Source organism: Takifugu rubripes, chromosome 5, assembly GCF_901000725.2.
Source record: "Takifugu rubripes chromosome 5, fTakRub1.2, whole genome shotgun sequence".
NCBI lineage: Eukaryota > Metazoa > Chordata > Actinopteri > Tetraodontiformes > Tetraodontidae > Takifugu > Takifugu rubripes.
This window is the reverse complement of record NC_042289.1, coordinates 6,663,394-6,800,231: the sequence shown is the minus strand read 5'-3', so window position 1 is coordinate 6,800,231 and position 136,838 is coordinate 6,663,394. Positions and strand designations below refer to the sequence as shown.

Genomic DNA, 136,838 nt, shown 5'->3' with positions numbered 1-136,838 from the left:
GCAGACAGCGGTGCGTGTGGACGAGAGTATGTCTGGGAGCCAGACGACAGTGTGAGAGTGGGCGGGCCCAGCCGGCTGAGGGGATTCCTTTATGACGATGTCAGAGGAGTGGAGCCCTCCCCTTTTTACTTGTCTCCTCTCCTCCCTCTCCCCCCCCCCACCTCCCTGTGCAGGGCCCAGGCTGCTGCAGGAACACAGGAAAGGGGGCAGGGAGCTAATTGACTGCACAGCTGCTAATAAATGAGCAGAGGCCATTTGCAGGCAGGAAGGCGACTATAAGTGTGTAGTATTGTGGTGGACAACTATACGTCGTTGTGTAATTGTAGTTATTTAAAGCAACGATTTCTGCTTCAAATCTCTGTTGAGGCTTGATCGGTGAATAATGTGTAAACTCGACGAAAGACAATTCATATTTTACTTCTCTCTTTTGTAATCCAAAAATGACTGCAGAGACAGTGGTAAATGTTTTATTTTAAAACCCAGACACTGTTTCCATGCAGGAAGGCAACTCAATAAAGTTCCAATTATGCTCCAGTTACTCTGGCTTACTGTTATTTATTGACATGAAACCGTAGTCATGGCAGCAAAAAGACATCCTCACCCATTTTCGCCGATTAGATAATCATCCTCAGCGACTGATTTCCATCAAATCGGGTGTCAGTGAAAGGCTGGAAACGCGTTGGCGTCCAAGTCTAACTTGATCTGCACCTGTCCAATGTTGTGCGACCCCTCTGAGTCCCCCTCCTCACCCCCCAACCCCCTCCCATCCCGCCACAGAGACAGTAACACAAGCTTCAGGGCCTATTAGCAGCTTTATGACTTCCCCTTCTGCCGCTTAATCCTGTGGGTGTGTGAGTGTGTGAGCAACAAAGTCCCGCAAAGACAGCCTCACCCCTGTGTGAGAGCAGTCGTCACACATTCCACACACGTGCGCGCGCATCAAAACACGCACACACACACACAGGCCTGTGCGTCTCTTAGCAACGCATAAACTCAGATTTGTAAAATGACTGTGACAGGAAGACACATGACCATGACATGTCATTTACCCACAGTGTTTTGTTTACAGACCTCAGTTTCTAGGTTTTTGCCGGGGATTTACAGCTTTGTGTAACGGCCCGTGTGGAATAAAAGCTAAATGACACTTTAGCGTATTGAGTGGCAGTCGGCAAAGGTCACTGCAGCTGCAGGTGAACGAGGTTTTCCACCTTCTTTCTCCAAAGCCCGGAATACTTAGATGGATGAACTGGGTCATCTGCGTGAAACACCCTACAAAAATCTGTGGCGTAAACCTCTGCATGTGTCACGCACACTTCCCCGCGGCGATTACAGTTAGCTGAGCTGCACTAAGATGACAAAAATGCCTTTTTTCCTTCAGACTGAAACCGTTTAAACAACGCTAATGAAGAAGACTAAAACAGTTGACGACAGAGTTAAACAAAGACAAAAATTAAACAACTACATGGAAAAAAATGCATGAAGTCACACCGTAGTGCCAGCCACAGAATCCTCTCATGGCTTTTTTTCACCCTGGCTGAACTTTAATTCAAATAAACCTGACAAGGAGCTGTAAAAAAGACCATAATCTAACCACCTTCCAACTGATACATACTGAGAAATCCTACAATCAGTGCTGGGTGGCGGTTTGCTGGAGAAGAAAAGGGTTCTGAAAGAGCATTCTGTGGCCCCTGCTTCCTCGGGACATACTTTACTATTTGCGGTTCATTATTAGCTCTGTGTAAATCGCGATGACACGGAGGCACGATTGTAAATATTCCTGTATTTGTGTATAATGGTTGCGACTGCTGCATCAAAGACAGGCAGCAAGCGACCAGTGTTTGTTCACCGAGCCCTCTCCATGTGAAAGGTGTGAGCTGGGGGTGCGGGCGTGTTTACGTGACTGGATTCGTGTGTGTCAGTCGGTCACGCAGCACGTCCGGCTGAGTGACCCGTCTCAGACAGTGAGTCAGTTGACTCCGATCGGGGCTGCGGGGGTCCTGTTTGGGTTTCACCATGAGTCAGAACCAAAAGCAAAGGGGAAAAAATGGTTTTGGAAAAAGCAACAAACAAAAGATTTATCTGTGGCTAAACAAACATGTTAGAGGAGGAATGCTCCCCAGTCCAGATCAGCAGTTTCTCCTGGGAGCGCTGACCCTCACGCCCACATTCACCAGCAGCCAGGTTGACGGTTTACATTTGAAAGTGAGGCGCCGTGTTAAAGCACACAACAACGGTGGAGGTTGTGCAGGCCAGGAGAGGCTGCACGCGTCCTGTGCACCAAATGCAGAATATACCTCGCTGCAAGGCTGCAAGATGATCTTGTCACGGAGAGGACAGAAGGCCTTTGGTGACCCCTTTTCTACGACAAACAACAATCTGTCGTGTCAAATAATTAGAACATTTGTAAATAAAATGATCATGGGCCCTTCACCACATTTTGATCGCATAAAAAACATCAAAGCTGAAGAGTAATTTGTTTTAATTAGTTTAACTAAAGATGGTTTCAGGCCAAACCTCTGTAGCAATTTGACATGGTGTAACGAAGGAAGGGCAAGACTTAGTTGCAGTGTTCTTTTGGCACCGTTTTATTGTTGGAATAAACAACCCCGTAAGCAATGAACGCTTGCATTTTCTTGTGAACTTTGCCCAATAGGTCCAATCGCTCCTTTCACAAACTGCCAAGAATTTTTCTGTGTGGGAAGCGACCCACTGTTGAGGTTCACTCCCAAACACTGAACTAGCAACCTCCCGGCTAATAAATGGTCTCACCTGGCAGCCCCCATCTCCATCACGGCTGGGCCTCCGCCTCCCCGCCCTCTTTTTTTCCCTTCATTCACCCATGACCCTGTCTCTGGATATTTGTGTTGGTAACTTTATCCAAGCTGGACCTCATCACTGAAACCCCGTCCAGAACAACACTCGGCGAAGTAAATGTAAACAAATTTTAGCCTAAAACTCAAACCGGCGACGCGGCTTTAAATGGATCGGCTCGGCTCTGGCGGGCCTGTCTTTATTTTTTCTTTTTTTATACTCTCTGGTCCCCCCCATTTCTTCACTTCTACCTCTCTGGTATTTATGTGTTGGCAGTTGCTGCGGCAACAGGACACACAAACACTGTGGTGGTAGACAGGAAGTGCTGCGGAACCACAATGGCGTCACTGCGGCTCTGAGCACGCTCTTGCCCTCTCTCCCTCTCTGTCTCTCTCTTTCTGTCCCAGCCGACGTGCTATTATCCTTAGCAAGCTAAAGCGCGACCACACTTCTATCTGTTCTCTCGATTCTCTCATTATTGTTAGCATTGCTTTTTCAGCTGTGCCCTCTTCAATTTTAGACCACATTAGCTTGACTTCTTTTGGTGGTGTGTGTGTGTGTGTGTGTATGTGTGTGTGTATGGGGGGGGGGGGGGGGGCTGTCTGATTTGCGGTGTCTGGAATTCCAAGTGTTGGTAGATGTGCTGAAAAGTCACTGGAGCATTTTAAAGGGAGAACCTACACCCCTTGTTCCTAAGAAGTTCCAGAATATGTGTGTACATGCTGTGTTTATGCAAATGTCTCACCCAGTTGTGGATTAGTAGGTCGTACGTAAATATTTACCAGACTTATACTTTATATAGGATTGTCTGCTTGTGTGTTGGGGCGGGGGGGCATAAGTGAGAGCAGGGAAGGGCAGGAATGTGTGTGGTCCTCTTGCAGACTCTTACATCAGACTGACATTGCTGGAGCCATGCACATCTCTCCTGTTGTCCTCCCGGCTTTTCTGCACACCCCAGCTCTAAATATACTCCTCTGGAAAAACCCTTTGAGGAGATACCGCCCTCTCCCACTCCACACACTAAAAATATCTAGCCGAGACCACCTTTACACCCCCCCACGCTCACTGGCTTTTCTGCCCTCTGCCATCGTTTACTGCTACTACTGTTGCACTGATGCAGTGTGACTCTTCTCTTGTCTCTTCCTTTGCTCCTTCTCCTTTCCTTTGGTGCCTCCTTTTTCCAGCTTGGCATTTCTGCTGACATGGGAAGCCAAGGCAGCCAGTCGCTCCTGCAGCCAACCCAGCTGACCACCCAGACAGCCAAGTGGCCAGAAGAGGAGCGGTCCAGCTATCAGGGGTCTGGCTGCCGAGACGAACATTCAGGGCAACTAAACACAGACACAGAGGTGGATTTTACTGAAGTGAGTTCATGCGTGGCACGGAGCGTGAAATGAGATCCTGCTACTGCCAGTAAATACGCCTCATTTCTATGCATCATTCCCCTAAAATTGCTGCCACCATTTTCCCCCTTTTTTTCGGAGGAGCGAAACAAAGTTTATGAATCGACTGCATTCTGTCTGAAAAACTATCTTTGCAGCCCTTTTTGCTTCTTTGTGGTGTCTGACACCAGGGGAAGCCTATCCGTGACCATCTGCTCTTTCTGTTCCTCCATATAACCGCTGACATCACCTGAATTGACGGCTGACTTCCTCTTAGCCATTAATCACATGTACGTCAACGGCCGGCATTCGGCTCTGCCTCCTTTGTTTCAGCAGGCGCTCTCTAACGATCCTTCTCCGTCAGTAACCTTTGACCCTTTGATAACCCCCGCCATCCACCTGTCTCTCACCTGCTGTGAAGGAGCGGCCTGTTCAAATCCAGCTATCTCATATTCGGTAAAAACTCCACTCGCCTGCGCAAGAATCAACAGTAGAATCAGCCCGTAGCCAGTGGATGAGCGGCGACATATCAGGACCGTTATCTGTCCAGAGATAAAGATGATGAGCTCTGATTGGCTGGTTTCCAGTGAAGCCATTAGGCGGGTGGTCATTCAAAAATGTTTTTATCCAGACTTCTTGGACTAAATGGGGATCATTCTTCACTGGGTTATTACTCTTAAATAATCTTTGGTGAAATTGAAATTACCTGAGGGAGGACAGAAAGGAAGAAATAGTCATAAATGAGTGGACGCCAGAGAAAATAGAGAAATAGCAGCACATCCATTTTTATGATGCTGTAAAAGTACGCAGCAGGGTGGTCGACCTGCCGCTGCTCAGGATGAGCGGGGCAATTTCAGGGCCTGCTCAGACGACGTTAAAGTAGATGTCTATACGCAGGATGAGCTGTATGTTAAACCCTCCTCATTGTAAAATTAGTCATTAGCTCCACCTAACGTGCTCCGCTGCCGCACTGAGGGGTTGTGGGAACGCAAACCCTTCCTCGGTCGGGATGGACCCAGATGACAAATGCATAAATAATAAGGCTACTCAATGTCACAATGCAAATACACCATTAGACCCACGCAGTACTTAAATAAAACCCACCCTACAACGCTAAAGGATCATTTTGGCTTCGTTAAATCAGCAACTTAGTCTTTTTTCCTTCGCTACCCCTGAAACATTTGCAAAACCAAATAAATGGAAAGTTTGTGGCGGCTTTTGCTGAACATGTAGGCGTCAGACAACAAATAGGTGGCTTAGCGAGTTGAGCCAAGGTGTGTGCACAGACTGGGTGTGTCCGCATGTGTGCGCATCTGCTCCCTCATGCCTAATGCGAAGGGTGGCCCGTGGGACCCAAAATGTGCCCGTAATTGTGCCCTTTGGTTCCCCCCATTCTGGAGCACAGGTCCCTCCTCTTCTCACCCACTCAATTCCTCCTTTCTCACTCACATCTTTTCCATTTTGTTCCTTGTTTTTCTGGGTTAACACACCAGATATCCAGCTGGCTCCACGCACTCCCTTTTCCTCCCTCTCCATGCCCGTTGGCGTAGCTGTCCTTATTTGGCTTCCTTTGAGAGTGTGGGAGTATGAGCATGAATGTGACTGTGTGTGTTTCCTCCTGACTGTGAGTCACCGCCTGTCTGACTCACGAGCGCTAACAAAAACACTCGGTTGCCATGGTGGCAACAACCAAACCCCCCAACCCCTCCCTATTCCTGTATCTCCCGCCCTGTCATTCTCTGCTTCTTTGCTCCTTGAGGGCACCGCTGCATCTGAGGCAGCGCTGGCAGTCTGACATGGGTGTTGCTTCAATGAGGGTGGGGGGGTGAGGTGGAACTATTTTTTTGAAGGGGTGGGGGGGGGTGGGGGTGGGGGGCAGTAACAAAACAGAATCAAAGGGAGGCCAAAAAAGGCTGAGGTGAAGGGAAAGTTCAGAGTCGAGCAGGACAAGAGAACCCTTAGGAGGGATGCCTGCATCAGGTCCGCCAGAAAGGGGGCGCCTGTGGCTCTATTGACGACCTCTGTTCTCCAGCTTTTACCACTTGCATCATTGGTTTGCCTTGGCGTCACCTCCCAGGAGCATAATAATAATCACGTGTAGCATGACATTGTCACAACCATCATGTCAGAGGCAGGTTGCTGTGTCTGCAGTCTCATGTTACAGTTACTTCCTGGATGTCATTGCGCCGCCTTGTGGACAAATTATATAGTGCTGCGGCGCTGACTGACTTTCTATTCAACACATCAAGATGGTTGATGGTTTTAAATATATACATATTAAAGTGCAGATCAGACAGTGGATTTTTCATCTTGTTTTGCTGTCTTTTTTTTCTGAACATGATTTTATGTGACGAGCAATTAAAAAAAAAAACGTATAAAGGAACGCACACATACTTCCTTTGCGAGGACTCTTTTTGATATAATGTATCCCCAAGCTCCTAACCATCACAACTAAATGCCCAACCCTCACCCCAATACCTAAAGTCAATTCTAACCTTTGCCTTCATCTTAAAGTTTTAACTTTTCAAACTGCCCTCACTTCATGGGTAAAAAATTGTATTCTGGTAGTATGTACAAGAACACACACACACACACACACACACACACACACACACACACACACATTTTGAACTCTTTCTAACCCCTGTGTAGCCTGAGAGCTCAGAGCAGCAGCTGGTTAATTGAGATCAGGCAAAAACTGAAACTTTAAACTAGAATAATCTAGTGACAGAAAGGCCGACGGTGTGCACACTCAAAATAAAAGAGAAAAGATCAGCCGGTGAATCCGCTGGTGAGGCTGGTGGAAAAGAAAATACTGAACGAGGACAGATGAAATAAAAGCACAACAGTAGCAACATATGATAAATTAATGGGCCGATCTGTTGGAAACGATGCCAGCTGACAACTTTACTGTATATTTTTATTGTTCATGAGATGTTTAACTGTGGCCGAACAGACAGAGCGATCACTCTTACACACACTGGTGACCCTCAGGACACCTAATCCAAGTGTGGATAATGCACGAGGCTGTGAATGGGTTTGATAAAAAGGGAAAAAATAAAAAGATCCCAACTTGGACCAGTGACATTAGAGCTCGGATCGTGCTATTGTGTGGGGCATGTGTATGACAGCTGTCCCTGTCTAATCCTTCGTAAGCGCTACAGTTCCCGCAGCGTCTTCCACCGTAGCCTCGAGAGCATCTCTGACCTCACGACGACCCCCACCCCACACCCTTCTTTTCCCCCTGGCCTTATTGCTAGCTCGGTCAAAGGGAAAATGTGTCATTTTGTAAACTAGTTTGCTCTCCTTTCTGCTGCAAAATAAGGTGAGAAGATCTGCACTAAGACACCGGCTCATGTCACATACTCAAGCCCGAAAGGTTGCCCACTCTGATGGCCACTCTGATGGCCAGGCATCGTTTCCCTGAGGTAATAACACATCTCCTCCTTCACTCTTTTAATGCCAGTGGTGCCTCCCTTTGTGGATAGGATTGTCAAAATTCAGTCCTAATACAAACATTTGGATAAAAAAAGGCCTGATGCTACAAACAAGAAGACAAGAAGATGGAGGACTGAGAACGCGCAGCTCAATAATCAGCTGAAGCTGTCCCGAAGTCCCATAATTATCACAGTCATTGACATCACAGTGTCCATTAAAATTGGTTAAAAAGCTGCACTTTACATTTGTTGTGTATTTACATATATATTTTTTTATATAAAAAAGCAACATTCTCCCACTTCTGTGGGAAATAATGTCTCTAATAATAAACAAAAGAGTAGAAAAAAGTGATGAATAAAGGCAGATGTGTGAGGATGTAGTATTAGTTCCCAGCGATGGAGGCGTATCGCTTCCGCCTTAAACAGTCCGAAGCAGCTTTGAGCGTGTGAATCTTCCATTCTTCGCTTTCAAATGCAAAAGAGAAACATCTGCTGCGTCTCCTGCGTAAAACCCGTCCGCGACGAGCGCGCACGCTCTGGTCCGTGTCCTTGAGAGGGAGCGCCTCAGAAGTTGCTGAACAGCTCGTACTTCTTTATCCAGTCCATCTGCGGGGCCTTCTTCTTCTCTTTGGCATGGATCTTCATCTTCTCCTCCGCCGCCGTAGCGCTGAGGCCCATCTCAGCGAAGGGGTCCATCATCCGGCTGCCTTCTTCATCTGCCAGCTAGGAGACATTGGCGATAACGATGACATGTTTTTTCAAACTTAAATCCCAAAGGCTCCTCCAGGAAAGACCGCCTGGACCCACCTGTGTGCTGTTTCCGCGGCTGCTGAGGGTGGAGTGTGTGGAGGAGCTGCCGTTCAAGCGAGCGCCGGTGGAGCCGTTCGATATTGATGGACCATCGTAGTCTGACGATAGAGCACGACAGTGCCATAAACATCACAAGTTATGTTTAAAACGTCGTCAGTCGGGTCCTACCTGTGACCAGGGCGACGGTGGGAACGACCCCCCTCTTCTTGAAATGGGCGTCAGTCTCAGGGTCCACCACCAACAGCCAGGTCTCATCTCCGCCCCTCTTGATGAAGGCCACCACGTCCGCGTGCCTCATTCCCTCGATGTTTGTGCCATTGACCTGACAAACACACCCAGACAAGACAAACGCTTTCTAAGAAAATGGCAGGAGCTTTCTGACTGGCTTTGTTGACTGGTAAAGAACCACCATGCTGCATTCGTTCTCCTGGTTTCATTTCTGGGCCAAGACAATGCTGCCAACTGTCACTTGCTGACTGGTTTAACTGGTACCTGAAAAATGCACCTCTATTCAGGTTCTCAGCCAGTCTCGGCCTGACCCCTGATCACAGTTAAGCCCTGAGCAGGACCAGGCCCACATGGGATGGGCCAGGATGCAGAATATACATACCGTCAGCAAATGTAGCTACTGTTTACATGTTAGCTACAGCTAATGTTTACATGTTATCTATAAAGAATGCACATAGGCTTTGGAAGGCAGCAAAGGGCATATGGCAGCAGAAGAGAACAAGAAAGCAAAAAAAACAAAAAACTCATCACAACATTTTGCTTTCTGCAGCAGACACACAGATGTCGCATTGTGCACAGCTTCAGGCATGAGAGCCAACACACTGAGAACCAAGGACTTGTTTGACAAGTCCTCATCCAGCCTGGCAACTATAATCTACACATTTTTCCTCCAAGCACTGATTGTTTTCCACACACTCTGTTATAGTTTAGCAGTCTAGCTTTTTATTATTACTTATTGCTATTATTGCTTATTATTGCTTAAACTGAATTCGCCACCAAGGATTGCAGTACCACATCTAGACACTAGGTGGGGCCGTGGAACAATAAAACCGCTCATGCCCTGGTGAGAGTCCTCACTCAAAATTGCTCAATAGTCAAAACATATCTCAGACGTTCAGTTTTAAGTGACCTTTAACAGAAAGCTCACAAATATCATCCTGTGGATGACAGAGAGGTGAACAATAGAGGTTTCTCTCTCCTCTGCAGCTACAACAGCCTAGTTTGGCTCTTGCAGACATATTTGGCCTCAATATCAGGGTTTTTTTCCCCAGGGTTTTTATTTTCAGGGTTTTTTTTCTGCCCAGATATTAGGCAGGTATATACTCACCATCCCAAGTTACAGGTAAGCAAATCTATTATTGATGGTTCTTCAGCTCTACAGCTACAGTGCTGGTTTCAGGTGTCAGCATTCTGAGGAGTAATTTGTTTTAATTTTGCTGCTTGTGAAATGTTTGGAAGGATATGCTGTAAGAAAATTGGGTGATATTTGGGTGATGGAGGCAGAAAGAAAGGTTTTACAGGTCCCAAAGAAAAAAAGAAATGATGGGAAATGAGAAGCTGGCACCAAAAAGGAGCTGGAAAAAGCTGAATTGACACGGAGAGGGCCTCATGATCCTCTCAACAATCCCTTATTCATGAATTTTGAGTGGCAGGCGGACATAAAAAGAAGACATCAGACGGACACTTGGATGGAGAGAGAACAAGCATCTTTGTATCTGACCAAACAACAGGTGTTGTGTCATGTTTCACAGGCCTTTATTAACACTCCATCCCTCACAGGAGAACCTGCTCTCGGCCCACTGGGCTCATTTATACAGGTTAGAGGAAGAAGATGAGTTCTCATGAGAACGTTCCTCAGGGAACCTCTCCATAATGTGTGTTTTATTAGACCCGTGGGGGTGTGAACATTCTGCATGTAGCGTTTGTGTGTGCGTGTGTGTGGAGATTAGATTTACTGAACTAACTGATTCAATTATCCAAGCCCAAACAGTTACATTAGGAATGATTTTGGGCAAAGATTTTATAAAAATTTGGTTGTTTGCTCTTCCTCCGGAAACTCCGGTCTCATCCTCTCATACAATGTGCAGACATTTCTCAGACATTCTCGTAATGTCACACGGACATAAATCCTGAGGCAAATCTTGTATTTAGGCTCCATGCCTGCTACTGTGTGAGTGCACCTGTTTTAAAGCTAATGCTATCGCCAGTATGCTAACATGCCAGAGGAACCAGCGAGAACACAGAGCATGATGAGAGCTGATGGAAATGTTTTATGTTCATTTATGAGGACTTTGGCCTTTTATTTTATCATTAAGGGGACCAACCAGATGCCCATAACATGAGAGCTAATTAGCTAATCAGACTATGGCTGATTGATGAAGTAAAGCGACAGCAAAGAAAAGAGTCCAAGTCTGAGCATAAGAGAGTAATAAACGCGCTATTTTAACCACATGATGTCCTGTAGTTGCAGCCTTGCCCCCCCGGTGGCCATTATGCTAAACTGATGTCCTGTTAGCACTTTCATGTGGACTGTGTGTACGTCTGACTGGTCCGAACCATAACTGACTCCACGTGCACTGTTAGTGAAGCCCGACCGTCGCCACAGCCTTACCTGCTGAAACAGGTGAGCTCCCCTCGCCAACATGTAGCTGACAGTGCTGGCAACACACGAGCGGGACTCCGAGATACGACGGAGCGTGAACGCACCGCTCCAAATAATCCTCGAGCACGTGGTCATCCCCAATGGCGGTCTGCTGCCATCTACGGTGACCTGCTGCAGGATGTTCCCACACAACGACGGTTCTAGTGCGGCACCAGTGCAAAATATGATCAACTGGTCTGTCTGGCTCCCGAGCAGAGAGATCACGTGCAGTCTCGGTCGCTGCCAAGAGGGTGTGGCCAGCGCACGCCGTCACAGGATAAATCATTGGAGGGGACGTGATGGGTTCACCATCCCCTCAGCAAAGATGCGGCTCTGATGGTTGTTCTGTTTTTGCGGAGTTCTGGATGAACTCTGTCTGACCTCCAGTGAACGCTCTGACGTACAGCCCGAGGGGTCAAAGGTCATGAGAACGGAGGCGAATCCCCTGGCTGCTAATAACGACGTCGCCGCCAACCGTAGTTTCTGAAATGTTACGTCCTTGTCAATCAGAAAAAGGTGCATAACACATTAACGTCCAACTGGTCTTTTTTTTTCTTCTTCCTGCATTTCACTTTTTTTTCTGCAGACATCAAAAAAGGTGCCCCTCCCCCCCGCCCTCTGTGGGCCCCCTCGTTCAGGCTGATTTGTAACTCCCCTTCCTCCCCCCACCTCCTATCTGACATATGCAGAAGATTGAGTCCAGACTGTTGAATTTGTTGATGCTGGGAACAGTAGATATAATGTTCTCCTGCCTCACGCCTCATCAGGCAGCGGGAACAGATTAATACTCGTTCTGACAACTGCGAGTGTGTTTAGGATGGGGGGGGGGGGGGGGGTGATCTGAATATTGGCGAGTGTTTTATTACAGCAGCTCCAGTTCCAGGACACTTGTGGGCAGTTCTCTGTGTTGGTGTGTGGTGACGTAAACACTCACGGGGGAAATCTAAACTCGGAGTGGAGGCGCCTACAGAGATAGAGAAAAGTCACACTTCTACTAACAACACCGTCCTACCTCGATCAGCCTGTCTTGTGGGCGGAGCCCGGCACGGTCCGCGGGAGATCCCGGGTCGAGGGAGCGGATGTACTGGCCGGGCCGGGATCGGTCACTGTGCAGGTTGAAGCCGTAACCATTTTCAGAGCGCACCAGGTGGCAGAGACGCGGCGCCAGTCTGGACGGGTCCACCTTGGGTTGCGAATGGGACTGGGTCTGACTGTCGGTCTGGGGAGGGGTCTCCTGGGAACAGGAAACAAGTACAATGGAATAATGCAGTAATGCACGATATAAATCTCCTTCTAGCTTCTTCTGTAGGAACATTTATAGAAGGTGTATTAATGTGCCTCCAGTTCTGCAATACGATTACAATGAAGTCCCACCTGCACACACACACACACACACACACGCACACACACACATTGGGTGAGGACAGGGGACAAAAGTGGCAGAAGTCATGGTGCAGAGTCCAATTCCAGTGGAACAAACATGTTGGTGGGACACAGCAGGCTGCCATGTGACATTTCCTCCACTGTCAGCAGGGGAGCGCTTGATTATCGGCCCTGCCGAATTTTTCCAAATGTTCCGGTGGGAGGGGACGCAGTTGGAGGTCCTGGGAAAAGGTGAGTGCCCGTGCTTTGTTCCAGGCGCGTGGATGTAGTCTCCAAACACAGGAAAATTCAACACTCGACATGCACAACACACAAACAAACGTGCTTTTTAATCTCTCTGCTGTATTTTTGCACTGTACAGTATGGAAAAGGGTTGATTTAGGGAAACTACATTCCTTACCACAACATTCAAAGTGACTAATCCAGAAATGGACTGACCTGCTGTAGTTACGGTTGCTATGGCGAGACAATCGCTGCTCAGTTTATGAAGAACGAGTCATGTGAAATGTTTGTCTCAGTGATGGAAAACTACATTGTCAGTCACCCAAGGCCACAGCAGCCAGCGTTCCACTCTTTTATGCTATCAAATATATCAAAACAGCAACACACAGTGTGAAATATATATACTGCAAACATGCCATACATGGTATATCTCACGTGCAATGCATCCACACGTAGCGTAGCAATGCACTCAGGCAATGACATGGACGCCTGTTCCCCTGAACATGCTAGCACGTATCAGAAATGCACGCAGAACTGTAGCTTCCTGTAACTTGATCCACCAGCTTCATGTTTACGATCAGATTTGTTGTTTTTCCACATAACTGTCCCAAACGTGCACGTTCGCTCTCGCGTGACCCGCAGCTGTGGCATTTGCCGCTGGTGAAACCAGATCGTAGCCAGGTTAATAATTGATCGTTTAACCCTTTCAGGGTCTAGGACCAGCCGACCGCTGCCGGCGCCCATCACAGTGACGTACCCACGGGCTTTTAGGGGGGAATTTGTGTCAAGATAATATTACCTTCCTCATAAATCTGATCAAAATCACACCGAATCGTGCCATAATAATACCCCCGACAGGCGAGGTGGAGGACAAACACAGCATGTCCTGGTGGATCAGTAATCCAGTTTTATCAACGACTAGGAAACATTGTTTCCAACTACGGAGGAGGAAAATCCAGGCTGCAGTGAAGCTAAAAGGGCATCCACGAGTTGTTCCATGGCCTCGTTTCTATTCCCCAAGATTTCCAATAACTCCAGTAGACTTCTGCCACGACCAAAAACCTGCAGTGTTCTATTTTTTTGGGGTTAATTGTGGAAAAGCTCTGCTGGTTTCCAGTGCTACCTGCTAAACAAAAGCTAATATGAGCCCTTGTTTCCAGGGCCTGATCCCAGGCTTGCCCTTTCAACATTTCCCGTTGCTTTTGTTGCAGCATTGTAGAAGAAACACATGATGTTTTTGCAACGAAGGCATCAAGACAAAGAAAGGCTGTAACTGAATCAGGCTGTTGCTGGTTTAGTCAGACGGCTTCTCCGCGACTGCAACAATCAAATTAAACGTAACGGCGGAATGGGAAAAACTGCCCAGGAATGATGTCGCGGTCGAGTTGCCATGAGTGCAGAAGTGGAGCCACATGATACAATAACACAGGAAGGGAGGCGGAGAGAGCAGACCCAGGACAGAAACAGAGACTGGATGGACAGGCTGGTTGCGTAACACTTCCGGGACATGATGGATGGCTGCACGTGCGGCGCTCCTGGGGCCACATCTGGCGTGCAGGAGCCGCCGAGGTCTGTGTAGCGGGAGGTCTAGTCGGGTGTAACTCGGGAGAAGAATGAGCAAAACGAGGCACATGTGGACCACAGAAGCAGGAGGTAAAACCGAAGCAGTTCCTGCCAAATAAATCCACATTTGAACAAACCATTTTCACTCTCAGGTGTCAGTCTGGGTGAAGATTTATCAGAATCTACAAGATCAAAGCAGCAGTCCGGAGAAAAGGGTCGCTGGAAGGAGGAGTTCGGAGGAGCTTTAGAGGGTTATGTTCTCCTGGCTGCGGAGGCTCTAATTCTCCCAAAAGTGTCTGTAAACATTGAGACATTGCAGGTGTCATTTCATGTACTCGACAAAGCTCTGATAGAGCCACCGGCTTCTCTCGGCTGCGGCTCTGAGCAGAACGTGGGTGGGTCAGCGCCGCTGAGGTTCATCGCAGCATGTTCACCGGTGCTGTCGGAGGGACGGATCTCGTCTGGTCTTACCCACCTCCTCTCGTTAGCGTAGCCTGGCTGCCTTAAAGCCTTTGTTTTAACCTGCACCCCCAGTCTGCTCACGTTAGGACGCACATGTTGATGATAGAGTGCCGCTACATGCTAATTTATTTTTGCTCAATTCTTGCCAAGGCTTCTTTTTTGTCGCGTGTCTGACAGGACGGCCGTGATGTTATTCTGCGCTGGGCGTCCACGCCCTCGTTATCAGCGCGTGTCAGATATTTGTGAATCCTGCAGTGAGGGCAGAGGGAGGGGTGCGCCTACAGTGGCTGAACGCCCCAAAAGGTCACAGCCAGCAAACAGAAACATCAGCCCCTTGATTTCAGCACCTAAATCCAAAACAAGTGACGGTTATATGAGTGATGAGACATAAATAAACAAAAGAGATGGAGGATAAACAGATAAACGCTACCACAGAGAAGAGCACGCCCCTAGAGGTCACGTGACCTTCTGGTGGGGCCTCTTTGGTGATTAGGTTCCGGGGGTTGATTGTTGGTTTTTGGATCTGGGTATATTTAAGACCAGTTTCAAGTTGCTCAGATGTTTAAATCTAAACTGCCAGTGGTTTATAATCCCACTTGAATTCAAGGCCATGCTGCCCAGTTAGGTAACATTACTGATTATCCTTTAAAAGGGTCTTCTACCATCTGACCAAATCCCAGTGCTGGACTGGGATAAAACCAGTTCCACAGATGTCAGCAGTGAGTAGGACAACTAGTTTTGGTGCTGCATCAACATTAGGGGCTGTGGTTGATTTGGGGGAAACATTATTTTCCCTCCTGCGCACTCGGAATCCATCAGGGGGCATTTTCCTGCAGCGCCGCACATAAAACATCTTTGTTAGCTCACTTACTCAAACGGAAATCCTGCATTTCCAACCTGAGAGAGAGGACAGCTGCAGACAAATTGTTCCAGAGTGTGTGAATTGAGCGAAACACAGCGACACTGGTGGGAGAGCAGAAGAAAAAAAGACCGAGTGTGTTGAGAAAGAGTTTAAACAGTGTGTGGATGTGTGGGAATGTGCGCTGGCTCACAGCTGTGGGTGCAGCAGTGCAAACAGAACCCGAGAAGAACCTGAAAAAAGATGTGAAACGGAGCCGCTGTGAGCTGGAGAGCTGTAAGAACGGCCTGGTGTGCTAACATGCTAACGTACACTGGATTTTATAAATGATCAGGACAGAGTTATAACAGCAATCCATCCAATTAGTTTATAAAGCACTTCTGTATGGTTGTGCACCATTTTAGCTATGCTAGCATCGTGCTGAGAAACTGCCCGTCCCAAATATTTTTCTTGACTCTTTTTATAGATGCTTGAGTCAACAATCATCTCTCTGTCTCACATGATGATGATGATGATGATGATGATGATGATGATGATGATGTGTGGGCAGAAGATCGATCCCTGGCTGCGCCCGGCCTACGCTCTGGCAGCTAATCTCACGTTTAAAGAGTTTAAAAGATGACAGCTTATGTGAAAACTAAAGTTGTGGGAAATATGATCACCCCACCGACGAGGGATGTGCGTGGTGATCCGAGGATGACAGGCCGGTTTCCCACGCGCACGTTTCATCGAACGTGGAGCCTCTGCGACGCTGGTGCCCCCCTTGCTTGTTTCTGCCCTCGCAGCCCCGTCCCGTCCGAAAGGGCAACGTTTCACTCCGGGAATTGGTTTTGCTCTCCGCCGCCAAACACTGACTCAGAAGCCTGGACCCCTGCGTTGTGATGCAACAGGGCTGGTATTTGGTGGGGGGGGGGGGGGGGGGGTGCTTGAACACACTCCAGATGTTGCAAAGACTGGCTCACCCTCGCTGACAGACACGGCCATCTTGAGACCAAACATTTCTTTAAAGAAAGGACAGGAGTTACTCGGTGTTGACGCATCAAAAATCCTCTCTGTTTCCATCCAGTCGCGGCTGCTCCATTCGGAACCCCCCCCCCCCCCCCCCCCCCCCCCCCCCCCCCCCCCCCCCCCCCACCACCTCCCCGGTCTATGAGGCTGGCAGCCAAATTGGAGCTGACAGGCAACATCTTTTGCCCATTATGCTGGACAAAGCGCGAAACTGAAGGCGGCAGGCCCGAGCCATCATCTCATTTAGTATTATTAGAAACTAATGGCCTCTGACACTCGCCGGGATGGTTGCAGAGCGACACGGCGGCAGGAAATGAGGATTCAGCGCATCATTCACGGAAAAATGCAGTTTGCAACACAATTTCACTGCAGATTTGGGGGGAGTGTTTTTGGGGCCTCTCGCACATCCGCCGTTGCCGCCAACGACGCCGCGAAACTTCAGCGGGTTTCTCAGTGTTCCCACACATCCTGAACACTCTGTGAAGGGAAGGTTCCCTGTCACAACATTGATGAGGGAATCGCTTGCTGACGTCCCGCCCGTGCCTGCTTTGTTTAGTCTCAGCTGGTGTTTGGATGGGAATCGCACTCGCCACCTGCGACGCACGGCCGCTGCCCCGTGACTCGGCACAAACATCCTCTTATAAACCGCCCACCCGTCTCTGGGCAACTAAACGCACCACGTCACCCCTCCAAATACACACAGCTGTACGTCAATCTGCAACTCTTCTGCCTCTGCAGCTGTTTGTACAGTTGTTTCTGGGCTGATGCTCAGCAGACCTCTGCATATCATTTAGTGTAGCGAGAGGCGCTAGTCAGCGTTAGCATCCATGCTAACATGCTGGTTTGATGAAACGGTGCCAGAACCGCATTGAAGCTCCGTTGTTGTAAAGGTCAAAAATCATAGCGGTCATATCTTTAAATGTCTCATATTTCAGAGGAAGAATCCTTTTTTTGGTGCATCCGTCTATTCAGCGCGCTCGGGTGATGCAGCCCGTTACCATAGCGAAGACTTTCTGACAGGCCCGCGGTTCACACCAAGCAGGAGGGCGGCGGGAGTGGAAAGAACAACAAAAAAGAGCACAATGTGTCTGTGTGAGTGATGAAAGCAGAAATAAAGCAGGTACGGGAGTGGAAATACACCAGGGACGCGACCTCCACATGTGTGTCCCTGCGTGGATACACCCCCCCATCTTCGCCTGTCTGTCTGTCTGTCTGTCTGTCTGTCTGTAGGGCTGCACCAACGTTCTCCATCATGGTTGTCCTCTTGTTTTCTTGTTTGGACAAATGAAAAACTCTCGTTGGAGAGAGATAGAGGAATAAAAGTCCGATCGTGGGTCTGACGCAAAACAAACCTGCAGCTTTCGTCAGATTCTTCAGTGTGATTTTAGAAAACTGGCATCGATTTTTAGCAATATTCCCAAATTCTGACTAAGCCTAATGGCCTCCTCCTGACAGAACACAGTCTATTCAGACACGTTGGGTTACTCCGACCTGGTTCCAGGATGTTCTCAGGCAGCGATGACCTTGTCTCAAAAGCACGCACGTACAGAATTTTGCAAAAGGGAAGCTGGTGTCTTGGGTTAATGTCCCTCGTGATATCAGGTTTAGTGAACGCATGTGCAAAGGCTGATACCGCCCTGATCTACCGAGGGTTATAGGGTTTGGAACAGGTTGTGCTGGGGAGCTCGATGATGCATTTAGTGGCTGTTAAATGAAACAAAACATTAGCCACTGTTAGCATCCCTTAGCAACATCTGCCACCCGTTCACTGAAACAAGAGGGAAATGACCAAATTCTGGACCTGCACGCTGTCAGTGCTGATGCCAGTGTACGCAGAATGGGTCATTTACACACATTCCTGTCATTTTGGTTGTCAGAGGATGAATCCAGTGGTTAAAGCTGCACTGGAGGCATCTCGGAAAAGATGCGAAAACTTTAATCTGGTGTTCTTTTTCTGTGCTTTGGAAGGTTTCAATCGCTATTAGCAAATAACTTAGCTGCTGCTCCTCTGCCACACAATGCTGTGTTTTTTATCTGTTAAACACTCTTATTTTGAGATAAAAGAAGATTCCCAGACAAACAAACACAAATTTGAACTAACAGAATTGTTCAGACCTCTTTAACGTCCTTTTCTGTTGGACACTTCCCCCCTAAAATATTTGCTTTATCTCGCTCCCTGGTCCTCTGCGTGTGTGTGTGTGTGTGTGTGTGTGAACTTCCTAACATGTTTAAGGTTGTGAGCAGAGACCGATGGCCGTTCTCCTTCCCCTCAGGCTGGGTTCTCTCTTCCCTCCATCGCTTTTCCTCCAGCCTTTTCTCAAAACTACAAACACGCCAAGAAGGGGAATCTGCTGCCGTCGGCAGTTCTAATATGGACCATGTGGTGAGAAGTCTGACAGAGAACTGATCTGAGACCAACCCTAACCCTAACCAAAATAAACAAAGAGTAACAAAAAAAGGAAATAGGACCAATTCTAATGCTCAGGAGACGCAAATAACGGTTCAAACGGGTGGTCAGGGGAGCAAAAGCCAAACAGGCAGAAACAAGAGGCCTTTGAGCATTTCCTTACACACACACAGGCACACACACACACACACACACACACACACAGATCTTGTAGTAATCGTGAAATAACCAGTGCTGCTCGCATTGGTTGCACAAATTGGAAACACATGTTGTGCAGCCAAGGTTGAGCCGCCTCATCGCCGGCCCACACAGACCCGACCTAATCTGTCAGTTCAGGGGGGACCTCGAAAGGTCGCTGAACTCAAAACCTGAAAACGCAAACGTATCAAGTCACGGCCGGCTTTCGACAAAGCGCATGTGTAAATACACCCAGGAAAAGGAGTAAACATAAAGGCAAAGTGAAAAACAAAACTCTGTGTTTCAGCACTGGGGGGAGAAACGAGGAGAAAAGACAGATGGTCTTTATTTCTACTAGATTTCCCGTTTGGCAGATTCCTGACTTTTGATGGATGCCACCTCCTGACCTCTGGTGCCCTTTTGGAACTGCCATTAAATGTTTGAATTTTTGAGGAATTCTTCTCTCAGGGCACACACACACACACACACACACACACACACACACACACACATACAAACACACACACGCACACGCACACACGCACACACAAGCAAGTGTGGTTGTGAGATCCCACAAGATTCTTTACTTGGAGCAATAACATTTAATTTTCTGTCCATTTTCCTCTCTAATTGGTTATTACGCTTCACACAGGTTGTCCAAGAGCTGTTTCCCTGACAACCAGCATCTGAGGGATTTCAAAGTTTCCTTTGACCAGCTTACCTTTGTCGCAGCCTTGGAAGGTGACCTCCTGGTGGGCTTCTGGACCTGGTTGCTCGCTGCCATGGGCAGCTTGGACGCTGATCCATTCTCCTGCTTTTTGCTCGTGGAGGACGGAACAGAGGACGACGAGGCCGTGGGAGAAGGACAGGAGTTGTGCTGCCCTGTGCCAGGAACAGCCATGTCCTCTGTGGCTGTGAGACGCAGGCTGCGCAGAGATTCTTGCGTCTCGGGATCCACCACCAGGAGCCGGGTCTCATTGTCCACCGCTTTGATCCGCTGGACCACCTGAGGACAGGTTGGCAGGACACAATATTTAGAATTTAAGTTTATCAGTGGAGAAAAGTGACATTTAATAACTGCCAAAGCCCAACAGGGATCTAATACAGCAGCTTCTGCTTCACTTGGATTGAAAATAGGAGAAACGTGTGAAAAAGCTGATTTAACGAGGGGTCAGGGCGCCGTGCCGGGTCTAAAACCAACAAACGGCAGAACGGAGGTGACTCTTTCCAAAGATATTGAGCGCGCAGGTTCTGGATCACGTGGTTGCAGGTGCGTCACAGACAGGTTCCACTCGCTCTTTTATTAAAAGAAGTGGAGAACTTTTCAGATCACTCTTACCTGATGGTGAGTTTCCTTCTCCACGTTGACGCCATTCACCGCCACCAAACGGTCCCCGGCGCGCAGCCCCGACGCTTCTGCAGGGGAACCGGGCTCCACTTTGCGGATGAATTGACCGCTCTTTCCTTTCTCACCATGCAAGTGAAATCCATACCCGCTGTCCCCTTTTGTCATGAGACAGAGCCGCGGTTTCCGCTCGCTGGTCATTTCCTGCTGCCGTTTAAAACCCTCGTGTTGGAGAAATACGCAATTTTCTTTTAAGAAAAATGGGACTTAAAGCAGCGGTTGGAGGGTTAAGCGTCACATTCTACCCGCCCAATGAGAGCGCATTGCAAACTATAAAAACTTCAGACGGCACAACACAAAATGCCAAAAAGAAAACACAAATTCAACACAGTTAAGAGTCAGGTAACGACGCGGAATGTCGTCCAGATCGAATGTCCCTGCGCAGGGCTGGAGCGCACTGCTGGCAACTCCAAGCGCGATGTCTGGCAGTGCGCAAAGACCCCTAGAGCCTCCAGCGGAGCATCACCAGCAACACTGCGGGCCTGTTTTTGAAGTCGAGGGGATCCCCGTCATGCACCTCTCTCTGACGTGCCAATAATAACAGATGCATGCGCGCACTGCACGCCGTTGCTGCCTGCGCAGACTTCGCGCGTTGTGCGCAATAGCACCTCCCTCTCCCTCTGCGACCAGTACTGGGAAGAAAGCGCGAGGACCAGCGACCAGGTGATTTTTAATTTCCCGACACCGCCACCTAGTGGCGCAATAAATTAGTGCGTTAAAATGGACCAATCGTGATGACGTCACCAGGGACCGCAAATAAAATGCAAATGAACACGATAGGGATATCTTCATTCAACACGTTCACAACTTGATTCTTTTTCAAGACACGAGTATTTTGGATGAATTCCTCAACCACCATTTCAAGGTACTTATGTAATTACGAGTTTTTGCCACAAGAGGTCACCAAACAGCAAACAGCATGAATGATGTGGCATTGAGACGTGTGCATGTTTTAACTATAACAGTATGCACACATTAAGGTTATATTCAAAGCCCAACAGTTTTAATGATAACGGAAACAAAAAGTTAATATAAATAAGCAGAAATTCAAAAATCTAAATTCATTTTACCTATATTTTAAAATAAATCTGCAGGAAATCTGGTGTCAGACAGCATCACTTGTCATAAAGTGAGTTTTCACTTTGGCTCTCCTGCAGTGTCCTGCAAATGTTTATGGTTGCTTTTGGAGCGACTGAGATTACACAAACAGTAAATACCTGGATATGGGAGAGGGGGAGATGATGGGGAGGAGAAGGAGGAGAACCAGTGGATCCTGGGCTGTTGGTAGATGTTAAGGAAGGAGTTTAGAGAAGCTTGAAAATGTAAAGAAAAACATGCGGAATGCCTTTGAAATGACTGACTGGGTCTTAAACTATCAGCATCACACACACACACACACACACACACACACACACACACACACACACACACAAACATATGCAAACACACACACGTTTATACTAAAATAGACAGATGCTGCTAACAGCCCTCGGGGTGGGTCCACCTTTTTCTGTCACCTAAATATACACGGGTATCAACAAACACATGGACACACAGGTCATGGGACTAAAAAGGTTAGTTTGTCATCAGTGAATCTGTCATAACTGGACTGTTTATTCTAATCTGTTTATTCAGAGGACGATCAGTTCTGCCTGTCCTTGGTGTGGAAAAGAGAAAAAGGTTTAGGTTCAAGTAAAAATAAGCGCGTAATGAAAATTCCAAGTGACACCGCTCACATATCTGGGCCTTGGCTAATTGCTGAAATCACCTCTTCTCTTTTATTAAAACAGACAGAGGCAGAAGAGGCTGCAGGGTGAAGTCCACGTCTCCCATCTATGATTAGCAGCAAGGGAGAAACCCACACCTCCGTCGGCTCCTACAGGTCCCCCCTGTGCTCCTCACGCTTTTGTTATTTGCAGCCACAACAAACTGTGAAACAGCTTAAGGTGAATGCAGTCATTTGCAAATCCCATAAAGCCACATTGTTCCTGAAGAACACAAACAACACATTGGATGTGGCGAGATTTGAGCATATTTTGAATGTGATGGCAGCATGTGTTGCTCCCTTCAGCTGCACACGTCAGCAGCCTTTATGTAACCCCCCCCACCATCAGAGATGCAGGACGTCCACTCCTCTTTAGTCCACCTGTGGTTTACAAATGGAATTTAGAAATTTGAATCTGCCGGATCCTAAATAAATAAGTTCTGATTTAAACAAATGTTCTGGTCTCACAGAATCACTGCAGAAATTCTTAAACAGGAAAATTAGGGAGCAAGAACTCTGATGTCACATCTGCTCACAATCACTTCAGTATCATCAAGACTGATATAAAAACTGCTGTTTATTTACAGAGGGAGATGTCAGTACACAAACTGTCATTTGGAGTTCACATTTTCTGATTTATGTCCTCCCAGCACCATTAAATCTTGGTCAATACCAAGAGTTCCATGTTCTGACATTCCGTATAAATGTGCCTGAACGGGTTCCTGGAAGAGAAACCGAGCCCGGAGAGACATTCAGCTCTCATGAAGGTGCTTTAATTAAAGGCATGAATGTTGACACGGGCGACTCTGGACCGGTTAGCTTTGGCTACGTGGATATTTGCAAAACATTATGGAGACTTTTGAGGGGTTTTCTAGAGCTAGGGATGGATTTGTTGGTATGTTTCAGATGGATTTTAGAAGGAAACAGACAACATGTGGGTGTGTGCGACCTCGCCCCAGAAACATCTGGTACATTTTTTCAGTAAATTAGTGTGTAGGGCTCCGTCCCCAGTTTGATGATAATACTGGTTCTTTTATTGGAATCAACACACACTTCAAGGTAACAGTAGCTTCACAATGCTCAGATCATGTTTCTGCCTCCATGCTGAGGTTTTCAGTAAACATACGGGCAATAAGGGCAAAGACAGAAAACACACAGAGAGCTGAGGAGGTGTTTAAGGAGCGTCGGAAAGTAAAACACTCCTCGGGGAGAATGCGATGGATGAAGGTGGCTTTAATGAAAGTTTAGTCTGTGCAACATGTGATGATGGTGAAGAAAACATTCTTCATCTCCTGAAATCTCCTCCAATGACCAGCAGGACTCTTTATGAGTGCACATCAAACACCATGAAATTGTTGCATGTTGATGGTTGAATTTAGATTTAGAAGAACCCGAGAAGGGTTAGATCACAAAATACCACCACCATTAAGAACAACAAAATTTGCTTCAAATTAATTAAAAAAAAAAGCTTGTTTAATTTTACCGACATTGATGTTTGGTTTTGTACATATGGTACGTTTAAAACACATCAAGCAACTCGGCCTGTAACACAAACTAAATGTTTTGGTGCTGAAGAGTGATGAGATTTTAGAAAAGGGAATGCTCTTGAAATTCATTTACCGTAATAAATTCTATTGATTTTATGTGTTTTAGAGGATTTGGAATCAGAGAGTTACTTAAAACAGTCCAAAATAATACAAACATTGTATGAAGCACAAGGGAAATCGATTTATTGATCTTGATTCAAGTTTGTCTGCTTTAATCAAATCCTTACAGCAAATGTCCTGATTCTTTCCATCATAAACTATTGAAACCTGGTGGAACAGTGACTTTTCCATCACCTTCTTCATTTTTGTTGACCAGCTTTTGGCACCCACAGACCACCCAGGCTAGTTAGCATACATAGTAATTTGACCCCCAGCCACATTATGCTCCGACTTTACTGCTGTAATACGATTTCAACCAGACTAACTACTTTAAAAGTTGCTTTAGTTTTAGCACAAAACCTTTGTCCACCACTTCTAAATTCCCTTCTTCTTTTCCAGATAACTGGCATTAGTGTGAGCCAAGAGTCTGGTCGGGTTGCCAGGTAAAGGAGGACATTTGGCCATCTCCTAAGATAAGTGATGATGCCGGGGGTGAACACAACTGGCTGTTTCACCCGTTTACCAGTCGGGAGCTGGAGACAGGCCTTCACATGTAGCCTGCCAGGATCAAATTCCCTTTTACAACAAGGCCTGAAAAGAGATTCACACCAGTCTTCCCGCGGCCTCATCGGCTGTGAATAATCAGAATTGATTGCCCTAATAGGTAACCAAAAAGGAACCCTGTAATCACAACAACACCCCCACCCCACCCACCCACACACACCCCCTTTTAAAATAGGATCACGATTACAACATGACAATTTTACACAGATGTTTTTGGTGCCACGGCAGTTGTGCCCAGGTTTATGTTTACGCGACCATATCTGTAATAAAATCAGCCTATGCAAGGTGGAGAAAGGCCGTTTACAGTCTTCTTCAAGTGCTCAGCAGCAGCACGACGTTCCCCCGGTAACACGTCTCACTGCAGCGTGACCGGTGTCATATTGGTGTCCGACTGAAAGCTCTGGCCGTTCTCAACCGTTTTTGAAGTCAAAGGTTCGCTGTCATGGTTCTTGATTATCGCCATCTGGAGAGAAAAAGAACAGACAATAATGTGACGGAGTAAACATTGGGGCTATTACAGATAAAGTTGAGATTGTAAACAAGATGATACCAAAATTGTTGTCACCCACTGAACGATATTGCTTGGAGTACAAATGACCGCCCCCTGCTGGTGTAAATAGCTATTGCAGCACTCTTTCACCTGAGTGCTGAATGTTTGAGCTACTTACCATCATTTCAAAAAATGTATTAAAATCAGGTTGAAGATGTTTGGGGGAGTGGTAGGGCTGTCATGGCTGACTATAGATAGATCTCAGACCTTTTGCTCTAGTTTCCAAATGATCAAAACTCAAATGTAGGGAGGTTTGTAGACGTGGAAGTGAACGTGCTTCAGCACACAGGTGGTGATGACATACCTGCAAGCACTGTGTTTCCTGTGTTGGGTTCCTGCTTGTGTTTTGAGCCGCTCTCCTCTGGTCTATGGCGTCAACACCATCTGGTTTGTAGGCACACAGGACCTTCTGGAAGCTCTGTTTGAAATTTTCGGAGAGGAATCCATAGAGGAATGGGTTGATGCAGGAGTTGAGGTAGGTGAGGATGACGATGATGAAGTAGATAGTGGTGTTGGCCTCTGGGATTATGTGGATCAGGTTGACCACGTTGGTGACGAAGAAGGGCAGCCAGCAGATGAGAAACACCAACACCATGACCACCACCATGCGCGTGACCTTACGCTCTGACCTCCGCCGCGTCGTCAGGCCTGCGCGCACGCCTACCGACCTCACCTGAAAGACGGATTGAGATGAGATTTTAAAGGTTGGACGTCCCCGAAACACCTAAAAGGTTCAGATGGACGGCAGATAAAGGCGTTTACCCTGATCACGATCAGCAGGTAGCAGAGGCAGATGACGACCAGAGGAACAAAGAAGCCAAGGATGGACGTGTAGAGGATGAAGGCAATGGACCACGTGTTCTGTGGTTCCGGCCAGGTTATGTTGCAGGTGTTAAAATCCTCCTGCAGGTCTGAGAAGAGCGTGACCGGCAGGACAATCAGAAAGGACACCACCCACACCGTGGTGCTGAAGATCTTTGCCACCTTCAGCTTGCGCAATTTGAAGCTGCGAATGGGGTGGACCACGGCCAGGTAACGGTCGATGCTCATCACCATCAAGGAAAAGGTGGAGGCAAACTGGCTCACGGCGTCGGCGGTCATGCACACCTTGCACAAGAATTTTCCATACGGCCAGTAGGAAAGCACGCTGTTAGTGCCCAGGAAGGGAATTCCCAGGATGTAGAGTTCGTCCGCAAGGGCTAAATTGAGGATGTACATGTTGGTCACGGTCTTCATCTTGACATAGTAAAGCACCACGTAGATGGCCAGCGTGTTGCCCAGGAGGCCCACGATGAAGACGACCGTGTATACGACCGCGGTCACCACGTCGAAGTGCATGGGCAGGTCTCCGCCTGAGCTGTTGTTGTACGTGGGATGGACGGGGTAAGTGTGGGAGGTCGGTACGCTGACGTTCTCAGGTGGAAAAGTCCAAACGGGACCATCCATGTTGAAGGAAGGGTGGGGGGGCTCTGGCTAAAAGAAACATCAGCAGAGGTTATCACGTAGGCTAGTCTGACGCTCAGCACGTCTACACGGATATCGACTGTTATTTAGTGTCCTTTTTCCCCCCGATATGTTTTTTTATGTGACTGGGAGAAACTGAGAGCAGTGGCGTGAGCCTTGGTCAGACTGAGGCACGTGCACACAGGAGAAATTTGACTGTGATGGGTGGGAGCTCAGAAACGGCATTTGCTGCAGTTTCAGCTGGGCTAAATGTGTTTGAGTGCGTTAAAAAAAAGAAGAAGAAGTCTACGGACTTTTTAGAATGTTAAAAACTAGCATTTGTGATTTGGACTCCTAGAGGTTTGAACTGGTGTTACAAGCCTGAGAGTCACACGCCAACAGCAATAGGGTGACGACTATAACATCAAGACACTGTTCTTTAAATTCATTGTTCCCTAACCCATTTCTACGAATTAAATGGAACCAGTGATTGAATAAATGGAACTAAAATTCTGGGTAAAATCAAAGCTCATAACAATGGGAGTTCTCTCTGGGAAAGCCGCCCACTTACCAGGTAAAAGGAGAACTTCCCTCAGAAAAGGCTGGGCACATGGCCAACATTTCTCTTAATGGGAAATTACACAGCAGACAGCATGAAGTGACACTGTGGTATCAGAGGTCAAGAGCTGCAACCTGCATCAGTATAATTGCTTATGGCCACTGCAGGATAATGAGATCAGGAAAGATTAAATCGTAATGAGGGAATTTATGCTGCCACGGCTCAAACTGCCATTTCCTTTTCACTAAATGTCTCCAAGGCAGCTTTTTAAATATAGAGGATGGATGCTGTATTTTAAAAAGTGGAAAAACTGACGGATTCGGACAGAGCAGCGTCACGATTCTGGGACTTGGGTTTTCTGAGCAGGGGGCCGGCGTCTCAACGCGGCCAGGGATGGATGCGCGGCCTGCACTAATAACCGTCCGCTGACTGTCTCTGAGCCCTGCCTGTGAAAATGTTGCACAAATAAATAGTTTGACGTGACGATTCATTGAACCGCGCTGCAAAAACACGGGAGTGACGCGCGGCCCGCAGCGCGCTGTTGAGAACACAAACAGCCGAAGCCCCTCGCAGGCTGCAGGTTACCCAATGACATCTCTCACAGATGTCATTGGATCCATGTGGGAAGTTCACACACACACACACACACACACACACACACACACACACACACACACACACACACACACCCACACACACACACACACACACACACACACACACGGCTCATTAAATCCTCGTTTAATGGATAACCTTTAATTCTACCAGCATTTTTCACCCGGGGATTTACAATGATTAATTTATTAACTTAATCGTGTCTACAAATACGACAAAAGTGTATTTTTACTCGCTGATAAAGTTTAGAAGTTAAAATATTTGCCCACCTGTCGTCTCTCTTTTGTTCTGTGCACCGGCAGTTTGCGCGTCCTCCGCGCTCCTTTACGCGTCTTTGGAAAGGCGCGTTCGTCCTGCGGTGGAAATATGTCTGTTTTTAACCCGTAGTTGAAAGAAAAGTTTCCACCTTCAAGTATCTTCACGGACACATCGTCTCACGGATGCCAGGGCGCAAGGCAGCGTCCCTGAACGTGGCCCCGCAGCGAGTCATATCCGACCTGGTGCTGATGGAAAGTCCTTCACTGGCGCGCTGGAGGCATTTATGAGCAAAGCCGCGCACGGACTTTAGCCCCACCCATGGGTGATGTGGTTAAATTTGCTTTGGTCCATTTCTTTTTACTTACTGTTTACGCGTGAGGGATTTAACACTTTAAAGTGAATTAAAAAGAAAACTAAACTTCACTCTGCAGTAATTCGTTTGAGCTGATTTATGTTTGTTTAGATGAGGTATTAAAGCAGGAGTGCACGCGCCATCGTGTGACGTGCGTTCATGTTTACATGTTTACATCGGGCACATTTTCCACAGCATCAACTGTGGGGGGGCGGTTCTTGGTCTCTCCTCCTCCTGAAGTCGGTCTGCAGTTGGTTAGAACGTGATGAGTTCTAACTTCTGTTTGTAATAAATCTTAAAATTCTGGTCCAAGAATTGTCATCATGTGAACCTTTTTGAATTCAGTTTAGTTGTAGAGCTGTTCCAGGGAGAATTGAAATGTGATGTGTCATTCCCATCAGGAATGGTCCCAGGGGCCCCCTTCATTATTTTTAGTTAATAGAAACAAACTGCTACATTTGCTGGTGGCAGTAACCTGATGCGAATCACAGAAGGAAGCACTGTTATCTCACTGCTCCAGGGCCCAGAGTTCCTCCTCCTCACACGTCCTGTTTGCAGCACTCTGTAAAGTCTACAGAGGTGTAGTAGCATTCCCTGCGACTCTTCTTCCCACATTCAGGATCTCCTCGAGGTCTGCATGAGGAGGTAATTTTTTACGCTCCACTTGCTCCATTTGATCCAACTTCACTCACTCAGATTGATGTGTCAGAAAGCACAATAGCTGTTGGATTAGTGGTCAGTTTGGGCCTTTTCCAGTTGGTTAAAAAAAGAAAAAAGACAGTTGGAGAAGAATTCAGTGAAATCAGCCTTTCGGGCTCTCCATCTCAGCCCAAGAAGAAGCTAAATTAGAGATAAGACACAGAATACCCAAAGACAAATAGCCCCCCCCCCCTCCCTTTTTTTTTTATACATTTCCCACACTTCCTGTGGCAATCTGGATTAATCTCCCTCCATTTTCTTGTTTGGAGTATTTTAATGTTGCGTTTTGTTTCACCACCCTAGCCTTTATTCTCAAATAGAGACAATATAGGAATCACACGGGGCTCCACGGTACTCTCTCTCAGTCATTGCCCTTTATATCATCTTAAATGGTGCAACGTTTACCAGGAAATTGGGAAGATTTTGTGTGTTTACGATAACTGAAGTGCTCTCATCCTTCAAAACGCAGCTTTAGTCTGGTTCAAATATTAAATGAAATCCTCAACTCTTGACTTCAAACGCTTTATTGTTGTTACTGTTATCCTGCATCACACTCTGGCCTCATTACACCAGTGCACCCAGATCCCCATATTGACACTAACAGTCTTTTACATTTTTTAGAGGCAACTTTTTAATGTCCCCTTTTTAACAAACTTTACAGCACAACAGACACAAGCCGCTAGCTTAGCTTAGAGGCTTGTCCGCCTGTGAAGGCAACTGAATCTGCAGCTCACTGATCAATTACAGTCCATAGATTACATTTATCATCCATTTCAAAGGTTTAAAAGGAATACAAGAGACAGAATAAATAGGAAAACAAACATGCTTACAGCTGTACACAATCAGTGTTACCTTCTGCAACGCTGTTTTGGACATCAGAAGCCAAAGTTTGGCCCTCAGTTTTAAGAAGTTGAAACAACACTTTTGATGACCAACCAGCTACTCCACAACAAATGCTTGGTCTCTTATCTTTCAGAGTATCAGCATGTTGTAGCCATGTTGGGAGCCGATCTGGGGGTCACATTATGTTCCGCTCCCAGTAAATTTTCATAGGCTCATTGGTTCATAGCAATGAACACCATCCATATGGAAAAAGCGCTGTCCACAATGTAAACGATACAGTTGGTAACGCTCATGAAGGTGACCACCACCAGTTTGTCCCAGCTACAGAGGTTGCCGCAGTCACTGGGCCTGGGGTTGCTGCGAAAACTGAACAGAGGCCAGACGACCATGGCCGTCAGGTACATCACCGCTGCTACAACGTTGTGGACAACCACGATTTTGTCAAAGGAGAAAGGAAATATGAGAGTCATCTGTCCAATGGTGAGCACAATTATAAGGATGGCGAAGATGAAGCACAAGGAGTAGACAGCAACACACCACTGCAGTCCTGGTGAGTGATACTGGCTAGTCTCCAAGGACATGAAGATGAGACAGGCGAAGAAAGCCTCCAGCATCTTCATGATACCGGCGTTGGTGGAGAGGAATCCAATGGTCTCCCCCCTGGGGTGAAGGTGAGTGAACACCACTTCCACAGCGTACACCACAAAGCACAACCACGACACCACTGAGGCGCCGATCTGGCGGGGGCAGGTGCCGCAGGTAAAAAAGATGGGGTAGATGATGGAAGAGGAGAGGCACATGAGGCCGGCCAGCATGGCGAAGGCTTTGGTGAAGTCATCCCAGGCTAAAGGCAACCTGCTGCTGAGCGTGGTGAAGTCCAGAATCAGGATGAGACAAGTGACGAAGAAGCAGAAGCACCAGGTGAACATGCACCACGCCCAGTACGGAGATGAGACGTGTCCCACCGTCGCGACCAGGATGAAAGTCACACAGGTGAGGACCACGGAGATGGTTCGCAGTATACCCACCGGCTGGGTGACCGAGTGAAAGTCCACGGTAACCATAGCGACACAAATTCTTAAGCCCCTTCAGGAGTGGAAATGGAATGGAAATGCTGTCGTTGTTCCCCGATTCTTCTTGGAAAATGAAAGCATGGCAGCTGAAGCAAAACATAGTGGCTTATCTGTGCCGTTTATGGCCTCGGCTTGATTCCTGGATTGGGTATCATCGTTTGTTATCTGCTGCGCTGGACTCTGCTCCCCCGTAAAAACCACCTTCAGAAGCTTCTCAGACAGTGACAGGCAGGAAAATCTCTCCAAGAAGGGAACCGCTAAGGAATGAACGCTTCAGAGAAACTGTGTTTTAACGCATTCACATCAACCTTATAAGGTCTGTTTTGCTGCATCTTTTGTTTACATTGTAAAGGGCACCAACCCCTCCTTTGCTCAAAGGTCACCGCTTCACCAGATAAGCAGAGATTACAGTTGACTCATTTGGTATAAATGTTGCTTGACCAGAGGGCTAAACGCTGTTTTATACGTAACACGGTAATAGAAATGAGCCACTTTTGACGACGACTGAAGCACTGACCACTGTCGTTGGCATCCTGTCCACTTTGGGGTGCCATTACTGAGGTCATTGGCCATTTCCAACGTCTCAGTGATGCCACCACCTGGCTGAGCTTCCCCAATTTCACCAGTTAGTGGTGGACATGTGTCCAAATCCTGGAGAATCCCGTGCATCCAATGCATAAATACATTTCTTCTAACTGGCCTTCAATTAAAAGGTTTCAGCATATTTTTATTTCTTTTATTTGACTAATTTCTTTCCTTTCATTATAATGCGTTAATGCAGATTCTCGCTTGGGTTATGGATCGTTGATACTCTACAAATAAAATTGGATTTGTCCTGTGAAACAGACCCGGTCTTGTTACCTGTTTTCACCATATATGCACATTTACACACCTTTGAAAATGATTTCTCAGAAGAACGTGGGTGGTGCCCAGTTAATCTTTAACCACGTTATTGGTTCACACTTGATTCATTCAGTTACAGATGTTGCAGCAAGGTGGAATAATGTACAACAAATCCTCTATTTTTGTTAGTATTTATTATCTTTTTTTCCATGGGGGATGTCTACGTGCTGCTCATGAAAAACACCAGCCGGACGGAGTAAACTGTATCCACGATGTAAGCAACCAGGTTAACGCAGGTCATGAAGGTGATCACTGCGTAATTGTTCCATTTACACAAAAGTGTTGTTGAGCATATGCTGGGCCTGGGATTGTCCAGGAAGCTGTAATATGGCCAGATGACCACAGCCGTCATGTACATCAACACCGCCAACACATTGCACCCCGTTAGGACTTTATCAAGCGGTGCTGGTAACAGAGCCAGGAGGCGGCCGATGGTGAGAATGATGACCAGCGTTCCAAAAATGAAGCAAATGCAGTAAACTGCAACACACCACTGGAGTCCTGGAAACTGAGGGTATCTGGTGCCATCCAGGCAGGTGAAGATGACGCAGGCGACGAAGACCTCCAGAACCTTGAGAAGGCCCGGGACAGTGCCCAGAAACCCACTGATTTCGCCGGGCTTGGCTCGGGTTAGCCCAACCTCAACGGCGTACAGGATGAAGGCCGTGAAGGAAAAAACCGTAGCAATAATGTAGAAGTCGCAGGACCCACAAGTGAAGAGGACAGCAAATAAGATGGAAGCGGCCAGCATCTATGGGAGGAAAATCAAATGTTGGACTGAAAGCTGAAGCGCGCATTATGATATACGAGCCCCTGGATGCACTCAAGAAGAAAAGGGCCTTGGTTATTTCGTATAAAAGGAGCCTAAACCTTTTGAATCACAAGAAATGACCTTTAATGAGGCGTTTTCATCGCACAACATTTCTATACAACATAACATGTATATACATGCATGTGTGTGTGTGTATTTGTGTGTGTGTGTATGCATGTGTGTGTGTATGTGTGTGTGTGTGTATGCATGTGTGTGTGTGTATGTGCGTGTGTGTGTGCGTGTGTGTGTGTGTGTATGTGTGTGTGTGTACAGCAGCAGCAGCAGAGTCACCCACCATTAAAGTTGCCAGCATGGCAAACGCGGTGGTGAAGTCGTCCCAGGAGATGGGCAGTTTGGAACTGAGACTGGTGAAGTCCAGGACCAGTATCAGGATGGTCACACAGAAGCAGAAGCACCATGTGAACATGCTCCACGTCCAGAAGGAGTCGATGCTGCGGCCCACATCTGCCACCAGGCTGAAAGTAATACAGGTGAAGATCACCTCCAGTATTCGGACGATGCCCACCGGGCACACCACTGCCCTGATGTTCAGCATAACCATGACAAATAGGCGGTTGTTCCGTACAGACAGCCGATTATTCTCTCTGCGTCTTTCCGAAAGAGCTTTCCTTTTCGTCCTAGTGCGTCATTCTGCAGGCTACAGACAGAAAGTAGAAGTTCAGGGCCCCTCCTTTATTACCACCTTTGTCATGTATGCAAATATTAAATGGTTGACAGGTTTATTGTACTGCATGATAAATGAATGTTGGTGAACTCCAGTGTCTTATCAGTGGCGTTTGTGAGCTTTAGCCAATAAAAGAAAGATAGTGATTGGTGCAGGAGCCCCAGGATTCACACACCCTTTGCTAACTTAAACCAATTAATGTGTTACAGAAGAAATCTTTGTTGGACTTTAGAATAGTTGATGCTACGGCTTTGACCAGCAGAGGGAAGCAGAGGCCGGGTGCGTTCAACGTCCATTAGTGTGATCTTTCACAGGAACAGTGTTTTGTCGAATACACGGCCGACCTGCACTAACACACACACACACACACACACGCACACACACGCACACACACACACACACACACACACACACATATAAAGGAATTCCTGTTTCAGTGCAGCTGTGGGTGAATAAACCAACTATTGCAATATAGCAGAGTAGCTGTGTGGTTCTCTGATGCACAAACAGACGACACCACTTCCTTTTCCGCCTGTAGTCTGTGCACGTACGAACAGGAATGTTTTTGTGATTACCCTGTCATTTGTTATATCCTCCTGTCCTCTGACAGTCGCCAGGACACCTTAAGAGGATCTCTGACTGCTCTGTGTGTGTTTAAGAATTCTGAAGAAGAGGGTTCGGGCAGGTTGTGATGAATGTTCAGGGAGAAGAATTATCAGGAATTATCAGGAACTCTTGAACAAATGAGTGAATGAATGAATTAGGACATTAAAAGAAAAATATGAACATACTGTAATAACTATCAGCACATGTTCTGGTTGAACTGATTATAAACACAAGAAACACAACTTCTGCTATACAACAGTATCACTTTCGATGCAGAGGACTTGATTATCAGACCTTGTGAGCGATGGGGATCGATAGGCGGCCTTAGTACGCTAGCCCACTACACCGGTTATGTCAGCTGCATCTCATGTGGGTTCTGTCTTGAGACCACGGGATTCGAGCATTCCAGCCGATGTTTTCTACGCATGTAGATTTTCCAGATTTTGCTGCAGATCTCAACATATTAATGAAAAAGTCCATTCAGACTTCTTTTGCTTGTGGTTGGAAACCCCCCAGAACATGACCCCAAATTAACAAAACTGGGTTCTTTCACTGCGCAATCTGGAAGGTTCCCTGGTCGATGTCGTCTCTACAGGACAGGTTTTTATTGATGCTCCTACATGGTAGTCCCCCACAATCGGAAGTGGATTGACATGTATGAGTGTGCATGTACCAGAGAACCAAAACTGGTGTAAAAACTAGTTCCATGTAATACCGTAGAACCAGAGGAAGCAGAGGATTTTCCTAATCACAGTATCCATGTTCTGCCCTTCATCGATTTGTTGGTAACAAATCGATGTGTTCACCAACCATACCAGCATGCATGACACGTAATGGTTTGTTTGTTCCAAGGAGTCAGACATTAGTTTCCCTAATGTTTGAGATTAACGTAAAGGATCAAGCATAATGGTTGTGCAGTTGGAAAGTCGCTTCTTCACTTCTTATGCCACCAGACACTTCATTTTAAAATGAAACTGCAGATTTCTGCCTTGTGGACCTAGAGTTATTCATTAGGTATTATATTATTATCATTGTTATTAGAGATAACAATACCAATAACAATAAACTAATAAAAAAGAAGAAAACAGACTGGGAGGATGAGCCAGATTGGATACAAAGAAACAAAAAAACACCCTGAAGTTGATCTTTGTTCCCTTTCAGTCAATTTACTCAGTACAACACATCTGTATGGGAAATCACGCTCTCCCGTGGCCCGCTGAAAAAACCTCTATTCACACCTTTTAAGGCAAATGACGTGTGGCGACGTATGTGAGGTCTGCTCGCACATATAAATTCCCATCGCCATGGTCATATTTCAGTTATTATGCTCTTCACCTCGCTAAGAACACCTCCACGAGTCAGGCTAACTGGGTGCTGCTAGTTAGCTTTGTCTTCGTTACGGCTGCAGCCGGCTCAAATTTAGCTGAACTGCTTTTGTTGGTGTTAGTCACCAACTACCCACGGAGCACCAATTTCGAGTGCGTCTTGGTGTCATTTTCCGTCTCGCTATGAGTTTGGAACCTAAACATGCGAGCAAGAAGTCAGTTTGCCCCTGTCCTCAGGGGTGCGGCTTCTCCATGTACGAAAAGGATCTCCACAAAGATTGTCCAGGTTTTCCTGGGGATTTTCCATGCCAGGAGGGCATTGACGGAGCTGGTCTCATGTGCACATTGCCGCCTGCTCTGTGGTTCAACCCTCGAGAGACGAGTTAAATTTGTGGAGAAAGTACTCGGTAAGGCAACCGTGGCTCAGCCGGACCCACTTTTTTCCTTGTCGAAGGACCTAGCTTTGTCTGTGTCCAAAGGTGAGGAGCTTGTGGTTGGAGACCCTGTAGAAAGCTGGGCAGACCACATGGAGTTCACTGACGGGTCAGCCGAATATGAACCAGGCGCTGACTGGTAACGCCTGTCATGACCTGCTGGACATCGGCCTGAACACACGAGGGTTATCGGAGGATGAGCAGGAAGAATTGTCGTCAGATCAGTACACTGCTGCTGCACAGTGGCCATCCAAGTCAACACATCCTTCCTCTCACTGTGCCATCGCACAGCTAAAAAGCTGTCCGTTGAGTGGCCCTCTCCTCCGCCAGCTCAAAAGCCAACGCGATTCATGGGATTTTTCCTCCCCCCTGAACCGATGACTGTTAAGAATAGCCTGCCTATGTACCTAGACATTGTCGCGGACATTCGACGTGGCACAAACCACTGTCTACCCGGGACATGGAATTCTTGGAATTGGATGAAGCGGAGGAGACCGGTCTGGTCAATATTCCACCCATGGAAGCGTCCTTGGCCTCGTACCTGGCCCTGTCCCATAATCATGGTGTTGGTGGCTCTGCCACACTCCCATCAAAGCACTGCAGGTTCTCTGCTTCACAGCTGGAAAAAAATTACCGGTCGCAGGCTAGCATAGCTCGTGCCTTGAGCTCCATTACTATGCTCCAGACATACCAAGCTATGTCTCTGGCAGAACTCGAGGAGAATATGCCTTCTGACAGTCCACTGATCCCTCTGATTAACAAAGTTAGGATCACGACAGATCACATCCTTCATGTGTCCCAAAGGGGTGGGCTGGTACTGCCATTTCCTGCCGGCACACCAGCAGACGACAGTCCCTCGCCCACAGTACTGCAGGTCACCCGGCTGGATGTTCTTGGTGGGGCCTCCCTTGGTGCCGCGAACAGAGGCTGGTACAGCCATCATTTCGTTGTTTTGAAGAAAGGAGGAGGACTCCGTCTTCTGTTCCCTGAAGGAGAGGAATGAGGTACAACACTAAGTTGCCCCACTGTGCAGCCAGGCTCGGTGAAGCGTGGCTGTCAAACTGAATAATGACCGTGGCGATAGGAGTTTATGTGTGCTGGCGGACCTCACATACGTCACCACGGGCATTTGACTTAAATGGTGGGAATAGAGGTTTCTTCAACAAGGACGTGATACCTCGTTCCTCTTCTTCAGGGAACAGAAGTTATAGCCATAACACTTTGTTTCTGTTTCCCTCCCCCATGAAAGCGTGTGCTAACCACAGGAAACAGAAAAAAAGCAAGGGGCGGATGACAGAGAAACCATAATGCATGTGATATGGTGCAGCGAAACTTATTACTGTGTCACAATCACAATTTGTTATCACTGATTTAGTTTATGAGGCTGTTGATCTACATGGAGGTTTGTGTGGCTTTATGTGTGTGTGTATGTGTGTGTATGTGTGTGTTTTCAGATTCTTGTGTTTGTCCCAGACCTTTATTACTGAATGTTTCCACTGTGTCAGTTGAAGTGAGGGGATTTGTGGGAGGGGAAAGAGAGAGTGGGTTGCAGCAACAAGCTAGTAAGGAAGTAGTTCTTCCTCATTCCGTTCTGCTCTTTACACTCTTTTATAGCGTCCGTTCTTTGTTAGTTGTTCCTCGTCATATTCGTCTGCGTCATTGGACTTTTGTCCTGACTCAGACAAGGGAGAGCCAGTTCAGCAGCTTTTCCTCACTCCTTCCAAGCAGGTATGTCTCCTTTGACTTCTGAATGTTAAATTCTGTGCTTGTGATCGTGTCACTGCAACTTCAGACCATTATAGATGCAGGTCAGGTCGAAGGTTGTCAAGCTTCTGAACTGGGATCTGTCACATTGTGGTAGCTCATGGTTAGCTCTTTCAGCCCAGAGACATCGATACTAGTGTGACGTGTACTCCCCTAATTGATTGAGGACAGTTTTATTGATAGAAGAAAGGGAAGAGAGATTGAAAGTCTACCCCCTTATCTTCAGCTTGAAATAGGTCAACTGGAATTGCTTCGATTCTCTTTCAAACTGAGGAGATTTCTTCTTCCCGGACGACTGACAACGCTCAATGACATCACATATGAGAATGAGAAATTAGGTCAATCAAAAAAGTTTCATCTGTCAGTTACAGATTTTCCTACAAGTCATGTGATCTTATGGGTTGAGCGGGAAGTGGGATGAGGCATTATATTGAGACAGGGTGGACAGGGCACAGGTGGGCTCTGATTTAGTTCAATTTTTTAATGATAGTTTTGGTGCACAGAGGATGACAGTAACATTGGAAGTCAGAATATGTGACCTTTAACTGTGGGTGTGCTGATGTCTGTGTTGATTCACTGATGAAGAATTTTCAGGTCAGCTGATTTCCCTTAACACTCTGTCTGCCATCAATTAGTGCCAGATAAAGCATTCAACCTGTGTGATTCTCAGAGCAACTAGCCCACTCAGCAGAGTACTCAGAAGCCACATATTTGCCCCTTGCTGACAAACCATAAACCCCAAGAATATATATTAGACTTTACCAAGGTGACCATGGACTTGACATGTAAAGAAGCCTTTCAAATTAGTTTTCTGGTTAGAGATGTTAACAACAATGGTTGACTAACTTACAACATGTGTATCCACATGTCTTCAGATTCATTTCAGATGGAAAAGGGACACCCACCACAGGACTTGGCTCCTCCGTACCCAGGACCCCCTATGAATTATGGGAGCGCACCAGGAATGTATCCACAGCCTGGAATAAACCCTCAGCCTGGCCCCGCTCCACCTCCTCCTGGATACCAGGGAGGTCTGTGTCGCCATACAGCCATCATACAGTGTCCAGATGCACTGAATGACACAGAAACATTAGAGTCAACAAAAACAACACTTCTCTTCCATAGACTATACCTAGAAAAATCTATTATACAAATAAAAATATACTCAGATGCATCCTTGATGTCCTGAGGTACACCTAATTCATTTGTCCCAGCTTTAAAACTGCATGTGTTACATCCTGCAGGTGTTCCTTATTGTCCACCCCAGACTGCCGTACATGCAACTACAGGTAAGACCAAGCATGGACCCCAGCAGAGACAAGACACTGACAGACTGAGGCATCACTGCACTTTCACCCAGATATTTTTGCCATCAGCAATCTTGTAGCTAGCTTGCCCCTAATGGTTCTTTGGCATTGTTTATTGTCTTCTTCCAAGGGTTGATGAATAACTCATTTGTGTCTGACAAAAAAACAAACAAACAGTTGTTCTGGATAAATGTCATTGTTTTGTCTCTCAGCCATGTGAAAGAACCCTGCTACCTTACTGCACAGCTCAGAGGATATTTATATTTTAAACTCTTTCAGGTGTTGAATCTGGTAAAATTAAGTCAATGCGGCCTCTGTGTACATGCAGGAGAAATGAAAAACAACAACAAAAGAGCATAAAAGAGGGCCCTTTTCAATATAGTTTCCATTCTCAATAATGCACATCTTGCAAACTGCTTCCTTATATGAGACTGTGGACATTTCAAAGTTTATTTTGTGTGTTTTTCCTCAGTGACACATGTAGTAGTGTCTCCTGCGCTCCATGACGTTCCAGGGCAAACTTTGTGCCCCCACTGCCAGCAAACAGTGATCACCAGGACCGAACCGACAGCAGGTCTGATGACCTGGCTCGTGTGTGCTGCACTTGGATTTTTTGGGTAAAAACCAAAGACACAAGAACAAAAACAAAGCAAACACACAAAAAAAGCACAACTTTGCAAACCTGAATGACTTGTTTCCTCCTCACAGGTGTTTCCTGTGCTGTTTTATCCCGTTCTGTATTGAATCCTGCCAAGACATAATGCATCGCTGTCCATCCTGCAACAGGGTCATTTACATCTACAAGCGAATGTCCTGAATGTCCTGAATGTCCTGCTCTGACAGGGACAACAATGATGACTCCTTTTTATCTGTGCCTTATTTTGATTCTTTTTACTTTTACTACCACACATTCATATTTTGTTATGGAACAGTTTTAATTTTATTTCCTTTTTTTACAAAACAAGGAAAATGCTAATATTCTCACTGTGCTGAATGGTTGTGGAGACTTTCACTCAGATTCAGAGACTGTCCACATTCTCCCACATCCTGGGGAACATCCTGTAGTTTAATGAAGGAAGGAAGAAAATGAAGGAATATTACACATTCAATTAGTCCTAAAGCTGATCATCGTCACAAGCAGACGGTGCAAGAATGAGACATGCAAGGGACACCAGCAGGGCAGCTGTGTTTGTCTGCAATGTTGTGGAACCAAAAAAAAAAATCACATTTCATGCATTTGGTTTCATAGGTGCGTTTTGCCATAAATGAAGATAATGAAAACAAATGTTGTGAGTCGTCTTTTATACTATTAAACTCTGGATCAGGAACACAGGTTGGTTTTTCTTGATTTTTGTTTTTAATGTAAGGTCCACTGAAAAGTTTGTCATTAATCACTGAGGTCCTGGACCTCCTGTAAGTCAAGATTTTTTTGGAAGAAGAAAATAAAACTGATATTCAAATGTCACAATTGCTGTGTGATTCAGTCATTCTTTATAAGATCAGAGCAACTAAATTAAGGAGCTCCAGTGTTTCTTTTAAGCCGTTTCTTTTTTAGATAGATAGGTTTTAGATTTTAAATAGAACTCGCTGGGGACCGAGCTTGAAAATATAGCCCCTGTGGACCATTGGTATGTTGATGATCCGAGTGGTCACCTGAGAGTCGTTGGCAGGGTAAAGCTATTTTCAAGCTTGGTCCCCAGGGAGTTCAGAACCGAACAAGCGTTCTGGATAGAAGGCGAAACGTCTTCAAGAGAAGAAACACAGTCCAGCTGACAGAGAAAACTAGTAGCAATATGATATGTTAGGAGATGAACAGAAAACCCACAATATCCATATCTGGTTTTCATCAAAGAAATTAGACAAAGCTAATGAAACCAGCTGCCCAAGATTTGTGTTTAGTGTCAAATATCAGCATGTAGCAGCGGAGCTTGATCAGAACCTGAGCACCAAAGTCCAAATATTAGAGAACCAAACATGTAGAGTAAAAGTTTGATCTCACCTTAGTTGTGGCACATTGAGAGAAAATACATAGAGACCTTGTTGACTTTGTGGGTTTGCCAGTGAATCAATTTCAATGTGAATTTTTATTTATTTATTGAGTGAATGACTCCCAGTGAATTACAGTAGAGATTTTTTTTTTTTTTTTAAACGAACCAAAAGTGAAAGCAAAATTTCACCGAGTTGTGCCGTTAAAATCGTTGTGTGGATCAGTCGCCCTTTACAAAGGAATAAAGGTAAGGGCTCTAGTTTTTCTTTTAGACTACTTGTATGGACAAACAAGGTCGAGACGAACGTCACCAAAATGTTAAAATAACTACAACAGTTCACCTATTATTTCGGTGTTTGTCACCTGGTCTAATCTTCTCCAAAGCCTTCTAGGTGTTTGGAAAACTAGGTTACCATAAAATGGTTCACCACTATCCAAATAAATGCTTCGCTATCGATACATAAAATCCAACAATCGGTCTTTTGATATAATTCGTTTGGTGCAAAGTCTCGCGTGAACACGTCACTGAAGGCATCGTCAGAATCTTCAACAGCTGATGTCGGGACGTAAATCGAATTTAACAAACAAAAAAAGGAAAAGCACAAGCTGTACAAAACAAAAACAAACAACAACAACAACAAAAATCGACATTCAAAGTCATCTTACATCACGCAAGACTAGCTTTGTTGATACCAAGGCTGCTTCTCTGCACCACACATCCGAAAAAACAATAAACTAGTTGTAGTAAAAGATCGATTTGGGGGTTTAAAAGTTGATAGCAAAGCATTTATAGGTCGATGAAGTGATTTTTCTTTACCCATCCCTTCTGCAAATTAATCAACTGATTTTTTAAACACAATTAAAAAGCAGAAAGGAGCAGATTATTTGTGCATGTCGTTCAACCACTTAATATATTCTCTCAATTTACAGGTGCGTGATGGGACAAAGTAAGTCTATTTCCAAATAGAAAGCCCAAAAGAGAGAATATTAACTGGATATTGATGTTTAGCAAAACAATCACGGAAAACTACACATAAGATTTAACTCACAGACCACAAATAAAATTTTGCCTGATGTTCGTTTAAACAAACAGGTTTGGTCACTTCGCCATGGAGGGAAATGCCAGCGTGAGTAGCAAATCTGAGTGTTGATGCAGTTTCTCAGTTAAACTGACTGTTTTTCAGAAGCTCAAATAAAAATTTGTATCAAATGCAGGAACAACAGAGAAAATCTCAGCTCTGTCAAACAATACGAACCTAAAAACACTGACGTCCAACATCTCAGAGTTTTGCTGCATGGACCAGTTGGTGCTGGAAAGTCCAGTTTCATCAACTCTGTTGACACTGTTTTACGACGTAAAATCACTGGCCGAGCTCTCGCAGATGGAAATCTGGTTGAAGGCAGCTTCACCACAAAGGTAAGCAGCTTTGACTGTTAAAGAATAAGTTCTATTAATTTTAACAATCCAACACAGTTTCAAATGTAACTTAAATAAAACAGGAATTATCTAGAATGATTTACTACCATAATTTAATTCCTTAAATTTAATTTTATATTTCAGTCAAAATTACAGTGAGGCATTTAGTCACAATTAATGCCCAAACTCGAAACCTGAAGGATGACAGGGGAGATACCTAAACTCCTGGCATCATGGGGACATTCAAACCCTTCCAACACAAGCTGGTGATGAGGAGATTCCTTTATTAGCTAAAAACCCACAGAAGGAGTCAAGGCAATGCTACAAAGCAAAGGAGCAATCGGTGCTGTTAACCCGGAGGAATAAATATGACTAAAAGAACCAAAATGAGAGCTATTTATCTCAAAATGGGAAAAGAAAGCCTTGCTAGTTCTATTACTGTAGTTTCAACAAGGCAAATGTGGCCGCTAGGCACAACAAAAGAAGCGCACTGTCATGATGATAAGCCACCTCTGCAAAATGGATCCACTGGCTCAAATCAAGCTGGCAGGAGGTCGAGCAGAGTGAAGATGGAAGAGCTGGCTTCCAACGAATCAACTGTAAGCACCAGCCAGAAAGCAGGAATGGCCTGCCAGAATTAACATAAAGTCAACAAATCACAGGCACTGGAGCGAGGACACAACCACAATGGAAATGTTTAAAAGGATTTGCTGTCCAAAATTCTAGGCAAAGGAGTCCAACTAGAACACAGGAGACAATTAGACCCAGAAAGAGAGATGAGAATCAGATAAAAGAGGAGAAGAGACAAGACAACAAAGACAGACTGACAGAACCTGAGAGTTTTTCATGTGATGAAATTTAATGTAATAAACTCGAAATTCTTTTGTTATATATAGTATGAAAACTACAAAATGATCCAAGATTCAGATCCAAACAGCCATTATTGCGTCTCTTTTAATGACATTGTCGGCCTTGAGGAAAGTAGAGGAGTTCATGTTGATGACGTCATCCTGGCCCTAAAAGGACACGTGAGAGATGGTTATGAGGTAAAATCACCTCATATTTGATATCTGAACATTTTAGAGCTGAATATGTTTTCTCTTGAAAACACACATTTAATTAAACAAAAATGGTTAATATTGCTGTGTTATTTTCCAGTTCAATCCATCATCTCCTCTGAAAGAAGGTGATGAAGGTTACAACCCCTCCCCCACTCTGCAAGACCGAGTCCACGTCCTGGTTTCTGTCGTTCCTGCTGATGGTGCAGTTATAATAACTGATGAAATGGTGAAGAAGATGAGAAAGATCAGGAAAGCTGCCAGTGGAATGGGTGAGACTCAATCTTGGGTTAATTTCATAAAATCTGATCAAACATGACCCCAGTATTCAATGACAAAATTTATGTCACAAAAGCATTCTGCATTTTACCAGAAAATATAACATCATAGTTGTAGTAAATCTAATAAACGAACTGGGCAATGCCACAAAAGAAATTAAGAAGTAGGCTGGCAGCAGGAGAGGTCTCGGGACATTTTTCCAGCACTGACAGAGTGCCCTTTAGCAAGGCACCTAACCTAAAGATGCTCAGAATGCCTTTCGAGGGTGGCCTTCTCACACTGAAAACTGTCCCTTAATAATTATATTTACATGTGTTTTTTGTATACAAACAGTAAAAAAAAAGTGTAAAAACAGTGTCATTTACCCACTGAGGACTGATAAAGGATGCTGTTTCTTCTCTGAAATGGGCAAGGACCAGTATAACCACTCATGAACACCCTTGGGGATACTCTCCACAGCTAAGTTTGGCTGATTCAGTTTGGTTTTTGTTCAGGAATCCCACAGCTGGCCATTATCACTAAAGGTGACAAAGCCTGTCCAGCTGTGAAAGACAATGTGGAAAATCTTTACAAGAGCAAATACCTGAAGAAAAAGGTGATTTAAATGATGATTTCTGTGTTTTTTATGGATCATCATGATGTTACTGTTGCTATGACATGTTGTTTGAAGTGTAAACTATATTTTATGCTTTAGGCTGATGAATTCTGTGCCAAGCTGGGGATTTCAATGAATTGTGTCTTTCTGGTGAAGAACTATGATAAAGAAACCAGCCCCAAAGATGATGTTGATGCACCCATTCTCTGTGCACTGACACAGATCATCAGCTTTGGAGACGACTTTCTCAACGATGTGAAAAGAAAGGAAAAAATATAAATGTAAAATATTAATTTTCCTTGGTGAAATTAGTCAGCCAAAAATTTGTAATGAAGGTTAAAAATCATATTGGTGAACATACGTGATGAATTCCACATTGATGAATGTATAATTATATCATTTAATCATGTCCATTGATTGAACAAACCAACAACCAACTCAACATTCTGTAATACACAATCTTATAACACAAACTGGTATCCTCTGTTTATTCTGTTTTTAGATTTTCATCTTTACACAATATATTATTATTAGCAGTAGTAGTAGTGGTGGTGGTAACAACAACAACAATAACAACAACAATAATAATAATAAAAACTTAAGACACTTTTTGTCTTCTTCACTTTCCTCCTTTGTAAATTCCATTAAGACATCAATTACCATGCACATGTGGAACAAAGGGATGTTTGCAAGATTCAAGAATCAAGATGTACTTTATTCATCCCCGTAGGGAAATTGAATTGTAGTAGCAGCCTAACGTGGATTAATATAACTGTAGACTAGGTTTTGTATTTACAAAGTATAGAAACAGAATAAATAAATACAAATAAGATTAGAACATTATAAGCATATATACAGCATATATTATAAGCATATATATATATATATATATATATATATACACACATACATACACATATTATAAGCATTGAAGGCCCTCTTCTTGTTCAAAAGGGCCTTCAGGTCACTTGTCACCCATGGTTTGTTGTTTGGGTAACAGCGTACCTTCTTGGTGGGGACGGAGTTCTCAGTGCAGAACTTGATGTAGTCGGAAACAGTCTGTCAGTCCATCCAGGTCCTCACCATGTGGTTCACAGAGAGCAGACCAGTTAGTGGTCTCCAGGGCATCCCGCAGACAGTCCATGGCACCATCTGACCATTTCCTAACAGTCCTCACAGTGACCGATTGTTGCTGAACCACAGGTGTGTATGATGGGGAGAGCAGCACGAGATTGTGGTCAGACTTGCCTAGCGGAGGGAGTGCAGTGGAGGTGTATGCACTGGTGACATTAGCATACAGTAAATCCAAAGTCTTCCTGTCTCTCGTGCTGCACTGGACATACTGGTGGAATGTAGGGAGAGTGGACTTAAGGGAGGCATGATTGAAGTCACCTGTGATGAGGATAAAGGCTCCGGGATGTTTAGTCTGCAGGTCAGCCGTGACAGAGTGAATGACGTCACAGGCCGTGTCCGCTTCACCGGTCGGAGGAATATAAACGGTGATGGCGATGACATTAGTAAACTCCCTTGGCAAATAGTATGGACGGAGTCCGATAGCAATAAGTTCCACGTGGGACTGCGCACGCGCTCCTTGACGTGAATATACTCGGCCAGTCCTCCTCCTTTCTTCTTACCGGCCGCGGTGGTGTCTCGGTCCGCTCGCACAGTGCTGAAGTCAGCGATCCTCACATTAGAGTCCGGTATCAGTCCATGGAGCCACGTCTCCGTGAAACACATGATACTGGCCTCTCTGTACTCCCGCTGCCACGAAGGATGGTGGTCTTAGAGCCATCAGCTGGTCTCGTGTATAGACAATACCGCTCCGCTTCTTGGCACAGCTGATGGGGGCCGCGAATAACCCAAGCACCGCAAAACAGAGAAAAAAGTGTTCGAGCCTCCAGAACATGGTGTCTGAATACTCCAGTTGTAAATGGAAAGAAAGAAAGTAAATCCAAATAGAAAAGAATCTGAACAAGTATAGCAAACACTAGGAAAATTTAAAAAAGAACACTTAAGTGTAGGGAGCTGCTACTACTGGCTGCCGCCTGGCACAGCACCATTTTGAGTGGCCTGTTTTTCATCAAGCCTGTTTTTGAACTCAAGAATGTTTGGATTGATTTGTGAGTCTTTCGTAACTAATCGCACAGAACATACGTAGTGGAGGACAAAACTTTAACTTGCAATCTTTTATTGTTGCAATCAACATTTAAATTTGGAAGCAAAACAGCATCAGAGTGCGTTCAGTACTAGAATGGTAATCCTGAAAGGCTCGAGTTCATTGACGGGTCCCCTCACAGACAGATGAAACAAATTGCAATTCCAGCTTAGAAGATATAACTTTCTGTTATTTACTATTTTAAATTTTGGTGAAATTAGCCTTCCGGGTGTTAAAACTAGCCCCAAGACAAAATACTAAGGACAGAGTGTTACTGGCCATAGAATGACATACACATAAGATTTCAGAGCATTCTTTCGAAACAAAATTTTTACATTTATATTTACAACTGAGCAAAATCAAATATTTTGCATTGAAATATTTCATTTGTTGCCTAAATATCTTGCTGCATGATGTTATAATATTCACACTCCCTTCATGGGAATTTACAGCGGTTGCATGTTTTTAGAAGATATATTGCTGCAACCAATTCAGGAGCATGGATGAGTGAAGGGGAGTGTCTGTTTTCTGCATGTTTTTGTCTTACGTTAGAATTAGTTTAGATTTTAGGGATAATATAATCATTAGCAAGTTTAAAAAAGATTAGTAGTCAGTTGACCCTTCCTTGACATGACTGTTGTTTTGATAGTTGTGATCAGTGGAGACAGTCAGGCTGAAAGTGTTAAATGACCCATCATGAAACTAGACAGCATAGTTTAGTGGTGCTGATAAGTTAATCTGCAAGAAGAATGTTATAGAATCTATTTGTTTCTATAAAAGACTGGGTCGAGGGATAGTTTGGTTGTAGGGTTTTGAACTGGCCCGGTGCTCCGTAATATTTGTATGTTGAATTGATTCCATTTGCTAAATACATTTTGAAATTGGCATTTTTCTCCTTAAGAGTCTTCATTCAGAGAACGCACGGATCAACAGTGACACACTCGAGAATATTGCGATGCAACAATAGAGAATAAAGAACTGGTCTCAGCACAAGCCAAAGAATAGATGAAGTGGCAACACAATACAGGAAAGAGGTATGGACGAATTATTGGAGGAATGCAGGTTCGGGAATTGGGACAACGGGCAACGCTGAAATTCTCTAGCCTTAACAGTCAAGTCCAAAATGGATTTTAGACAAAGCAAAGATGAAGGTTGTGGGATTGCTAATTCAGTCCATTCTCCGAGAACAATTAAGATCAGGTTTTCATTGGTTCAAATTATTTTACATGTTTATTTCCACATCATAGATGAAGTCCTCTCCAAAACTGATGATCTGTCTCAGTGCACAGAGAATTGGTGCGTCAACATCATCTTGCTGGTTTCTATAGAATAGTTCTTCACCAGAAAGACACAGTTGGAGGGAATCCCCAGCCTGACACACAATCCATCAACCTAAAGTGCAAAAATATAGTTTACACTTCAACCAACATGTCGTAGCAACAGTAACATCATGATGATCCATTGCTTCAGGTATTTGCTGTTGTAAAGATTTTCCACATTGTCTTTCACAGCAGGACAGGCTTTGTCACCTTTAGTGATAATGGCCAGCTGTGGGATTCCTGAACAAAACACAAACTGAGTCAGAATATGAACTTCTCCTCTCTCTACCCAGCCCCCCATCAGCAGGAGGGTTCCCTGATATGAGCTTGGTCCTGCTCAAGGTTTCTTCCTGTTAAAGGGGAGTTTTTCCTTGCCACTGTTGCTTATTGGGGGTCAGACCCTGGGATTCTGTAAAGCACCTAGAAACAATTTTGATTGGAACAGACTTTGATTGATTTGATTGTCACTATATTGATTGATTACGGTATCTATGAGTGCTCTGCATATCCAATATCAGAAGAAGTCCAGGTTATCCTTGTTGAAAAGCTTCTCTGTTGGAGTGAGCCAGATTCTTTACAAGGAGGTAAATGTCCAACTCAAACTGCATACTTTTGTAATTGATGAGACAGTTTTCCCAGTGAACAGACTGTTGGTGGATCAACACTGTATTTGAGGCTTGACACTGTCAAGGTTCATTGTTGTACATCATCTCCTTCTCTCCTGCTGCTGTCACTCTCACCTTACTTTCTCCTCCTTTTCTCAACCAGCCATCAGCGGGAGGGTCTCCTCATATGACCCTGGACCTGCTTAAGGTATTTTCCTCTTAAAAGGGAATTTACTCCATCCCACCGTTATTTGTCTCGGGGTCATGCTTATCAAGAGAAACTGATAGCATCATAATATCTCTAAAACATGCTTGCAAACACCCCTTGTATGCACGGATGAGCCTGGTGAAAAACACTGTATGTGGAATCTAAATTAAACATCGAAGAAAGTGGAGAAGTTTGGGCCTGGAGCCTCAAAAAGCTTTTATTTTCTTACCATAGCCAAATGATACAAAAGAAAAATCAATCCAGTACACTCAAGATTTAAACATGCTGTTAATTGCATATATTGTTTCTTAGATAATACGTTATTGCAAAAAGATTTTTAGCCTTCATTTCAGTCACTTCATAATGTTCTTTTTATTTATGCAATGTGACTTTGTATTAATTGTACCATAAAAATATTAATGTCAGGGTTTTGATTAGTTTAAATGATGTTACATGTTATTTTGTTGGTCATTGAGGAACCTTTCTCCAAAGCTGATGATCTGTCTCAGTGCACAGAGAATTGGTGCATCAACATTATCTTTGATGTTGGGTACTACGTCATAGTTCTTCACCAGAAAGATGCAGTTGAGTGGAATCCCCACGGTGACACACAATTCATCAACCTGAAGTGCAAATATTACATTTCAAACATGTCATCTAACATCATAAACAACCAAAGATAGTCCAGAAATCATCAATTAAATCACCTTTTGCTTCAGGTATTTGCTCTTGTAAAGATTTTCCACATTCTCGTTCACAGTTGAACAGGCTTTGTCACCTTTAGTGATAATGGCCAGCTGTGGGATTTCTGAACAAAACACACAAACTGAGTCAGAACCTGAACTTGTTTGGACTCAGAACCCACCAGGATAACAGACAGACAGCTGGCCTAACCGAGCTGAGGAGAATATTGTCCACCAGGGGGAACTACTAAAACACAATCACAACATTCAATTAAAGGCTGATCCATCAGTACAAACCACATTAGAGGCTAAGACAGAATCTCTATATGGGCCTGAAGTGTGTTGTTCAACACTGAGTCTGTGGATTATTAATCCAGAGCATTTCTAGCTCTGAATAGCCAACATGGACTTACAAGTGTCAGACCAGTCAGGGTCATTACTGAGGTCATGAATGATCACATTTCCTCTGGTAAAAAGGAAATCTGAACACCACAATAAGACTCACCCATGTCACTGGCAGCTCTTCTGATCTTTCTCATCTTATTCACCATTTCATCTGTTATTATAACTGCACCATCAGCAGGAATGACAGAAACCAGGACGTGGACTCGGTCTTGCAGAGTGGGGGAGGGGTTGTAACCTTCATCACCTTCTTTCAGAGGAGATGATGGATTGAACTGGAAAATAACACAATTACTTCTTTTCTTCTCATAAACAATGCTGTGTGACCAGGAAAACATTTGAATGTTCTGTTATTCTTGAGCACAGAAGGATGAAGAGAACCTAAATGTCATCAGTAGTTCACTACAAAATGTACCTGATGCACTTTGGTGAGTTTCAGTGATGTAAATACAACTGATATATGAAAGATGACTGACATAAAATATGAAGTGATTGTACCTCATAACCATCTCTCACGTGTCCTTTTAGGGCCAGGATGACGTCATCAACATGAACTCCTCTGTTTTCCTCAAGGCCGACGATGTCATTAAAAGAGACGCAATAATGGCTGTTTGGATCAGATTGTCGAGTGATTTTGTAGTTTTTATACTGTAAAAAAGAATCTCCAGTTAACGTTGCTATTATATCAAACATGAACACACACAAACTCTGAGATTCTGTCAGTGTGTCTTTGTTGTCTTGTCTCTCCTCCTGTTTTGTCTGTTTCTCATCTCTCCTTCTGGGTCTAATTGTCTCCTGTGTTCTAGTTGGACTCCATTGCCTGAAATTTTGGACAGCAAATCCTTTTAAACATTTCCATTTTGATTGTATCTTTATTGTAATTCTCATATCAAAATCTCCCTTTTGATGATCTTACCTTTGGTTATGCATCAGAACACAAGCACAAAAGTCAGAGACACACAAAAAGATTAATATTCATTGTTTACAGATGAAAATTTTAGACCACGTCTCAGTTGTTGAGTGTTGAGTGTTGCCCATATTTTTCATTATACACGTTATATTACTGACTATCATCCTGACACACTTATGAACATGTTTTTAAAATTTAAACTCCATTGTAAACAAAACATGGAAAATATTCTGCATTTTGGGGTGAAAGAGATTCAGTGTTTTGTAAAAATTCTGTTAGATTGTTAAAGTTAGTTCAAGTCATTCTTTAATCTTCTTACTTTCTTGGTGAAGCTGCCTTCAGACAGATTTCCATCTGCGAGAGCTCGGCCAGTGATTTCACGTTGTAAAACAGTTTCAACAGAGTTGATGAAACCGGACTTTCCAGCACCAACTGGTCCATGCAGCAAAACTCTGAGATGTTGGACGTCAGCGTTTCTGGGTTGGTACTTTTTCACATAGTCCAGATTTCCTCTGTTGTTCCTGCATTTGATACAAATTTTTATTTGAGCTTCTTAAAAACAGTCAGTTTAACTGAGAAACTGCATCAACACTCAGATTTGTTACTCACGCTGGCATTTCCCTCCATGGCTGAGAAATTGCTAAAAAGATAAAATATGTTAATCAAATTGGGACAAATGTCAGACAACCAGCAAATTTGTATTTGAAGGTTTTGGGTTAAATATTGTGTCCAGTTTTTCTGGTTTTATTTTCAATATTGTTTTGCTAAACATTAAATACCATCCATTTATTGTTCAATTGCTCATTTTACAAAAATTGAATTGGACTTACTGCTCCCCATCAGTGCCCCTGTAAAGTGGGAGAATGTATGAATTCACTAAAGTGGTGGAAGAGACATGCACTAATTATCTGCTCTTCAAGCAAAATTCTATAGTATAAATGTGTTAGTGATCAGCTAATTAACTTGAAAACGTACAAAAACATAAATACAGAACGTGTCAAAGACCTTCAAAGCTGTGGAGAAGTTTACATCAAAAATTACAATTGACTGTATTGTAATAATTAACATCTCTTTAAATTGTTGGTAAAAGAGAAATTTGACAAAGACATCATGGAACATTTTCACATTTTTTCAAAAACAATTTTTGTTCCCTTTAATAGTGATTTGGTTGTCATGATCCAGTTTTTTACGTCCGTTTTGCAGTTGCTGTTTGTTTCCACCAGGCGGCGTGGCAGTCCTGTTTCCCCAGCTCATGCTGGCTGCTGCCTCAACTTCAGCTGATCAGTTTGATTGGAAGTCTAAGCGTCCAAAACCAGTAGACCAGTGTCAGATCGTGCTGTCGGTAACTGAGAATTCATAGACTTTGCAACTTCCCTATTCCTGTTTGGATGAACCTGGTGTCTTTACTCCTTCCGAGGTCTCAAACTCAAAAACCGACGAGCAACGTTCCGTGTTGGGTTTCTCCGCACGATTCACCGCGGCGCGTTTGGGTATCACTTGCCCTCTGTAAATATTGTTAATAAACGTTTCAATTTGAGATTTTCCCAAGCCCCGTCTGTATTCTGGGTTCCGCCCAAGTCTAAGAAAAATTTTTCTACCGCTATTTTTTAAAATCACACCTGCATTTACATAGATTTTAAAATGACAATGTCTTAAAAATAAATAAAAGTATAAAGTGAAGTTAAACTCTGACCTAGTTCAAAGGTCAGTATTGTGCGCATTAAGGAACCTTTGCACTTGTGGAGAATAAACTAGCGGGAAGTGAAGCTGGTGAGTGGAGTGCAATTTTCAGTAGGAGTGATTATCTGAACAATTTCTGAGATTAATAATAATAAAGTGTTGAATATTGATCTTTTCTGTTACCCACTCTAAGTTATTGATACACACACACACACACACACACACACACACACACACACACACACACACAATTTGTTATTTTAGAGGAGTGTGTCAAGCAGTAGCCCTTCACACGACTCGGTACCCATGACGTAGCTCTTGGTTTCAAAAAGGTTGGTGACCCCTGCAATAGACTATAGCAAAAACGTCTAAAAAGAAACACTGGACCAGCTTACCTTTGCTTCTCTGCTCTTGTAAAGAATGACTGAGGCGCCCAGTGATTACGATGCTTAGATTGGCTTCAGAGAACTTTTCTTTCACTTTCTGTTATTTGCTCCAATGAAAGACTTGCAGAAAGATACGCTCATTCTTTTTGGGAAAAATATGTAATGCTGTACATTGAATGTGCCACACGAATCAGTGATAAATGACACACATCTGGATCCGTTTTCAGTGGATTTAAAAAATCCACAAAATAACCCCGTAGATCTACACACAGAGACTGACAGTATAAAAAAAGACCCACAACACTTTTTTTAAAAACTTGGTGCAGTTAGAAAGTAGCAGTTTCTAACTGCAATCACTTTAACTTGCAATCTTTTATTGTTGCAATCAAAATTTAAATTTGGAAGCAAAACAGCATCAGAGTGCGTTCAGTACTAGAATGGTAATCCTGAAAGGCTCGAGTTCATTGACTTGTCCCCTCACAGACAGATGAAACAAATTGCAATTCCAGCTTAGAAGATATAACTTTCTGTTATTTACTATTATATATTTTGGTGAAATTAGCCTTACGGGCGTTAAAACTAGCCCCAAGACAAAATACTATGGACAGAGTGTTACTGACCATAGAATGACATACGCACAAGAGCTTACAACAAAAAGATTTCGGAGCATTAATTTACAACTGAGCAAAACTAAATATTTTGCATTGAAATATTTCATTCGTTGCCTAAATATCTTTCTGCATGATGTTATAATATTCACACTCCCTTCATGGGAATTTACAACGGTTGCATGTAAAAACTAGACAGCATAGTTTATGGTGCTGATAAGTTCATCTGCAAGAAGAATGTGAACTTTGACCTGGCTATCTGGGAAACGGTTAAAAACAACGGAGAACAAGGACTGTGTCAGCATCCAATGGAACTGGAAGCAGAAGACGAGTCATCCAATCAGGGGACAACATTGGCCTGGATTAGCATCAATGATTTGCCAATTTGTTTCTATAAAAGACTGGGTCGAGGGATGGTTTGGTTGTAGGGCTTTGAACTGGCCCGGTGCGCCGTAATATTTGTATGTTGAATTGATTCTATTTGCTAAATACATTTTGAAATTGGCATTTTTCTCCTTAGAGTCTTCATTCAGAGAACGCACGGATCAACAGTGACACACTCGAGAATATTGCGATGCAACAATAGAGAATAAAGAACTGGTCTCAGCACAAGCCAAAGAATCGATGAAGTGGCAACACAATACAGGAAAGAGGTATGGATGAATTATTGGACGAATACAGGTTCGGGAATTGGGACAACGGGCAACATTGAAATTCTCTAGCCTTAACAGTCAAGTCCAAAATGGATTTCAGACAAAGCAAAGATGAAGGTTGTGGGATTGCTAATTCAGTCCATTCTCCGAGAACAATTAAGATCAGGTTTTCATTGGTTCAAATTATTTTACATGTTTATTTCCACATCATAGATGAAGTCGTCTCCAAAACTGATGATCTGACTCAGTGCACAGAGACTTGGTGCATCAACATCATCTTGCTGGTTTCTATAGAATAGTTCTTCACCAGAAAGACACAGTTGGAGGGAATCCCCAGCCTGACACACAATCCATCAACCTAAAGTGCAAACATATAGTTTACACTTCAAACAACATGTCATAGCAACAGTAACAACATGATGATCCATTGCTTCAGGTATTTGCTCTTGTAAAGATTTTCCACATTGTCTTTCACAGCTGGACAGGCTTTGTCACCTTTAGTGATAATGGCCAGCTGTGGGATTCCTGAACAAAACACAAACTGAATCAGAATATGAACTTCTCCTCTCTCTCTACCCAGCCCCCCATCAGCAGGAGGGTTCCCTGATATGAGCCTGGTCCTGCTCAAGGTTTCTTCCTGTTAAAGGGGAGTTTTTCCTTGCCACTGTTGCTTGTTGGGGGTCAGACCCTGGGATTCTGTAAAGCACCTAGAAACAATTTTGATTGGAACAGACTTTGATTCATTTGATTGTCACTATATTGATTGATTACGGTATCTATGAGTGCTCTGCATATCCAATATCAGAAGAAGTCCAGGTTATCCTTGTTGAAAAGCTTCTCTGTTGGAGTGAGCCAGGTTCTTTACAAGGAGGTAAATGTCCAACTCAAACTGCATACTTTTGTAATCGATGAGACAGTTTTCCCAGTGAACAGACTGTTGGTGGATCAACACTGTATTTGAGGCTTGACACTGTCAAGGTTGATTGTTGTACATCATCTCCTTCTCTCCTGCTGCTGTCACTCTCACTTTACTTTCTCCTCCTTTTCTCAACCAGCCATCAGCGGGAGGGTCTCCTCATATGACCCTGGACCTGCTTAAGGTATTTTCCTCTTAAAAGGGAATTTACTCCATCCCACCGTTATTTGTCTCGGGGTCATGCTTATCGAGAGAAACTGATAGCATCATAATATCTCTAAAACATGCTTGCAAACACCCCTTGTATGCACGGATGAGCCTGGTGAAAGACACTGTATGTGGAATCTAAATTAAACATCGAAGAAAGTGGAGAAGCTTGGGCCTGGAGCCTCAAAAAGCTTTTATTTTCTTACCATTGCCAAATGATACAAAAGAAAAATCAATCCAGTACACTCAAGATTTAAACATGCTGTTAATTACATATATTGTTTCTTAGATAATACGTTATTGCAAAAACATTTTTAGCCTTCATTTCAATCACTTCATAATGTTCTTTTTATTTATGCAATGTGACTTTGCAATAATTGTACCATAAAAATATTAATGTCAGGGTTTTGATTAGTTTAAATGATGTTACATGTTATTTTGTTGGTCATTGAGGAACCTTTCTCCAAAGCTGATGATCTGTCTCAGTGCACAGAGAATTGGTGCATCAACATTATCTTTGATGTTGGGTACTACGTCATAGTTCTTCACCAGAAAGATGCAGTTGAGTGGAATCCCCAGAGTGACACACAATCCATCAACCTGAAGTGCAAATATTACATTCAAACATGTCATCTAACATCATAAACAACCAAAGATTGTCCAGAAATCATCAATTAAATCACCTTTTGCTTCAGGTATTTGCTCTTGTAAAGATTTTCCACATTCTCGTTCACAGCTGGACAGGCTTTGTCACCTTTAGTGATAATGGCCAGCTGTGGGATTCCTGAACAAAACACACAAACTGAATCAGAACCTGAACTTGTTTGGACTCAGAACCCACCAGGATAACAGGCAGACAGCTGGGCCTAACCGAGCTGAGGAGAATATTGTCCACCAGGGGGAGCTACTAAAACACAATCACAACATTCAATTAAAGGCTGATCCATCAGTACAAACCACATTAGAGGCTAAGACAGAATCTCTATATGGGCCTGAAGTGTGTTGTTCAACACTGAGTCTGTGGATTATTAATCCAGAGCATTTCTAGCTCTGAATAGCCAACATGGATTTACAGGTGTCAGACCAGTCAGGGTCATTACCGAGGTCATAAATGATCACATTTCCTCTGGTAAAAAGGAAATCTGAAATGAACACCACACTGAGACTCACCCATGTCACTTGCAGCTCTTCTGATCCTTCTCATCTTCTTCACCATAACATCACTTAATATAACTGCACCATCAGCAGGAATGACAGAAACCAGGACGTGGACTCGGTCTCGCAGAGTGGGGGAGGGGTTGTAACCTTCATCACCTTCTTTCAGAGATGATGGATTGAACTGGAAAATAACACAGCAATATTAACAATTTTGTTTAATAAAATGTGTGTTTTTCAGAGAAAACATATCCAGCTCTAAAATGTTCAGATATCAAATATGAGGTGTTTGTACCTCATAACCATCTCTCACGTGTCCTTTTAGGGCCAGGATGATGTCATCAACATGAGCTCCTCTACTTTCCTCAAGGCCGACGATGTCATTAAAAGAGACGCAATAATGGCTGTTTGGATCTGACTGTCGAGTGAATCTGTAGTTTTTGTACTGTAAAAAAGAATCTCCCGTTAATGTTATTTTATCAAACTGGATCACACAGATCAACTTGTCCCTCATCTTTTCTGGGGTTTCAGGCTAAATTACAGACTCAGCAGGGACAGAGAAATCTGTTGTCTCTTTCACGGACGAGACAGTAAAATGATGTTCTTCTTTTCTAACAGCCCTGCTTTGGAGTTGTTGCAGCTTGTTCTCACACACCAGCGGAGCTGAAGCACAATTCTTTTCTCATCTGTTGGGAGCCTGAATGTTGTTCACACAGGAGAACGTTTCAAACCAAAGTGGTTTCCAGAGGAAGAGTGTGAGTCTTTCCTTCAGAAAGCAACAATCCTGAGTTCGTGTCTTCATTTAAGTTTCCAGTCTTGGCCTTGATTTTAGCTGATGTTCTCAACTGATCTTTCTCAATAAACTTCAATGAAAAGAATTGCTGTAATCTGTAGATTTGTATTTTATCTGTTTCATTCACGTCCAATTTGAAACTGTTAAATTGTTAAAGCTTATAGTTGTTTTTCTTTAATCTTCTTACTTTCTTGGTAAAGGTGCCTTCAGAAAGATTTCCATCTGCGAGAGCTCGGCCAGTGATTTCACCTTGTAAAACAGTGTCAACAGAGTTGATGAAACCGGACTTTCCAGCACCAACTGGTCCATGCAGCAAAACTCTGAGATGTTGGACGTCAGCGTTTCTGGGTTGGTAAGTTTTGACAAAGTCCAGATTTTCTCTGTTGTTCCTGCATTTGATACAAATTTTTATTTGAGCTTCTTAAAAACAGTCAGTTTAACTGTGAAACTGCATCAACACTCAGATTTGCTACTCACGCTGGCATTTCCCTCCATGGCTGAGAAATTGCTAAAAAGATAAAATATGTTAACGAACATTGAGACAAACCTGTTTGAAACATCAAATAAAAATGCATTTTTAGGTTTTGGGGTAAACCAGATGTGCAGTTTTATTATTTATTTCATCATTATTTTGATAATCATCAAATATTGTCCATTTATTATTTTATTGCTCATTGTGGTAAATTTGAAATAGACTTACTTTGTCCAATCACTGCTCCTGTAAAGAGAGAATTTATTGATTTATTAAATTGGTGAGAGACATGTGCAAAGATAATCTGCTCTTTTACTAAATTCTGTACTTTAAAGTGTTAAAATTACCTGCTGACTGATTTGTGAAGATATAAATATAGGATGTGATTATAATTGCATGCATTTTTGATTAATAGGGGTTTCAAAAAAAACCTAGTGATTAACTTTCATTTCAATTTTTTATTAATTTTGTTTTTGTTTTTCTACTCATGCTTCACAATAATTTCAACAAGACCTCAGTTCAGGTATTGATGAGTTCAAATTAATTTACGTGTTTTATCATTGAGAAAGTTGTCTCCAACGCTGATGATCTGTCTCAGTGCACAGAGAATTGGTGCATCAACATCATCTTTGAGGCTGGTTTCTTTATCATAGTTCTTCACCAGAAAGACACAGTTGGATGGAAACCCCAGCCTGACACACAATCCATCAAACTAAAGTGCAAAAAAATAGTTTTCACTTCAAACAACATGTCATAGCAACAGTAACATCATGATGATCCATAGAAAACACGGAAATCATCAATTAAATCACCTTTTGCTTCAGGTTTTTGCTCTTGTAAAGATTTTCCACATTGTCTTTCACAGCAGGACAGGCTTTGTCACCTTTAGTGATAATGGCCAGCTCTGGGATTCCTGAACAAAACACACAAACTGAATCAGAACCTGAACTTGTTTGGACTCAGAACCCACCAGGATAACAGGCAGACAGCTGGGCCTAACCGAGCTGAGGAGAATATTGTCCACCAGGGGGAGCTACTAAAACACAATCACAACATTCAATTAAAGGCTGATCCATCAGTACAAACCACATTAGAGGCTAAAACAGAATCTCTATATGGGCCTGAAGTGTGTTGTTCAACACTGAGTCTGTGGATTATTAATCCAGAGCATTTCTAGCTCTGAATAGCCAACATGGACTTACAGGTGTCAGACCAGTCAGGGTCATTACTGAGGTCATGAATGATCACATTTGAACTGGTAAAAAGGAAATCTGAAATGAACACCACAATAAGACTCACCCATGTCACTGGCAGCTCTTCTGATCTTTCTCATCTTATTCACCATAACATCACTTAACATAACTGTACCATCAGCAGAAACGACAGAAACCAGGACGTGGACTCGGTCTTGCAGAGTGGGGGAGGGGTTGTAACCTTCATCACCTTCTTTCAGAGGAGATGATGGACTGAACTGGAAAATAACACAATTACTTACTGTGTTTTTAAGAGAAAACATATTCAGCTCTAAAATGTTCAGATATCAAATATGAGGTGATTGTACCTCATAACCATCTCTCACGTGTCCTTTTAGGGCCAGGATGATGTCATCAACATGAGCTCCTCTACCTTCCTCAAGGCCGACGATGTCATTAATAGAGATGCAATAATGGCTGTTTGGATCTGACTGTCGAGTGAATCTGTAGTTTTCGTACTATAAAAAAGAATCTCCAGTTAATGTTATTGTATCAAACTGGATCACACAGATCAACTTGTCCCTCATCTTTTCTGGGGTTTCAGGCTAAATTACAGACTCAGCAGTGACAGAGAAATCTGTTGTCTCTTTCACGGACGAGACAGTAAAATGAAGTTCTTCTTTTCTAACAGCCCTGCTTTGGAGTTGTTGCAGCTTGTTCTCACACACCAGCGGAGCTGAAGCACAATTCTTTTCTCATCTGTTGGGAGCCTGAATGTTGTTCACACAGGAGAACGTTTCAAACCAAAGTGGTTTCCAGAGGAAGAGTGTGAGTCTTTCCTTCAGAAAGCAACAATCCTGAGTTTGTGTCTTCATTTAAGTTTCCAGTCTTGGCCTTGATTTTAGCTGATGTTCTCAACTGATCTTTCTCAATAAACTTAAATGAAAAGAATTGTTGTAATCAGTAGATTTGTATTTTATCTGTTTCCTTCATTTTCTATTTGAAACTGTTAAATTGATAAAGCTTATCGTAGTCATTCTTTGATCTTCTTACTTTCTTGGTGAAGCTGCCTTCAACCAGATTTCCATCTGCGAGAGCTCGGCCAGTGATTTTACGTCGTAAAACAGTGTCAACAGAATTGATGAAACTGGACTTTCCAGCACCAACTGGTCCATGCACCAAAACTCTGAGATGTTGGACGTCAGTGTTTTTAGGTTCATAATGTTTGACAAAGCTGAGATTTTCTCTGTTGTTCCTGCATTTGATACAAATTTTTATTTGAGCTTCTTAAAAACAGTCAGTTTAACTGTGAAACTGCATCAACACTCAGATTTGCTACTCACGTTGGCATTTCCCTCCATGGCGAAGTGACCAAACCTGTTTGTTTAAACGAACATCAGGCAAAATTTTATTTGTGGTCGGTGAGTTAAATCTTATGTGTAGTTTTCCGTGATTGTTTTGCTAAACATCAAACAATATCCAGTTAATATTCTCTCTTTTGGGCTTTCTATTTGGAAATAGACTTACTTTGTCCCATCACGGCACCTGTAAATTGAGAGACTATATTAAGTGGTTGAACGACATGCACAAATAATCTGCTCCTTTCTGCTTTTTAATTGTGTTTAAAAAATCAGTTGATTAATTTGCAGAAGGTATGGGTAAAGAAAAATCACTTCATCGACCTATAAATGCTTTGCTATCAACTTTTAAACCTCCAAATCGATCTTTTAGTACAACTTATTTTTGTTTTATTGTGTGGTGCAGAGAAGCAGCCTTGGTATCAACAAAGCTAGTCTTGCGTGATGTAAGATGTCTTGAATGTCGATTTTTGATGTTGTTGTTGTTTGTTTTTTCCAGCTTGTGCTTTTCCTCGTGTTTGTTAAATTCAATTTACGTCCCGACATCAGCTTTTGAAGTCGCTGACGATGCCTTCAGCGACGTATTCGAGCGAGACTCGCTGGGCGAATACCGCGCTGATCTCTGCACCAAAGATGAAAAAACAAATTATATCAAAAGACCGATTTTTAGCGAACCATTTATTCGGATTGTGGTGAACCGTTTTTTGGTAACCCAGTTCTAATTTTTTTTAAAAAGTTTTCCAAACACCTAAAAGCCTTTGGAAAAGATTAGATCAACATTTTGGTGACCTTTGTCCATACACGTTGTCTAAAAAGAAAAACTAGAGCCCTTACCTTTATTCCTTTGTAAAGGGCGACTGATCCACACAACGATTTTAACGGTACAACTCGGTGAAATTTTGCTTTCACTTTTGATTCCTTTTCAGAATTTTGTGAGGCAGGAAGTTTTTTTTTTTTTTGCAAGTTGAAGACAATATTGTGGCGAGCTCGGGTTCCGGAAGAACTCAGACACAGACTTCTGCCAGCTTATTCTGCTATTCAATAGCAGAAAGAGCCACTTTATTAAACACACCCAGAAAACACACGAACAAAGGGAAGTCTTCAATGACACACATAACTTCGCTTATGGTGTCCAAGTGCAAACAATAATTAAAACAGTAATTAAACACATTAACGACCAGAACTCAATAAATAGAACATTAACATTGAAAGTCACAAAGGAGAACATTTAAAACAAATAAAAACAGGGTTAACACAAACCTGAACCCACAGAACACACTGCTACAAAGCATGCTGGGAATTGCCCACTCTGACCCTCCCCAACACGCTACACTGCCCCCACCTAGGTGGTTAGCTGTCCCCAGCAACCCATGACAAAGTCCCTGAGGTGGTGAGGGAGCCGGCGCTGTCGCCGTGTGTTCTCGGAAAGCCCAGTGGTGGTTCCAGGAGGTGGAGTGGGCGAGTGAGTGGGCTGGTCCTCAGACCCCAGATTGGGCCAAATGGCGATAGGGTGCGAGCCTGTCACGGTGGAGCACCACCACATAGTTCCTTTTGACTAGCCGCACCCGGTACACCACATCTGACAGTCTCTCGAGCACCGTACAAGGTCCCACCCACTGGCCCATCATTTTAGGGGAAAGGCCCTTCTTCCTCTCAGGGCTGTATACCCATACCTGCTCCCCAGGGGCAAGGTCTTGTCCTCTACAATGAGATGGTCAGGATTGCAAGCTGGGTGGCCAGGGTGTGGTTGAAGCGTTCGACCAGTCCATCGCTCTGGGGATGTAATGGTGTGGTCCGGGTCTTCTTGATGCCGAGCCTCCGGCAGACCTCACTGAACACTTTTGCTTCAAAGTTGCGACCCTGGTCACTGTGCAGTTCCTCTGGCACACCAAAGCGGCAGAACATCTCATTGACCAGGTGCTCAGCGGTGGTGGATGCGCTCTGATCAGGAACGGCATACGCCTCAGGCCACTTGGTAAAGTAGTCCATGGCCACAAGGACATAGCGGTTCCCTTGGTCAGTGGTAGGAAAGGGGCCCAGGATGTCTACACCCACACACTCCATTGGGGCCCCCACCTGGTACTGCTGCAGGGGAGCGTGCGAACGCCGAGTCGGTCCCTTCTGGACAGTGCAAGGGTCACACCGATGAACGTAGAGCTCTACGTCCTGACGACACCCCGGCCAGTAGAAGCGTGACCTAAGCCGGTGTAGAGTCTTGGTTACTCCAAAGTGAGCTGCCCCCACTGAGCCATGGACAAGCTGAAGGACCCTGGGGCGTAGTTGGCGGGGGACCAGGAGCTGGAAGATATCTCGGTGGCCCCCAGGGGTCTGCCAACGACGATGGAGGAGGCCATCACGAATGATGAGGCTGGTCCACTGGGAATAGAGAGCCTTGGTCTCAGGGTCCAGTGCTGACACTATATTCCATGCTGGCCGTTGGCCGGTCTCTATCAATCTTGGACCCGAGAGAGGACAGGGTCTTGGCTCTGGTCAAGCTGGAGCTGCTGGAGATCGACGGTTTCCAAACCATCATTGACAGCTGTTGTTTGGGCTGAGACCTGGGGCCCACTCTCGTCATCCAAGGGGAGGGGTTGCAGGGCGGATACCGGTGGGTTCGCGGTACCTCGGTCCTCCACACGCTGGCAGTACCAACACTGTTCCATTTCACAAGGGCGTCGGGACAAAGCATCTGCATTGGCATGATGACAGCCAGGCCGGTGGCGGATTTCGAAGTCGTAATCCTGTAGCGTCTCTAACCATCGTGCAAGCTGTCCCTCTGGCTCCTTAAAGTTTAATAGCCATGTGAGAGAGGCATGATCGGTGCGCAGGAGAAATCTTCTCCCGTAAAGGTATGGCCTGAAGTGACGGAGCCCGAGGACGACAGCCAGCAGTTCTCGATGAGTGACACAATAATTCCTCTCTGGTTGGTTGAGGGAGCGACTGTAGTACGCGATGACCTGCTCACCATTCTCTCCCTCCTGGGACAGCACGGCTCCAAGTCCCACATTGCTGGCGTCGGTATCCACAATGAATGGTAGTTGGGGATCTGGATAGGACAATACGGGGGCCCCAACAAGTGCTGAGCGGAGCTGCTCGAAGGCGTCAGCACAGTCCTCACTCCACTGAAAGACTTGGCCTTTCTGGGTCAGCCGATGTAGTGGGCTGGCAATGGTGGCGAAGTCCTTGACGAACCGTCGATAGTAGGAGGCCAGACCCAGGAAGCTCCGCAGTTGTCCAACATTTTGGGGGACAGGCAAGTCTCTCACAGCGGCTACCTTAGCAGGGTCAGTAGACACTCCTGCTGCACTGACGACATGGCCCAAGAAGGATGTCTCTCGTCGGAAAAGGTGACACTTCTTAGGATGGAGACGCAGCCCAGCCCGGCGAATGGCGTGGAAGACCACCTCCAAGTTGGTCACAGCACTCTCGAAATCAGCAGCGTGGGAGAGGAGGTCATCCAAGTAGACGACACAGTGACTTCGAGGAATTCCAGCCAGGACCCTCTCCATAAGGCGCTCGAAGGTGGCCAGAGCATTGCAGAGGCCGAAAGGCATGACTTTAAATTGCCACAGCCCCTGGCCAATGGAAAAGGCGGTCTTTGGGCGTGCATCCGGTGCCAACTCCACCTGCCAATAGCCGCTGCGAAGATCAAGGGAGCTGAACCAGCAGGACCCTGCGATGTAATCAAGGGCATCATCCACACGGGGTAGTGGATAGGAGTCGTTGAGGGTGACATCGTTAAGGTGGCGATAGTCAACACAGAACCGCCAAGTGTCATCTTTTTTCCTTACCAGGACAGCGGGAGATGCCCAAGGGCTACTGGAGGGTTCGATGATGCCTGCACCTACCATCTCTTTGATCTTTTCTTTAGCTGCAGTCTGCTTGGCCAGCGGCAGGCGACGGGGGCGGACACGGATGGGGTGAGCATCACCAGTGTTGATCTCATGTTGTACCAGACTCGTGTGTGTACAGTCCTCATCCCTGGCTGCAAAGATGTCGGCGAACCGCTCCAGCAGCTCCCGAAGCTTGCATGTCTGGTCCGCCTGTAGGCCCTCACAACTTCTCAGGTACAGGTCATCAACAGCTTGCTTAGTCTCACCTGATGGCACTTGGGGTGGCAATGATGATGTGGACGCTCCCTTGACTCTGGCTGGTGGTGGTTGCATGGAGGGGACCCGAGTGCTTGGCTGTGGAGAGGGCGCTTGTCTCAGTCCCTTCTCACAGGTAGGGTGAAGCGTAACGGCCTCAGAACCCAGGTAAAGTGTAGTCCTGGGAAGGTCGACCACAGCCTCCCACTTGGCTAGCAGATCCAGCCGATGATGCAGGGGTCTTGTATGTTGGCCAGCAAGAACTCGTGATCAATTGTGCGATTAGCAACACATACCTGGAGAGATCCTTCGCCCCGCATTCTGGCGCGCTTACCGGTGACTGTGGCTATACAAAGCTTAGTGGGTTTCCAACCCCGCGGTCTCGGGCCCTCTGTACCAGGTAGCGTTCCAGGCCGGACCAGCAAAATGGTGGACCCCGTATCCACCAGGGCTCTGCATGGGGTGTCATTCAGAGTACAGTCCAGGTACATACATAACTTCGCTTATGGTGTCCAAGTGCAAACAATAATTAAAACAGTAATTAAACACATTAACGACCAGAACTCAATAAATAGAACATTAACATTGAAAGTCACAAAGGAGAACATTTAAAACAAATAAAAACAGGGTTAACACAAACCTGAACCCACAGAACACACTGCTACAAAGCATGCTGGGAATTGCCCACTCTGACCCTCCCCAACACGCTACAATATTAAATAAATTAAAAAGAAAAACAAGGTTTCTATAATTGGTTTCCTGATCTTATTTTTATTAGTCAGTTCAAGCTAATTTTAATTTTATGACATATTCAAAATGAAATTAAAACATTTGTTTACTTGGCCCCTGCAAAAGTACACTGGCAAACCCACAAAGTCAACAAGGTCTCTGTGTCCTTTCTCTCAATGTGCCACAACTAAGGTGAGATCAAACTTTTACTCTACATGTTTTCATCAAAATACAGTAATTGTTAAATTAAGTGCTGGATAAGATAGCAAGATAACAACTTTGTAAACACCCTAAAAGGTAAGAAAAACCTATTTGGAAACCAATTTTTCATAGTTAAAAAAAGTAATTTGGAGCACAGAAAAGGAAATAAGGCCTCTGAAAAAGATGGCTCCTTTCTTCAAGTGACTGCAGCTATGAACAGAAACATATTTTACAGAATAGCAAGGACTTATCTATAAGTGCTCTGCATATCCAATATCAAAAGAAGTCCAGGGTATCCTTGTTGAAAAGCTTCTCTGTTGGAGTGAGCCTGGTTCTTTACAAGGAGGTAAATGTCCAACTCAAACTGCATACTTTTGTAATCGATGAGACAGTTTTCCCAGTGAACAGACTGTTGGTGGATCAACACTGTATTTGAGGCTTGACACTGTCAAGGTTGATTGTTGTACATCATCTCCTTCTCTCCTGCTGCTGTCACTCTCACCTTACTTTCTCCTCCTTTTTCCAACCAGCCATCAGCGGGAGGGTCTCCTCATATTACCCTGGACCTGCTTAAGGTATTTTCCTCTTAAAAGGGAATTTACTCCATCCCACCGTTATTTGTCTCGGGGTCATGCTTATCGAGAGAAACTGATAGCATCATAATATCTCTAAAACATGCTTGCAAACACCCCTTGTATGCATGGATGAGCCTGGTGAAAGACACTGTATGTGGAATCTAAATTAAACGTCGAAGAAAGTGGAGAAGATAGGGCCTGGAGCCTCAAAAAGCTTTTATTTTCTTACCATTGCCAAATGATACAAAAAAATAAATCAATCCAGTACACTCAAGATTTAAACATGCTGTTAATTGCATATATTGTTTCTTAGATAATACGTTATTGCAAAAAGATTTTTAGCCTTCATTTCAATCACTTCATAATGTTATTTTTATTCATGCAATGTGACTTTGTATTAATTGTACCATAAAAATATTAATGTCAGGGTTTTGATTAGTTTAAATGATGTTACATGTTATTTTGTTGGTCATTGAGGAACCTTTCTCCAAAGCTGATGATCTGTCTCAGTGCACAGAGAATTGGTGCATCAACATTATCTTTGATGTTGGTTACTGTATCATAGTTCTTCACCAGAAAGATGCAGTTGAGTGGAATCCCCACGGTGACACACAATTCATCAACCTGAAGTGCAAAAATTACATTTCAAACATGTCATCTAACATCATAAACAACCAAAGATAGTCCAGAAATCATCAATTAAATCACCTTTTGCTTCAGGTATTTGCTCTTGTAAAGATTTTCCACCTTGTCTTTCACAGCTGGACAGGCTTTGTCACCTTTAGTGATAATGGCCAGCTGTGGGATTCCTGAACAAAACACAAATGAAGTGTGTTGTTCAACACTGAGTCTGTAGATTATTAATCCAGAGCATTTCTAGCTCTGAATAGCCAACATGGATTTACAGGTGTCAGACCAGTCAGGGTCATTACTGAGGTGATGAATGATCACATTTCCTCTGGTAAAAAGGAAATCTGAAATCAACACCACACTGAGACTCACCCATGTCACTTGCAGCTCTTCTGATCTTTCTCATCTTATTCACCATTTCATCAGTTATCATAACTGCACCATCAGCAGGAATGACAGAAACCAGGACGTGGACTCGGTCTTGCAGATTGGGGGAGGGGTTGTAACCTTCATCACCTTCATTTAGAGGAGATAATGGATTGAACTGGAAAATAACACAATTACTTCTTTTCTTCTCATAAACAATGCTGTGTGACCAGGAAAACATTTGAACCTAAAAGTCATCAGTAGTTCACTACAAAATGTACCTGATGCACTTTGGTGAGTTTCAGTGATACAACTGATATATGAAAGATGACTGATATCAAATATGAGGTGATTGTACCTTATAACCATCTCTCACGTGTCCTTTTAGGGCCAGGATGATGTCATCAACATGAACTCCTCTGTTTTCCTCAAGGCCGACGATGTCATTAAAAGAGACGCAATAATGGCTGTTTGGATCAGACTGTCGAGTGATTTTGTAGTTTTTGTACTGTAAAAAAGAATCTCCAGTTAACGTTGCTATTATATCAAACATGAACACACAAACTCTGAGATCTGTCTGTGTGTCTTTGTTGCTTTGTCTCTTCTCCTGTTTTGTCTGTTTCTCATCTCTCCTGGGTCTAATTGTCTCCTGTGTTCTAGTTGGACTCCATTTCCTGGAATTTTGGACAGCAAATCCTTTTAAACATTTCCATTTTGATTGTATCTTTATCTTACTTCTCATATTGAAATCTCCCTTTTGATGATCTTACCTTTGGTTATGCATCAGAACACAAGCACAAAAGTCAGAGACACACAAAAAGATTAATATTCATTGTTTACAGATGAAAATTTTAGACCACGTCTCAGTTGTTGAGTGTTGCCCATATTTTTCATTATACACGTTATATTACTGACTATCATCCTGACACACTTATGAACATGTTTTTAAAATTTAAACTCCATTGTAAACAAAACATGGAAAATATTCAGTATTTTGGGGTGAAAGAGATTCAGTGTTTTGTAAAAATTCTGTTAGATTGTTAAAGTTAGTTCAAGTCATTCTTTAATCTTCTTACTTTCTTGGTGAAGCTGCCTTCAACCAGATTTCCATCTGTGAGAGCTCGGCCAGTGATTTCACCTTGTAAAACACTGTCAACAGAGTTGATGAAACTGGACTTTCCAGCACCAACTGGTCCATGCAGCAAAACTCTGAGATGTTGGACGTCAACGTTTCTGGGTTGGTACTTTTTCACATAGTCCAGATTTCCTCTGTTGTTCCTGCATTTGATACAAATTTTTATTTGAGCTTCTTAAAAACAGTCAGTTTAACTGAGAAACTGCATCAACACTCAGATTTGTTACTCACTTTGGCATTTCCCTCCATGGCTGAGAAAATGCTAAAAAGATAAAATATGTTAATCAAATTGGGACAAAGGTCAGACAACCAGCAAATTTGTATTTGAAGGTTTTGGGTTAAATATTGTGTCCAGTTTTTCTGGTTTTATTTTCAATATTGTTTTGCTAAACATTAAATACCATCCATTTATTGTTCAATTGCTCATTTTACAAAAATTGAATTGGACTTACTACTCCCCATCACTGCACCTGTAAAGTGGGAGAATGTATGAATTCACTAAAGTGGTGGAAGAGACATGCACTAATTATCTGCTCTTCAAGCAAAATTCTATAGTATAAATGTGTTAGTGATCAGCTAATTAACTTGAAAACGTACAAAAACATAAATACAGAACGTGTCAAAGACCTTCAAAGCTGTGGAGAAGTTTACATCAAAAATTACAATTGAATGTATTGTAATAATTAACATCTCTTTAAATTGTTGGTAAAAGAGAAATTTGACGAAGACATCATGGAACATTTTCACATTTTTTCAAAAACAATTTTTGTTCCCTTTAATAGTGATTTGGTTGTCATGATCTAGTTTTTTATGTCCGTTTTGCAGTTGCTGTTTGCTTCCACCAGGCGGCGTGGCAGTCCTGTTTCCCCAGCTCATGCTGGCTGCTGCCTCAACTTCAGCTGATCAGTTTGATTGGAAGTCTAAGCGTCCAACACCAGTAGACCAGTGTCAGATCGTGCTGTCGGTAACTGAGAGTTCATAGACTTTGCAACTTCCCTGTTCCTGTTTGGATGAACCTGGTGTCTTTACTCCTTCCGAGGTCTCAAACTCAAAAACCGACGAGCAACGTTCCGTGTTGGGTTTCTCCGCACGATTCACCGCGGCGCGTTTGGGTATCACTTGCCCTCTGTAAATATTGTTAATAAACGTTTCAATTTGAGATTTCCCAAGCCCCGTCTGTATTCTGGGTTCCGCCCAAGTGTAACATTGGCATCTGACACCTGGATGTTGGCAGCAGATCCTTTTATGTCCTGTACATTTTGAGGTGCGGCCCCCAAGGATCAGGCATGCCTGACGTCTTTCTATTAGCGCCAATATTAACATCTTTAGCAATGTGAGCTACAGTTGTTTGTTGAATAAAACATTGGTTGAGGCACGACAAGCGGGGTGTAAAGAAAGGCTCCACCGCCTGGTTCTGGTGCACAGGCTCTGCTCTTTTGCTACAATGTGATATTTGGCAATAAATGCCAAACTTCGGAAGCTGTTTACTTATGAATGGGGAGAGGAGGATCAGACTTGCATACTTATTAACCCCTATTAAACATCACGTTTCTGAGTAATGAATTGTCTATGATAAAATACAGAAAGGTTGCAATGATTTGCCTCGTATTTTCTTTTTACACAGATTAACACATTAAAATATTTTTTTATTCCTGAGAATTTAACAGAAAGGCTTTAGCTGAATCTGTACAAATCAAGTGTGGGTGTCAGCGAGAAAAAAAGGTTTGTCGAGTCACAGCTCCGACACGGATTTTCTCTTCCTTCCTGACCCTTTGATAAAAATTGTCTATGATAAAATACAGAAAGGTTGCAATGATTTGCCTCGTATTTTCTTTTTCTTTTTACACAGAACGATAAAGACAGGTTGATCTGAGCTATTAAAGTAAAGCGCAACTCAAAGAGAAACTGGAGCAGACAGTAAATAACTTTCACTTTCAGTTGTGACAAGGCTCTTAAAAGAAGAAACCAAGTTAATCACCTTAGTGGCAGCTGGTGAATATTTTTTATTCCTGAGAACTTAACAGAAAGGCTTAATCTGAATTTGTACAAATCAAGTGTGGGTGTCAGCGAGACAAAAAGGTTTGTCGGGTCACAGCTCCGACACGGATTTTCTCTTCCTTCCTGACCCTTTCATAAAAATTGGGTGGAAGCTCCACCACGCTCATTATTTTCTCCGTCATCCCCACAAGTTCATGTTTAATCCAAGACCGTACAATTCTGCGACGCCACGCTGGTGCCTAATGAATATCAGCACACATTAGTGCATACCGACAGGACTGAATTTGTTAAAAAATAGATTTTAAATTTCCCCTTCTTAACAGAGAAGATGGTGCCCCAGCGCCCTCTGATGGCTGGCCGCCGCTGCATCCATAGTGGAATAGTGTTACTTTGTTACAATAGACTATAGCAAAAACGTCTAAAAAGAAACACTGGACCAGCTTACCTTTGCTTCTCTGCTCTTGTAAAGAATGACTAAGGGTGTCCAGTGATTGTGATGTTTAAATAGGCTTCAGAGAACTTTACTTTCACTTTCTGTTATTTGCTCCAATGAAAGACTTGCGGAAAGATACGCTCATTCTTTTTGGGAAAAATATGTAATGCAGTACAGTGATCCCTCGCTATATCGCGGTTCATCTTTCGCGGCTTCGCTGCTTCGCGGATTTTTTTTGCGAGTCGTTCATTGCAGTTCTCAAATATAATCGAAGGTGGCATATCCGTTTATAAAAATCTTCTTGCTCAGAAAAAGAAAGAGCGCCAACAACTACCCATAACAATGTTCTTCTCTCGGAGAAAGACTCCTGCGCCTCCAGTAGAAACAGACGCTCCAGCGGAGCGGAGTCAGGACGAAGAGGCACAGCTGGGACTGGGAAATACGCCAGTGACAATGTTTCCAACCTTGTATTACTAGATTAAAATTATTGTTTTAAACAAATTTTGGGCTTTAAAACAGGTTTTGATGTTTGGTTTCATTCTACTGTTCAGTATTGCATTGTAAAATAATTTAAAAAAATAAAGTTGCTACTTCGCGGATTTCACTTTTCGCGTGTTACTTTTGGAACGTAACTCCCGCGATAAACGAGGGATCACTGTATATTGAATGTGCCACACGAATCAGTGATAAATGACACCGTTATCAGTAGACTTAAAAAGCCCTGTCGAGCTGATCTACACACAGAGATTGACAGTATAAAAAAAGACTTAAAAAAAACTGCACCATCACCATTTCTATTAAGTACTTTTTCCAATGGGACTTTTCCTTAGTTTAGCCCAGTGCTTCTCAATTATCTTCTGTTACGCCCCCCCTAGGAAGAAGAAAACATTTTGCGCTCTCCCACCCCCACCCCCCCGCCGTGACTATAATTAGCATCATTTGTCTATGAAATTGTTATAAGTACACCTCTGCATAACATTGTATCTTTATTAACATTAAAGAAAACAAAAAAAGAAAGAAATATAGACCAAAGCGGGACGATTGTTGCCAATATTCGGCACGTTTTTGCCGAAAAAACTCAAGCGGCTTATCAGCGTGACTGGGGGGTCGAGGGCCCAAGCGGCTGATCAGCGTGACTGGGGGGTCGAGGGCCCAAGCGGTTGATCAGCGTGACTGTGGTGTAATGTCTTTAAGTGACGCCTTCATTTATTTGGCTTCATGCTGTCCTGCCAACATTTTTAGACACAGTAAACACACCGGTCTTTCCCCGTCTCCCACCGTAGTCGCAGTGAAGCCAAGCGCTATAAATGCTTCGTCATATTTCCCCGTCTTAGCTTTCGGGAGACTTTCGTTTGTCTCATTATCTCCGTCTCTCTCCGCCTTTCTTTTCATCACTGTTAAGTATTTTTTCATGCAAAAAACTCCACACCATAGAGCTAATACTCCCTGCGCACACTCTGACAATGAGAGCGCCACTGCAAACTACTATAGTGGATGTGCAATTACACTTTATTCTAGTACGGCAAAAAAACAAAAACAAAAACATGTTCCCCAGGGTCACACGCGCCCCCCCTGGCATCGCCCCAGGGGGGCGCGCCCCACTATTTGAGAAGGGCTGGTTTAGCCCAAAGCGAGATAGAATATTTGAGCCTTAGTTAAAACTGGTTGAGGTACTGTCATGAAGGAATAAACTCCAGACCCTATGTTAAAGGGGAAACGAGGACTAATATGGAAGGACTTCGGCCATTGTTCACGTTATAGGAACTTGCAAAACGAAGGCGAGCGTGACAGTCTTCAGTTCAGTGTTCAGGATCCTCAGTGGACAGCGAGGATGCAACTGTGTTGGATAGTGCAGGATTTGATCCGGGCTCTCATTACAGGTGGGTTTAAATAACTTAAATGGAAATGTCAAATTCAAATATAGACTCATTGAAGATTCATGTTTTAAGTGTTGGATTGTTAGAATTTTATTGATTATGTCTTAGATCAACTGAAAAACTAAAATTGCGTGATACGAGCTCAGTTGTTGTCATAAATACGACGTGGTCACGTGATACGTTCATCAGCTCAGCTGTCGTCATGGTGCCTTCATGTGTATCGGATTGGTTTACAAGATTTTAGGGAATACGATGCGGCTGAAGATTTATCCGCTGTAACCTAGAGGGTTTGAAACATGCAATCATCTTTCAGTTTAAAACAAACCCTCGCAGCCTACTTTATTTGTTTCGTTTCTCAATGTCAAGACGTTGCTTGAGTGTATTACAAAGGTGAAAGGACTTGCTATAGGATTTCTGGTAGCGTCTCCATTACACCCAATAAACCAGCAAAGGTGTTCTGTTTTTTTAGATGAGTAAAAAAAAAAAATCATAGATACACAAAATAAACTATCTGGTTCAGGAACGCGACTTCGCCGATTCATTTGGACCCTCACCGAAGCTAAAAAGTCGGAGCTTTTTAAAAGCATATGAACGCAGCATAAAGCAAGTGAGGGGAAAGGAGGAAGACATCCACGTCGCCTTTCTTCCAGCGTAGCGGTCCATTCCTACAACCTCCTCAATGTCTTTGTCTATTTAGCGAAACGCTCCCTTTAGTTAAGTGTATAACGGCGTCCTCTGTGGCGACCTAACGAAGAATAGCTTATATAGGCCCCGTATAGTGAGAGGCAGAGCACTAAAATGGAGCTGGAAGACGGGGTTGTGTACCAGGACGACCCTGGGACATCAGCGATGATGTCCGAGCGGGTATCGGGCCTGGCTAACTCCATCTACCGCGAGTTCGAGAGGCTTATTGGGAAATACGACGAGGACGTGGTGAAGGAATTGATGCCGCTGGTCGTGGCCGTCCTGGAGAATTTGGACTCGGTGTTCGCGGAGAACCAGGAGCACGAAGTGGAGCTGGAGCTGCTGAAGGAGGACAACGAGCAGCTCATCACACAGTACGAGCGGGAGAAAGCGCTGAGGAAACACGCCGAAGAGGCAAGTGGGCCAGTCTGGGAGAAATAACCCCAATAATAATAGTGTAACGGGCGTGGGAGCCTCCGGCATCCTTGTGAATTCCACTGAATGAGAACTATACACGTGGCCGGGCAGCATCCCAGCGGTCCCATCGGGATGTAAACAACCCGGTGCCATGGCCGTGAAGCCCGTCCTTCACAAACACGATGGCAACAGTCGTCGGTCTAAGATACGACTCGGCATCTGTGGGAGGACCCCAACGAACCAGAACAGACAGAAAACCTCGGTCATTTAGCCACAAATTATGTAATCGGTCAGAAAAGTCACGTCACAGTGAGACCAAAGAACAGCAGCTGAAGTGAGTCAGCATTTTGGGACGTCAGTGTAACACACACACACAAACACACCCACCCTACAGTAATTGATCAATCATTATCAAAGGCCATGCTGCTTTAGGGCTCCATCTTTCTGCCTATGATGGAGATTAGACTCCTCGTTGCAGGCGTTCACGGAGTGCAGTCAGCTTCTTAAGCCAGTAGGCGTGGATCTTGTCCGGCCCTGGTGCTGCCCAGCTCTTCATTTTGGACACTCTTGTTTGGATGTCTGCTAAGGTGATGACTACTGGGTCTTGTTCTGGGAGTTGGCTGTGTTCAGTCTGTAGGTCTCGCAGCCATTGGGCAGTAGTGTTATGCGTTGCCTCTTTCTCCCAGATACTCTTCCAGTATTGTTCCGTCTCAGCCCTGGGGAAGGGGGGGGGGGGGGGGTATGTTGTCATCTTGTTGCCCTGCCATTGAGAGTAGACCTTTGCTGGGTTAGTGGAGAACACCCTGTTTATTCTCCTTTCCTGTACTTCTCTTGTGTACCGCTTTAGTCGGGTAGCCAGGGCTGTGAGCCTTTGCTTAGCAGTCTCCAGTGCCTCAGGTATGGACAGTTCGTTGTACTTCTTGGGCCGCTCTGTCCTTAGATTCACGCCTCTACTCAGCTCTGTTAGGAGGCTGACTTCTCTCTGTGTTGCCATGATTTTTGCCTCTAGCCTTCTCCTCCATGGGGCCATTTGCTCCTTATGGCTATTCATGCTCTTCATCTTATAGCCAAGCATCTGTAGGATTACCGTTGCCGCTGCATACATCAGCTGATTGGTCTCAGTGATGGTAGTGGTAGGGATGGTTGACAGCGCCGTGTTCATGTCCTCCAGTAGAGATTGGTCTGGTACATTGTGTGTTAGCCTTGGCAGGGAGGTAGTTGGGTTCCCCCAGGACTCCATGATTCTCTCTCTCAGGTCATTCCGTCTGTCATTGGGGCTGTGTACCCAATCTCGATATTGGGGGGGGTGATGATGAAATCACCCCCACACTGACCTGGCTCCCCCTGCCGTAGCATATTTGTACCGTGGGTGAGGCACACTGCCGTGCCTCGTCAATCTCTAGCTGTGATAGCAGCTTCTTATTGCGGATATTCGAACACTGAGCTAAGAGCCGCTTCTTAGTCAGTGAGGATGTGGGGTTTCGAAGTACCCATCTCTCCCACATCCTCTGCATGTACCCTCTCTCACTGGGGTGACTCCCGTAGTAACACTCCATCAGTACCATGTTCTCTGCCCTGCTCCATGAATGCCTTGTTCCAGTAGCCAATTTGACATCAGGCAGCCCTGGTTCCCTGACCCCTGACCTTGTTGACCCGGGCGACGTCCGAGCCAGTATGACTCTATCAGTTAATGTTCCGCTCATACCGAGGTGTAGGCATATATGCGTAAGGAGCCTTGCCTAAGGGCTCGCCTGGATTGGAACCGACAACCTTCCGCATAACATCAGTGGCGTAAACCACTGACCTATCCAGTCGCATATATATATATATATATATATATATATATATATATATGCTGTATATATGCTTATAACGTTCTAATCTTATTTGTATTTATTTATTCTGTTTCTATACTTTGTAAATACAAAAACTAGTCTACAGTTATATTAATCCACGTTAGGCTGCTACTACAATTCAATTTCCCTACGGGGATGAATAAAGTACATCTTGAATCTTGCAAACATCCCTTTGTTCCACATGTGCATGGTAATTGATGTCTTAATGGAATTTACAAAGGAGGAAAGTGAAGAAGACAAAAAGTGTCTTAAGTTTTTATTATTATTATTTTTATTATTGTTGTTGTTGTTACCACCACCACTACTACTACTGCTAATAATAATATATTGTGTAAAGATGAAAATCTAAAAACAGAATAAACAGAGGATACCAGTTTGTGTTATAAGATTGTGTATTACAGAATGTTGAGTTGGTTGTTGGTTTGTTCAATCAATGGACATGATTAAATGATATAATTATACATTCATCAATGTGGAATTCATCACGTATGTTCACCAATATGATTTTTAACCTTCATTACAAATTTTTGGCTGACTAATTTCACCAAGGAAAATTAATATTTTACATTTATATTTTTTCCTTTCTTTTCACATCGTTGAGAAAGTCGTCTCCAAAGCTGATGATCTGTGTCAGTGCACAGAGAATGGGTGCATCAACATCATCTTTGGGGCTGGTTTCGTTCTCATAGTTCTTCACCAGAAAGACACAGTTGGATGGAAACCCCAGCCTGACACACAATCCATCAAACTAAAGTGCAAAAAAATAGTTTTCACTTCAAACAACATGTCATAGCAACAGTAACATCATGATGATCCATAAAAAACACAGAAATCATCATTTAAATCACCTTTTGCTTCAGGTATTTGCTCTTGTAAAGATTGCCCACATTGTCTTTCACAGCTGGACAGGCTTTGTCACCTTTAGTGATAATGGCCAGCTGTGGGATTCCTGAACAAAAACCAAACTGAATCAGCCAAACTTAGCTGTGGAGAGTATCCCCAAGGGTGTTCATGAGTGGTTATACTGGTCCTTGCCCATTTCAGAGAAGAAACAGCATCCTTTATCAGTCCTCAGTGGGTAAATGACACTGTTTTTACACTTTTTTTTACTGTTTGTATACAAAAAACACATGTACATATAATTATTAAGGGACAGTTTTCAGTGTGAGAAGGCCACCCTCGAAAGGCATTCTGAGCATCTTTAGGTTAGGTGCCTTGCTAAAGGGCACTCTGACAGTGCTGGAAAAATGTCCCGAGACCTCTCCTGCTGCCAGCCTAGTTCTTAATTTCTTTTGTGGCATTGCCCAGTTCGTTTATTAGATTTACTACAACTATGATGTTATATTTTCTGGTAAAATACAGAATGCTTTTGTGGCATAAATTTTGTCATTGAATACTGGGGTCATGTTTGATCAGATTTTACGAAATTAACCCAAGATTGAGTCTCACCCATTCCACTGGCAGCTTTCCTGATCTTTCTCATCTTCTTCACCATTTCATCAGTTATTATACCTGCACCATCAGCAGGAATGACAGAAACCAGGACGTGGACTCGGTCTTGCAGAGTGGGGGAGGGGTTGTAACCTTCATCACCTTCTTTCAGAGGAGATGATGAATTGAACTGGAAAATAACACAGCAATATTAACCATTTTTGTTTAATTAAATGTGTGTTTTCAAGAGAAAACATATTCAGCTCTAAAATGTTCAGATATCAAATATGAGGTGATTTTACCTCATAACCATCTCTCACGTGTCCTTTTAGGGCCAGGATGACGTCATCAACATGAACTCCTCTGTTTTCCTCAAGGCCGAACATGTCATTAAAAGAGACGAAATAATGGCTGTTTGGATCTGAATCTTGGATCATTTTGTAGTTTTCATACTATATATAACAAAAGAATTTCGAGTTAACATTTTTATTACATCAAATTTCATCACATGAAAAACTCTCAGGTTCTGTCAGTCTGTCTTTGTTGTCTTGTCTCTTCTCCTCTTTTATCTGTTTCTCATCTCTCTTTCTGGGTCTAATTGTCTCCTTTGTTCTAGTTGGACTCCTTTGCCTAGAATTTTGGACAACAAATCCTTTAAATATTTCCATTGTGGTTGTGTCCTCTTCCAGTGCCTGTGATTTGTTGACTTTATGTTAATTCTGACAGGCCATTCCTGCTTTCTGGCTGGTGCTTACAGTTGATTCGTTGGAAGCCAGCTCTTCCATCTTCACTCTGCTCGACCTCCTGCCAGCTTGATTTGAGCCAGTGGATCCATTTTGCAGAGGTGGCTTATCATCATGACATTGCGCTTCTTTTGCTGTGCCTAGAGGCCACATTTGACTTTTTGAAACTACAGTAATAGAACTAGCAAGGCTTTCTTTTCCCATTTTGAGATAAATAGCTCTCATTTTGGTTCTTTTAGTCATATTTATTCCTCCGGGTTAACAGCACCGATTGCTCCTTTGCTTTGTAGCATTGCCTTGACTCCTTCTGTGGGTTTTTAGCTAATAAAGGAATCTCCTCATCACCAGCTTGTGTTGGAAGGGTTTGAATGTCCCCATGATGCCAGGAGTTTAGGTATCTCCCCTGTCATCCTTCAGGTTTCGAGTTTGGGAATTAATTAAAATTGTGACTAAATGCCTCACTGTAATTTTGACTGAAATATAAAATTAAATTTAAGGAATTAAATTATGGTAGTAAATCATTCTAGATAACTCCTGTTTTATTTAAGTTACATTTGAAACTGTTGGATTGTTAAAATTAATAGAACTTATTCTTTAACAGTCAAAGCTGCTTACCTTTGTGGTGAAGCTGCCTTCAACCAGATTTCCATCTGCGAGAGCTCGGCCAGTGATTTTACGTCGTAAAACAGTGTCAACAGAGTTGATGAAACTGGACTTTCCAGCACCAACTGGTCCATGCAGCAAAACTCTGAGATGTTGGACGTCAGCGTTTCTGGGTTGGTACTTTTTCACATAGTCCAGATTTCCTCTGTTGTTCCTGCATTTGATACAAATTTTTATTTGAGCTTCTTAAAAACAGTCAGTTTAACTGAGAAACTGCATCAACACTCAGATTTGTTACTCACTTTGGCATTTCCCTCCATGGCTGAGAAAATGCTAAAAAGTTAAAATATGTTAATCAAATTGGGACAAAGGTCAGACAACCAGCAAATTTGTATTTGAAGGTTTTGGGTTAAATATTGTGTCCAGTTTTTCTGGTTTTATTTTCAATATTGTTTTACTAAACATTAAATACCATCCATTTATTGTTTAATTGCTCATTTTACAAAAATTGAATTGGACTTACTTTTCCCCATCAGTGCACCTGTAAAGTGGGAGAATGTATGAATTCACTAAAGTGGTGGAAGAGACATGCACTAATTATCTGCTCTTCAAGCAAAATTCTACAGTATAAATGTGTTAGTGATCAGCTAATTAACTTGAAAACGTACAAAAACATAAATACAGAACGTGTCAAAGACCTTCAAAGCTGTGGAGAAGTTTACATCAAAAATTACAATTGAATGTATTGTAATAATTAACATCTCTTTAAATTGTTGGTAAAAGAGAAATTTGACGAAGACATCATGGAACATTTTCACATTTTTTTCAAAAACAATTGTTGTTCCCTTTAATAGTGATTTGGTTGTCATGATCCAGTTTTTTACGTCCGTTTTGCAGTTGCTGTTTGTTTCCACCAGGCGGCGTGGCAGTCCTGTTTCCCAGCTGATACTGGCTGCTGCCTCAACTTCAGCTGATCAGTTTGATTGGAAGTCTAAGCGTCCAACACCAGTCGATCAGTGTCAGATCGTGCTGTCGGTAACTGAGAGTTCATAGACTTTGCCACTTCCCTATTCCTGTTTGGATGAACCTGGTGTCTTTTCTCCTTCCGAGGTCTCAAACTCAAAAACCGACGAGCAACGTTCCGTGTTGGGTTTCTCCGCACGATTCACCGCGGCGCGTTTGGGTATCACTTGCCCTCTGTAAATATTGTTAATAAACGTTTCAATTTGAGATTTTCCCAAGCCCCGTCTGTATTCTGGGTTCCGCCCAAGTCTAAGAAAAAAATTTCTACCGCTATTTTTTAAAATCACACCTGCATTTACATAGATTTTAAAATGACAATGTCTTGAAAATAAATAAAAATATAAAGTGAAGTTAAACTCTGACCTAGTTCAAAGGTCAGTATTGTGCGCATTAAGGAACCTTTGCACTTGTGGAGAATAAACTAGCGGGAAGTGAAGCTGGTGAGTGGAGTGCAATTTTCAGTAGGAGTGATTATCTAAACAATTTCTGAGATTAATAGTAGTAAAGTGTTGAATATTGATCTTTCCTGTCACCCACTCTAAGTTATTGACACACACACACACACACACACAATTTGTTATTTTAGAGGAGTGTGTCAAGCGGTAGCCCTTCACACGACTCGGTACCCATGACGTAGCTCTTGGTTTCAAAAAGGTTGGTGACCCCTGCAATAGACTATAGCAAAAACGTCTAAAAAGAAACACTGGACCAGCTTACCTTTGCTTCTCTGCTCTTGTAAAGAATGACTGAGGCGCCCAGTGATTACGATGCTTAGATTGGCTTCAGAGAACTTTTCTTTCACTTTCTGTTATTTGCTCCAATGAAAGACTTGCAGAAAGATACGCTCATTCTTTTTGGGAAAAATATGTAATGCAGTATATTGAATGTGCCACACGAATCAGTGATAAATGACACACATCTGGATCCGTTTTTAGTGGACTTAAAAAATCCACAAAATAACCCTGTAGAGCTGATCTACACACAGAGATTGACAGTATAATAAAGACCCATCACCATTTTTATTAAGTACTTTTTCCAATCGTACTTTTCCATAGTTTAGCTCGTGGCTTGTTATTAAGAGGTGATTTGGGGTCCCAAAGCGAGATAGAATATTTGAGTTTTAGTTAAAACTGGTTGAGGTACTGTCATGAAGGAATAAACTCCAGACCCTATGTTAAAAGGGAAACGAGGACTAATATGGAAGGACTTCGGCCATTGTTCACGATATGGAAACTTGCAAAACAAAGGCGAGCGTGACAGTCTTCAGTTCAGTGTTCAGGATCCTCAGTGGACAGCGAGGATGCAGCTGTGTTGGATAGTGCAGGATTTGATCCGGGCTCTTATCACAGGTGGATTTAAATAACTTAAATGAAAATGTCAAATTCAAATATAGACTCATTGAAGATTCATGTTTTAAGTGTTGGATTGTTCGAATGTTATTGATTATGTCTTAGATCAACTGAAAAACTAAAATTGCGTGATACGAGCTCAGTTGTTGTCATAAATACGACGTGGTCACGTGATACGTTCATCAGCTCAGCTGTCGTCATGGTGCCTTCATGTGTATCGGATTGGTTTACAAGATTTTAGGGAATACGATGCGGCTGAAGATTTATCCGCTGTAACCTAGAGGTTTTGAAACATGCATTCATCTTTCAGTTTAAAACAAACCCTCGCAGCCTACTTTATTTGTTTCGTTTCTCAATGTCAAGACGTTGCTTGAGTGTATTACAAAGGTGAAAGGACTTGCTATAGGATTTCTGGTAGCGTCTCCATTACACCCAATAAACCAGCAAAGGTGTTCTGTTTTTTTAGATGAGTAAAAAAAAAAAAATCATAGATACACAAAATAAACTATCTGGTTCAGGAACGCGACTTCGCCGATTCATTTGGACCCTCACCGAAGCTAAAAAGTCGGAGCTTTTTAAAAGCATATGAACGCAGCATAAAGCAAGTGAGGGGAAAGGAGGAAGACATCCACGTCGCCTTTCTTCCAGCGTAGCGGTCCATTCCTACAACCTCCTCAATGTCTTTGTCTATTTAGCGAAACGCTCCCTTTAGTTAAGTGTATAACGGCGTCCTCTGTGGCGACCTAACGAAGAATAGCTTATATAGGCCCCGTATAGTGAGAGGCAGAGCACTAAAATGGAGCTGGAAGACGGGGTTGTGTACCAGGACGACCCTGGGACATCAGCGATGATGTCCGAGCGGGTATCGGGCCTGGCTAACTCCATCTACCGCGAGTTCGAGAGGCTTATTGGGAAATACGACGAGGACGTGGTGAAGGAATTGATGCCGCTGGTCGTGGCCGTCCTGGAGAATTTGGACTCGGTGTTCGCGGAGAACCAGGAGCACGAAGTGGAGCTGGAGCTGCTGAAGGAGGACAACGAGCAGCTCATCACACAGTACGAGCGGGAGAAAGCGCTGAGGAAACACGCCGAAGAGGCAAGTGGGCCAGTCTGGGAGAAATAACCCCAATAATAATAGTGTAACGGGCGTGGGAGCCTCCGGCATCCTTGTGAATTCCACTGAATGAGAACTATACACGTGGCCGGGCAGCATCCCAGCGGTCCCATCGGGATGTAAACAACCCGGTGCCATGGCCGTGAAGCCCGTCCTTCACAAACACGATGGCAACAGTCGTCGGTCTAAGATACGACTCGGCATCTGTGGGAGGACCCCAACGAACCAGAACAGACAGAAAACCTCGGTCATTTAGCCACAAATTATGTAATCGGTCAGAAAAGTCACGTCACAGTGAGACCAAAGAACAGCAGCTGAAGTGAGTCAGCATTTTGGGACGTCAGTGTAACACACACACACACACACACACCCTACTACAGTAACTGATCAATCATTATCAATGGAGATTAGACTTCTCAGCAACTGCTAATAAAGTTTCATGGTTAAATACACAGATCTGCATGCCAGCGTCCAGCACACCAAAATGATGCATCTGTAGGTGATATAATGGGATATTCTCTGCATTTCACTTTAGTTTGGAACAGAATTGTCAGAGGTGGTAGTTTAGTGCCCTCTGGCCTCAGTATTTTGATTAAAGGGTAACATGATGTAATATGATGTGGCCTCATTGTCTCCAAGCAAAATGTGATGTTGTTCAAACCCTTATGAGTTTGTAAATGCTAAAAATTACTGCAAGGTCAGAGGGTTCTTTGTTGGAAATGCATATAAAAGGGACTTTCACTGCCTGCTGGAGTATTTGGAGAAAGGTGAAGAGTGTTGAGGGTTTAATCCCAAATACGCAGGTATACAATACTGCCCCTTCTGACCGGTATTCAATGACCTTTTTCTTTGCCTGTGCAGCGTTGAGCACCTTTTTTCAGTAATTATGGGTTTATATTGTTCTTGTCATCAGACACAAACCCATACAATCACGCTTGCTCCGTTATATTTTACTCAGAACTAACAGCAAATTACACACACGCTCTCCTCCTGTGTGTGCTTGTGCTTTTTATTTTTTGAGCAGAAATTCATCGAGTTTGAAGATGTTCACGAGCAGGACAAGAAGGATCTTCAGAGCCACGTGGACAGAATGGAGTCGCACTCTCGGCAACTGGAACTTAAAATCAAGAACTACGCAGACCAGAGTAAGAACGTTCACCCAGCACATAGATACGCCCGGAACTTAAACATTTATACCGTCCTTTAATCGGTTCATCTTTTTCAATTCGCAAGGCTCGTCAGTTCTCTCCTCTGCCTCTCCCAGGTTAACTTTCTTGAACAGTCTCTCCATCCTTCATAGCTTGTCATTCCTGATGCTTTCCCCACAAAAATGCTCTGTATCTGCTCTGAGTGGGGGCTACAGTAATGGGATTATCGGATTTGTTATTGCCACCCTAATTTGGATTAATGCCAGTTTCTTGGTGGCTCAAGGAATGAAAAATGATTGGCTTACTGGGAATGGTGGATTCATGTGACGTCCGCATGGAGCATATAAGCAAGACTTCTGGAGGAGGCGAATCAAGCTGCAGAAAAACAGGACTTTCAGAACTTAGTTTAGTTAGTTTAAATGCACACACCATAACTGTATTTGCAAATATGAAATGAATGTAGGAGCACTTTGGGTTTTTGGTTTTTAGTCGGCAGGTTAGAAGAGCGAGAGGTGGAGCTGAAGAAGGAGTACAACTCCCTCCATCAGCGACACACTGAGGTAAGGAGTGATCGAGGGGATAAGAAGAGAGAAACCTCTGGGTTGTATTCATCAGCAGCTCCACCTTATTGGTGTTTTTGGTTTGACATCGGCAGATGATCCATAATTACATGGAGCACGTCGAGAGGATCAAATTACAGCAGTTCAATGAGACCTCGGAGACGAGCACCGTTAGCCGCGTCAGGTCAGAGGGGGAAAATTACAATTCACAGGAAACTTTTGGGAATTACTAAGTTACATGTGTCCATTTAAATGCGAACCTCATGAGTAATACAAATACTGCATGAATATCAACCTTAATAGTATGAAAGCTGCATAATGCGTCTTTTTCTTTCCACCAGGAGGGAGAGGCCTCTATCGCTGGGCATCTTCCCTTCATCTGGAGGGGGGTCTTTGCTCACCCCAGACCCCCAGGCCAGGTCAGAGACACTGAATGCTGAGAACTGGAGGTTCGCCGATCCCTCACAACCTCGGTCCAACACCAACCTCAAGGTACGACAGCAGCAGATTCCAACGGAGCCAGAGCTTATAAAAAAACATGACTCTAAAAATCTAAAAATAGGCTTTAACCAGAGATGTGTTTGCTTTGTAGCAGTGTTGTCGTTGGATCTATTTAAAGATGTAGACAGCTTTTTGATAAAGGGATAAGTCTGAGTAGGCAGCTCAGTAATGTACCATGTAATTCTAGATATATGTTGTAATATGTTGTGTTTAGTTTTCAGATCATGCTAATTTTGATCCAGACATTGTAATAATTGTTGTCTCTAGCTTCTCAGTTACATAGCAACTAAAAATGTGATGGGTGTTTTTGATGTGTGCAGTTTGTCCGCTTCCACTCACTCAGGGGGCCTTGAGGGTGACGCCGTTACTTCATCCCACTGCTACCTCTTTTTTTATACAAATCTGGGACATCAGCTCTGTAGCGTGGTGCATGATGGGAGTGATGCTGCTGTATGGCTCACAGCCAGTCACTGACGGGGGAGAGAAGGCCCGCTGCAATGTGATTGGTTGTTATGTAAGCAGCCGTACAGAATGGTCATTGTTGCCCTTTGAACACGACAGGTTCTGATCTGCGTAATAAACAGCGGGCGGTGGTTCCATTGAAGAACTGCAGCAGGTGGATGAAGCATACGCCTGCATGTCCCACACGATCTAATGTCCATCCACATACAAGACCAGCCAGTGTCCTTTAAAGCTGACATTGTTATTGCATAGTGATGAAGCAGGTGGTCAAAAACTCGCGGTCACACGATCAATTAAAGTAAGGAAGATCAAAAATGATTGTGATTAAAGCCCGAAGGAAAAGCAACAATCAAAATCACTGCAGGATATTTTTTTTCTAGCCTCACCAAGACATTATTAGTAATAAACTGATGTGGATGCTGCTGACTTGGAAATTATGCTGGTCTTCGAGCAAATGATGAATCGATGGTTGCGTGCAGATGATCCATGATTTAAACGAAAAGGCAACGGTCAGTTGCAGCCATTTTCTCGTAGACGTTAGCATTCTTCCGCTCGCGTCACGCACACCTAGGGGTGTTTGCATTTCTGCTGAACTGCTTCTGCAAGTGAGCTTCATTCCTACTCTCCCTCCCCAAGCAGTTGGACTTTGCGGATCCCCAAAAAGAGAGGGAGGGTAAGAGTGCGCGGGACTCAACTTGGGGGAATTCGCTGGCAGACGACTGCAAGGTAGCTGGATGCGTGGCGGCCGGTGGCGGTGCCAGCAGCAGCTGCATGCCTGCGCTGGCTGTGGATGGGTTTCTGTGCCGCTTCACTCGTCTTCCTCACCAGGCTGCTTCATCTTTTTATTTTTTTTTATCTTGACTCGTTTCTAGAAGCTCACCTCATCGGTTCGAGTTGCGCTTGATGCAATCTTAAATCTTAAAATGCATGTGCACTTTTTTTTTTTTTTTTACTTTGTTCATCGTGCAGTCTCACATGCAACAGCATGATTTTGGTGACGTACAACACCATGATGTTTTGTTGGGTTGCTTTGTGTTGTGCACCGGTGGAAGAATGGCAGTTTCTGTGGTGACCGTGGTTTTCGAGGTTGTGTGCGACATTTGTCCCTGTATTAGCCGTACCTGTGTGTTCACGTGTCCCCTATGTTTGGTTATTTTCTTTCTCCCACTGCACACTAGTTAATGGGAGTTCTAGCTGTGCCTTCCCCCCCTGTCCTCTGTGCTGGAGTGAGCAGTTTTAGACTCTATCATTAATTCTTCAAAGATCACACCTTCAATATTGCAGTTGTGTGAATTTGGCCGGCATTCGTCATGTATTTCCCAGTCAATATAGAACTTTTTTTTCTCGGCAGGATGAGTTGTTAGACTTCACCGGCTCAAAGTCAGCCACGCCCATGTCCACCACCGCTTCAGACATGGAGAGGGAGGACGGGAACAGTAAGAGCACAGAGGTGCAGGCTGCCCCGGGGACCAGATCTATATCAGTGGGTAAGACCATCCTGGAACACAGCTGGATTCTGCTCTGGGTTATACCTGGTTGAAAACTGTGTGGATGTCGGTGTTTCTAGTATCCCTGTGCTGTGTGTCGTGCAGGTTTGCCTGAAAATGAGGATAACACAGATGTGCAAGACATCATTGAGTCCACCCCTGAGCTGGATATGGACCTCATTGGATACCAACCCTGCAGGTAATCCAAGGATTGTCAAACCACGGCCCCTTTTAGCACCCAGCAGGTAGCAGAAATGAAATCAGGTCGTGCTCCTTTTGCCGTTTCAGCACTCCTACTAAGGGCATTGAGAACATGGCATTTGACCGCAACACGGACTCCCTGTTTGAAGAGCTGTCGTCTGCGGGGACTGGGCTCATAGGGGATGTTGATGAGGGCGCCGATCTGCTGGGTGAGTGAAGGCTTTAAGTGTGTCGTGAAGTTGGTTGTGTTGGCCACAGTATTGCTGTGTCACCAATCACACAGGTTTTCACTCATCAAGGTTTAATGGTCAGTATTGGTATCAGCACGATTATCTGCTAAATAATAAGTTGCCTCATTTGTGTAATACCAGTCTCTGTACTGTTTTTTAAATTCCTGTAAATACTCTGAAGTTCTGCTGTCATGTCTGGACTGTTCCTCTCTTGACTGTCTTAGTTTTGAATGTAGCAGAAATTCCAGCACTCCTTGCTTTGGTCCAGCTGTGATACGCAGCGTTACCCATTTTCCCATGTTAACATCACCTCTTTCTCCTGTGTCTCATCCTCTGGCTTTTGTCCATAATCCCAGTGGAGTACTCTGGTGTGTATGACCTCAAACCTGAACCTTTCCTTCCATAAAGACCACGTCCCCCTGCCCTCTACTTTAGAAACATACTCATCATCACTGCAACTCACAGCTTCTTATCCTCCTCCTTTATTCCCTTACTCTTCTTCTGCCTTTCCTCCTCCTCCTCCTCATTCTCATACTCCTTCTCCATTTCCCTTTCCTCTTCTTCCTTCCCTTCTTTTACATTTCCTACTTCTGGACCCCTTTTTATTCTTCTTCCCTCCTCTCCTTTACTTTTGATAACCAGCGAGCAGTGTGTGTGGTGCATGAGTGATGATCTTACTGTTTTTGACTTTTGACTTTTTACAGTTGAAACTCTTATTATTTCTCCTGTTTTCTGTCTTCCCACTGCTGCAATGTTTGTATCTTATAGCTTCGAAGAACAAGCGACATGTTTTGCCTGTGGAGCCAGCAGCTGTTCAGCTCTGGCTCCTTCATCAGTTTGGTCATTCCACTGTCTCAAACTATATCTCCATCTCTCTCTCTCCCCCGTTCTTTCCGCCTGGCTTGGATTGCATGGTTTTCTCAGACCTTAGTTTGATTGGTAAGACCCCACCCAGCCTCTCCATCCTTCTCCTGTCAGTCATGTGACACCTGCTGTGCATTTGTGTGCTGTGGTAGTTCTTCGTCCTGTGAAAACACCGATATTAAATATCTCAGTGGGAGATATTTTTCATCTTTCTTGTGTGTTTTATCACAGAATAATCTGTAACTGGATTGTAGTCCTAGTTACGCTTGCAGATTGTTGTCAGATAGTTTTTAATTGCCTTAGACTCTGGTTTAATTTACCATTTCTCTTCAGGAATGGGCCGGGAGGTTGAAAATCTCATTCAGGAGAATTCACAACTGCTTGAGACAAAGTATGTACTTGATTTCTGTCTTGACTGTCAACGCGTCCACCTGCGATATTCTGCCCTCATTTCTGTCTCCGCAGGAACGCCCTGAACGTAGTGAACAAAGATTTGATCTTGAAGGTGGACGAACTGACCTGCGAGAAGGAGATGTTTGAGGGGGAGCTGGAGGCAGTCCTGCAGGCCAAGACCAAGCTGGAGGACAAGAACAGAGAGCTGGAGGAGGAACTGAAAAAGTAAGTCTGCAGCACTGAGCCACCTGCAGCAGAACAGTCAGCTGATAAAGGATCTCTTCCAGAGTGCGGCTTGAAGTGGAGGACATGAAAAACAAAAATAAAGATGAAGAGGATGTGAGTATTTTACACGGGGATGCGTGCGTACGCCCCCTGCCAAGATTCCTGCGGTGTGATACGAACTGTCTCTGTGTGCTGCCACAGAGCGACGTGCCGACGGCCCAGAGGAAGCGCTTCACCCGGGTGGAAATGGCTCGAGTGCTGATGGAACGCAATCAATACAAAGAGAGGCTGATGGAGCTGCAGGAGGCTGTGAGGTGGACAGAGATGATCAGGTGCAGACCACAAAGCTGTAGAAGAGCACGAGCACGTGACAGTTGATGACCTGCTGACATAATACGTATGGTCTCGCCATCTCCTCCAGGGCATCCAGAGAAAACCCAGCACTTGCGGAAAAAAAGAAGTCCAGCATCTGGCAGTTGTAAGTCCCCGCTCCCCACACCCCCTTTTTCACTCTTAGAAACAACCAAGGCTTCAGAGCCTGTCGGGCTGTTGACATCAGGGTGCATCTTCTGCCTTCAAAAGTTCAAATCCGTTTCTTTTATCTCATCTTGTCCGGGATTTGCTGTTTGCAAATGGCAGCGTTAGGTAAAGATGGTTTCATGAATCTCCTCCCGGCCAAACCGCTCTCTTCTTCCCTCATGGACACACACAAGCTCCGTTACAAACTGATCCTACTTCAGTGTGTTGTGCTAGTTTCCTCATGATCTTTTCTCTCTGTATGCTACTAATAGATGACTCCCCCCCCCCCCCCCCCCCCCCCCCCCAGGGGGCTTTTCCACCCTGCTTGCTCTCTGCCATTTTGGATGTTATTCTGTTCTTTTTGCTGGTCAGGAACTAAACATGGATGGAGCCCATGCATGCACATATGCAGTCAGGAGTTGTGCTCTATTCCCAGGACGTTTTTTTTTTTTTACATCAGCTTTAACTATTGTAAATACTAACAATATTTTTGATAAACACTGTTAAGATGACTTTTAAATTAAAAAAAGTCTGCAGTGTGCATTAAAATCCTTTCTATTGGTTGGTGTATGGATGATTTTATTTGTCACGGTTACAAACTACACAACTATCTGCAATGCAGACTCTGCATGCTTCATGTCACCCTCAGTATTCACCATGGTCCTTCAGGCCTCTGGCCGGTCCGTGACCCTCCCCCAACTCCCTTTTCCCCAGTTCACTCCTCTGTTTACATCTGACTGTCTGTATCTCTGCCACCTGCAGCTTCAGCAGACTCTTTAGCTCCTCCTCCAGCGTGCCGGCGATGAAGAAGGCGGAGTCTAATGTCAAGTACAACGCCCCAGGTAGCCTGGTGAAGAGGAGTAGCACCTTTTCCCAGTTCCCAACTGAGAAGTCCAAGACTTTTGACTTCCTCAATGAAGAGTGAGTTGGAGTGGCTGTTTTCTGTATTCTCACAACATTATTATTTTTATTTTATTTTTGAAAAGATAAACTGCAGTGTCGCGCATCGGCTGACCCCTGCTCTGTTTGCAGCAAGGACCCGTGCAGTTCTCCGTCGCGAAAAGAGCAGAAGAGAGCCCAGTACAGACAGGTCAAGGCCCACATGCAGAAGGAGGACGGGCGAGTCACTGCGCACGGTTGGAGTTTACCCAATAAATACAAGGTGAGAAAATGGCAACAGCTCCTGCATTTGCAATGACTTCCTCTCTTATTGAAAACTCTAATTGTGCTTTCCTGTTTATCTTCTGTTAGGTGGCAAATGGTGGACAGGTGGAGACCAAAATAAACTTACCTGTGCCAGTATACTTGAGGCCTCTGGAGCAGAACGATGCTTCTATGAAGGTATGGAGGTCCATGAGCTAATATTGAACAATATGCCATCCTCTTTGTGGACAGTTTCTGATATCTTTACGTGGTTAAACGCCGTGTGTGTTCCAGCTGTGGTGTGCTGCAGGAGTTAACCTCTCTGGGGGGAGGGCAGCACATGCCTCCGAACTCATCAAACAGGCCGGGGGTTCCCAGAGTAGCCTGGACCAGTTAGAACAGGAGAATAAGGTAAGGAGAAGTGCGTTGTGGTTGGGCAGTTGTACACTTTGTTATGATTTTTATTTCTATATCCAGGAGAGAGGGGACCAGGACAAGGAGCTGGTGCTGCAGGACGAGATGTCCAGTAGGGTGTGGGTGTGCATCAGCTCTAACTCCTCCACCAAGGTTATGGTGCTGGACGCCACGCAGCCCGCTGACCTGCTCGACAGCTTCTACGCTTGCAACACCCACGTGGGCTGTATCGCTAGTGTACCAGGTAGGCCCGGACCAGACATGACCGCATCATTTATTTTCATAGGGACAGTGGATCTTTAAAGTTTGTGGTGTTTTTTTTTTTTGTCAGGCGTGTTGGAGACTGATTTTCCAGCAGGCGAAGAGGTTCCCCAAGACACGGAGGCTAGCCAAGGAGATGGGGCTTCGCCAGCCGCCACCATGGGCTGTGCTGGCAGCGATGGTGCCATGACAGCGGAGGGAATTACTGCCATACCGCAAACAGCCAGTTCAGGGTTGAGCGAACAGGCGGCGGAACATGTCGGCGTCTCTGCCTCAGGTATTCTCCCCTCATCCCCCACCTGCTGCTTGCACCAGACATGAGCATCAGTCAAAAACAAGCTGAGTAATCCTGTTCAGAAGGTGGTTGATTATCTAGTCATATTCTGGCGTCTTCAGTTGATCTGTCCAGAGAGACCAGTCCAACGGAAGACGGAGTTCCTCCAGCAGAAGAGGCGACAGAAGCGACAGAGGCTAACGCAGGCGTGGGCGACGAAGGAGAGGACCAGGGAGCCGATCCGAGCCAGCCGGGAATCTACACTGAGCACGTCTTCACTGATCCGCTGGGGGTGGAACCTAATGATTCCTCTCAAATTGATACAAAGTATTTTATTTCTCTTTTACACATTTACAGTATTCTCTCTAGTCAAATGAGAATAATTGGCCATCACTCTGTGATCCAGGCAGGATGTGGTTACCTCACTGCCAGAGGACTCAAAAGAGCCACCCGAGGGGGAGATCCAGAAGATGAGCAGCGCCCTCCCAACCATGTGGCTCGGAGCCCAGAACGGATGGTGAGCAGCATGTCATCCACTAGAGGGCGCCGTTTTCCTATAAATGATCAATTAATGTCTTAAAAACAAGTCCTTGTCAGAAGGGTGCATCCTCAGTTTCATTGTTGTTTCATAGTTATTTTTTAATGTGAACTGAACCAAAAGCATCGTCCATAACCCTTTTTTCCCCTTCTTTAAAGTCTGTATGTCCATTCAGCTGTGGCACGATGGAGGAAGTGTCTCCACGCCATCAAACTGAAGGACTCCATCCTCAGCATAGTGTGAGTAAACCTCCCAAGTATTATTAGATTATTACCAGAAGAAAGCAGGAATATGGCTTCCATTCTTCGTACAGACACGTGAAAGGAAGAGTCCTCGTGGCGTTGGCTGATGGGACAATAGCAATCTTCCACAGAGGCGTTGGTAAGTCTGAGTTTGTCTCCTCTGTGGTTAAGAGAAAGGGTGACTGATAATGGGTGTTTCAGATGGTCAGTGGGATCTAACCAACTACCACCTGTTGGATCTGGGCCGGCCCCACCACTCGATTCGCTGCATGGTGGTGGTCCATGAAAAGGTGTGGTGCGGATACAGGAACAAGATTTACGTCATCCAGCCCAAGGCCATGAGAATAGAGGTAGGGGTCTCCCCCAAAGAGAAACGTGGTTACATATGTGTCGTCACATCACGTCACACCGTCACGATCTGTCACCCGTGAGCAGAAGTCCTTCGACGCTCACCCACGCAAGGAGAGCCAAATACGGCAGCTGGCCTGGGTGGGAGACGGCATCTGGGTGTCCATCCGCCTGGATTCCACTCTGCGCCTGTTCCACGCTCACACCTACCAGCACCTTCAGGACGTGGACATCGAACCCTACGTCAGCAAGATGCTGGGTAAGGACACTTGGTCTGCTCGCTGACTTCATTTCTGCCAGCTCTCCTGGTGGGTCGTTAAATGGGGCTTGTGTGCGTTGCAGGAACGGGCAAACTGGGCTTCTCTTTTGTGAGAATCACAGCTTTGGTGGTGTCCTGCAGCCGCCTGTGGGTCGGGACCGGAAATGGCGTCATCATCTCCATCCCCTTATCTGAAGGTGTGAATTCCTCGGCATTTAGACCTGGTGTAGGAGCGGCGGCGGCGGCTCTGAGGGTCTCGTATGTTTCCCACAGCTTCAGTATCTGTAATTCCCCCTTTTTTCAGCCAACAAGACACCAGGAGGGGCACCGAATCGTCCTGGCACTGCTGTCCGCGTTTATGGCGACGACAGTTTGGAGTGCGGCGTGACAGCCAGCGCGGTGCCGTACTGCTCCATGGCCCACGCCCAGCTCTGTTTCCATGGACACCGGAACGCTGTCAAGTTTTTTGTGACCGTGCCAGGTGAGTGCTTCGTAAACACCGCTTCGCAGGTTCAAAATGGTCTGTTATTTATCAGACCAGCCGAACTAAACCTGTTGTCCCCTGTGGACAGGTCGCGCTCTCCCCCCTCCAGGCACCACAGACTCAGGCTCCGACGACCCTCCCTCTGAATCCTCCGACACGGCGACTAACACGGCAGACCCCAAAACATGTCTGGTAATGAGCGGAGGCGAAGGCTACATCGACTTCAGGTTGGGTGAGTGTGTCACACCGAGGCTGGCGACCTCGTCTCCGCTCTGCTGTCTCCACCTGGCAGCCGCCTGACTCCTCATCTTCCTCCTCATCTTCCTCCTCAGGCGACGAAGGCGGCGAGCTGGACGGTTTATCCGAGCCAACGGCGGGCCAACAGCCAGCGCCAGCCACGGACGAGCGGAGCCACCTCATCGTCTGGCAGGTCGCAACGTCCCATGACTGAAACATACAATAATCAGGCTGTCAGTGTCAGAGCCGCCCACCCGACCCTGCATGGCCCAACACTTTCATATCTCCTTGTGTTCTGACTGTCCAAAAACAACCTTTTTAGTCCATTTTTGTACAGTGCATTCTGAAGGCTATTGAAACCGGGGAGGAGGACGTTTCTTCCGCTGGGATGGAAAAGTAGGTGCAAACAGGAACAAATCAAGTCAACGCAGAGACGCGTGTCGTGGTCAGGTAGTGTGATCAGGTGGTGTGTCTGAAAAGGTTAAAAGGGAACCAGAAGGAAAGTCGGCGTAAAAGAGAAAAAAGAATTGTCTTTTATACATTTGTAAACTGTACATATTTGAACTGTGTGTGCGTGCGTGCGTGTGTGTGTGTGTAAGCGTTCATTTTTAATTATCAGTATTTGGCATCGATCTGCTGCCTACAGCTCAAATGCACGTGCATCAAATTAAATACCGGTATTAGTTTTATTAGGTTCTGGTTTTTAGTTGTTTATTTGTGTTTTTAGCTGCTGTCACAAACAAAATGAAGTGAAATTCAGCGGTAAAGCTGCGCGGGAAGAATCTGTAGCAACGCCTAATGATGCCAGACCAGCCTGGCTAATGTGTCACCTGCACAGTTCAGATGTAAACTAGAAGACCTTTGTCGTATTTTAGCGTAGCATTCATCCCTAACGTGAGGAACGTCCGCATGTGCTACATGTTTGTTTCAGCTTATCGGCACTTTAAGCTACGCACGTTAGCCGCTGAGAGGCAGCGATGATGTGCATCAGGCACCAACTCTAATTCACTAATTCTCCTCGGTGACCAAATCATACCAGAAGAACCCTGAAATAATCTGCTATTTCAACTTGAGAGTTTTCTTAGTCTTAGTGTTTCATCCTGTTGGAAATAAGCTTGAATCTAAGAAATATTTTTACTTTTATTGGCAATGCAAATGGCCCTTTAGAAAGGTTATTCTGATTGCTTCAACATTCCATTTTTGTTATTATCTTTAGCGTCATTAACATTTTTGAACAATGATTGTAGCCAATATAAAACGGGTGTTTTCATTGGATCAGGGACCGGTTTTCATGTTTCTGCCATGCCAGTATTTATTTTTTCATGACAGAGCCTATCGGGAGCTCAGAATGTAACTTTCTATACGAACAAACTATTCTAAAGCACGAGTTTGATTGTTAATACTGGCTAAAATGAGAACAATGGGGTAATGAGCAGTAGGACCCACCCACTTTTGACCCACCATCCTATCAAAGTGCAAACAACTCACGGACAACACGCTCATGCACTAAGCTATGCATGTTTTTTTTTTAAAGACTAATTTTCTTTTACTAATGCTGTTCTGGGTGGATCAATCTGTGTATTTGTGTTTACAGTACTTGTGCACAAGTAGGATTTGGTTTGGATGCAGGACACCTTTGTCGATGTGTGATTGATTTTGAGCGTGTGTTTGTGCGCGTGTGATCATTGTACAGTATGTCCATCATTAATAACCTAAAGATCGGCCACTTTTATCTATTGTACCAGGTGCATCTAGATGCCATATTGTTGGTTTCTCCTGGTCAGTGTTTGTTACAACAGCATCATAGCCTTATTTTTAACAGTCTATTAAACTCAGTTTCATGGACATTTATCTGTTGTGTCTTTTTTTTTTTTAAGGTGAATGAGTTTTTAGTGTACTTATGGTTTTCGACGTGATGGGGGAAAAAAGATGTATTTGCAGCCCTTTTGGATCACGCCTGTCTTGGTCTTTAATGTCCTGTAGGCGGCAGCAGCGAGCTCGGGATCGCCTGTACACCAAAGAAGAAGTCGAGGCAGGAAATGAGCAATTAGGAGGGGTTAGGAAATGAGAAACAAATACTACAAGGTGGGTTGAAAGTTGTTTTAAATTTAAGTTTTTCTTTTTGGGGAGAATTTATTAGCAGTAAAATTAGAGTAGTCTCTCAGGTTTGGTGGTATTGAATACAATTTTAAAAGTTTAATCAGTAGTTTTTCCCAAGATGAAATGTCGATTTAACATACTTATTGAATTAATAAAATATGTTTATCTCCCGTTGATCGTCTGAATATTCTGAAACACTTAAACTGAGTTTATTTTAATCCTGCAGAACAAATTAGCAAGAGCAATAACTATAGCATAATTATAGAAAAGCCATAAGCTGTTCGTAGGAAACTCACCCTGAAGCATTATCTGTAGGAAACATCTCAGAAATGTCCCTTGGGGGGAAAAAAGAAACGCATTGATCTTGAATAATCAAGGAGTTTGACTTTAATACCAAAGTCTAAGATGCGTTTGGTTTAGAGACGCTAATTCACCCAGTCCGCCAGCAGATGGCGCCCTAAGCCCATTGATAACCCGCTCCCTGCCTGGTCAACGCAGGTCACATTAAACTGGACTACATTTTAACATTTAAAGCGTCGTCATTTTTATAGTTATTCCATCACTGCATTGTGGTTAAACACGCCATCTGTATTCTTATCTACGACTCAAACAACAGTGGCAGATTTGAAAGAATAGCATCGTTTGCAGACGTACTCCTCTCTGTCACATGGTTTCATTCTCACCCAATAGGAGGATGAGCTCTTCAGTGTTGCTGCAGGATGCAGCATCACTTAAAAAAAAAGGGCCACTGATATTACATCACAGTGCAAAGCCCACCTCCCTCCTCTGCCTCGTGCCTCCCCGCCATGTACACATGTGCACTGACGTCACGCTGAGCATCGTCGCCAGAGGGAACCTTCTTCGTTGTTGGTTATCGTGTGGAATCACAGCCAGGTTGCTGCGAGGAGCAACCACCTCCACTTCCTGTGGCGGTGTGGACGAGGATGGAGGCAGGAGGAGTTTCAAAACTGCAATGAGTAAAAGAGCAGGCGGCGCCTCTGAAACCAGGAAAATGAACAATCGCCTCCTGTTTGGTGCATTAAACCTGTTTAAATTATGATTGAGCAGAAACACACACAAAAAAAATGTAAAACATCAAGTAGAAAACCATCAAAGCTGTAAAGATCCAGCGATTCTGTCGACCGCCAACCGCCGCCAGCGACAGACGAGGAAGGGCGCTGGCGTCCAGGAAGTGCAGTTCAAAGAGGCGACGCTCAGAGGTGCTGCCGGGGACGCCACATCGACGTGAGAGGAGAGTGGAGGGAAGCGCCTCACAGGTACTGAGCTTAGCATGTGTGAAAGGATTTCTGTCTGATCCAGTAAAAGCAGAGAGAACACAGCTTGTGGACACACCATGTTCCCAACTGGAGGCTCTGGCTTTGGTCCCAGTTTGCACTGGTTTCCTTCGGGTTCCAGTGAGTTTAAATGTGACACCACATACTGGTTCTAAGGTTATATGTGGGCACAGACCAGCTGATCCCAGTCTCTCTCCTCTGATCTATATTTAGGGGGACCCAGCGTTCCGTTCTGGAAGCTTTTTTTGGGAGGGGGGTGTTCCTCACCAACAGTGCACGTCAGCCTCTTTGCCTCCTGAGTGACATCACTGCGCGAGGCCACAAGCTGCAGGGGCAGATGGGTAGTATTACCCAGGCTCCTCGCTGCTTTATTTATCCCGTCCGTCCCGAGGGTCCGGTTACTCTTCCATCACTGACGCAGGCAGACTGTTCTGCTCCCTCCGCTGTTGCATGATGGCAGCCGAAGCAGGAATTTTATGAGTCCCTCCCCCGCCACCTTTTTTTATTGTCTTATTTAGCTGTTTTGGATGCTGTTTCTCCATACAGATGCTCTTCCAGACACTAAATGAGCCCACTTTTGCTGTAGTCTCCAACAGCCTGAAGACGTGCACATCCCAGCCCGTCAGTCACCAGAACACCCTCATCGGACCAAGCTGGGTTCTTTTAATTGTGCTCCACATTTTAGAACATCATTGGGTTTCTGCTGTTGGACTCTCCGACTAGTGGCCAAACATGGAACTGCACGTCTGGGATGCCTCCCACCATCCTGTGCATTCTGCTGAATTTCCTGAACTGGATTCATTCCAACACACGTCCACACGGCCGAGGCGTTTCCGTGGGTACCCGCCGGTCCCACCTCCTCACCAACGAAGCACCCTTCCTCCCTCCCTCCATCCCCGTCGCCTCCTCGTCCCCTCCACGATCGTTCCTCTTGGCGTCCCGCTGTGGCCCCACAGGGGGCCCGCGGAGCTGTGATCTGTGCCGACTCATCTTGAGAGCCCCGCCGTGCACCACACTCGCGTGTAGACACCCAGAGCGAAGCCCACCAACATCTCCGCTTTTCAATCAACAGCTGGAGCTGTGTGTGTGTGTGTGTTCTTGTATTGCTAGATTTGTGAGGACAACACATTGACAAACGACCTTACGTGTGAGGACATTTTCTCTTGTGAGGACATTTTCCATGGTCCTCACAAAGAATGTGGGAAATTGTGCCCTCACAGGTTGATAAAGAAAAGTATGAGTGTGTGTATGTTGTTATACATATTCAGTAACAAATGACCCATTCTACTAGCAAAGTGAGGACATTTTAGCTGGTCCTCACAACGTCCTTGGACTTTTTGAGGGTTGACAGACAGCTTTAAGCTGGTTAATGCATTGTGTCTATGAAAGTCCTCACAAAGACAGAAATATGAGCATTCCAATCTGTGTATCGATGCGTCATCAGTCACTCGATGTCACCCTGCTGCCGCAGTCGCGATAAATGGCAGAAATATTCAGATGTAAAAGGGGAAAAAAATCAAATCTAAGATAATAAACTGCATATTTGTACTGGTGAGAGGCAGGAACACACACACTCGCACACACACACACACACACCCCAGTCCCTCCCACATCTTCATTGATCTGAAGTGTTTGGCCTTCTCCTAGCGTAGCAGGCTAGGCTCCGCCCACCGCGGACCAAGATGGAGCGTTCCAAACCTGAGCAGCAAGTCAGTTTAATGGGACCCCGAGAGCGTGTGCAGGGTCACGGCGGCGATAAAACGTGACAGATCTTTTCCCTACATGATCCATCTCTGCTCCGGCAGCTCCGAGGTGGCTCGTTAACATGCAAATTCGGCCATTTATAAGAACAACCGCGGCGACGCCCGCGCTTGAATGTGACCTCCACCGCCACGGTGACTTCTGCTGCCGCTTCCCCTCCCGCCTCTGCTGATGCTATTTAGCTTACATGCTAGGAACGATACTTGGTGCTGAAGAAAAGCCCCCACCTAAGAGTCAGCTTTGAATCCTATTTAAATGGCTGTTTTATGGGATGTGAGGAGAGCTGTTTAGGACCGCAGGCGCCTCCCTCCTCCAGGTCCTGCTGCACAAAACCATCCACACGTCACTCTGTCAGAATATTGGCAGCCTGCATTCATGAATCCATTCATGATGCAATAATGGGGACGGGGAGAAGTGTGTGTGTGTGTGTGTGTGTGGGGGGGGGGGTCTCTGCTTGAGACACACCTGCAGCCCTGCGCTGACAGCAGGCAGGAGCCCCGATCCCCCAACACTCCCAGGAACTTTTGTCATTTCCTTTTCAAGAAGCTGGGAAGAGCCTCGGCCTCGTTGTCCGACCGCTTCTCACCTTCCTCTCATTTCCCGCCTGATGGAAACACGACGCAGGCGAGAGTTTTCCGGGGCCGATCTCAGTACCTGCGAGAGCGGGGAGCCGCACCAACGGGGCCACAAATCTACCCTGAAGTTCATGTAGTGGAGAAGTTACTGTCAGGACCCGACCCCCTCCTTAAAAACCACCTTCTTTATTTTCTACGCCAATAAACACACATATTTAAACCTCAGCCTCCTCTGGGATGGGGAGGCCTTTGCTCCGCCCCCTGCTCTTCCCTTTGGCGTGAGTCCCCCTCCCCTGCTCATGGTCCCACATACTCTTTAACCTCCATAAATCCACATTCTGGGTCCTGGGGCTTCTGCTGCCCACGCTCTCCACTTTCCCTGCGTTTCTCTAGTCAAAGAACAGTCAAAGAAGTGTTCCCATGACAACGTCCATCTAACCCAGCATTAGAAACCTGAAGTGTGTGAAAGGGAGAATAAACTCTGAAGGCCGGGAATGTGGGTGAAAGGTGACTGCAGGTTCAGCGGGACCTCGGAACGAGAGCGTCGACCGTCGGGACGTTCTCCGACCCGTCCCGCTGCTCCGGTTTGATTTGCTCGCGTGGCTGATTCTATTTCCTGTCTGGAAACGAGCTTTTCTCCACGAAGCAGCGGTAGGACGAGATCCCGACAGATTGTTCGCAGTGTTTTTTCATTTGCATTCAGATCCGCGGGTTTAAGGATGATCCCGTCGTTGGGATAATCCGCAACGCTAAAGTAAATATTAGCAGATCAGGGAGGGCTCGGCGCTGACTCAGAAGCCACAATCTGTCGTTAGCAGCTCCTTCGGTTTTATCCTGAATTTCCACTTTCCCACCCTGTCGCACTAAAAACCTGAAGACGAGCAGCGGTCGGCGGCGCTTCCTGCACCATCCACTTCCGGGGATGCTAGCATGTAGCGGCCGACGGGAGCAGACATGTTTCCAGAAGCAGCGACGCTAAAAAAAATAAAAAAATCCCCCAGTTTATAAATCTCCCCTTCAGGGACGCGAGCCTGTAATTCAGACTCGTCCTGCTAAATGAATCTCCGCCCGCTCGCCATCTCTTCCCTCCGACAGCTCTGAAATACGGCGGGGAAGCGCTTGGGCGCCTCGCCGCGTTTACTGGCTGCTGCGCGGAGCTGCGCGGGACGCGGCGGGTCAGAGGGGAATTAAAGCCACAAACCTGCTGCCAAGGTTGAGCTGCAGATGTGGAAAATGGCTGCGTGACCTCAGGGAGGAAACATCAGTCTGGGTAATGAAAGGCTGCAGCTTGTACGTCTCCGCTGGAGGCGCGAGCGCCGCTCAATATCTATTTTTTTACCTGACACGGCGCCTTGGGTTTTTACGAGGGTGGGGACGCGTATAATAGCGGGCCGAGGGGGAGATTGATGGTGGTTTTTAAATCAGTAGGGCACGCTCGCAGATCTGGCGTTAGTCAGAGTCCGCGGCGTGCTCGCTACATCCGTTTTTATGGTGCACGAGAAACTTGACGGCTGAGGGATGAGAGACGTGCGGAAGCAGGAACGTGGCGCCCTGAGGTGCTGCGAGCGCTCCTCACCAACGGCGTTGTTGGCTTCTTCAACTTGAATTTCCGTCGGGCCCTCGAGGCGACACCAGGACTAATATGGCGTTATCCCGCCATCTCTCCGGCCTTTGTGGCTGTTTCCAGGCGACCGGCGAGGGCTTGTCATGCCCCCGCCTGCTCCTCCACGGCCGGGGGGCCTTATCGCCGATTGTGTAAACAAGTGTTGTTATGGAGCAAAGCTTTGCTGAGCACCCAGACAGAGAAAACAAACCGCGGGGCGTTTAGGACCCAAAGCAGACGGTTATCTCCAGCGGCGGAGCAGCGTTTATTTACTGATGAGAAGCGAACCAGGAGCATTTTAAGCGACTCTTTTTTATGGAAATATTAGAAGTCTCAGGATGGGGTCGAACATGGGAAAGACGGGTCACATGACAGGTGTCCACTTGGACCCGGTTCAACACACATCAGAGTCTTTTAAACGCTTCAAAGGACAGAATCTTTATTAAACTTTACCATTAACGATCAACGTAGTTTTACCTTGTTGCCTTCCGATGGGTGAGCGGCACGGACGGTTTGCTTTCACTTCCTGTATTTATTGTCCTCACTTTCTTTTGGGGTCGGTTGTTCCAGAGTCTCCACATTAGGTCCCTCAGTGAGGGGTTTCAGACACAGCTGCTGTAGAAGGGGCAAATTTATCCAGTTGAGAAATAAATGTAACCCTGGCCGGGGTAATAAACACAAAGACACACACTCGCACTCACAGATGGGCCTAATGAGCCTCTTAGCTGCTACCCGATAGATCTGACCGGTGTCATCCTTCAGGAGGCGGGGGGGGAGCTTTGAATAGCGAGTCTAATCGCCTCAGGCTACCAGGAGAATATGCAGGATTGGTGCTCGCTGTGACAGTCTGAGAGCCGCTCTGCCGGCCGTGAGGGCGACCCGCAGTGCCGGGGGATTGAGGTCGGCTCCGTCCTCTCTGTCAAGATTATACAAGGGGGAATCAGGAACACTTGATGTGATTTCAGGGATGGGAAAAGAGCAGCTAAATTAGTCCATTGTGAGCTAAAAAGGGCAACGGAAGGATTTGCGTCATGTCTACAATCGCAATTTTAGCAACAATTTAGCAACAAGGCCGGGATGATACATGCTACGATAATCTCAGAATATCAGATGTTGCGACATCGTCAGTGCAAAAAAAAAAGGAAAATTTGAGTTTGTTTGTGACAGATTTAAGAGATCAGTCAAGGGAAGCGCTATCTTCACTAGCTCGTCCAAACATATGGAATAGATTACCTGACCACTGTGAATCTCAGAGGCAAATGGTCGTTTTAACCATTGATGACCGATTGGCTGGTCAGGGGGAAAAAGTCTGTTGGGAACTTTTGTGAGTCACAAAAGAAAGATCCTAACCAATTTAGCTAGCAGCAAACTAAATGGCGAGCTAACGCAACAGAGCAGCATCTCCTTTCAGGCCCAAGAGTCCCGTTAGGATCAAACAAATCCCACCATCCCCTGACCTTCAATAATCACCTTCTAGCTCATGTTGGTTCTAATTGAATCCTGTCATTCACCACCTGATACGAGGGAGCGCAGCCTCCAAACCTCTCCACCCCAACACCGTCCATGAATTTTTCAGTCGCTATCGACTCGGCCTGTCAATATTTCTGAAAAGTGGCCATTAAAATTCATGAAGGACGCAGGAGTGCAGGTCAGAGTTCGAACCAAACGGGCCCAATTCTCATTAACCCTGCAGAAATCTGAGGAACAACAAAGCAACGAGCCCTGATTTATTGTGTTCTTTTATCTCCAGCAGACGCGACTAAAACAAGAGAGGACATTTTTTAGAAAGTGAGTCGGGCTGTTTGGCCCACGAACAGGTGACGGCGCCCTGAGAGGCATCGGCTGAGGAACTGATGATTCCCGGCGCCTTTTGCGCCTTCTTCTGTTCGACTTTGTCCGCTTCCCCGTCCCTTCCTTGTGTTTTGGTAGCATGCTGCCCCTCACGTCTCCATGCTAGCTCTCAGCGCCTGTTTTCCATTGGCAGCGCTCGCGTGCTGGGGGAAAATGACGCACGCTGCAATCCATTATTGTGCTTCCAAAGTCGTCAGCATCCATCTGAAAAATATTCTCCGTCTGACATTTCCGGTGATTAATGACTAAAACGACCATTTGCCTCTGAGATTTTTCCCTGATTGCTTGGTTCGTTGACAAGGCAGACACGTTTGGGAGAGCGCTGTGATTAGGATGGTCTGTCTGTCTGTCTGTCTGTGGGAGAGACACAGGAGAGATTTTTGGGGGTAAACTAGTTCTCTATGAAGGTTGCTGAAGATGCTGTGACGCACCAGGATGGAGCTAAAGGCGTAGAAATGTTACGTCACCTTGAAGCCGATGTTGAGGCGAGGCTAAAATTCACCAGTGCGATCACCAGGCCAGAATCTCTGGGTGCAGTGGGTCGGGTTTATACGTCCCAGTGTTTTATTGCGGATCGTAACTCTGGACCATGCGGTTCGCACCCTGAAGTGTCAGCTTTGTGCTTTACGACACTCTCTGGACAGGCTCAAAGATTGGATGGACGCGCGTTGATGATGAAGGTCACTGCGCAGCAGTACAGCCCTGTTTAGCTCTGGACCGGGACCCTGGCCTGACCCGGCTTTAGCCAGCTGATTCCCCCACTTTGATCTTGTTTTAGCTCCCAGAAACCATAAAAACAGTAGTTTTCTTCCAAAGTGTTGTTTATATTCAGGCTTTTATTTTGGCAGGATCTTGACCTGACTCCTCTCCTCTGCATCCAATGAAACTGCAGGCCTTGGCTGGGGCAGCGCTGGGGTGTTGCACCACAGGAACAGAACCGACAGCATCAGGCGTGTTCATCGTGTAAAAACAGTCGGAGAGCCTCTTTGTCTCAGCAGATCTTGTTATCGTTTGATCACCTCACAGAGGCATCAAATGGAACTTCTGACGGCCTCTTCAAAGACGCAAATTTGAAGTCCCCTCCGGCGAGGGGCCCGCGTGCACACTACACCTAAGCTCAGATCCTCGTTTATTTATCGAGACACTCCAGAGGTTCGCGCGACACCTAAAAAAACAGATTGTCGGGCCAGTCCTGCTGAACGTGGACTCTCCTGTTAGCTGGACTGAGAGATTTCAAAGTCAAGTGATCACACACAGATTACGTGAATAGAGTAGAGCACAAAAATTCGAGTGCACAAAAAGTACACTGTGAAAACTGTCCGTGAACCATCCATGCTAACTTGTTAGCTCGCTGTTGAGCACGGTTGCGATCCGTCCGGGCGGTTGTGGCCCGGCCAGCTGTGCCTGTGACCGTCCTGACCGAACCACCAGGCCCACACTTTCTGCCAGAGAAACCCTCAAACCGAACGGAATCCTTTTGGGAATTCCGTCCCAGATTAGGGATTTAGAATCAAACACCTCCTCAAATGCAGGGCACGTGCACGTGCCAGACACAGACACGGGGAACACATGCCGGCGGCCCGCAGCGCGTGGTTATTCACCGCGGTCGGGTCAGGGCCACCCATCAGGGCACCTCGGCACAAACATCGGTGAAGAGCTGATCACCGTGAAACGCCAAGAACCACTTTCTGGGATTAAATCATAAAAAACGACAGACCGCCGTCACACAGAGAGCATTTTTTAAATTTAAAAAAAAAATCAGGATCAATAGGAAAGGCTCCAGCCGATCAATACGCCGGTGGGCTGTGACATCACGTGTTCTCCTGACATTTCTCATATATATATGGGGCACCGGGCCTCTCAAGTTCTATTGATTGTTGGCCTTTGGGGTCAGTCTCGCTCCGACGTACCGCCGTTCCGATACGAGTGGCAGCCTCGCACCTCCCGTGATTATTTTCTCCCTCCTCAGCACAAAACCGCCGTTAATCATTGCTGCGTTTTATGGTGCGAGCTCGCCCACGGCGCTCCTTTCTCTTAATCTAAAACTGATAAAAGATACTCGCCAGCGCTTGTTGCTGCCCTCCATGTTGACTTTTCCGTCCATCTGTCCTTCAACGGTCCCTCAGCCTGAGAACTCAAACAGATGGAAAGAGGCGCCTGTTGTCTCACACCGGGCTGGCGGCGCTGGGGCGGGAGGGCCGACGTGCGCCCCCGTGGTGGCGGCGCGGCGGCACGGTCTGCTCCAACCTGCGATAACAAGGCGCTGACCCTTCCCTGAGCAGCTCCTGGAAAAATCCACAAGGCTTTTGACCTCCTGGGCCATGCTGGGAAATCTCCCGCTGTTTCTCTGTTTCCCAGTCATGTCCTAAGTTTAAGGGTCGAGGACGCAAGAGAGACAAAATGACCAGCGTGGTCCACCTTGACGATATTAAGGTGCAATTTTTTTTTTTTTTTTTTTTTGCAAATTGGCAAATGGGTTAGTTTGTCGGAGGTAGATTTCGAGAGGCCCTGGTTCAGGGTGGTCTAGCTGGCTGGGCGCTGTACTTGCCTGAATTCCTGACTGATGTAGCATTAACATAAATGACCTAATTGTTTCGTTTTTGGGGGGTTTTGTGCTGAAACTTCCCGTCAATATTAGGTCCATCCTGCTCTACTTGGATCAGGCCAAATAACCCTGGAGAACCGATCTTGTCTTATATGATCAATTAAAACACCTCTATGCATTTGTCATGACTGTTTGAATATACGGTGGGTTAAAAGCCCCCCTCCCCACGATGCATCATATTCCCGACTACGCTGTCCTGTAGGGAGAAGCGAGGACGGTTGCTGCCGATGGCGGTTGTGGGGACGAGGCAGCACCTCCCTGATGTCACCTCTGGCTTAAGGACGTTAGCTGCCTCCTTCTCAGCGCGAGTCTGTGCAAACACACGAGTGTGTTGGTTAAAGGGGCGGTCCGGGCCAAGTCTTGTTTTGGAAACAGGCCCAATAGGAGAGAGGACAGAAGAGGCGCCAGCAGGGGTCAGCTTCCTCACACAAGCGCGACGTGCCGAAGTCATGAAACGAGGAGTTCTCTTCCCCACAGAGGCTCATTTCTAAAGTCCTCCTTTTTCTGCTGTGGCAATATTTACTGCACCAGTGTGTTCAGCAGATTGGGCTCTGTGTCCCACCGTGTTCCAACCAAATATTTGATCTTCTGATTCTGTCTGTGTAGAACAGACATGCCAAGACACCTGTTCAGATGCCCAACATTCCATATTTAAAGTGCGTAAAGCCTCATATTTCATGTGATTCTAGTGCAGTTGCTAAAACTCTGCAATTTGATAATATAAATCTTGAAAGGTCCATTTTTCCATAAGTTGTTTCGCCAAAATTCCTCCTGCTCCACCTCCTCATCCCTTCAATAAGTTCATACTTTCATAATGTCCTACGGGAGCTTTGCTCCCAAATATCATTCACACGCTGATTTACTGATTTTATTTATTGTCATCAACCTTAAACCGGCATAAACCGTTTTTAATGGCTGTTGACAGTATTTTCTAGTTCATGGAGTATAAACACTCCAATACATCAACAAAATAATAAAGTATTTTACATTTGGCTGATTGAAGATTATTGTTTTAAATAATTTGCATATTAATACAGCCACTGAGAATAACTTTATAAATAATAATAATGTGGAACCTACATCGTTCTATCTGCAAGTTATTTCCCTCTATAATCAAGATGGTTCCTGTTTTACTGATAGCTGAGTCCCAGGAGCACAGGTCCTTCTTCTTTGACACCGTTTTTAGGTGAATGGACTCCGTCCTGATTTAGAGAGCGATCCTTTTCCCACCGCCACATGTTGGGACACTAATGGCGATTCATTAGAAGTGGAGCGGGGAGGATTACAGCGAGAGTTGGATGTGACCGGCTGCGTATCGCCGGAGAGGCGCAGATGGCCCGCGGTCAGATGAGGACACGGATTTACGACAGGAACAGAAATTGGTCTTTCTGGAAGCGTCGTGCTCACATGGTGGCAATATTTTTTTCGGGAGGAGGACATTAACTTTGTGAACATTAAGAATGAAATAATGCCCCATCAACAGTATGAGGAATTCAACAGGAAACAAACAGAAGGTTTCCAACTTGAAGTTGGTGGCGCCGTTGGGCTCAACCGTCTACCCGTCGTCAGGGTTGTAATTGGTGTTTTGCCACTGATCCAGAGGTGATTCACTCGTTCAGGTCTCTGTTTGGTCAGGATCTGATGAAGCCGCACCAGACCAGAAAATAACCTTCACCAAATTCAGGTTTTATTGTTTTAGCATGTTAATCGAAAGCTGTTAGGCTAGCAGGACTTTACTGAACTATCATAATTACCAAATATGCTTCTTTCCAGTATATTTAGTTGTTCACTCGAACACAAACCAACATTTAGATTCGGGAGTTCATGGCTGATTTCTTTCTAAGGAAGTTAGAAGCAAGTTTTTCCAGACGAATGCTCCTTTGGCTAGCGTCACCAAGTTAAATCTGTGTTGGCGGATGAAGGACTCGCTGTGCTCTTTCTCTCGTCACAGTCACCTGTCAGCAGAGCAGTTGTTAGCATATGTGACAGATGGCTGCAGTGACAGTGTCTAAAGAGGTGCGGCCTTAAAGGCCTCGCCGACCAATCACAGAAGGGGGTGGAGATGCGTTTCTACCCGGCAACAGGCCCAAAAGGGTCCTCTATTGCTCTGGTGGACTCAGGTGGGCCCTCAGAGACACCTCCAAGCCTGGGAGTCACACCAGGCAGTTCGTAGATGTGAACACGCTTCAGCTGAAGCCTTGAAACCATCCTGAGGCGCTACGCTGGACCATGACGCATCAGAATAACATGTGTTTCCTGTTAGCTGTACCAACACAGCGAACAGGACAGTTTTTATGAGTTCACGAGGGGACGGCAATCAAAAATGTGGTCAGTGGGGGCGACGGGGGCCGATTCTCTCTCCGGGAGGCCATTGTAGGAGCTTGGCAGGCGCGAGGCTAGGCGACATTAAAATTGTTCAACCCTTCAGCCGCCAAAGAAACCAGCTGCAAACGAGACATGAAGAGCAGCTTCTGCGTGCGTGTGCGAGCGGGAGTCACATGACACACAAAGGACGGTATTAAAATCTGTGGATAATCCTCTTCCCTGTGTGCACGACACATGAAACAGAATGTCTGCCTTCACATCAGGACTCACGGCGTCCCGGAGGGGGTCTGATCTTATTGCAGCTCCGCCGTTTCAATTACAAGCCTGAACTTTTCAACTGCGGAGCGTTAAATAAAGGTTTTAATGCATGCGGGAACACTCTGCCCTTGAAAACGCGGCTCGTATGCTGCACGCGCCAGCATATTAGCCAGCACACCATTTGTTTTCGGTGCTGACACCTCTCTTAATGCTGAAACTGTAAATCAGCGGGCGGGGGTGACAGCGGAGACATTACCTATCCCTGCAATAACAGAGATTGCTGAACACACGCTAAGGAGAGGGTGCGACCCACGCGTACACTTCTGCATTTGGACTTTGTTTTTGCCAGGCCATTGCGTAATCCTAATTCGTGCTATCGCGCTTTATCATCCCAAACGCTGTTATTATTCCAGACGCAAACGGCTCGTTGGCAGCGAGGCGCTCCGCCTGTTTGTTAAACACTTTACACTCTGCACTGTAGATATATTTCAGATCAGTAATTGAAACAAGTTACATCTGTCCCAGTTACTGTAGAACCACGGTGAAGCTGTGGTCCAGCATCCACGGAGGGCGGCCCACCTGGATATTTCCATATATTCTAATGCTGAAGCACAGTGTTCTGTGCATGTGTTTATTTCCTGATGATTTGAGTCAGATGTGGACGACATTTATAGCATAGCTGCCTTCGCACGGACAGCGAGGGTCTGCTGCGCACGTGTGGGGCGCTCTTCCAAATCTCCTAAATTAGATATGAAAAGAAAAGAAAAGAAAAGAAAAGAAGCCACCTTTCCCCCATCCATCATGGCGTATTTGGCCCATTGTGAGTTTTGGCCTTCAAAAATAAACCCATCTGCTTACTTTGAGGCGAGGTCAGCTGCAGGCTACGCTTTAACCGCCGTAATCTTCACCAAACGGTGAAGATTTTGTGAGTTTGGGGATTTTTTTCGCACTAATCAGCGGACGTTCACGGGCAGCGATGACTGTCGGAGCATCGTCCGATGCTAAAGCCCAAAATTTCGTTGCCTCGTTCTCCCGCCAAAAATTCCTCCCCCCTTGGCATCGTCGCTCCTAAAACTCACGATGGGAATGTAAACATTTCAAATGTTAACGCTCCGTCTTGGAAGACGACCTCCAGCAAGCCTGGCCTCACCGCCTCGCTGCTCGTGTGTTTGGACGAGACACGTGGACGAGTCCTCAGGCGACAGCGGAGTAGCGCTGGCGGGGGAAGTGTAATTGTAGAGCGGCGTTCCAACTTGCTGGAAATCGCGGGGGGCAAATGCAGCCCGAGGAGCCACGTTATCTCCGAGCTTCTTTTTGGGGGGGGTGAAATGTTCTATTGTCGCGGGAGCACAAAGTTCTCCAGATCAGTCCAGGGGATTGAAAACAACTCCAGGGATACAGACGGATCCCAGCTCGCTGAAGGTGTTGCACGGATTCAAAGAGGCTTTTTGTGCGAAGGCAAAAGCTTTTTCCCCTCCCATTTAAACACGGCACATGTCTGAGCGTCGGCTCTATCCTCCACACAGAGAATATTCCAGCAGACAGGATGTGGGGCACAGGGTAACTTCCTAAATTGCCTCGCAGTTCTGACGCACAGAGGTGTCTTTGATATCTGCCCGAATCAATTTAGATTCACCACAACAACACAAAGGACCCCAGAGGTGCCTGTTAAAAACACTTTATCATGCTTCGCTTCTGATTCCCAAGGATAACAGAGGCGAGATGTGTTCCGCACGAATTAAAACGGAATAAACGAGTGTGTTAAGCTGTTGGGAGATTCGCATATTTACAGTACGGCAAAGGTCGACCTTAAAGAAGCCAAGGCCGCCTGTGCCTGGCCCTTTTAGGAGGCAGGAAACCAGTCTGATGCTTCAGGCGCTCCGGGGTTATTGATTATATGTTTGGAAAACCTGGAAACAATGACTCTGCACATCTGCTGACCTTGTCTTCCTGACCGTACGCTCCCGTTGCGCAACACGGCACGAGGGAGGAAACGGCGAGACGAGATAATTTAATATTCTTAATGTCTAAAATGGATTCGCTGCAGCTTCCAGTTTGACATTCAGATGCTCTGTTGGAGGCCTCATGACAGCCGTGCATGTCACAATAAAAGCATGGGTAATGCATGCTTTGTATAAACGTGTAATAACATCAGAACAGACAGTCATGGTGTTGTGGGGCATCAGAGAACTTTTCCATCTTTAATGGGCTTCTTAGTCACTATATTTACATGATGCTCCAATTAACGAATTATTGCCGTATTTGGACAACTGACGTGCATGTAAAGGTCTCAGTCTGACTGATACCGGCGCTCTCTGTATCCAACGATGACACGCAGGTAATGGGATGGGAAATCAGTATTCCCCACACATATGCGCCATGTATATATAGAATTCAGTAAAGCGTACATCACGTATGAGATGAACAAAGCTGTACGATCATCCATCTTTCTCTTGAAACGCCCGTCTGCCGTCTGTCTTTCTAATGAGGCACCTGGCAGAGATGAGATGCGACCTGTGTCCACCAGGCCTGTGGCAGCCTCCAGATCTTTCTGATCTTTGATACGTCGCGCTCTTGTGATCTGCGCGAGCTTCTCGTCAGGTTCAGGCTTTTGTGGCGGCACATCTAAAGTAGCCTTTTTCGTTGTTTATTGTAGGGCCCTTAACTGGAGCTGGCATCTCATTGGAAAATGCTGAAATGTGAGCACAGAGAAATGCAGCTCTCTTTATGTACATTTCCGTGATTTTCTCCAACAAACCATAACAAATCAATCCTTCCATCCATGTATTCCCGATCCGGGTCATTGGGGGACCATCGGTCCCTGGATGGGGGATGGGAAAAGACTCTGCACAGGCCACCAGTCCGTCACATGAAACAGTCCAGTCAACCAGACACTGATGTGTTCCTGAGGGGAACCCACACAGACACGAGGAGAACAGGCAAATTTCACGTAGAACAACTGGAATGGAACCAGGAGCCACCCCTGCGGTACCCCGGATCACAGAAGCCATCGGTGGATGTCAATAAGCCAATTTATTGATGAGACCACAACTAATCCAGCAGAGCCGGACGTGTTGTGAGAGTATCTAACCCAGCAGACCAGCGGTGCTGATTTCCTCTTGCTTGTGTTTTACATCCTTCATGATTGGAGACATTTAAACTGGTAATATCACATCACAGCGGAGAAGTTCAGGCCCTCCTTGATAGGGCAGAGCATCTAGCAGGCAGAGGTTTCTCATTTCAGCTCATATGCAGCTGAGATGTAAATGGAGCTCATGGGTAATCTGAGATTCTGCTGCCACATCGCTAAATGCTACCTTTGCCCCCCCCCCGCCCAATTTTCAGCACTCATATTTCACCTCCAAGTGTTCCGGCCACGCGTATTTTTAGCTCCACGCCCCATTTTTCTATTGACTGTATCAGCTCTGGTGTTTATCAGAGGGGATCTTGGAGGGGAGCCACATTCCTCTGGCTCTCCGTTGTCCTTGAGGGCGCCGTCCCTTCGCGACTCATATTCGGACATGAATGCTTCCTTATTCTCTGCTCAGGTCGATCATCACTGGGTGAAATTTGCCTTTTTCATCCAACCGTGTAGTTGTAATTACAGATAATTGTGCTCCTGGTTGTTACAGTTTGTGGCCAGGAGCCACCGATCGGCTGCACCGTTTTCCCTGTTTTGGTATTCAGAAGTGTCGGTGCTGCAGTTGACATGTGATTAAAAACAGGAGGAACCAGTCTGACTGTTTATTTTCTCTAAAGAGTCAAAGTTCTGAATGAGCCGCTCTTAAAGGGACCAAGATCCCTCATGTAGCGATGGAACGCGTGTCCTAGCATCCCCGTGACCGCAAGACAAAAGCCTCCGTGTTTCAGGATTTTGTTTTGTCCTTGCTCCCCCCTTTGGCGGCGGCTCACTCTATGATCACCCTTCATCGCTCCCTTGTCCGTTTGTCCACGCCTGAGTTCCAGAGACGAGGGCTGCCCCTGCAAAAGCCACGCTTCTGGGGCTCCGGCGCCAAACAAGGGAGCCATTGAGAGGAAAGAGGGGACGGGGGGGTTGGTGCTGGGGCCAGGCATCTGACATTAGGCTGATCAAAGGTTGCAGAATGAGGGTAGATGGCAGAGATGTCGGGGTCACCATGGCCGCGCAATCACAAACACAACACAGGTTTTCCTGCCCTGTGGCTCACTGGTCACTGTGTCTTCCACCTCACTCCGTCCCTCTGGAAATGTCACCCATTGTCCTCCCCTTGACCCCCCCCACCCCCTGCCTGCCCTGGATCGCTTCCTGATGTGCCTGATCTCTCATTATTATTGGGTGCCTTTGAACATCTTTTTTTTAATGCGTTGCAGGATCTCATGCGTTGCGCAATAACGGTAACCAGGTCAGCGTATGTCAACATTACGTAACATCGGGGAGGGGGGTTCGCCAGCTCTTCCACACAGCCTGACCTCCGACTGACCCCTCCACACACGCCATGACCTGAGCTTCGAATAAAGAATAAAACAACAGCACAACGATGCCGTCGCTTTAACGAGGCGATGTCTCGTCTGGCTGGAGCTGGCACGGCCAGTAACCCATTGGTTCTCTGTCTCATGCATTATGGAACCGGCGCAATTGGGCCAAACCCCGGGGAGGGGTGTGAGCGGTTGACTCCCCTCTAAAAATAACCCTGTGCTCTTACATAATAACCGAGTGTGCGAGAGCATCGCTGATCCATGCCAGAGTTGGAATGTTTGAGATCCTGGAATTTAATGTGACTCTGAATTGGGGGGAAAAAGACAAACCCATTTTTTGGCTTGCAGAATTTGGCAGTTTTGTGATGCTAACAGTAGTAGCAACCCGCTGCTGTCGTAGTGCGGCACGGTATCCCTAACCCTAACCCCGTAAGGTCACGGTTGTGTGCCACACGTAAACTCAGCGTTACACATTGACCGGCTGAACATTGCACATGTGGCCGGGGAGAAAACGCGTCTGCAAAAGGCCCAGATGTGTTGCGTAACCCATGTGTTGCGAACTTTACCCCCCCAAGCCTGGATGACTCGCTTCTGGGGGCTGCTTCTCTTCAGACCGAGCCTCGCGCCCACCTCTTTAATGACCGTCACACACATAGATCTGACAACGTTTTGGCCCTCCTGATGTCACCCACAGTTAATCAAATCCTGACAGGAGGTTCGGTGACGACCGTCCCTGCGGACCCACGTCAGAGCCAAACGAACGCGGAGTTTGAGCTCAATCAAATTTGTGATTCATGAGGACAGTCTGTCCATTCTTAGTGGGCAGCTGTGTCATTATTTTCAGAACGGTGACCCCCCCCGCCCCCCTCCTTTTGTTTGGGCCACATGTCAATACATGTTGACCGGGCACAGAGGTCACATGACGTTTAGATTAGCTGCGTCGTCCGCCGGCCACCAGGGAAAGCAACAGGTAATGAGCTCTTCCCTGCCGCCGCAATCAAATCAACCTGTAATCATTGCTGCCGGAGCACCTTCAGAAATTGTACAGTAATGGAAAAATCGCTGGGTTGTGTGTTCACAGAAACAGCCTTTTCTCCTCTCGGCTTCTGGCCTTCAGCGGAGTAACTCGATTGGAAATGATTGGAACATAAAATCCACCTCGGCGGCGAGGCGGAGGGAAGAGGGTCGCCCGTGTTCATTATTTGTCCTTCACTGGCGAGAAAGATTGTTTGCCTTCACCTCCACGCAGACAAACCACCCCATTCAAAGTGCACAAAGCCATTTGTGATGTCACAGTCTCTATGGTAACTATTCTCTCAACCTCCCCACCCGCTCTGTTCCTTTCACCCCTTTTGATCCTTTAAATCTCTTCATAGCGAGGACTTTGCTCCATCCGTCTCGTCGCCCTAATGCGTTTCCCTGCAGACGTGCATCGTGAGGCTTTAGCGCCGCTAATGGTTCCAGGACGAGAGTGGCGTCATTTCCGCCAGGCGTTCGTTGGAGGGTCTTTCTTTAATGTTGGCGAGGCGGACCCAGGAGTCGGCCTTTTAGCACACGTTTGATGGATGAGGCGAGGAGGAGGCTGGTGACATCATGATGAGTGTAACGACTAGTGATCAGACTAGTGAACGGCGAGAGGGTGTCGGTGTGTACACACAGAGATCCGATGAATGACACGTCTTTTCTTTTTTCTTTTTCTTCAGTCCTGCCTGATGTGGGTCCAAAACTGTGGCGCTTCTGCTGGTCTTTCTTCATTTCATTTTTAAATAAAGATACATTTAAGTTCAAGAGTTTAAAAAAACATGAACACAGACCTTATCAGTTTTACCAACCAGCCATAGTTACAATGAATGTTTCGACTCTGACAAACTTGATGGGTTGGGTGACTTCGAATACTCAGTTTAGACTTTTAAAAGCTAATTTAAATGTTTGGAGACCCTCCTATTTGTCCTCGGCCCCATTATGTCAAAGAAAGATTTGTGCATGTGTATATCTGAGGGAGGGGTCAAAGGTTGGAACAAGAGCTGTGACGCAGTTGTCCCACTGACACGGTCGACACTTTTGGGCGAAGCGATGACATGTGACGCACTTCATGTGAGATCAAAGAGCACTGGTGGGTGAATCATTAGGCCACGCCCCCTCCTCTGCTGTCTGAAGTGGATTTCAGGTGACCTGGGTGTGAAGCTCGGCACCAGTCGCTTCCTTCTTGTAGCTGGGGAGGCCGAGATTTGAGAGGAAAGCAAACAAATTGCTTGCAGTCAAGTGTCGAGGTGAGTGTTTTTTAGGAATCAGCTGATGCTAACAGTTCCGTTAGGGTCCAGCATAAAAGGAACTTAACTTTAGGATTTTATTGAGGTGATCCATCAGGTGTGATCGATTACTGTGGCAGTAGTTGATGAGGTGGTGCTCTGGATGGTTGGATCAGAACAAGGGAGCGCGCGACTCAAACGTAGCCTTGTTTCACACACGTTTGCATTTAACTTAGCACATTTTACACATTTAATTACCACATCAGGCCCCCTCGTAATACAAGTGAAGAAAGAGTCCTTCTGTGGTCTCAGAACAAGCTCTGCAAAGACGGATAAACTGCCTACAGTGATGTCACTTGAGTCAGCGAACGCTGAAGACCAGAAGGTCGAATTAGACAAAGAAAGTTTGTGGGTGATGAGACGCCGGGACACCAAAACCCTGCAGCTAACTGCTCATCCTCTCTTCAGGCTAACAGCTCAGAATGACATTAGCCCCCGAAGAATAAGATGTTCAAATAAAACCAGCAAGAATGGGGTTTCCACATGTGACGCATCATCTGTGTTTATTTTTAAACCTCCCAGGTGAGGGAAATGCTTCTCCAGTGTGATTTTAATCTGAAGTGTTCCTTTAGCTTCTGTTTGTGCCCACGGGTTTAAGGAAACGACTGCGCTCTATTGGTGCTTTTGGCCGCGTCCTTCACGGCTGTGCCGCGTGCTATCTGACATTCGCAGGACTCAGGCTAAATAAAGTACTGCCCCCCTCCCCGTGAAGAATGCAGCAGCCAGTGCATGAGGCCGTATCTGTTCCTAAAACAGGTACAAGCATTAGGTGCTGGGAGTCACGCGCTGGTTCCCATCTGCATGCAGGGACGCCGGAGTCATCGATGAAGCGACAGGAGATCAACCGCTGATGCGTCGTCTCACGCAGGAGGCAGATGGACGCAGCTGCTGCGTCAAAGAGGAGGGTATCCGGAAGAGCCGATCAGGCGAGTTCATGGGCTCTGAACACCGTCCACCCACGGAAACACCGCAGCACAAAGTATTCTCAGGCCCCAGTCACGATTCTCACGAAGCCATACTAAACCTGAGCGTCTGCGTCCATTTCCAGGACGCGTCGGACAAAAGCTGCTTGGAATGATGATAAATCCTGTAATCCCTGGTAAATCTGCAAAATATAAACGCCAGTGCCACATTACCTCTGCTGAGCAGGGAGAGCCTTGGGGGGGGGGGGGGGGCACATTGATAGCGTCGTAAATCTGCTGTTTTTCTTAAAAGTGCTCATGTTTTACACAGAACTGATCTACAGGCTCAGTTATCAAGAGAAAACCGATGTTCCACTGATTCAGAAATCACTTTTTTTACTATAACCATACATGTATTTATTAAGGAGCTTGTGTGAATAGACCCCTAAATACTGAAGTTATTTTTAGATCCGCTTTAAGCTGATGAATAATGAATCACTGTGCGTCAGCAAAGGACGCACAAACACACAGAACTGATGTATTATTCACACACATGCATTAATTTCCATTTCCTGTGAGGACACTTGGTAGCCACAACAGGCGTCTCCGCGGCGACGCAGATGTAGCATATTTAGCACAGGCTGGAAATGATGGCGGTTAAAAAAGGGGCTGCAGCTGCATCGAAACATTTGAGATCCAGAGCGGTGCCACTTTATTAAACACTATACGGATTAGCACAGTGTTTGTTAGCGCTGAGGAACAGGAGCCATGTTGAGGGAGCAGGACACTGACCTGTCCTGCTCCTGAGGTGGAATATTCTGGTTTATTCTGAAGTATGAAGGCAGAGCAGCCTTCTGCTGGGGTGGAACACAGCCGTGGGGTCAATAGCGGCTGTATTTCATCAACAGACCCTGCAATTTAGCTTCAATCCCAATGAGTGCTACCATCATTTATCTCGTTGTGCGCTCTGGTTTTGCAGGACCATTTAGTTTTCCGGTAATTAAAAGAATTAATCTGATGTTTTATGTTTGCAGGATGATGCCATTTGCCTTTTCTCATCTCAACCAGCCTTTCACATCCCCCCCAGCCACCCTTTATACCTCTTTACATCCCCTCAAACACTCTTTTAAGAGCTCATGCTCAACACCTAAAACGGTCACAAACAGGCGTCTTGATTGATGTAAACAGAGTGTGAATGTAACCAGGAAGCACAGGGGAGTGGATCCCATTTGGACCAGTCAGGAACACACATTAGGACACAGCCACCAATGTGCCGCAAATATCCCCCGTCCACGCCGAGGGCCTCAGGGGGGGGTGACCGGTGCAGATTTGGTCTGCACAATCTAACTAAGCTAACAATAATTCATGAATGCAGTGAAGCAACATTCGGCCGTGCAAAGTCCAAGTCCGCTTAAAGTCCGCTCGAACTGATGTTTCGGTTTGACGGGTGACCCCCCCCCCCTACAACTGACGTCTACCAGCCCAGCTCTGTGTGTGTGTGTGGGGGGGGGGTCACACCCTGCATCACTCACACAAGAGAGACTATAGAAGAGTCAATTTAATCAAAAGACAACAAAGGGGCATACCTGCAGCTCCTTTCTCTTCTCTATCTATCAGGCGTCAACACGACATTAATATTTTACTCTAATTGATCCTTATTGTCCTTAGACGGTTTATGTGTAAAGAGACTCGGGGAGGTGTGTGTGGGTGTGTGTCTTTGTCTGTGTGTGTGGGGGGGTTATTTTTTGAAGTGCTTCATTTAAGTCATTAATGGGGGCTGGGCTGAGGAGTAACGACTTGCTGAAGAGTCGGTGTGGAGTCATCAAGTCAAAAAATGGCCTGTTAATCTGGTGGAATCGCTGTGTTTCTTTTTGCACCCGTCTTTTGTTTAGCTCAGTTGTTTTGCAAGAGAAAGTAAGCTGGGAGGGGGGGGAGGGGTGGCTGCGTTAGAAACTTAATTAGAAGATGCTGACCTCTGAGGGCCAGTCACGATGTGGGGATGACGGCCGTGTTTGTCATGGCATCGATTCCCTTTGTTGCTATGCGAAAAATCTATATTTTATAGACAATTCCTGTTCAGTTGCCAGAATGTGGAGAGAATTGCCCTAAAAAATGTCATGTGAGGGCAGAACAGAGTAAAGACCAGCTGATAACATAACATAACATGATCAGTTAAACAGCTCTTATATATTAAAGTGCCATCGTGGAAAAATACTGGATGGTTTCACACCTCTGTGAGGGCCCACTGTGAGACGTGGAGCACAGGCATAAACGTAAATATTTCCCCAGTCGACATCCCAGAATAGTCCAGAGATGGAGGTATGCAAACAAGGGGCCAGTAAGAGCTGGTCACAGGAAGAAGGAAGCACAAGTCCCAGAAGAAGAAAACATGCAGGGGCCTCTATAACGCAGTATCAATAGCACGGCTAGCTCATGTAGCTAATGCTCATGTAGCTAATGCAAGCTGCAGGGCTGATGCCTGATGCTACGTCTGTTTGTTTGGGTTTTTTGACATCCAAAAAAGCAGTAATTTATTTAATATTTAAATCAATATTAGTTGCAAAGCTTCAGCTATAGGAGCAGCGGCAGCTGGCGGCAAAATGACATTAAAGTGACCTTTATATAGGCCACTTTAAACAAGCCAATACATAGAACTGCAGAAAATATACTGACAATAGCTCAATAATAAGCAGTTTTGCATCCTTGGAGCTGACTGTTGTTGTTTTAGCTCTCTATCTACTGATGTCGCCCCTGTGAGCTGCCATTGGATGAATTATGTAACAGCTTTAGTGGGTTATGGATGTGGCTGCGAGGGAGGGGAAAGAAACAACAAACCAAGCAGTATTTACACCGCCGTCGTGACAGCCGCTCTCCTCCGCGTTCGCATGTAAACCCTCCATGCGTACACGCCACAGAGCTGAGCGTGGCCGCTGGCACGTGACGAGCGCTGGACAGCTGCATGTGACAGACTGCTCCAGAAGAAAGAAGGAGCTTCCCGTCGTTCCCTGATAACACCAGCGAATGTTGAGGCGAGATCGCCGCCGTTTGTGAAACGCGGCTAATGAGATGTTATGTCAGGGTTGGTCACTTCATGGATTCGTGGGAGGAAGCAACTCCAGCAGACATTTGCTGCCCTTTCTACAGCTGAGGCTAATGCTAAAGGCTACGTTTATAGGCTGCAGGGAACAACAAGAAAAGGCAAGAGACACTAAATATACCGAAATAAACCCGCTGATCCGTCCCCCCGTCCCTTTCTGTCTGTGATCACAGCCTCTTTCACCCACTGCCTCATTAACTCTTCAAAGGTAGGATAAAAGAGCACCTGTCTGTTAGGAGGAGCTGTGGGCGCTCTGCAGAGTTGTGTTAAGTAATAACCGCCAGTGACGTCAAAGGCTCTCCGTCTGAGCTGGAAAAAGGGAGGGCAAGGGGGCGGATAAAGGGAGGAGGAGGAGGAGGGGAGGGGAGTGTGGAGGAGACAGTGGGTGAAAAATCCGCCGGGCCCTCCTTGTGTTTGCGTATCAGTGTGTAGAAGGCAGCACAAACAGCCGTGCTCCAACGACCTCTGTTCCCTCCGCCTCAGCGGCCGATAAATATTATCTCAACCAGTTTTCCTTTCTGGCAAATATTTTTCACAGCGATTCCGTGGGAACAGAGTGGTGTTACCCCTGCGCCCCAGCTCAGCGCCTTTGCCTGCGCTGGCCTTTCACGCCTGCCTTCGGGGTCATTCACGACAAATTCTACCAACAACTCAGTGCTCAGTCATGTCCTGAAACTATAAACTAAAATCGGACAAAAACTATTGTCAAGGTGACCATTTAACTTCTTCTTTCTTCCCACATTCCTGAAGTCAAAGCGCCAGACTCGAGGCTGATTAGGGATTAGGGATCACAGGGTGTTACACTCCTTCATACGCACAAGTGACAGCAGTGGCAGTGAGTGGGGGACACGGATTACACACTTAAGACAATATAGAAGCCTTAGCGTGCCTCGTTTCGCCAAACCTGCTCGGTCAGGTAATGGCTGTTTCATTCAAACCCCCCAAAGTGACACGTCCTTGGGAAAAGCAGCAGCAGCTGCGCCGCGTGCGGAGTGGAATGAAGCGCTGACTCGGATCTGGAGGACAGACATGGCAGCGCTGCGATGTTGACAGTAAACAAAGGCCTCGGCGGGGCCGCCCACTTCACCTCTGGGCCCTGTTTGCAATTCAATGTCAATATAATTTCTCCTCTGTTCCACCCCGGCCTGATCTGTTAACGGCCCATATCTGTCTGTCTGTCTGTCTGTCTGTCTGTCTGTCTGTCTGTCTGTCTGTCTGTCTGTCTGTCTGTCTGTCTATCTATCTATCTATCTATCTATCTATCTATCTATCTATCTATCTATCTATCTATCTAAACGATAGTGTAACATTACTCTGACACTCTATGAACAATGACTTCATAACCTGTGCATCCATCTTTGTGTTATTGCACTTTAAATTTGGAAGCAGCTCGCGTTCCGCCGGACAATGACGTGCGAGGCTACATCATCACCATGGATACGGACACACCATTCACCGTGGGGCTCCTGCCCCGTTTTAGACCAATCAGCGGCCGTGGTTCCCAGATAGGCCTTGGCCCCGCCCACGTGGCTGCTGCTGCTCTCTTCTGTGTTGTTCCGCTTTAGGGAATCTCCTCTTTTATATCTATTATATTGTTTGTCGGGGTATGTTTGTGTGTGCCTGGTCTCGGAATCATCTTAAGTGAATTATCCGTGTCAAAGGGTGACGACAAAGATGGCAACGACATCCGGTTTGTGGAAAGAGCAACTCGTGGTGCTGCTGTCAAAATGCGCCTGATTGACAGCAAAAGCGCAGCAACAAAGTGGGCACTACCCAGCCATGTTCAGTTCAATAGAAGCGTCCGAACACGAGCAGTGGACGTGTTTATATAACGCCGTTTGTGCCTCGACGGTAATTATTGCAGCTTTCGCTGTCAGCACAGACCTAGGTTATCTCTGACGCAAGCGCTCGTTATAGGCGTCTCTCCCATTTCACGGTGTCATATGTCACGGAGTGACAACAGCCATCAGCCAATGGACGCGCCCTTCCGTCCTCGCGTCGAGGGCGGGGCTACATCTCCCGACCAATAGCAGGAGCCCGTATTGTTTTGACCTCTGAAACCGCATCACCGCCTACCTCGTGCCCATGGCGGAAGGAGGCTATAAATAGAGGGGAGCGGAGCGAGAGGAGGTGGTGGACTAAGTTGCTAAACTCCCGTGGAAGTGGGAGCTGCCCTGGAAGCCTGCTGACAGCCGCAAAACAAAGCCAAGAAAAGGGAAAAACACACCGAAACACAAGCCAGCCGTGAGCGCAAGTCCTCCGAAATGTAATGCCCTGGAATACTTTTTTTGTAACGTCGTAAAGATAGTCTACGTGCAGAGAGTCTTTATACTTTTCCCCCCTATTTGCACTAACTAACGCTAACGAGAACCTTTATTTTCTACCAAAACGTAAGTATGTCTGCTTGTTTCCTGTCGCCCGTATTTATCGCTTTATATCGCTGTACTGTAGCTCTATTCATAAGCTGATTTGCTGCGTCAGTCCAAGTTAGGGAGGGGTGTGTGTGTGTGTGTGCGTGTGCGTGTGTGTGTGCGCGTTTGTAAAAACCTGCGTTCCCGACTAAACTCTAGCCTTTATATCACGTCTCTTTCCTTTCTGCTGTTTGCAATCGACCTTTCCTGCGTGAGGGCCGTGCGCGGTGCTGTTGCGCGCTGCGGTGAGGGTGCGGGCGCCTGCCCGCCCGGGCTGGGTGGAACCGTCGGCCGGTGGCCGGTGGCCGGTGGCCGGTGGCCGGTGGCCGGTGCTCCGCCACAGCCTCCAGGCTCCGCGACGCAGGATTCGGTCGATATCGATTAAACCGATTCTTGGTTCGGTGTTCCAGTTTATTGTTCCCGTAATGGAGGCTCTTCCTTCAGTCCTGGGGGGCGGGGGGGTTAGCCTTTATTGATGCATATCAATAAAGCCCAGAGGGATCTGTTGGACCACTGGAACCCTCCAGTGGAGCCTGTTGGACACCAGTCCTTCCTGTGCCGCTCCGGCAGCTTATTACGTAACAGGATTCCTGATTCCCACTGAGAGCTTAATGTGCTCAGTTCCTACTTTCTAACTTGGAGAGCCACCAGGACAAGGACTGGCTGATCCGGGATCAGCCAGTCCTTGTTCCGTGTGTCTCTCAATGTCCTTTTTTTGTTGTTGTTGTTACTGACTCGGCAGCACGTAAACGGAGCAATGTCAACCTTTCTGTCTTCTTGTTTTAGGAGAACAAGCCTGTGAAAGGAGAATACGCCACCACAACCAGCACTTTTGGATCCTGATCCGTTGATCCCAGTTTGTCCTGGTGGTTGTTGTTAATTTTTCTGGCATATCCATCTTGGATATCCACCCACGGATAAACGACGCTCACGTTCAAGGTCAGAAGCGGCTCGTCCTCCTGGTGAACCTCAGCTATGCAGCTTGAGATCCAAGTCGCCCTCAACTTCATCATCTCGTACCTGTACAACAAGTTGCCGCGGCGACGGGTCAACATCTTCGGCGAGGAGCTGGAGAGGCAGCTGAAGCAGAAGTATGAGGGACACTGGTACCCAGACAAGCCATACAAGGGCTCAGGATTCAGGTGCATCCACGTCGGGGAGAAGGTGGACCCGGTGGTGGAGTCGGCGGCCAAAGAGAGCGGGCTGGACATCGCCGACGTCCGCAACAACCTCCCCAAGGACCTGAGCGTGTGGATCGACCCCTTCGAGGTGTCGTATCAGATCGGGGAGAAGGGCCCGGTCAAGGTGCTGTACGTGGACGACAGCAACGAGGCCAGCGCCGTGGGCCTGGACCAGGACAAGGAGGTCCGGAACAGCTTCAACCCGGAGGCGCAGGTCTTCATGCCCATCAACGAGGCCGTGAGCGGCGCCTCCCCGGGGTCCAGCTCGCCCTCCCCTCCCTTCGGCCACTCCGCCGCCGTCAGCCCCACCTTCATGCCCCGCTCCACGCAGCCTTTGACCTTCACCACCGCCACCTTCGCCGCCACCAAGTTCGGCTCCACGAAGATGAAGAGCAGCGGCCGCGGCGGCAACAACAACAACAACGGCGGCGGCGGCGGCGGCTGCGCGGGGAGCAAAGCGTCGCGCACCTCCCCCACCAACCTGGGCCTGAACGTGAACAGCCTCCTGAAGCAGAAAGCCATCTCCACCTCCATGCAGTCCCTGTACGGGCTGGGCCTGGGGGCGCCGCCGCCCCCGCCGCCGCACCCCAAACCGTCGGCGCTCTCCCCCAACGCCAAGGAGTTCGTGTTCCCCAGCCTGCAAGGCCAGGGCGGCCAGAGCGCCCTGTTCCCCGGGGACTCCGCCCTCAGCCTCAGCCCGCTGCAGTACGGCAGCGCCTTCGACGTGCTGGCGGCGTACGGCGGCCTGAGCGAGCGCTCGGTGGTGGACGGGCTGAGCTTCAGCCTCAGCAACATGCAGTATTCTAACCAGCAATTCCAGCCAGTCATGGCCAACTAGCACGGGAGCTACAACTTAAGCTACTTCAGACAGAAGCGACCAGAAATAATGTGATGGGGGGTGGGGGGGAGGGTGTGTGTGTGTGTGTGTGTGTGTGTGTGGAAGGGGGGGGGGGTGACGTGAAGAGTAAAAGAAAAAAACCACGTGAAGAAGAGAATGTTACAGGAAGTGACTCGTCAGCGTTCAGATCTGTTGAGTCGAGGCATCGGGGGGTGGGTTTGGTGCCCTGCCCCCCAGTTGAACCTTGAGCACCAGATGTCCCGGCTTGGTTCCCCGACTTCATCGACCCTCCTGATTTCAACCAAGCACAATTCTCCTGTTTTCTCCCGTTTTCTCCCGTTTTCTCGGCCCCCCCTCAGTATTTAAGCAGAACTGGATGTTGCCAAATCTTCTTTTTTTCCAAGAAATTGGCAGAAATAAGCGGGAATTCCTGGTCTTTTTTCTAATTGTATAATTTAATTTAGTACAGAGTTTGTAAGATATCAGAGTATCTATTGTTTCTACGACGCGGTATTGCATTTCTATCTTTTTACTACTCCAGTGATCTGTGATGACTGCAGCGACTTTATGTTTTCTTTTTTTATTGAGACGAATAAAGAAAAACAAAAATTGACGATTCTAAAGATTGTGTACAGATTATTCCGTAGTGGTGGGATTTAAGAATATTTGCTTTCTTTCTTTCTTTTTTTTTAAACATAAGAGTTGTATTTTCTGTTAAGAGTTTAAAGATTTTTGCTATATTATGGACAAAATGTAATCGTATATTAATTTTGTACCTACATTGTGCAATACTTGATAAAAAGAAACGGTATAACAAAGTATTTGGAGTCAGTGTCTTACATGTTCAGAGGGACTGATAGTTTATTAAGTTTGTATTAAAAAGCTTGAAAATAACTGAGTTTGTGGTCATTTTTTTAAGGGCTGGCTTCTTGAAACTTAAACTAGAACAAATAATGAACGAGTCTAAATATGTAGCTAACGCTAGCTGTAGCTAACGCTAGCTCACTGAACACAAAATAATGGGAGTTACCAGCCTGCTTTTAGTCGGTGTGTCAACGTTCTCTCCCACAGTCTGGGTGGATTCCTGCCTCGCACCCAGTGGCTACTGGGACAGGCTCCATGATGGAGTCAAAATTGCACCATGTTCCGGATGCTCGGGGCCTCCGGGGGGCACTTATTAACCTGGCGATGAAACGCGGCGTGCTAATCTTGTTGGCTGCATTTCGCCCAGTGTTCTCAGAGAAGCGGCGTGCTCGTGAACACACGGCTGCTCTTTTTATCACCATCCCAGATCGGCCCTCAGATGGGTTTAAGCACACCATTACCGTGAAAATGGCAGAGAAACTCCCCTCTGACTGGTGGTTCTGGGCTAGTCGTGGGGAATCTTTGACACCGTTAGCATGTCAGAGCCTCTCCAGGGGCCACTTGTCTGTCTGCGTGGCCCCTGTTCCACGTGATACTCCTGTGTAAAGTTTATCTTGGTCACTGATAGCGTGAGGGAAGCGGCCATCTGTCTGCGTCTGGGACGTGAGATTGAGAGACATACACCCACCTGAACTCTGTTAGCTAAGCATGTAGCATCAATTTGTGCCGCCAGGTTTTTGCCAGGCTCTTGAGGTCAAAGGTCATCACGTCTAACTTTGCATACGTTGGTCAACATTTTTGGGAGCGGGACTGATCCGTTTTGAAGAGCGGCTACGTCCCAAAAGTAGCGCCCGGGGAGCCCCTTTAGCATCCGCGGAGTGAGGAGTTATAACGTGTTAACAGTTTCATTTAGCTTGTCTGAGCTCAGTTAGCTTGGTTAACTCATGGTTAGCCTTAGACCTGTGCCTTAATAAACCCAATTATGTTTGAGGGTAGAGGGTGCAGGGAGCATGACGCGGCGGATGTGAGCGGCATAAGAAAGCTGTTGCTAAGGCTACTTTAATGGGGAAGTAGATCCGTGCGTGAGGAGGCTGAGAACGGGATCAAAATAGAACAGAGGGGCGAGAGACGGGAGCCGGATCAGAAAAAGAGGATCGAGAGAGTGAGAGCGAAGAGGGGAGACTGAAACTCTGCCAGCGCTGCTATCGATTCTAATCTGGTGCCAAGCGCCCCCCCCTGCCCCCCCTCGCTTTCACCTGTCACAAAAACAGGTGCCGCTCAGTTCCCCTGGGGGACCGCGAGGCCTTAGAGCAAAGTCACCCTCCTCAAAAACTTCGGTCCAACCCCCCCCACACCGTCTATTTCTGGAAGCACTCTGGATCTGACAGAGTGGCGGCGTGCTGCAGGGAACCGCCCCCCCCTCTGAATATTACTCTGATCTGTATCTGACAGGAGGGACTGAGAGGATCCATCTGTCTGCGCTTTGTTTCCGTCAACACCTGAATCACTCACGTCCATTTAAAAAGACTAGAGGGCCCGTTTTCTTCATTAGAAACCCAGCTCAAAGGTGCCGGTTCTCCTCCCGCTACTGGGCCCATGTTTACTGGGAGGGGACCAGTTTGCTTTGTCCACTGCAGATAGCCCCCCCCCCACCCCCCCGCAGACTCCACCCAGCCCTTCATGCCCCTCTTATCTACTGAAAGACACCCAAAACAAACGTCGCAGCGCTGACTTAGCGTTAGCTTCCAGTGTGACACTGAGATACCGCTAGTCTCCAGTGGTGTTTAGAAGTAAACCATTTTGCTGCTAATGGGGTAACTCAGTCAGCTTGTCCCCCCCTCCCCCGCCGCTGAAGCAAACCTGTTCAGACAAATATCAGCACAGCTGGTGCAGCTGAGTGACTCAGGACGCTGGAATCCCAGTTATCCTGGTAAAAAAGCCACTTTGGACACACCTTTCCCTCCTACAGCTGTTTCAACCTAGCATGAAAGCACGTGATGGGAAACTAAAGCTGATCGGGCTTTAGCTTTAAATTAGCTTTAGTGTTTGCAGCGAATGCTCGAACAAGGCTAAATTGAAATTAAATGAAACATTTTCTGACCGTTTTAATAAAGGGCTAATGACGCTAATGGGAACAGACTGGGGCAAACCCAGGCTTGTTTGGGAGAAGCATTAGCTGTGAACTGGGCTAACAGGAGCCAGCCTGCTGGGGTTGGAGGATTCTGCTGCGCAAACTCAACCTTCTAATTTGCATCTATTTATGCCATTAGCCCCAATTACTTAGTCTAAAAACTAAGAGGATTTAAAAAAAAGGACTGTTTAACTCCCTTGTTTGCGTAAACCTCAAGGTTAAGCTAAAAACAGGCTAGCAGGTTTGGGTTAGCATTTCTTGTTGGTCTCCTGGAGCTCAGCCGCTAGAAGGCAGACAAATAAAAAATGATCCAAACGTATTTAAACTCCCGTCAGAAGGAAAAGGGGACGTGACCTCGTCTCTGGGGTCCCATCAGTGACTCGGGACACGAGACGAGTGAGTCAGACGTGGAGGCGGGACGGAGGACACCACCACAGGCGGGACGGAGGACATCAGCCACAGTCAGGACGGAGGACATCAGCCACAGTCAGGACGGAGGACATCAGCCACAGTCAGGACGGAGGACATCAGCCTGTGGGGGCGTCGGATGAGGCAAAGGTCATGTTTGACTCCTGGTTTTTATGATGGTTTAAAACATCCAAGAGTGATTTGACTGTTTGTACTGGGAGAGTAGTAGTAGTGGACATTTGAGGGGACAGAGAGGACACATTTATTGGTTGGACTGGGACAGAGGAGACACATTTACTGGTCAGGGGCCCCCAGAGACTCTAATTCTCTTCATGCTGCTGTTTGTTTTGTAAAAACACACAGGCGGTGTAGAAGACGCCTCCCACACACAACATCCATGCTGGAGGCTTCCTTGTGTGTGTGTGTGTGTGTGTGTGTGTGTGTGTGACCTCTGCCGTTAGGGCGTTTCCCAGCCACGAGGAGACAGGAACACACCCTGGACACCGATCTATCTATCTTTATGAGGACATGATGGAGCAGCCCTGATGCTAACCCTGATGCTAACCCTGATGCTAACCCTGATGTAGCCCCAACTTTAACCTCTAAAACCATCTCAACCCTCAAAAGACCAGGACAAATGTCCTCATTTCCCAAAAATGTGCTCACTTTGCTTGTGGAATGTGTATTTTGATCCTCAATATGTAGCAAACACACACACACACACACACACACACACACACACACACACACACACACGCACACACACACGCACGCACCTGGAGGTGATTTAGTGTTTCTAATCAACCTGTCGTCCAGTTTTTTGTCCGTGTCCATGTTGTTCCTGGACTTTGAACAGGAATTCCTTCATAACATCGTCTGAATGAGAAAAACAGCAGGAAACCCTCAGAAATGTGGAACCGGAGCAGCGTTTGAGTCGAGGAGGAAGAGGAGGAGGAGGAAGAGGAGGAGGAGGAGGGGGGGAGGAAGATGAGGAGGAGGAGGAGGAGGAAGATGAGCAGGGGGAGGAGGAGCAGGGGGAGGAGGAAGGGGGAGGAAGATGAGGAGGAGGAGGAAGAGGAGGAGCAGGAGTCCTGTCACTGAGACATGCTCTGAGGGTCCCACCTGAAGGGGCGGGGGGGGGGGGGGGGGGGGGACACTCCGCCCCCACTCCTCTGACATCAGCTCCGTTTATCGCTCAGATTTCTGACATAAATCTAAAAATGTGGGTCAGGAAGGACGAAGCTTGGCTGGAGATGTGAGCAGAGGCGGCGCGGAACATTATAAACACAGGCGGAGCGCAGAATTCCCTCGGTGGGAGGATGACGCTGTGCAAAATCCAAAAACTGCAGCATGTGTGTGCGCGCGCGCGCGCGTGTGAGCGTTTCATTAGAGGTCCGTTTAATTTAAAGCAGCTCTTGGCCACAGGCCAGCGTTCCTGCAGACATCAGCAGAGCAGAGGGGGCTGTGTGTGTGTGTATGTGAGTGAGTGCGTGTGTGTGTGTGTGTGAGGGGAGCAGACGGAGTGGAAGAGAACTGGGAGGGAAATGAAGTTTGGAATGGGAGCAGAAGGGACTGAAGCTGACGGAGGAGGCGGTGGCCGGCGTGAAGCATCGATTCAGGCGTCAGAATTACCAATTACGGAGAAATATCTATGCGTTGCGCGGGGCTGTTGCCAGGCAACCGGCAGCGAATTTCCCATTATTTCACATGAAAACGTGGTTTTGGTTGCCGCTGAAAGGGCGACTGCTGTTGACGCGTTTCCTGCAGGCGAGTCCATCAACACGCCAACCTGAGGCCTCCGCTAGACCCCGCCCCCAACCTGAGGCCTCCGCTAGACCCCGCCCCCAACCTGAGGCCTCCGCTAGGCCCCGCCCCCAACCTGAGGACTCCGCTAGACCCCGCCCCCAACCTGAGGCCTCCGCTAGGCCCCGCCCCCACGCCCCCTGATCGATACTCTTATCTGTGGGGGCTGATCACAGAGGCGTCTGGGACCCGTTTACACTGACAGCGTGGAGGTTTCCAGGCTGTTATCTGCTCATCACAGGTCACTTTATTCTGGTTATCCATCGCGAGAGGAGCGGCAGGGTTGTGTTTGTGCCGCTCGCGTGATGGAGGCAGAGAAATGAAGCCGTTCCCTCAGAGATGAGCTTTTATCCAATCACTGCACTAGCTCCTCCCTCTTTATGACGTGGCCACCTTAGGGGGAGGAGCTGGGGGGTTTAGCCATTTCTTTTGGTAAATTTATGACTTGAAAACACGGATAAGAGTCCCGACAGAGGCCGGATTCGACTTGTGTTAGCATCCAGCGCAGCGTGAACCGTCGCGTAGCTAACGTAGCTAATGTAGCTAACGTAGCCAATGTAGCTAACGCTGTGCAGACCATCGGAATGGGTTTGGACGCCATCAACCAGGAGGCTGCTGTTTACCCACAGATGAAGATCTCATGTCCCAAAGCTGCCTGACGCCTCCACCCACCACCCTGTTTAACTTCCAGTTGTGTTCAGAGCAGCCCGACAGCCGCACACATTAGACATGCTAATAGTGGGGTGACGGCATGCGCACACACACATGCACACGCAAGCATACAAGAGAGGACAAGACTCAAAGCAGTGAACTACAACATAAATATAATCATTTAGAGTTGTGCCTCCCCGGCTAAAGAAAAGTTGGACGCTGATTATATGGTGTGTGTCTGTGTGTGTGTGTGTGTGTGTGTGTGAGAGAGAGGAACAAATAAAACCATTCTTGGCTTTAGTGGCCGCCCTGAAACAAGCTCAGACCCACAGTAGCATTTTTAGCCGTGCATGTAAAGAGACGTTTACTTTCTTGAAGCTTCCTGAGTTCAGACGCTCATTATTGATTCGCGCTCTCGTTCTGAAGCCACTCTCTGATTCAAAGGTGTAAAAACATGCTTCCTTCGTCTCAGCTGTGACATCCTCAATAACACGTCGCGGGATTAGAAGCTATTTTAATTCCCATCAACTAACCCCCAGAGTGTGGTCGCCCCAGAGGTGAAAGGTCAGGACCCAGCGGGGCTAGCATGCAGCGGCTACAACTTTCATTATAACGTGTTCTTTTCTGTGGATTTCACTGACTTTGTTTGATCGTTTGTAAGTTTTTGTAGCCCGTCTGAAGCATTCACACACACACACACACACGCACACACACACACACACACACACACACACACACACACACACAGCTCCTCTCCTTCTCATTTTCCAGTTAGTGATACGTCAGCAGAACGCCAGGTCCCACCAAAGATAGCAACACACACATCAGCAGCTACGTGGCTGTCAGAGAGGCCAGAACACCATCGTTGCACACACACCGTGCACACACACACCGTGCACGGAGCCGTTTATGAGCATTTTAAACCTTCCAGTTTAGGGCGTCTCTATTGCCCCCTGGTGCCTGGTTACAGTATAATGAGTCCCTTCTGTGGACGACAGCAGTCTTGGTGTTCTGGGTGAAAACAAAGTCTCACCTTCTCTTTGGGCTCTAATTTCAGGGCTCGGTCGGAGGGGTACCGACCCAAACCAGCTTTGATCCCCACAAAACGTTGTGAACGACCTTTGAAGCTACGTGAGTGTCAAGCACAGGCGCTAAATTAGCCCCTTGTACCATGTTAGCTGTCGTCGCTAAAGGCTGGGGGGGGGGGGCTGCACCTGCCTCCACATCAATCGTCCACCCAGACACGCTCATCAGATTTCACCCCCCCCCCCCTCGCTCGCTATCGCTTCCAGGATCTAATGGGCTAATGGCTAAAAATAGATTCTAAGGTTTGGTCCAGGAAGCCTCGGCGTTAGCGCCACCCGGCTGGACACAGGCGGCCCAAACGGGCTTCCTCTGTGTGGTCGTGGGGCTGCAGAAGCTCCATGAATCATTTGGTCCCCGGAGACGGTTGGAAAGATTCGCTCCTTCCATTACGACTGGCAGAGACAACAACACACACATGCAGGTGGGCAAGGAGCTCCCCGGGGAAAATCACCTCAAACACACACGCAGATTGAATGCAACACACACGTGAAAACACACACGTGAAAACACACACGTGAAAACACACACGTGAAAACACACACGTGCCGCCTGGTCTCATTAGACAGACCCACTTCTGCCAGCCAGAAACAGGGTCACCTCGCAACGTTACGGCAGCTTTGAGCTCCTCGTCCATCTTTAAAAAGATAAATGCAAATGTCGCTCGTCTTGTTTTGTTTTTGTTTTTTTTTAACAAACAACGAGGGTCAAAGCTGCGTCACACACGCGGAGCTGAAGCCCGACGTCCTGCATTAGGTCCAGGTCCTGGGTTCAAGTACAGCTGGTGTCATGGGATGCTGGTTGCTAGGCCTCATTAGCTCCTGCACACGCACACACACACACACACACACACACACACACACACACACACAAGCTTGTGTGTGAGATACTGAAGGTGGACGTTACTCATCAACGCTGTGTACAATTTGTTAAGGCCATTAAGATCACTCAAGGTTGGTGTGTAGGTGTACTGCACCCACACAAGCACACAAACACACACACACACACACAAGCACACACACACACGCGCGCGCACACATTGAGCTTCTGTCTTTATGAGGACCCTCTGCACTAACATATAATCTCAGCTGAACACCAGAACCTTCACCTAAAACTCTAACAGTTCTCAAAGGTTTAAATCTCAATCAGCAAGGGATCAAAATGTCCTCAGCAGACACACACACACACACACACACACACACATACACACACACACACACACACATGCACATCCAGCATATTTGACACCAATGAAACGGTGACATCTGACAGGTTGATTTAAAACATGAGCTGATATCTGACAACATCCAGTTGTTTACATTTTCCAGTTGTTTACATTTTCCAGGTGTTTACATTTGTTTAGCTTCATTTCATAGATGCTGGACGTGATCAGAAACACTGAGAATGATCCTTTAACTCAACACGTCCCAGAGGCCCGTTTCCCTCTGATCGTGACGGCAGCACTGGTGTGAGACTGGAGGCTGCGTCCACAGGGGGCGGAGCAACGCCAGGGTCATGTGATCGACCACGGAGGCTCCTGGAGGGCCGCTGAGTTGACATGTAGCGTGTTGCTGCCCCGTGTGGAGAGTGTGCAGAATGTCTGTTCCTCTCCTGTCAGGCAGTGGGCCAGCGAGCGCTAGTGCTGCTTCCTTTTCCATCTAACCCGTTTCCCCAGTCTCAGTGGGACCAGCCACAGAACCGGAGCACCCCCCCCCCCCGCGCCGCTCTGCCACACCCTGGCCCCAGAGGCCAACCCCGCCTTCTCGGTTTATGATCAGAGTTGCCGAGCTAAGCAGAGTGAAAGCGCAGGAAGGACAGCGGGGGCCGGCGCTCGACCCCCATTCAGCGGGACCGGAGGACCGGCCCGGCCCTGGAAAAGCTTAGATTACAGCCCACATAATGAGAGGCCTGGCTCAGCAGGCTCCGCTCCCCCCCCCCCACCCCTCACACACGCAGACAGCAGCATTATTGCTGAAGGCCTGTTCTGGGGTGACGTTCGCCAGCGCAGCTGCTTCAGGGAACTGTGGGAGGAGACAGAAGGCCGCCCCGGGTCTGAAACGCGCTTCCGGGGCCACGCGGCAACAGTCTGCGTCGCGAGTGCGGAGGTCACGGAGGTCAACGCCAGAGACGAGACAACCCGCATAAGTGTGACCGAAGCAAAGGAGCGCGGCCGACGTTTTTAACCCAACGCTCCAGCGACACGCAGCTGTGCTCCGCAGGCGCGCTGCGTTCAGAACACCAAGGCCATTAGCGTTGTGAAACGCCGCCTGAGTCCGTCTCTGTGAGTCAGAGCGTCCTCGTAGGCGTGCGTGTGCTCAGAGACGCAGGCTAATGTTTGCAAATGCAACATTACGTCTCCCTTTCTGCTAAAGCGGCCGCCTCCGCGCCGCTCCTCTCCTGTGTGTGTGTGTGTGTGTGTGTGTGTGTGTGTGTGTGTGAGGTCATAGACTTCCACTACAAAGGCTCTTGGCCCAAGGTTTACTAGAGCACAAGCGGCCTTTTGTAAAGGCCGAGTGTGGAGCGTTCTATGAGTCCTAACAATGGATGAGAGAGAGAGAGAGAGGGAGAGGGAGAGGGAGATGTATTGATTAGCAAGAAAGAGTTCCACCTCACACTCCAATTATCCGTCTGAAACTATTTTGTTTCTCTCGTGTGGGTCCAGATGAGGCGGGAGGCTGCAGGGTCCTGTCTCAGACCCGCCTGTTTTTCTGCCTTTTCGCAGCCTTGCTGCGGGAGATCAAAGTGCTTTAATGTCTTTTCACTCAAAGTTTCCCACGTCCGTGCGTCACTGAACGCATCGTGGCCGTGACCGCCCCGCCCCAGCCCCAGGAAACGTCCTGGCACCGGATTCATGGTTCAGCTACACCCCTGAAGGCAACACACATGTTCCTGAGCAGCTCCTCAAAGCATCGAGCTAGCGGCACCGCTCCAGCCTGTCACGCTGGAGTGGTGCAATAAAGCTGGAAACAGCCTGTAAGTCAGCATTACCTTCACACGTAGCTGAGGAATTGCAATGCCAGGCGTCGCCATGGTGATTTACTGGGAAGTTTGCAGCGGAGGGCTGCAGTTCTTAGCAGCTAACAACAAAATAACTTCCCGCGGTGCAAACATGCCCACGTGGGTTCTGTGGGACGGTTCCTTTAGCCGCCTCACGGATTGTGTGTTTGACAGACTGGCGACAGGGAACGCTGCCTGCTGACGTCACGGGCGCCATCTGCTGCTAACTGTTACGCTCAGCTCTCTCCTGGCAACCAGTTTGGGTTGGAACAGATGTTCAGGAGGGCGTCAGAAGCCAGAGACGCCCTTCGCACGCGCGGTTCCCCCCCCAGGGTCGTTCAGCCCGGGCTGTTCTAAGGTGCTGATATCGCTCCGGCGCTCCGTTCACCGTCACCTGGCAGCGTTTCCGTCCCATCTGTCACACACGGAGAAGCTTAGCGGCGCCGTGCAATACACACTGGTGCGCCCCCGCTGCCATTACGTGATGGGTGGGGGGGGTTGTGCGGCAAGGTCAAAAGGTCAGAGGTCAGGGTGTTTAAGCTAAGCACACGTGAGGGTTTTGGCTGCGGTCAGCTGCGTTCTCCCCGCTCGTCACCTGCGGATCGCTAATCATCAGAGCGCCGAGGATAAATGATCCGCCTCCTCTCGCCTCTGTCTCTCCGGGAGAAATGCGCCTCCTTCCCCATGACTTTATGGCTTCCCTGACATTCCAAAAACAGATGGAGCTCTTTCCTTCTCACGCAATTAACTCCGGACGATTAATATTCCGACTCCCTCTGGTGTCGGGGGGGCGGACAGGAAAGACTACAAATGCTCCCGGAGCTTCTACATTCTCCTCCGGCATTTATTTTATTCTATTGTTGTAAAAGGAAGTGATGTCAGAGGGTTCAGGATCGACACAATCAGCCAACGTGGAGCCACAGTCCAGAGATTATCGCCTTTGGAAATTCCTAACTGCTTTTATACGGCGCAGAATTCCACCCTCTATCTATTCGTGGAAAGCGTTGCTTCCCGAGAAAACCCTCGGATGTCAGACGATTAGCACGCCGATTCGGGCCGCGCGCGAGCGTCCTGTTATGTAAGAGACGTTACTCAAGTCCTGTGATGGTGATAAACACGTCTATGCGGGGGTAACTGGTCCAACCGGTGCATCCCAACCTCACGTCCTCCTCACATATGAAAACCAGGAATTTACTCCAGTGATTTTCTGTTCCTGCAGCCCTCCACCAGGGGGCAGCATTTCACCCTAATGCTAAAAGCCTCAGCTAATGTCCTCGAAAACAAGCGTTCACTCTGTAGCACATTAATGAGACGCTGGCCACCCCCCCCCCAGAAACTTCCAGTGTCGTCGGACTAACTGTCCCGTGCAGCACCGGCCAGAACTGAATTCCTGAAATTTCTCCTCCTCTTTGTCCGTGCCTGAGAACAATCCCGCCATGAATGACGCCATTGTTGTTTGCTCATTTACAGGCCGACCCGCGCTCAGCCATTCGTGTAGCTCGCCCCTCGGACCGCCCCCCCCGTCCACCAGCGCGCTCTGCAACACCCAAAATATCGCTCCGTGCTCCCGTGTCCCCCCCGGGCGACCTCTCCTCCACCTGCTGCCGATGGCATCAGCTGATCTGTGCAGGAATCTGGAAATCCTCAGGTCGCCCCCCCCACGTGAGCCTGGGATTAGGACATTTTGTCCCTGGCATCCCCTCTCTCTCTCTCCCTCCCTCTCTCTCCCTCCCTCCCTCCCTCTCTCTCCCTCCCTCTCTCTCTCTCTCTCTGCTCAGTTTGTTGATTCTACAAAGACATTAAGTCCCAATTTATATCCCATCTGACTCAACATGAGCACCCACAGATGTGTGTTTGTGTGTGTGTGTGTGTGTGTGTGTGTTTGTGTGTGTGTGTGTGTACGTGTGTGTACGTGTGCGTACCTTGTTGATCGTGTACACAGGCCTCAGCGAGTGTGTGTGTGACAGGAATCAGAGGCGGGTGTGTGACACCTCATTAAAGATACGCTGACAGCACATCTAACATCCATAGAGCGCCGCGGGCGGCGTCTGGGGCTTCCAGCGCACGTGTGTTGCCATGTTGTTGTTGTTTACAGGAGAGTTTTGGGAAGTCCGCCGCCATGTTGTCCGATTGTGTCTTTGTTTTGCGCACGCTTACCTGACCAGCCCTCGGGGGGGGGGGGGCGACCTGCCCGGCGCCATGAGGTGAGTCAGGCGGCGCCACAGACGTGCGGCTCCTCGCCATTTTCAGTCACGCCAGGCAGGAGAAACCCGGGCGTCCACATCGGGCCTCCGTCTCACAATTAGACATGATAAGTGGCGAGATGCAAGAGGTAACGGTGTCCTAGTTTCGCCCTATGTTGAGAAGGTGCTATATTTAGAAAGCAGAAAGATAAAGGGGGGAAGGGGGGGGGGGAGAATCCCCTGGAGGCAACAGCAGCAGTTTTATGTTCTGGACAATTTATACCCTCTTTATGGAGCGGTGACCTTTCCGCCTTCATCTCTCATACCTACCCACCCCCCCCCCCACACACACACACACACACACACACTCACACACGCCGCCCTCTGTCTGTCCTCTCCTCCTTTTCTTTATTTCCCCCCATATCGTGTGCTTTTCCTTGATCTCTTCACCTTCATCTCCTCTTTCCTGCTCTTTGGAATCCTCTCGCCGTGTCTTGTCTTTTAACACCGTGAATGTTCGTAAAGGCTCCCACACTCATCTTCACCCAAACTGCCCCCACCATACACGCGTGTGGGCATTAATCACATATATGACCATTTCTGCCTTCCTTGGCCAGCTTCTATCAAGCTCTGTTACCTCATTTATCTAAGAGTGCATCCACAACGTTTGAGTTGCATCCCTGATGGATGAGTCAGTTGTGGTTTATTATCACAGTGACGAGGATTCAGACCCACTAACATCCAATATTCCTCTCTGTAGTAGAGATGATCCAAAACACATTTCCAGTATATGACTGAACAGAGTTGACTAGAGGTGTCTCCTTGATCAGCCCCAGAAGAAACAATGTTTGCACCCTAACTGGGTCCTTGTCAAAGAGGCGAGCACATCATCCCTGTTTTTTTTTTTTAAAAAAAAGATAAACAACAATTGTTGGTAATCACGAGTTCAAGGCTTCAGACCTCTGCTGCCTTTCCTGGGAACTATTGTGCTTCCATCTAGTGGCCGAGTTAGTACACTGCACCAACGTCATTGGAGTATATATACATGGTGAATACACACTTCATGATTAACTGTTGCGCATTAAAAAACAAGGGCCACGCCATATTTTATCATTAAAGAAAAGGATGTAACCTGTAACCATGGTTACAGCACATACACAGTGGAGACCTGTGACATGTGAGCGTATATGGGCTCATAAATCGGACTGATCACAGTTAAAATGCATCCGCTCACCTCATTACATCCGACAGTGTTACTGAGGACAGTCCACCAAACCTTCTGCTACTACTACCAACATTATTACTATTATTATTATGGTCTGTCTCAGGCTGGTGCCTGATGCAAGAGGATTTCTTGGGAGCTCAGCAGATCGCAGAACACTTGTCAACACTCCCGATGGAACTGGGCTTCTCCTCTGCGGCCTTTTTTCATTAGCAGGGGTCAGAGGTCGCAGTTCAAGGCTGTCTGGGAGAGGTCTGAGGAGAAAAGTTAGAGGAGTGGATGTATGGGCAGGAAAGAGGCTCGAGGGGGGGGGGTTTCCTGTATGTCCTGCTGCTCCCGCACACCTTTTTTGGATTAAAATAGAAAGAGATTCAAACTAAAACACAACTGTGCCAGATCTACCCCTCAATTGCAGAGGAGGATTAATATACACCCACCTACATTCTGAACAATAGTCTGAGCTGCAGACTGCTGTGAACAGGGGTGAACCAGGGCGCACTGTGGAGGGAAGGCAAGACAGGCGGCGTGCTGCGTGGCCGACCTTCTGCTGGGAAACCTCGAGTCGAGTCGTCCGTGTGGGCGTTACTGTGACGCCCGCCTCAGCCTTGTTGCAGAGCAGGAGACGGTCGCTCCCTGGCGGCTGTGGCGCCTTTCGGCAGCGCTAATCTGCACATTTAACGTGTCGTTTCGGCCTTTACATTTCCCAAAATTGACCCAAACGAGCAGGAAAAACATATCCGAGCTACAGAGGTCCAGGCTATCAGGACTTCAGGATCTGCTGCTAACATTAGGGTGACAGGCACAGCAAACCTTGAGGGGAGGGGGGCCATGCCTCCAAGGACCAGGTCTGTTATGGCCGGACGTTATGAGGCAGGTCGTCGAGTTGTTACGGCTGATGAGGTTATGATATCTGTCCAAATACTTTCAGACTTTTGTTGTTGGACCAGATTTAGTTAGCATAAAACACCTTTGCTCGCGATGCACTAAAGTCCAACTAAAGTCCAACGTTGGTTCTCACGTAGGACTTTTTATTTTCTCAACATTGTTCCCTTCCGATCTGACACCGCAACAAAAATCCAGCACAAAAAAAAAAACAGTAGGAAAACAGCAGAGCGGCGACGTTGGAAAAACCAGCTTTAACCCTGATTGAATGAATTCCACCAAATTCCTCAAACGCAAATGAGACAAACTGGCTGAAAGAAAGAGACTCTCCAAGATCTCCAGTCCTCCTTGGCTTCCCCTCATCCTGGCCTCCTGCACATGGAATGGGGGGGTCGGGTGTGCTATGTGAGGGCCCCAGACCCAGACACAACACAACACACGGCTCTGCAGGCCACCACAGCTGGGCTGGAATGTGACCTGCTTCAGACGAGGCCCTGTGTGTGTGTGTGTGTGTGTGTGTGTGTGTGTGTGAGGAGGAGGAGGAGGACATGCATGGAGGGATGTCCACTACAGAAGAACGCTCTGAGTGCCCACATAAGCTTGTGGATAAGCAGCGAGCATGCTGGGTATTTTGTCTCCGTAACCACCTGGAACAGAACGAGTCCAAAAAGCGCCTGTAATCTTCTAAACCATCTTTATTTGCTTTGTTCTATCATTTGAATAAAAACTACATGACACTGAACACATAAATATGACTGTTCCCTACAGACGGCCATCGTACACTGTATATAAACACAGCCTGTATATGTCAAGAAAAATAAATATATCAAATACAGGAGTCCATGTGCATATTCTGTGCTTGTAAATTGGCGAAAAAAAAAAAAAAAAGTTGTCAAAAAGATTCCATAAAATATGGAACCCATGAGCTTATTTGATTCTGGTGTGGAAACTGAGGCTTGGAGATGCGTCGCCGTGACCGACGCGCGGCGTTTTTCCTTAAATCAAACACAGAAATATTATCAATGCACGGTGTTAAAGGGCGAGAGTTCCTCACGGTACGTCTCGGGGACACACGCTGGGATTTTAGTAAACACGTACAGAGATTAAATACTTTTTACAGAGTACATGCTTGGATAACGCTAATCTATACGCTTAGTGTGGATAGGCGGAACTATTCAAACCGTCTTAGGAA

At 46.3% G+C, this 136,838-nt stretch overlaps 14 protein-coding genes and 3 long non-coding RNA genes across 38 annotated transcripts in view; 7 read left to right on the top strand and 10 right to left on the bottom strand.

The window, feature by feature from the left end:
• Window positions 1-7,072: 7,072 nt before the first annotated feature.
• LOC101063947 (Na(+)/H(+) exchange regulatory cofactor NHE-RF2) lies at window positions 7,073-21,203 on the bottom strand. Its single transcript, XM_011603924.2, has 6 exons — window positions 20,508-21,203; window positions 19,890-20,174; window positions 12,100-12,321; window positions 8,606-8,759; window positions 8,435-8,535; window positions 7,073-8,350 (listed from the first exon to the last, which is right to left on the bottom strand). The coding sequence occupies exons 1-6, from the start codon at window positions 20,712-20,714 to the stop codon at window positions 8,192-8,194; spliced, it is 1,128 nt and encodes a 375-aa protein (XP_011602226.1). The 5' UTR covers window positions 20,715-21,203; the 3' UTR covers window positions 7,073-8,191.
• A 3,509-nt stretch (window positions 21,204-24,712) lies between these two features.
• On the bottom strand, window positions 24,713-28,409 carry LOC101064174 (somatostatin receptor type 5-like). 2 transcript variants are annotated; one of them, XM_011603925.2, is made up of 4 exons: window positions 27,985-28,409; window positions 25,861-26,571; window positions 25,403-25,771; window positions 24,713-25,011 (listed from the first exon to the last, which is right to left on the bottom strand). In XM_011603925.2, exons 2-4 carry the CDS (start codon window positions 26,542-26,544, stop codon window positions 24,904-24,906), a joined length of 1,161 nt encoding a protein of 386 aa, XP_011602227.1. In that variant the 5' UTR covers window positions 26,545-26,571; window positions 27,985-28,409; the 3' UTR covers window positions 24,713-24,903. The 2 variants fall into 2 exon arrangements, with proteins under 2 accessions (XP_011602227.1, XP_003964656.1); XM_003964607.3 differs by having other exon boundaries at window positions 25,861-26,567.
• Window positions 28,410-29,530: 1,121 nt separating this feature from the next.
• Window positions 29,531-31,254, bottom strand: LOC101064398 (myeloid-associated differentiation marker homolog). The gene has a single exon (XM_003964608.3). The coding sequence runs from the start codon at window positions 30,929-30,931 to the stop codon at window positions 30,080-30,082; it is 852 nt and encodes a 283-aa protein (XP_003964657.1). The 5' UTR covers window positions 30,932-31,254; the 3' UTR covers window positions 29,531-30,079.
• A 717-nt stretch (window positions 31,255-31,971) lies between these two features.
• LOC101064623 (myeloid-associated differentiation marker homolog) lies at window positions 31,972-33,922 on the bottom strand. The gene is made up of 2 exons (XM_003964609.3): window positions 32,950-33,922; window positions 31,972-32,594 (listed from the first exon to the last, which is right to left on the bottom strand). Exons 1-2 carry the CDS (start codon window positions 33,214-33,216, stop codon window positions 32,004-32,006), a joined length of 858 nt encoding a protein of 285 aa, XP_003964658.1. The 5' UTR covers window positions 33,217-33,922; the 3' UTR covers window positions 31,972-32,003.
• A 3,346-nt stretch (window positions 33,923-37,268) lies between these two features.
• Window positions 37,269-40,240, top strand: LOC101074403 (cell death-inducing p53-target protein 1 homolog). Its single transcript, XM_003964569.3, has 5 exons — window positions 37,269-37,432; window positions 38,344-38,499; window positions 38,713-38,757; window positions 39,248-39,392; window positions 39,484-40,240. The coding sequence occupies exons 2-5, from the start codon at window positions 38,355-38,357 to the stop codon at window positions 39,590-39,592; spliced, it is 444 nt and encodes a 147-aa protein (XP_003964618.1). The 5' UTR covers window positions 37,269-37,432; window positions 38,344-38,354; the 3' UTR covers window positions 39,593-40,240.
• Window positions 40,241-40,925: 685 nt separating this feature from the next.
• Window positions 40,926-44,812, top strand: LOC101064844 (interferon-induced protein 44-like). Of its 2 annotated transcripts, XM_003964610.3 has the most exons (8): window positions 40,926-41,009; window positions 41,693-41,709; window positions 41,856-41,889; window positions 41,978-42,179; window positions 43,076-43,225; window positions 43,338-43,509; window positions 44,011-44,111; window positions 44,211-44,804. In XM_003964610.3, the coding sequence occupies exons 2-8, from the start codon at window positions 41,700-41,702 to the stop codon at window positions 44,388-44,390; spliced, it is 849 nt and encodes a 282-aa protein (XP_003964659.2). In that variant the 5' UTR covers window positions 40,926-41,009; window positions 41,693-41,699; the 3' UTR covers window positions 44,391-44,804. The 2 variants fall into 2 exon arrangements, with proteins under 2 accessions (XP_003964659.2, XP_029692444.1); XM_029836584.1 differs by lacking the exon at window positions 43,076-43,225 and having other exon boundaries at window positions 44,211-44,812.
• A 3,769-nt stretch (window positions 44,813-48,581) lies between these two features.
• LOC101076324 (interferon-induced protein 44-like) lies at window positions 48,582-52,502 on the bottom strand. Its single transcript, XM_029836877.1, has 8 exons — window positions 52,469-52,502; window positions 51,224-51,241; window positions 51,003-51,033; window positions 50,713-50,914; window positions 49,982-50,131; window positions 49,587-49,758; window positions 49,106-49,206; window positions 48,582-49,021 (listed from the first exon to the last, which is right to left on the bottom strand). The coding sequence occupies exons 2-8, from the start codon at window positions 51,231-51,233 to the stop codon at window positions 48,848-48,850; spliced, it is 840 nt and encodes a 279-aa protein (XP_029692737.1). The 5' UTR covers window positions 51,234-51,241; window positions 52,469-52,502; the 3' UTR covers window positions 48,582-48,847.
• A 1,503-nt stretch (window positions 52,503-54,005) lies between these two features.
• LOC101072438 (interferon-induced protein 44-like) lies at window positions 54,006-60,767 on the bottom strand. 2 transcript variants are annotated; one of them, XM_029836873.1, is made up of 15 exons: window positions 60,649-60,764; window positions 59,984-60,001; window positions 59,800-59,833; window positions 59,510-59,711; window positions 58,825-58,974; window positions 58,563-58,734; window positions 58,076-58,176; window positions 57,813-57,975; window positions 57,492-57,509; window positions 57,269-57,299; window positions 56,979-57,180; window positions 56,294-56,443; window positions 56,014-56,182; window positions 55,527-55,627; window positions 55,004-55,443 (listed from the first exon to the last, which is right to left on the bottom strand). In XM_029836873.1, exons 2-15 carry the CDS (start codon window positions 59,991-59,993, stop codon window positions 55,270-55,272), a joined length of 1,677 nt encoding a protein of 558 aa, XP_029692733.1. In that variant the 5' UTR covers window positions 59,994-60,001; window positions 60,649-60,764; the 3' UTR covers window positions 55,004-55,269. The 2 variants fall into 2 exon arrangements, with proteins under 2 accessions (XP_029692734.1, XP_029692733.1); XM_029836874.1 differs by lacking the exons at window positions 55,004-55,443; window positions 55,527-55,627 and adding an exon at window positions 54,006-54,245 and having other exon boundaries at window positions 60,649-60,767.
• Window positions 56,992-69,035, top strand: LOC115250014 (uncharacterized). Of its 2 annotated transcripts, none has more exons than XR_003888593.1 (3): window positions 56,992-57,143; window positions 68,364-68,502; window positions 68,578-69,035. It is a non-coding gene; the product is annotated as an uncharacterized lncRNA (long non-coding RNA). The 2 variants fall into 2 exon arrangements; XR_003888592.1 differs by lacking the exon at window positions 56,992-57,143 and adding an exon at window positions 59,820-59,877.
• Window positions 65,605-68,015, bottom strand: LOC101065512 (interferon-induced protein 44-like). Its single transcript, XM_029836876.1, has 7 exons — window positions 67,991-68,015; window positions 67,770-67,800; window positions 67,480-67,681; window positions 66,762-66,911; window positions 66,410-66,581; window positions 66,116-66,216; window positions 65,605-66,031 (listed from the first exon to the last, which is right to left on the bottom strand). The coding sequence occupies exons 1-7, from the start codon at window positions 67,998-68,000 to the stop codon at window positions 65,858-65,860; spliced, it is 840 nt and encodes a 279-aa protein (XP_029692736.1). The 5' UTR covers window positions 68,001-68,015; the 3' UTR covers window positions 65,605-65,857.
• A 2,751-nt stretch (window positions 69,036-71,786) lies between the features above and the next one.
• LOC115250013 (C-Jun-amino-terminal kinase-interacting protein 4-like) lies at window positions 71,787-78,810 on the top strand. Of its 4 annotated transcripts, none has more exons than XR_003888591.1 (4): window positions 71,787-71,849; window positions 76,961-77,078; window positions 77,579-77,753; window positions 78,478-78,810. XR_003888591.1 is itself a non-coding variant. In XM_029836879.1 (4 exons), the coding sequence occupies exons 1-2, from the start codon at window positions 72,645-72,647 to the stop codon at window positions 77,048-77,050; spliced, it is 390 nt and encodes a 129-aa protein (XP_029692739.1). In that variant the 5' UTR covers window positions 72,397-72,644; the 3' UTR covers window positions 77,051-77,078; window positions 77,579-77,753; window positions 78,478-78,810. The 4 variants fall into 4 exon arrangements, 2 of the variants coding, with proteins under 2 accessions (XP_029692738.1, XP_029692739.1); XM_029836879.1 differs by lacking the exon at window positions 71,787-71,849 and adding an exon at window positions 72,397-72,944; XR_003888590.1 differs by lacking the exons at window positions 71,787-71,849; window positions 76,961-77,078 and adding an exon at window positions 72,388-73,281 and having other exon boundaries at window positions 77,606-77,753.
• Window positions 74,839-80,229, bottom strand: LOC105416236 (interferon-induced protein 44-like). Its single transcript, XM_029836875.1, has 8 exons — window positions 79,321-80,229; window positions 78,104-78,121; window positions 77,883-77,913; window positions 77,593-77,794; window positions 76,537-76,686; window positions 76,253-76,424; window positions 75,652-75,752; window positions 74,839-75,551 (listed from the first exon to the last, which is right to left on the bottom strand). Exons 2-8 carry the CDS (start codon window positions 78,111-78,113, stop codon window positions 75,372-75,374), a joined length of 846 nt encoding a protein of 281 aa, XP_029692735.1. The 5' UTR covers window positions 78,114-78,121; window positions 79,321-80,229; the 3' UTR covers window positions 74,839-75,371.
• Window positions 80,230-80,497: 268 nt separating this feature from the next.
• LOC101067997 (C-Jun-amino-terminal kinase-interacting protein 4-like) lies at window positions 80,498-93,703 on the top strand. 13 transcript variants are annotated; one of them, XM_029836872.1, is made up of 32 exons: window positions 80,499-81,048; window positions 82,091-82,211; window positions 82,704-82,774; window positions 82,870-82,958; window positions 83,116-83,266; window positions 84,377-84,463; window positions 85,089-85,224; window positions 85,330-85,423; window positions 85,513-85,634; window positions 86,012-86,023; window positions 86,580-86,594; window positions 86,853-86,910; window positions 86,985-87,137; window positions 87,200-87,251; window positions 87,339-87,469; window positions 87,559-87,615; window positions 88,419-88,577; window positions 88,689-88,818; window positions 88,908-88,997; window positions 89,094-89,210; window positions 89,277-89,457; window positions 89,545-89,751; window positions 89,871-90,075; window positions 90,155-90,265; window positions 90,445-90,525; window positions 90,600-90,667; window positions 90,730-90,878; window positions 90,964-91,135; window positions 91,219-91,332; window positions 91,440-91,616; window positions 91,708-91,851; window positions 91,952-93,701. In XM_029836872.1, the coding sequence occupies exons 1-32, from the start codon at window positions 80,749-80,751 to the stop codon at window positions 92,068-92,070; spliced, it is 3,873 nt and encodes a 1,290-aa protein (XP_029692732.1). In that variant the 5' UTR covers window positions 80,499-80,748; the 3' UTR covers window positions 92,071-93,701. The 13 variants fall into 13 exon arrangements, with proteins under 13 accessions (XP_029692721.1, XP_029692719.1, XP_029692722.1 ...); XM_029836865.1 differs by having other exon boundaries at window positions 80,501-81,048; window positions 84,374-84,463; XM_029836861.1 differs by having other exon boundaries at window positions 80,498-81,048; window positions 87,200-87,469.
• Window positions 93,704-93,739: 36 nt separating this feature from the next.
• Window positions 93,740-96,604, bottom strand: LOC115250011 (uncharacterized). 2 transcript variants are annotated; one of them, XR_003888588.1, is made up of 3 exons: window positions 95,065-96,559; window positions 94,253-94,924; window positions 93,740-93,864 (listed from the first exon to the last, which is right to left on the bottom strand). It is a non-coding gene; the product is annotated as an uncharacterized lncRNA (long non-coding RNA). The 2 variants fall into 2 exon arrangements; XR_003888587.1 differs by lacking the exon at window positions 93,740-93,864 and having other exon boundaries at window positions 94,326-94,924; window positions 95,065-96,604.
• Window positions 96,605-102,661: 6,057 nt separating this feature from the next.
• On the top strand, window positions 102,662-112,549 carry LOC115250012 (uncharacterized). Its single transcript, XR_003888589.1, has 3 exons — window positions 102,662-104,302; window positions 111,766-111,988; window positions 112,061-112,549. It is a non-coding gene; the product is annotated as an uncharacterized lncRNA (long non-coding RNA).
• A 6,546-nt stretch (window positions 112,550-119,095) lies between these two features.
• LOC101064173 (protein Tob1-like) lies at window positions 119,096-122,313 on the top strand. Of its 2 annotated transcripts, none has more exons than XM_003964531.3 (3): window positions 119,096-119,382; window positions 120,190-121,484; window positions 121,532-122,313. In XM_003964531.3, exon 2 carries the CDS (start codon window positions 120,379-120,381, stop codon window positions 121,420-121,422), a length of 1,044 nt encoding a protein of 347 aa, XP_003964580.2. In that variant the 5' UTR covers window positions 119,096-119,382; window positions 120,190-120,378; the 3' UTR covers window positions 121,423-121,484; window positions 121,532-122,313. The 2 variants fall into 2 exon arrangements, with proteins under 2 accessions (XP_003964580.2, XP_011602150.2); XM_011603848.2 differs by having other exon boundaries at window positions 119,098-119,258.
• Window positions 122,314-136,323: 14,010 nt separating this feature from the next.
• The window catches only part of LOC115249908 (WAP, Kazal, immunoglobulin, Kunitz and NTR domain-containing protein 2-like), a 3,779-nt gene continuing 3,264 nt past the window's right edge, over window positions 136,324-136,838 (bottom strand). Inside the window, exon 3 of the mRNA XM_029836503.1 lies at window positions 136,324-136,838. This exon is cut by the window's right edge and continues 1,393 nt beyond it. The gene's annotated coding sequence lies outside the window, so the exon portion shown is untranslated.

What these genes read in the sequence shown, in the direction of transcription:
- LOC101074403 (XM_003964569.3), top strand. Translation starts at nt 38,355, where the DNA reads ATGGAAAAGGGACACCCACCACAGGACTTGGCTCCTCCGTACCCAGGA. An exon ending in TCCTCCTGGATACCAGGGAG is followed by an intron (nt 38,500 to 38,712) that starts GTCTGTGTCGCC and finishes TACATCCTGCAG; the next exon opens with GTGTTCCTTATTGTCCACCC. An exon ending in GCTGCACTTGGATTTTTTGG is followed by an intron (nt 39,393 to 39,483) that starts GTAAAAACCAAA and finishes TCCTCCTCACAG; the next exon opens with GTGTTTCCTGTGCTGTTTTA.
- LOC101063947 (XM_011603924.2), bottom strand. Translation starts at nt 20,714, where the DNA reads ATGACCAGCGAGCGGAAACCGCGGCTCTGTCTCATGACAAAAGGGGAC. An exon ending in AGAAGGAAACTCACCATCAG is followed by an intron (nt 20,175 to 20,507) that starts GTAAGAGTGATC and finishes ACCTGTCCTCAG; the next exon opens with GTGGTCCAGCGGATCAAAGC. An exon ending in CACCGTCGCCCTGGTCACAG is followed by an intron (nt 8,536 to 8,605) that starts GTAGGACCCGAC and finishes CTCTATCGTCAG; the next exon opens with ACTACGATGGTCCATCAATA.
- LOC101072438 (XM_029836873.1), bottom strand. An exon ending in GCAAAAACCTGAAGCAAAAG is followed by an intron (nt 57,976 to 58,075) that starts GTGATTTAATTG and finishes TTTGCACTTTAG; the next exon opens with TTTGATGGATTGTGTGTCAG. An exon ending in GCAAATACCTGAAGCAAAAG is followed by an intron (nt 55,444 to 55,526) that starts GTGATTTAATTG and finishes TTTGCACTTCAG; the next exon opens with GTTGATGGATTGTGTGTCAC.
- LOC101064844 (XM_003964610.3), top strand. An exon ending in AAGGCAGCTTCACCACAAAG is followed by an intron (nt 42,180 to 43,075) that starts GTAAGCAGCTTT and finishes TGTTATATATAG; the next exon opens with TATGAAAACTACAAAATGAT. An exon ending in GAAAGCTGCCAGTGGAATGG is followed by an intron (nt 43,510 to 44,010) that starts GTGAGACTCAAT and finishes GTTTTTGTTCAG; the next exon opens with GAATCCCACAGCTGGCCATT.
- LOC101064174 (XM_011603925.2), bottom strand. Translation starts at nt 26,544, where the DNA reads ATGGATGGTCCCGTTTGGACTTTTCCACCTGAGAACGTCAGCGTACCG. An exon ending in ACCTGCTGATCGTGATCAGG is followed by an intron (nt 25,772 to 25,860) that starts GTAAACGCCTTT and finishes TCCGTCTTTCAG; the next exon opens with GTGAGGTCGGTAGGCGTGCG. An exon ending in AGGAAACACAGTGCTTGCAG is followed by an intron (nt 25,012 to 25,402) that starts GTATGTCATCAC and finishes TTTTCTCTCCAG; the next exon opens with ATGGCGATAATCAAGAACCA.
- LOC115250013 (XM_029836878.1), top strand. Translation starts at nt 72,645, where the DNA reads ATGGAGCTGGAAGACGGGGTTGTGTACCAGGACGACCCTGGGACATCA. An exon ending in TGAGGAAACACGCCGAAGAG is followed by an intron (nt 72,945 to 76,991) that starts GCAAGTGGGCCA and finishes TGGTGCTTACAG; the next exon opens with TTGATTCGTTGGAAGCCAGC.
- LOC101064173 (XM_003964531.3), top strand. Translation starts at nt 120,379, where the DNA reads ATGCAGCTTGAGATCCAAGTCGCCCTCAACTTCATCATCTCGTACCTG.
- LOC105416236 (XM_029836875.1), bottom strand. An exon ending in ACGTGAGAGATGGTTATGAG is followed by an intron (nt 76,425 to 76,536) that starts GTAAAATCACCT and finishes GTTATTTTCCAG; the next exon opens with TTCAATTCATCATCTCCTCT. An exon ending in GCAAATACCTGAAGCAAAAG is followed by an intron (nt 75,552 to 75,651) that starts GTGATTTAAATG and finishes TTTGCACTTTAG; the next exon opens with TTTGATGGATTGTGTGTCAG.
- LOC101067997 (XM_029836859.1), top strand. Translation starts at nt 80,749, where the DNA reads ATGGAGCTGGAAGACGGGGTTGTGTACCAGGACGACCCTGGGACATCA. An exon ending in TCACAACTGCTTGAGACAAA is followed by an intron (nt 86,911 to 86,984) that starts GTATGTACTTGA and finishes CTGTCTCCGCAG; the next exon opens with GAACGCCCTGAACGTAGTGA. An exon ending in GTTTTTTGTGACCGTGCCAG is followed by an intron (nt 91,617 to 91,707) that starts GTGAGTGCTTCG and finishes CCCTGTGGACAG; the next exon opens with GTCGCGCTCTCCCCCCTCCA.
- LOC101076324 (XM_029836877.1), bottom strand. An exon ending in AAGAGCTGCCAGTGACATGG is followed by an intron (nt 49,207 to 49,586) that starts GTGAGTCTTATT and finishes TGTTTTGTTCAG; the next exon opens with AAATCCCACAGCTGGCCATT. An exon ending in GCAAATACCTGAAGCAAAAG is followed by an intron (nt 49,022 to 49,105) that starts GTGATTTAATTG and finishes TTTGCACTTCAG; the next exon opens with GTTGATGAATTGTGTGTCAC.
- LOC101064623 (XM_003964609.3), bottom strand. Translation starts at nt 33,216, where the DNA reads ATGGTTATGCTGAACATCAGGGCAGTGGTGTGCCCGGTGGGCATCGTC. An exon ending in CCATGCTGGCAACTTTAATG is followed by an intron (nt 32,595 to 32,949) that starts GTGGGTGACTCT and finishes TTCCTCCCATAG; the next exon opens with ATGCTGGCCGCTTCCATCTT.
- LOC101064398 (XM_003964608.3), bottom strand. Translation starts at nt 30,931, where the DNA reads ATGGTTACCGTGGACTTTCACTCGGTCACCCAGCCGGTGGGTATACTG.
- LOC101065512 (XM_029836876.1), bottom strand. An exon ending in CCATGGAGGGAAATGCCAAA is followed by an intron (nt 67,682 to 67,769) that starts GTGAGTAACAAA and finishes TATCAAATGCAG; the next exon opens with GAACAACAGAGGAAATCTGG. An exon ending in ACGTGAGAGATGGTTATAAG is followed by an intron (nt 66,582 to 66,761) that starts GTACAATCACCT and finishes GTTATTTTCCAG; the next exon opens with TTCAATCCATTATCTCCTCT.